General features: G+C 44.9%; 2 protein-coding genes across 2 annotated transcripts in view; both read right to left on the minus strand.

Moving 5' to 3' along the window:
- Nucleotides 1–12,157: 12,157 nt before the first annotated feature.
- Nucleotides 12,158–78,859, minus strand: LOC145353736 (uncharacterized). Its single transcript, XM_080204506.1, has 13 exons — nucleotides 78,369–78,859; nucleotides 67,052–67,109; nucleotides 59,590–60,028; nucleotides 50,162–50,568; nucleotides 41,800–41,905; nucleotides 40,179–40,272; nucleotides 39,506–39,615; nucleotides 29,879–30,020; nucleotides 26,945–27,015; nucleotides 18,461–18,589; nucleotides 16,732–16,884; nucleotides 16,298–16,430; nucleotides 12,158–14,971 (listed from the first exon to the last, which is right to left on the minus strand). Exons 1-13 carry the CDS (start codon nucleotides 78,807–78,809, stop codon nucleotides 14,891–14,893), a joined length of 2,364 nt encoding a protein of 787 aa, XP_080060632.1. The 5' UTR covers nucleotides 78,810–78,859; the 3' UTR covers nucleotides 12,158–14,890.
- Nucleotides 78,860–103,400: 24,541 nt separating this feature from the next.
- Nucleotides 103,401–144,179, minus strand: part of wfdc2 (WAP four-disulfide core domain 2) — a 44,702-nt gene continuing 3,923 nt past the window's right edge. Inside the window, exons 2-4 of the mRNA XM_080204507.1 lie at nucleotides 137,972–138,109; nucleotides 135,770–135,907; nucleotides 103,401–105,165 (exon numbers count right to left, since the gene is read on the minus strand). Of these exons, the coding sequence (XP_080060633.1) occupies nucleotides 105,032–105,165; nucleotides 135,770–135,907; nucleotides 137,972–138,109 (410 nt within the window). The 3' untranslated portion in view covers nucleotides 103,401–105,031. The remainder of the gene's footprint in view (nucleotides 105,166–135,769; nucleotides 135,908–137,971; nucleotides 138,110–144,179) is intronic.

The following is a 144,179-nucleotide window of genomic DNA, read 5'->3' on the forward strand; positions in this document are numbered from 1 at the left end:
CAGCGCCAGTGCTGCTGCAAAGACAAAAGGGAATCCAATCAGGTTAAATTGGTTGGTCTGAAGCGTCATAGACCAAAGAGGGGAGTAAAGGGTTAAAAGAAACAAGCAGGCACTGACTCTGTATGGCAGAGAGAGAGGTTGTGTGATCGAGAGCCTCATGTGGTGTAATAGGGTATAGCCGATCAAAGTAAATTGCTTTTATGTGTGCGAGTTTAATAAATTACTTACCCCCAGTTGAGATTTTACAATAGTGCAATTGAGGCAGGGTCAGGATTCCTTAGTCTTGGTGGCCATCGTCATTTTCAAGAGTAGGAATTGGACAGAGATTTGAGCTCTGCCATGTGGGAAAGATAGCATTACATTACATCTGAAAAGTTGTAAGGAGAGTTAACCATTTCAGCACGCAGTAGGTTTCATTTTGTATTTGCCTGTGTTGGTTACAAAGGCAGAGCTGTAGAAATAATCATGCACATTTTGAGCTTAAACTGGAAAGATTGTAAGGAAGTGTAAAAGTCTTAATTTAGTAGGGTTATTTAAAAGTGATAAAAATAAATCTTATTTTGGATTATCTGGATCAGGTTTTTTGTTAAATTTGAAAATATATTCTTGATAGAACTGACAATGAAAAGATAAACGGAAAGAATTATTCCAGAGTGTTTGAAATGATGATGTCCATCTGAGTGAACTTACCCCCCCCCCACCCGCCCCTCTGCTGAAACAAGCAGAGAATTAACCCATTCTTTCCCAGACAGGATGGATCTTTGTGTTATAAGACTTGCAGTAATTTTAAGACATAAAGTCTTTTCACCAGAAAAAGGGTAAAACAAGCATTGAAGACTTTTTGGCTATTGTAGGAAGTTTTTGGAAGATTATGACCAAGTGGTAATGCCCTTACAGGATTTGATAAAGGGAAGAAGGGCTAGTCAGGAGAAAATAGAGGAGGGAGATGCAGATGGATAAGCTTTTTCAGATTTAAAGCAGGCTTTGCTGCAGCCCTGGCTTTGGGAAGACCTTTAAATGACAGGCCTTTCCATCTATATGTTAATGTTTTGGATGAATGTGCTACTGGAGTCCTGACACAGACTCATGGCGATCGCAAACAACCGGCAGCCTACTAGTCTACCCACCTGGACCCTGTAACTCTGGGACTACCCCCTTGTTCTCAGATTCTCCCTGCAATTTACTCTTTAGTCACTGCTGCCTCCAACATTACACTCCATCAACCCCTTACAGTCTATACCTCACATGCCATTGTAGCCCTCCTCACCTCTCACCAGACTCAACACCTTACCCAGGCACGTTTAAATCGCTACAAAGTAGCACTCCTTAACAATCCCCTCTTGATGTTCTCCTTCTATTCCACTATTATTCTGGATTCTGAGGGACAGGATTTATGAGCATTTAGAGAAGTTTAGAATGATCAGAAATAGTCAGCATGGCTTTGTCAAGGGCAGGTCGTGCCTTACGAGCCTAGATGAGTTCTTTGAAAATGTGACTGGACACATTGACGAAGGAAGAGTGGTGGACATGGTTTACATGGACTTCAGCAAGGCGTTTGATAAGGTCCCCCATGCAAGACTTCTTGAGAAGGTGAGAGGGCATGGGATCCAAGGGGCTTTGGCCTTGTGGATCCAGAACTGGCTTGCCTGCAGAAGGCAGAGGGTGGTTGTGGATGGGTCTTTTTCTGCATGGAGGTTGGTCACCAGTGGAGTGCCCCAGGGATCTGTTCTAGGACCCTTGCTGTTTGTCATTTTCATAAATGACCTGGATGAGGAAGTGGAGGGATGGGTTTGTAAGTTCGCCGACAATACGAAGGTTGGTGGTGTTGTGGATAGTCTGGAGGGATATCAGAAGTTGCAGTATGACATAGATAGGATGCAAGACTGGGCGGAGAAGTGGCAGATGGCCTTCAAAGCGGATAAATGTGTAGTGGTCCATTTTGGCAGGACCAATGGGATGCAGGGTAGGAGTCTTAGCTGTGTTGAAGAGCAGAAGGATCTTGGGGTCCGGGTCCATAGGACTCTTAAATCGGCCTCGCAGGTGGAGGATGTGGTCAAGAAGGCGTATGGTGTACTGGCCTTCTTTAATCGAGGGATTGAGTTTAGGAGTCGGGAGGTAATGCTGCAACTTTATACGACCCTTGTCAGACCCCACTTGGAGTACTGTGTGCAGTTCTGGTCGCCTCACTACAGGAAGGATGTGGAAGTTATTGAGAGGGTGCAGAGGAGATTTACAAGGATATTGCCTGGATTGGGAGGCATGCCTTATGAAGATAGGTTGAGGGAACTAGGTCTCTTCTCCCTGGAGAGACGAAGGTTGAGAGGCGACCTGAGGGAGGTTTATAAAATGTTGAGAAGAATAGATAGGGTGGATTCTCAGAGGCTATTTCCCAGGGCTGAAATGGTCGCTACGAGAGGACACAGGTTTAAGGTGCTAGGAAGCAAGTACAGAGGAGATGTTAGGGGTAAGTTTTTCACTCAGAGGGTGGTGAGTGAGTGGAATCGGCTGCCGTCAGTGGTGGTAGAGGCGAACTTGCTGGGGTCTTTTAAAAGACTTCTGGATGAGTATATGGGATCTAATGGGATTGGGAGTTACAGATAGTTCTATGGCTCGGTAGGTATGGATACGATCGGTGCAACTTGTGGGCCGAAGGGCCTGTTTGTGCTGTAGTGTTCTATGCTCTATGTATGTTCTATGTTCTATTAACCCAGCCACATTTTCCAGATGAGTTCTTAGAACACCCACATGAATGCTTACTAAGGAACCAATTTCCAATTTATCCCCACCCAGACCTTACTGACGTCCCACTCCCTTCTCTGGACCATATCTTATTTGTTGACGGCAGCTCGTCTATGTCCCCCTTGGATACCCCCCTCTCCGGATACGTGATGCTGCCTCCACATTACAATGGGTGGTGTTTGACCCCCTGGTGTCTGCTCAGAAAGTAGAACATTTTGTCCTCACCCATGCTTGTATTCTAGCCTCAGGAAAGTCAGCAAATATTTACACTGACTCGGTATGCCTTTGGCACCTCCCACAACTTTGGCCAACTATGGTCTCAGCGTGAGTTTTTAACGTCCTTGGGCATGTCCATCCAGAATTCTTCGTACCTTCTCCAGGCAACCCTCCTCCCTAAACAATCGGTTATTATCAAATGCGCTGCCCATGCCTCCGATGACTTTACAGTTACTCAGGGCAATGTTCGGGCTGATCAGGCTGCTGCAGATCAAATTTTATTGTGCCTTCTATGAGCAAGCAAGTGATAAATTCTTGCCTTCTTCGAACACGATGGGCATGCCAGATATTGTCACTGTCCAGTGCTTGCAGGGGGATGCCCCTGCCTCTGAAAAGGACATTTGGAAAGCGCATGGATGCGTCATCAGGCCTTTGGGTTACTCTAATTGGCCAAGTGTGTATACCTGATGCTTTGTTGCCTTTGCTCATTGATTGACTTCATTCGGATACCCACCTTGGCAAGGAGAGAATGAGTGGTATTATGCTCCGTACCTGGTGGCACCCCCGACTAGCTGAGGCAGCCCAGTCTCGTATAGCATCATGTTTGACATGCCAGCAAAACAATGTTGGTCAAGGGGTGAGATGCTCACCAGGAAGAACACCCTTGCCAGGTGAACCGTTTGAATGTATTCAGCTAGATTTTATTGAATTGCTGCATATACGTTGCTATAAGTATTGTCTTGTAATTGTTCATGTATTTAGTAGATGGATAGAGGCTTTCCCAACAACAAAAAACAAAGCCTCGACAGTAGTAAAATTGTTACTAACTGAAGTAATACCAAGGTTTGGAGTGCCTCAACAAATTAGTTCAGATAATGGTCCCCGCTTTGTAGGAAAAGACAATAAGGAATGGTGTGATGCGTTACACATCCAACAACAATTCCACTGTGCCTACCACCCCCAGGCAGCAGGAATAGTGGAAAGAGCTAATGGGACATTAAAGCTAAATTGGCAAAGTTAACATCTGAAACCAGCCTTAACTGATTAAAGGTTTTGCCCCTAGCTCTGTACCACATGAGAATAATGACCCACTCTACTACTGGACTCTCAGCGGCAGAGATAATTTATGGCCGAGCCAGTGGAACACCCTGGGTTGCAAATACAAGCCCACCCACCCAGATAGATTTACACGTCATGGGTGATGAAATGCAGAAGTACTTCCGACAGCTAACATCATCTTTAAAGTTTCTTCATTCCCAGGTACAGTGCGCTTTTGGATCAACTCCACGGACACCGGATCAAGATTCTGACCCACAGGACTACTTCCCTGGACCACACATAGAAGACTTTGTGCTGATTCGAGATTGGGATCGCCCCAAACTTGGACCAAGGTGGAAAGGACCGTTTCAAGTACTTCTCCAAACTCCGACAACAGTTAAAGCCAAAGGACAGAATTACTGGATCCATTCAAGTGACTGTGAACGGTGGATGTCAATTCCTGCTAATAAATTATGAGGTTCATCTTCACCATCTTCAGTCTTTCGGCTATTTTCCTGGCACCAGGACAATCGGATCAACGGAAAGATGGACTGACTAATGGGTGATTTCACTCTAACATCTTTTTGTACATGTCTTGTGAGTACGCTGTAATGTTTAATGTAAGTGGGTGTTGGGTCTGCTCACACATACTACCACATACTAAAGAAGGGATTCCTCTGTTCCCTATTCCTCTCAACCTCCAGGAAATTATAGAATGGATTTTATATAAAAACGAGACTAAAAACGGAACGAGGGCTGTGTTCGATCCTATAGGCTTCCTAAAAGTTAACAGACAGGACGTCCCTCTATGGGTACCTTTGGGAAAAAATATTGCTCAACTTGCAGAGAGGTGTAATGTAATGAATTCTTTTAAGATCCATTACCAACCCAAATACGATAGATCAGACTCCCCACCCTACTTCGTTGTAAAATATCAACAAGGAGGAACTGTTTGCCTGATAGGAAACGGAACCATACCCCTTGGCCGTAGCTACTGCATTCAGCAGTTTAATATTACCAATCCCAGTCAGAAAGAAGAAAAAGGTTTCTTGTTCCACTGCACAAACTGGATTGTTCATTCAGAATGCCTTCTTCACATCAAAGGAACATTAATGTTGGCGTTGGGAGGGGAAAAAAATTTCATGCCCCAAAGACAACAGTTTCCCAGCCAATCCCAGCCTATTAGATGATATGTAGCACCTATTTTGTCTATGGAGATAACGTTTATCCTTGGCTTCCCTGGGACTCTTGCTATCTAGCGTATATAGTCCCCTATGTCTGACATTATGACTCCCTACATCTCCACCCAAAGATACATCTGTTAAGATCTAAACAGACCATCACCGAAGCTCAACAGTTTTAGATGATAGCCTTTCCTGCCTATGGGACAACAAAAGCAGCTCAAGAGCTGATTAGTATGGCATCAGCTCTTGAGAAAATAGCGAATGATACTGCGGATGGATTAGAAGATGTGAGCACCACTATCTCCGAAATTTTAGCTGAAGTCATAGTTGTACAGACGGTGGCACTCCAAAATCAAATGGCTTTAGATTACTTGTTTGCAGCAACAGGAGGCACCTGTGCCCTAATAGGCTCTGAGTGCTGTACAGACATTCCAGACTCTTCTGACAATATCACAAATTTAGCTGAGCATATTAAAAAGACAAAATTAGGGCTGAAGGGCAAAACTTTAAAAACTACAATCCTCCTGGCTGATGGCCTTTTGGTAACCTCTTTGGAGACTGCAGAGGGATTTTAATGTACCTGGGAGTCATTATCCTGGTAGTTTGCTTACCGCTAGGCTTATGGAAGGATGTCTGCCAATGCCTAGCATATCATAGAGCACAAGTTCCTCTCTAAAGAGGTTAATGTTATCATGGAATGAAAAAAGGAGGGAATGAGATGTTAAGGGGTTGGCATCCCATGAATCTCCTATGATCTTGGCCACTTGTAAAAAAGGTTTTGCAAGCTGAGATCCTACAAAATTGCAAACGCAGCTGGTTGCTTTAAGATAAAGTGTAAGGTCTCCATTAGCTTAAAAGCTGTGATTAACTGCACCTTGTTTGAAACAACTTGTGCTGATATCAGTACAAACTCTATTCTGAACTGTCACCCTGGCCTTGTAAATAACAAAACTCTCGCTTTATTAAATCAGTCTAGACTGGACTTGGCTAAATGTTGTCCTTGTTTGAAGGAGATAACATTTGCTTTATGGACAAAGTAACGTTCCAAGATATATATGACAACAGTTGGTATCACATACTCGAGCAATGTTGGGCATGCAGTTTGGTAATAGGACAGCAGAGAATGGAAGTACACAGTTTATGGGATAGCAGAGAACTTGATCACACTATGTGACGGGACAGTGGAGAATGGGATCATACTATGTAATGGGTCAGTACAGAATGAGATCGCACTAGGTAATGGGACAATATAGACTGGAATCATACTGAATGGGATTGTGCCTGGAATTCGCTGCATGGGAGGTAGTGGAAGTAGATATGATGGTGAGTTTTAAGGGGCGTCTTGACAAATGCATGAATAGGATAGAATAGAGGGATACGGTCCCCGGAAGGGTAGGGGATTTTAGTTCAGTCAGGTAGCATGGTTGGTGCAGGCTTGGAGGGCTGAAGGACCTGTTCCTGTGCTGTAATTTTCTTTGTTCTATCCTGTGTAATATAGTCTGTCCAGAATGGGATCCTACTATGTAACTGAACAATATAGAATGGGATCATACTGTGTAATGTTTTGTCCAGAATGGGATCATACTGTGTAATGGTTTATCCAGGATGGGGTCATAATGTGTAATGGAGAGTACAGAATGGGATTGCACTGAGTAATGGTTTGTCCAGAATGGGATTGTACTGTTTCATTAGACAATACAGAATGGGATCATACTGTGTAATAGGTCAGTACAGAATCAAAGCAGGGTTATCCAACATACAGCTTGCAGGCCTAAGTTAGCCTACCAAGGTTTCTGTTTAGCCTGCCAAGCTTTCATAGAAGCTAAAAGCAGGAGTGGGCCATTCAGCTCTTTGAGCCAACACCGCCATTCATTTTGATCATGGCTAGTCATCAAATTCAATATCCTGATCCCCCTTTCCTCCCATAACCTTTGATTTCTTTAGCCCTAAGAGCTATATCTAATTTCTTCTTGAAATCAGACAACGTTTTGGCGCCAACAACATTCTGTGGTAGTAAATGGCACACATTTACTATGCTCTGGGTGAAGAAATTTCTCCTCACCTTAGTTCTAAAAAGTTTACCCTTATCCTCAAACTATGACCCCCTAGTTCTGGACCCCTTCACCATTGGGAACATTCTTTCTGAATCTACCCTGTCTAATCCTGTTAGAATTTTGTAAGTTTCTATGAGATCCTGTCTCAATCTTTTAAACTCCAGTGGCTATAATCCTAATCTCTCATCATATGGCAGACTTGCCATCCCAGGAATCAGCCTGGTAAACCTTCATTGTACTCCCTCTATCGAAAGGACATCTTTCCTCAGATAAGGACACCAAAACTGCACACAGTATTCAGTGTGGCCTCACCAATGCCCTAAACAATTGCAGCAAAACATCACCATCCCTATACTCAAATCCTCTTGCTGTGAAGGCCAACATTCCATTTGCTGCCTTTACTGACCGCTGTACCTCCGTGCTTACTTTCAACAACTGGTACAAGGTCTCATTGCGTATACACCTCTATCGATTTACACCCATTCAAGTAATAATCTGTTGTCCTATTATTGCTGTCAAAGTGGATAATCTTGCACTTATCCACATTATATTGCATCTGTCATGCAGATCTAGCTTGACGGTTTCATCATGTATCTCTCTGCATTCCCCCCCATGTTGACAATGCGTCTCAACTGGCAACCCATGTTTTCTGAAATATTGAATTTTGCTCAGGTGGGGCTCCATTAATATGAGCAACCCTGACCCCATCTCTCACCCAACCTCTCACCCAATGACTATTCACCCTCCCTGAATTTATCCTGTGACAGACAAAATGCAATGAATGTTTCTGACAGTGTGATTTTTGAAATTCATTTATGGGATGTAGGTATTGCTAGCTGGATCAGTATTTATTGTCCATCCTTAGTTAGCCTTGAAAAGGTGGGGAGCTACCTTCTTGAACCACCGCAGTCCCTGACGTGTAAGTACACCCTCAGTGCTGTTCAGGAAGGAGTTCCACGATTTTGACTCCGTGACGTGAATGAGCGGGAATATATTTCCAAGTCAGGATGATGAGTGACTTGGAGCGGAACTTCCAGGTGGTGTTTCCAGGTGTCTGGTGCCCTTGTCCTTCTAAATTGTAGTGATCATGGGTTTAGAAGGTGATGCCTAAGGAAACTTGGTAAGTCCCGGCAGCACATTTGTAGATGGTACACAGGGCTGCCCTTGTTCATCAGTGGTGGAAGGATTAAATGTTTGTGGATTCTGATATTCAACTGTTGAGGGAATCACACCAGTCACCTGATCCAGTGTTCATCTAACATTCACATGCGGTGTGGTAGCACAGTGGTTAGCACTGCTGCCTCACAATGCCAATGGTCATGGGTTCAATTCCAGCCTGTCTGTGTGCAGTTTGCACATTTTCCACATGCCTTCATGGAATTCCTCTGGATGCTCCAGTTTCTTCCCACAGTCTGAAAGATGCAGGCCATGCTAAATTGCCCTTTATCGTCCAAAGATGTCTATGTTAGGGGAATTAGCCGTGGTGAATACGTGGGGTTAGGAGAATGGGGCGGGGTGGCACTGATTGATATGCTCTGTTGGAGACTCAAAACAGACTTGATGGGCCAAATGGCCTCCTTCTGCACTGTAGGAATTCTATGGTTCTATATGCATTCAGCAGCCTGTCTACTGCCCCAGATCAGAAGTAAGAACCTGAGTTGTGATGGAAAGTTATTGACCTGAAACCGTAACTCTGTTTTTCTCAACCTCTTTCTCTTAGCCTATCCACCATTTTCTCTTTTTATTTCTGTGGGAATGTGGGCTTCTTCCTCACCCTGACACTGATGCAATTTGGAGCAAAGCTTTGGTTGTTATCAGCAAAATTCTCTGAAGCACAGAGAGATCTTGAAGCAATCAGAGTTGTTTGGTTCTGGTTGGAGAGGATTAGTGAAGATACTGATGTCCCGGACGTAGGAAGAGAGCTGCAAGATCAAACCGTCTGTCTGAATGTTGCCATATGCTCCTTTTGAGAATGCAGACACTGAGAACGAGTGAGAGTGAAGAAGCTGGTGTTGAATTCACCCACCTCACTGGTAAAGAGCAATAATTTAGTAGCATTGGAGCAGCAGGTTGTGTACTTTAGTGAAATTCAGTACACTGCATCAAGTGTATTCAGTGTATGTGAATGATGCACTGCTAAAACAGACACTGAAGAGGGATACATATTCTACAGTAATATATGCAATACAGAAGTATATTGAATAGTTACAATTCTATATCAGAACACATCTTCACACTATACACAAACATATTCAGTAATATGTATTATACAAAAATAACTATTCGGTGAGATTCTGTAGTTATGTGTACCATGCAGTATATGCAGAGTAACATATACCATATTCTAGCATTATACAGTAATATATCGAGTAATATATACTGTACAGTATTTCTTATTGAATTTAAGTCCCACAATCTATAGTATTGTATGCAATATATCCTCTATAGAGAGTGGAGGGTATTACTGTACAGCATTAGACTAAATACAGTCATTCATTATACAGTAATTCGCTTTACAGATAAATTAGAACTTGGACATGATAAAAGCCCTCGTCAAACAGATTCATTCTCACATATTCCCACAGAAGTTAGAGAAGTGATAGCCAAGACACACTTTATAAATCTGTAAATATACATAAGCAAATAGTGCCAGGGGACTGACTGTCAATGATATGAAAAGAGGAATCAAATAAATCCCATGGAGTATAGTCCTATTAACATCAGTGAGGGAAGGATAATATCTTCACACAGATGTTCTCAAAAACATTTAAAAATGGCAAACATAATAGAGCCATCAGCATGGGTTTTAAAAGGAAAAGTCAGGCTCAACTAATGTTCCTAAATTCTTTGAAGAAGTAGCAGTAGATCAGGGTAATGTAGTAGGTGATATATATTTGGAACTTCAAAAGTCCTTCAACAAGGCACCACATAGTAAACTCATTATTAAAGTTGAAATAGATAGTCAGGGGATGTATAACAAAACAGAAAAGAGAGAATGAGAGGTTAAGATGGAATCTGATAGGATCTGTGCTCTAAAGGAGCACTAGTTCCAATAGTGGTGTCACTACTGGAAGAAGACTCACATCATCATGAGATCAAAACAAAGAAACACAGCACTGTGGTACTGGGATCAAATCAAAAAGGACAGACATTTTACTGAATTTGTACAGAACTGGGTAGACGACATTCAGAAAATTGTGGCCAGTTCTGATCTCCATAAACTATTATGAAAAGGAAATAGAGCCACAACAGAGATTAAAATACAGATTTACTAAAATATCAGAAATGAGAGGTTGTTATCATTCAGTAAGGTTTGAACAGGTTGGTACTCATCACTAAACCTGATAGGGGTGCTTAAGATAATCAAAGTAATTCTTCCATTTCGAGAGGAATTCAAACCGGAGTCCATAAGTAATCCGATGATCACGAATATACCAATAGGGGATTCAGGAGCAATCTCTTAAACCAGTGAGTGATTAAAATGTGGAACTTAGACTACCAGAAGGATGGATTTCAGGCACAGGAATAAGCACATGAAGGAGAAAGGAATTGTAGGAAAGTTGGTAGAGCTGAAAACAGAAGGATAAAAGGAAGCAGGTGTGCAACAGAAATTCCAACCAAGGTGCGATGAAGGACTAGGTTCTGTGCTGCACAATGTAGCTAATTATAAAGCACAGCAATAATATACTTCATATTAATGCAGTGTGCAGTACAATGCAGTAATGCACTGTACAGTAACACAGTGCATTGTACACTGCAGTAATACACTATACAGTAACTCTGTGGTACACTGCGGTTATACACTGTAGAGTAACACTGGTACAGTAGGAGTGCACTCTACAGCAACACATGCATTGTACACTGCAGTAATAAACTGTACAGTAACAGTGTGTGGTACACTGTAGTAATGCACAGTGCAGTAACACTGGTGTACACTGCAGTAATGCACTGTACAGTAATAGTGTCACACTGCAGTACACTGCATTGTACAGTAACACTAACAGTAACAGTAATGTTTCACTGCAGTACATTATGTTCTACATTGTACAGTAAGTGTGTAAAACACTGCAGTAATACACTGGACATAACACCGTGCTACATTGCATTAATACACAGTGCAGTAGTACATGCATAGTAACACTTTCACACTGCAGTTATACACTGTACAGTAACACTGTCACATTGCAGTGATACACTCTACAGTAAAACAGTAAGTGGTAATACGGTGCATAATTCACTCAACAGGGAAGGGTCAGGGATATCTTTAGGGAAGTTGCTTCCTCCTGTGGCAAGCGAGGCTCACCTGATTAATCTTTAGATTCCAATTTCCACTCAACTTGATCCTTAACTTTAGCATTTGCGCCCCAGCTCTCATCAGTAGCGGATCATATGAGTCTTTCAACTTGTACACCCAGCCACCCATGATTACAATCCCGGTGGCCTGGACTCCTGGACTTTCGGCAGGGGCCTCCCATACTGCCCATTCCCTACTGCTGTTCACTGCAGCCTCAAGGTGGGGGAGTAATGTGACTGGCCTCTTTGTCAGGGTCCTCACTCTCGTGGATCTAATTACTACATCATATCAGAGTCCTCTACATAGCCCATACAATTTGATGTGTCATCAAACCCACCCGTGAGACCTCACATGTTGCCTCTGTGCTTTGCTGTGGACTTTCCCACTCTCACGCACTTCCTCCTGCTACTCCAGAAAAGCAATCTTTCCAAGAAACCAATGCTTAAACCCTAGAAGGGGTGACCCAGGATGCATATATTGTAAATGCCAGACCCACTGGGGAGCAAGAGCACCACAATAACAAAGGCCCACAGAGGCCTGTGAACAGCAAACCCCTCCCTCCACCCCAACTGCCCAGATGCAACTGCCCCCCTTATCCCCCCCAGCAGCACCCCCCAACCCCCCGTGCTCCTGCCCTCAAGAATGACTTAGCTCCTTCCCCCACATTCTCTCTCTCTCCATTAGACTCCCTAATGGGTACAGACAAATGGCATGCTCACTTCCGTAATGCCCTTCAGAGGCGAGGTCACTAGGTTCATGTTTTTATTGAGCAGTTGTAAATTGAGCAAATGAAAATTCAGAGAGGGCAGAATTGCCAATGGGCATCTCGTTGGTTTATTAAAATGAGGTTCCACACCTTCCTGGGTGGGAATCTTGTTACGTCACAGGCGGGGGACATAGAAAATCAGGATTAGAAATATCACTGGCAAAAATCTTATTCTCCAACATTGCAAGCTTTTTGGCCTGTGTTATTCTTTATGCAAATGGCTAATGCAGGCTCAAAATTCTACCTGTTGATTTGGTATTGGCTGCATGGGGAAGACCTGTTGATAGTCTGGGAGAAGGTGCAGTTTGAATCAGGCATCCAGTCTAACCAGAAATGTCTTGGACAGTGGCGTGCCGGAACAGCAGCGTGTCTGAACATTTCTTGGAAGTGTGAGAGTTTGAGAGGTCATGTGGGATGCTTTTATTAAAACCACAGTAGCTTTGCCTTGGGTGCTGGATTTTTATAATTAACTATAAGGGAGAGTTGCCTGGGAGGTACTTACTTGCGAGTCTGACAAAGTAGGGAGTCTTTTGGGGGGAATGTTTTGCAAGACTAATTTTCACCATGTAAATGTAATCTTGTGTGCCTATGTTTTCTTTTCTTCTTGTTATTAAACGTTTAATTTTAATTTTTGAATCCCAAATGTGTCAGTGCAGTTCTTACTGCTGAGATTTTGTTCTTATTTTTGGAATGTGGGTCATGGCCCATATGCCAGGTTTCCTTGGCTCAGCAATTCGCATCTGTGCTGCACAGCAATACACTGTGAAGTTCAGTCCTGTAATATGTTCTACAGTAATACACTGAGATTCACTTCGGTAGTATGTTATACAGTAAATACACTGAGGTTCACTACAGTGATACACTGTACATGGTAGAAAAAGTTAAGGCACATGGGATACAAGGACAGGTAGCTAGACGGATTGAAAACTGGCTAGGCAATAGGAGGCAGAGAGTAGTTGTGGAAGGGTCCTTTTCTGGCTGGAGGTCTGTCACCAGTGGTGTGCCGCAGGGCTCAGTACTCGGACGTCTTCTTTTTGTAATATATATAAACAACTTGGAAGAGGGCGTACGTGGTGTGATCAGCAAGTTTGTGGATGACACCAAGATGGCAGGATTGGCAGATACTAAGGAAGATTGTCAGGTGACACAGCAAGGCATAGATAGGTTGGTATACTGGGCAGATAGATGGCAGATGGAATTTAATCCTGACAAATGCGAGGTGATGCATTTTGGAAGGAGTAATGCAGGGAGGAGTTACATGATAAAAGGTAGCCCAATTAAGAGTATAGGAATGCAGAGGGACCTGGGAGTGCAAGTGCACAAGTCTCTGAAGGTGACAACACAGGTGGAGAAGGTTGCAAGGAAAGCTTATGGAATGCTAGCCTTTATAGGAAGGGGTATCGAGTATAAGAGCTGTCGTCTAATGCTTCAGTTGTACAGAACATTGGTTAGACCGCATTTGGAGTACTGCATCCAGTTCTGGTCACCTTACTACCGGAAGGACGTGGAGACCCTGGAGACAGTGCAGAGGAGGTTTACCAGGATGCTGCCTGGTATGGAAGGACTGGGTTCTGAGGAAAGATTGGGAAAACTGGGGCTCTTCTCCTTAGAAAGACGGAGATTAAGGGGGGATCTGATAGAGGTGTATAAAATAATGAAGGGTATAGATAGAGTCAACAGTGGCAGGCTTTTCCCTAGATTGGGGACAACTATCACGAGAGGTCACGATCTAAGGGTGAGGGGGGAGAAGTATAATTTGGATACTAGAGGAAGCTTTTTCACACAGAGGGTCGTGGGGGTATGAAATGCGCTACCAAATAAGGTGGTGGAGGCAGGCACGCTGGGCTTGTTTAAGGTTTAGGCACATGAATGAAACAGGGATGGAGGATTATAGAAGACGGTTTTAAAAAGGGTCAGAGCCTTGGGTCGATACTGGAAATGTAATAGCATATGTTAATGTTTTTGTCTCTTTTAATCCACAGGTGTCGGTCCACCTTGTTGTCAAACGAGGGGCATGCACACGGTGGGTCGTGCGTGAGCTGCTCTTGGATGTTTCGAAAGTAGCCTAGTACCTCGTGTCGATGTGTGTGCTTAAATCTGGACCAGCAGATGGGCACCACAACAGCTCAGTGACTATCACTGCTAGCTGTGCAGATACATGGATTTGGGCCATTGTCAGTGGGAGTTTGCGCATTCTCCCTGTGGTTGCGTGAGTTTCCTCCGGGTGCTGCGGTTTCCTCCCACACCCCAAAGATGTGCTCTTAGGCTGAATGGTGTACCAAATTGACCCTACACTATTCTCCCCTGAATCTGGCTACAGTAGGGGTACCATTCGCATACACATGGGGCAAGGTAGGTGTAGGAAAATGCTTTAAAATGGCGGCGCGGGCTCGTTGGGCCGAATGGCCTGTTTCCCGTGCCGGGTTGTTCTTTGTTGTTTGTTCAAACTGCAGTAACATGCTGTATGGTAGACAATGCAGTATGCCTATAGCCATCACTCCTGTTCATTCGTCTTTCTTATTATGGAATATGTGATTGGAACTCCCGTGTTTTTCAGCATTCAGTAATAGTTTTGGTACGTTGTGCCAGCGAGATTTTCTCACATCACCAGAGCTGGAAGTGATCCACAACTGCTGATTTTTTTTAGCCTGTTTGCTGCCGCAATAGCGTAATAATTCTTCTATAAAAAAACACAAAGGATTTAGTTTAAATTGAGCTACATGGAATGATTATTTGCATTAAACAGATAATGTGGAATCAGAGAATGTGTGTGGGGGGTGTGTATGTATTTTTGGGGATGGGGTGTGTGTGTGGGTGGTATTTTTAAGTGTAGGATGTGTGTGTGGCTGTGTATGGAGTGCCAATGTCTCACATTTTATGTGTGTGTAGTTTATTCTATGTGTGTGAGAGAGACTGTGTATCTGTGTCTTTGCATGTGAACGTGCGACAGTGCAGCACTCCCTCAGCACTGACCCTCTGACAATGCAGCACTCGCTCAGCTCTGACATTGCGCCACTCCCTCAGCACTGATCCTCGGACAGTGAGGCACTCCCTTAGCACTGACCCCCTGACAGTGAGGCATTCTCTCAGCACTGACCTTCAGACAGTGCGACATTCCCTCAGCACTGACCCTTGGACAGTGTGGCTCTCCTTCAGCACTGACCTTCAGACAGTGCAGCACTCCCTCAGCACTGGCCCTCGGACAGTGCGGCACTGCCTCAGCACTGACCCTTGGACAGTGAGGCATTCCCTCAGCACTGACCCTTGGACAGTGAGGCATTCCCTCAGCACTGACCCTTGGACAGTGAGGCATTCCCTCAGCACTGACCCTCGGACAGTGAGGCATTCCCTCAGCACTGACCTCCTGACAGTGAGGCATTCCCTCAGCGCTGACCTCCTGACAGTGAGGCATTCCCTCAGCACTGACCCTCGGACAGTGAGGCATTCCCTCAGCACTGACCCTCGGACAGTGAGGCACTCCCTCAGCACTGACATTCGGACAGTGAGGCATTCCCTCAGCACTGACACTCGGACAGTGAGGCACTCCCTCAGCACTGACCCTCGGACAGTGAGGCATTCCCTCAGCGCTGACCTCCTGACAGTGAGGCATTCCCTCAGCACTGACATTCGGACAGTGAGGCATTCCCTCAGCACTGACCCTCGGACAGTGAGGCATTCCCTCAGCACTGACCCTCGGACAGTGAGGCATTCCCTCAGCACTGACCCTCGGACAGTGAGGCATTCCCTCAGCACTGACCCTCGGACAGTGAGGCATTCCCTCAGCACTGACCTCCTGACAGTGAGGCATTCCCTCAGCACATTGCAGCGCACAAGTCCTCGAGTATCTGTGTAAGGAACGAACCAATAATTGAAAGTAGGAGGAAGTGCAGGGAAATAAAGAGAGAAGGGATGCGGAGAATAGTTGGATTGCCCTATCAGAGCATCATCATAGGCATATGAGGAGGAAAGGGTTGGAATGAGTCAAAGCTGTGTATGAAACTGGCACCTTCCAAAGTCGCTTCATGACATATTTCTTCAGCAGCAGCTGGGATTTGAGTTGGATCCTGCTGTGCCTGGTTTTTGCAGCTAGATTTTTGACCCAAGGATGTTTCAGGCATTGAGCAGCACTGAACCGTCCACTGAAACATAAAGATACAAAACAAATGAAAGCGAACAACTCAGGAAATACTCTCCACAACACTGATGCACTCTCCCGCGTGCTGACGATGACGCGCACCGCCGCGCGCCCATGCGCGCTCCTGCGCCCCCCGCGGGCACGCGCCCTCCCGCGGTGACGCGCCGACACGCTGATACTCAGTCTAACAAATACAACAAATACTAACACCTGCACTGTCATCCAACCACCAAAAACTCCCACATTAAAACACTCTGATAATAATGACAAATAAGCTAAAGATCTGGCCATCTTTGGACCTTTACCTCTTCTCTCTGATCAGTAAGTTGGCAATGAAGTCTTTAGCATCTTCTGAGATATTTTCAAAAGCCTCATCGTCAAAGCTGCAGTTAGTAGTCAGGATGTTACTGAGAGTCTCCGCGTCTGTGTCTCCCAGAAATGGTGACAGCCCACTCAATCTAAACAGGAACAACAATCAGAGGCACAGACAAATCCAATGACAAAAATAACAGTATCGGAGACAACTATGAGAGAGGAAGCATTACAGCCTGACAGATCCCAGTATGAGAGGGAGGATTGCAGTCTGACAGATCACAGTATGAGAGGGAGGATTGCAGTCTGACAGATCCCAGTATGAGAGGGAGGATTGCAGTCTGACAGATCCCAGTATGAGAGGGAGGATTGCAGTCTGACAGATCCCAGTATGAGAGAGGATTACAGTGTGACAAATTCCAGCGTGAGAGTAGATTACAGTCTGACAGAGCGCAGTGTAAGAGAGGATTGCAGTCTGACAGATCACAGTATGAGAGGGAGGATTGCAGTCTGACAGATCACAGTATGAGAGGGAGGATTGCAGTCTGACAGATCACAGTATGAGAGAGGATTACAGTATGACAAATTCCAGCGTGAGAGTAGATTACAGTCTGACAGAGCGCAGTGTAAGAGAGGATTGCAGTCTGACAGATCACAGTATGAGAGGGAGGATTGCAGTCTGACAGATCACAGTATGAGAGGGAGGATTGCAGTCTGACAGATCACAGTATGAGAGAGGATTACAGTATGACAAATTCCAGCGTGAGAGTAGATTACAGTCTGACAGAGCGCAGTGTAAGAGAGGATTGCAGTCTGACAGATCCAAATGGGAGAGAGGATTACAGTCTATTGTTATGTCTGCACCAATTATTTATGGCACCTTGAGGTTGGCTTGGTAACTTGAACACTTGCAGCTCTTTACTGTAGGTGTGCGCTGCTCCACAGTCAGATCTAAGACTGCACAACTGGGTCCAACACTGGAGAAGATAATCCCCCAGGGGTCACCTGACCTGCATTCTTAAAGGGCAGCACACATCCCAAAGCTCAGCATGCATTATATATATATTACACAATCTGACAGATCCTAGTGTGAGAGGATTTCAGTCTGACAGACCATAGTATGTTTATGGGAGGGTTACAATCTAACATATTACAGTCTGTGAGAGGGTTACTCACTGACAAATCAATCTGTGTGAGAAGATTTCAGTCTAACAGATCACAGTCTGTGTGAGAGGGTTACAGAATGAGATCATTGCCTATGTGTGAGAGGGTTACAGTCTGACAAATCACAACCTGTGTGTGAGAGGGTTACAGTCTGACAGATCACAGCCTGTGTGACAGAGTTACAGTCCGACAGATCACATTCTCTATGAGAGGTTTATAGTAGGACAGATGATTATGGTCTGTGAGATGCAGCTGTATCTCATAATGAACATATTGTTTGGGTAGTTGGATAATCTCATTGTAGATGATTTGCACTCAGTCTATTATTCTTTTTTCATTTGTTGACAGAATATGCACACCAGTAATTATTAACCATCTCTAATTATCCTCCAGAAGGTGATGGTAAGTTGCAGGCCATGTGATATCATTATTGAGTAATCTCTCTGCTATTCTTTTGGATGTGCTGTGAAATCCCACATTCTGCTTCCCCGACCTTCTCCTCCTAGCTGTGCTCCATCTGTCTAACATGCCGAGCTCATGGGATATTCTGTTACTCACAGCATATAGGTGATAACACCCAGACTCCACATGTCTGTGGGAAAGGACACATGTTCAAAGTTGACAATTTCTGGAGCCAGAAATTCTGGTGTTCCAAATGACACCCGTAGCTTCTCTCTGGGTTTGTACCTGAGGGAGGAATCACAAGTCTGTAACATTGCTTTAGGGAATGGGGATACAAATCCAAAGTATTGCTTTAAGAGTGATATCCCTTTAAGAATTTCAATACAAAGTTGAACCAGGTACTGGATGTCATCAAGTGACCAGAACCACAGCCTCTCTCTTTGCACAATTGTGACCTAGACAACAGGGTGTACTGATTTAGCTGTAAATAAACCCCACCACAGATCCCCAAACAAACACTCATGTTCCTAGTATGTGTTATATACAGAGAGCACAAAGGTGAGGCAATGACATCTTCACCAACTCTTACCATTAACTCCCTCAATCATTCAATCCATTAACCAATAAGCAAAGGAAAGAGAGAAGGAGGATGGGAATCATGAAGATTGGGAAGGTCATGAATTGGGAAGGAGACAGACAGGAACATTCAAATGTTAAGCGGTGGATCAACACTAGCACTCTTGTTTCCGAATCATTACATTCAAGCCTCACTCTGTCAGTTAACCCCCCAATCAAGCCTGACAGTGCAGTGTAATACCAGCACTGTTGCTGGTATCATTTTCCATAGTCCCATTAGTTCACTCAGTTGGCATCAGAGATATCATGTGCGTTATTTCTGAGCAACATCCTGTAGGAAGACAGATCTGTATGTCTCTTCAAAGGTTAGGGAAAGGAATGTGTAAACAGGCTCCATTCAATGCTCCTGTCATTGGACCAATCATGCAGTGAATGAGTTCACATTGCAGCAGAACAGTCGTGAGAAATTAAAATCTGTTTAAAATATAAAGCTGGGTCAGTAAAAATGACAAGTGGCTGTTAACTTGGAGAAAAACAGAATTCTTCAGTAATGATCTGCAAATATTCTCCAGAATTGTTTCCTTCCCACTTTCCACATTGCTGCTGTCATGTCTCCCCATCTTCAGTGGGTGTTTCCTTCACTCTCCACACTGCCTCTATCTCCAGCAGGTTTCCACTATCGAACACATCCATCCCACACCATCCTTTCAGTATTTCACAGGGACCATTTTTTCAGTGACACCCTGGTCCATTGCCCCAATATGTCCTCCCCTTCCCATGCAAATGCAGGAGATACAATCACCTCACTTTACATTAATACGCCGGGAGGACTGGATTTTACACTCCTGCTGCCAGAGCGTTTGAGGGCATTTTGAACATACAATATCCGGTGATTGGCCTTCCATTACCTACCCGTGGGCTGTCAACCTGTCTGAGATTTACAGACAGACAGTGGAGGCATCAGGCAGCCTGCCCACCTTGGGGCCTACTTATTGAGACCCTTAAATGGCCACTGATGGGTCTCATCCTGCCCCTGTGAGTATTCTACCTGCAGCATTCATTAGTCCAGCAGCTAATCTGTGCAGGCTGGAGTCTCCTGGGCCCATCAGAGGAACCAAGTGTACAGCAGTGCTGGACTGCACTGGAATATCATTCTGGCACTTCCTATGTATAGGCCAACATTAATGTAGAGAGATAAACTGATTAGAAATATGATAATCTATCTGAAATGAACTGAAAATAAATCGTACTGATAATCTGTGTTTTTGGTTCTTGTTTCCAAAATCCCAGCTTATTGTTGGCAGTTTTGGGTTATTCTTAATTAGACATTCATTTATGTAGAACATAGATCAGTAGAGCACAGGAACAGGCCCTTCAGTCCATGAAGTTGTGCCGAATGCAACGCCAAATTAAACTAATTGCTTCTGCCTGCCCTTGGTCCATATCACTCTCTATTCCTTGCATATTCATGTGCTTATCTAAAAGCCCCTTAAGTGCCCCTATCGTAGCTGCCTCCACCACCACCCCGCAGAACTTTCCAGCCACCTACCACTCTCTGTGTTAAAAAGCCTGTCCCTCATACTTCTTTTGAACTTTCCTGCCCTCACCTTAAATGTATGCCCACTAGTATTAGACATTTCAACTCTGGTACAAAGATTCGGTCAACCCTATCTCTGCCTCTCATAATTTTATAGACCTCTGTCAGTTCTCCCCTCAGCCTCTACTGCTCCAGAGAAAATAACCCTAGTTTGTCTAACCTCTCCTTGTAGCTCATACCTTCTAATCCAGACAGCATCCAAGTAAACCTCTTCTGCACCTTCTCCAAAGACTCCACATCCTTCTTGCAATGTGGCAACCAGAATTGAACGCAATATTGTTAAGTGCAGCCGAACCAAAATTTTATAAAGCTGCAATATGACATCCTGACTCTTATACTCAATGCCAACCAATAAAGGCAAGCATGCCATACTCCTTCTTTACCATCCTATCTACTTGTGTTGACAATTCGGGGAGCTATGGACTTTAACCCCAAGATCCCTTTGTACATAAGTGCTGTTCAGGATCCTGTATACTTACCCTTAACATGTTATATAAAACATAGAACATAGAACACCACAGCACAAACAGGCCCTTCGGCCCACAAGTTGCGCCGATCACATCCATACCTACGAAGTCATAGAACTATCTGTAACTCCCAATCCCATTAAATCCCATGTACTCATCCAGAAGTCTCTTAAAAGACCCCAGCGAGTTCGCCTCTACCACCACCAACGGCAGCCGATTCCACTCACTCACCACCCTCTGAGTGAAAAACTTTCCCCTAATATCTCCACTGTACTTGCTTTCCAGCACCTTAAACCTGTGTCCTCTCGTAGCGACCATTTCAGCCCTGGGAAATAGCCTCCAAGAATCCACCCTATCTATTCCTCTCAACGTTTTATAAACTCTATCAGGTCGCCTCTCAACCTTCGTCTCTCCAGGGAGAAGAGACCTAGCTCCCTCAACCTATCTTCATAACGAATGCCTCCCAATCCAGGCAACATCCTTGTCAATCTCCTCTGCACCCTTCCAATAGCTTCCGCATCCTTCCTGTGGTGAGGCGACCAGAACTGCGCACAGTACTCCAAGTGGGGTCTGACAAGGGTCTTATAAAGTTGCAGCATTACCTCCCGACTCCTAAACTCAATCCCTCAATTAATGACCATTTGCCTTCTTGACCACATCCTCCACCTGCGAGGCTGACTTAAGAGTCCTATGGACCCGGACCCCAAAGTGCTGCACTTATCTCCCAAAGTGCAGCACCTCACACCAGATTAAACTTCATTTGCTACTTCTCCATCCACATCTGCAAATAATCGAGCAGACGCAGCACGGATTCGTTAAGGGGAAGTCGTGTTTAACAAATTTATTGGATTTCTATGAGGATGTGACTAGTGCAATAGACTGAGGGGAACCGGTGGATGTGATGTTTTTAGATTTCCAAAAGGCGTTTGATAAGGTGCCTCACAAAAGGTTGCTGCAGAAGGTTAGGGTGCATGGAGTTGGGGGTAAGGTGTTAGCGTGGATAGGGGATTGGCTGTCTAATAGGAAGCAGAGAGTTGGAATCAATGGATGCCATTCTGGTTGGCAGTTGGTGACCAGTGGAGTGCCGCAGGGATCGGTGCTGGGGCCTCAACTGTTTACCATTTACATAGATGATCTGGAGGAGGGGGTTGATTGTAGGGTGATGAAATTTGCTGATGACACGAAGATGGGTAGAAAAGCAAATTGCGTGGAGAGTGTGGAAAGTCTGCAGAGAGATCTGGATAGGCTGAGCGAGTGGGTGAGAACCTGGCAGATTTTTATAATGTTAGCAAGTGTGAGGTTATCCACTTTGGTAGAAATAATGGTAGGAGGGATTATTATTTAAAAGGCGAAAAGCTGCAGCATACCACGGTGTAGAGGGGCCTGGAGGTCCTTGTGCACGAATCGCAAAAACCCAGTCTGCAGGTGCAGCAGGTGATCAGGAAGGCGAATGGGATGCTGGCCTTTATAGCGAGGGGGATAGAATATAAAAGCAGGGAGGTCTTGCTGCAACTGTACAGGGTACTGGTGAGGCCGCAGCTGGAGTACTGTGTTTAGTTCTGGTCACCACACTTGCGGAAGGATATATTGGCCTTGGAGGGAGTGCAGAGGAGGTTCACTAGACTGATACCGGAGATGAGGGAGCTAGCCTATGAAGAGAGACTGAATAGACTGGGTCTGTACTCGTTAGAGTTTAGAAGGCTGAGGGGGGATCTTATAGAGACGTATAAGATAACGAAGGGATAGATAGGGTAGAGGTAGAGAGATTCTTCCCACTTAGAAAGGATAGCAGGACTAGAGGGCACAGCCTCAAGATAAGGGGGGAGCAGTTTAGATTGGAGTTGATGAGGAACTTCTTCACTCAAAGGGTGGTGAATCTCTGGAATTCTCTGCCCGTTGAAGTGGTGGAGGCTACCTCGCTGAATATATTTAAGTCAGGTTTCTGATAGACAGGGGAATTAAGGGTTATGAGGAGAAAGCAGGAAAGTGGAGCTGATCCACTTCAGATCAGCCATGATCTGATTGAATGGTGGGGCAGGCTCGAAGGGCTAGATGGCCTACTCCTGCTCCTATTTCTAATGTTCTTATGTTCTTATAATCTATATTCTACTGTATCCTTTGACAACCTTCTACACTATCTGCACTATCCACACAACTCCACATATCTTTGTGTAGTCTGCAAACTTACTAACCCATCCATCTATATTTTCATCCAAATCATTCATATGTATCACAAACAGCAGAGGTCCCAGTATGGACCCCTGCAGAACACCACTAGTCACAGACCTCCAGCCAGAAAAACACCCTTCCACCACTTTCTAACTTCTTTGGGCAATTCTGAATCCAAGTATCCAAAACACCTTGGATTCCATGTGTCTTCATCTTCTGGATGAGCCTACCATGAGGACTTTGTTGAAAGTCTTACTAAAATCCATGTAGATAATATCTACTGCTCTACCCTCATCAATCACTTTCATCACCTCCTCAAAAATATCAAGTTCGTAAGACATGACTTGCCCCACACAAAGCCATGCTGACTTTCCCTAATTAGGCCACACTTTTCCAAATGGGCATAAATCCAGTCCCTTAGAATCCTCTCCTATGGCTTCCCAACTACCGATGTGAGACTCACAAGTCTATAATTTCCTGGATTATCCATATTTCCTTTCTTGAACAGAGAAACAATATTAGCTACTCACCAGTTTTCCAGGACCTCTCCAGTAGCTAGTGAGGATACAAAGATCTTTGTCAGGGCCCATTAATTTCCTCTCTTACCTCTCTCAATAGCCTGGGCATCAGGAATTGGCTAGCGGATAGGAGACAGAGGGTGGTGGTTGATGGTAAATATTCATCATGGAGTTCGGTTACGAGTGGTGTGCCTCAGGGATCTGTTTTGGGGCCACTGCTGTTTGTAATTTTTATTAATGATCTGGATGAGGGTATAGTTGGGTGGATTAGTAAATTTGCTGATGACACCAAAGTCGGAGGTGTGGTAGATAGTGAGGAAGGGTGTCATAGTTTGCAGGAAGACTTAGACAGGTTGCAGAGCTGGGCCGAGAGGTGGCGGATGGAGTTTAATGCGGAGAAGTGTGAGGTAATTCACTTTGGTAGGAATAACAGATGTGTCGAGTATAGGGCTAACGGGAGGACTTTGAATAGTGTGGATGAGCAGAGGGATCTAGGTGTATGTGTACATAGATCCCTGAAAGTTGGGAATCAAGTAGATAAGGTTGTTAAGAAGGCATACGGTGTCTTGGCGTTTATTGGTAGGGGGATTGAATTTAGGAGTCGCAGCGTTATGTTGCAACTGTACACAACTCTGGTGCGGCCGCACTTGGAGTACTGTGTGCAGTTCTGGTCCCCACGTTACAGGAAGGATGTGGAGGCTTTGGAGAGGGTGCAGAGGAGGTTTACCAGGATGTTGCTTGGTATGGAGGGGAGGTCCTATGAGGAGAGGCTGAGGGATTTGGGGTTGTTTTCGCTGGAAAGAAGGCGGCTAAGAGGGGATCTTATTGAAACATATAAGATGATTAGAGGTTTAGATAGGGTGGATAGTGATAGCCTTTTTCCTCTGATGGAGAAATCTAGCACGAGGGGGCATGGCTTTAAATTAAGGGGGGGTAGCTATAGGACGGATGTCAGGGGTAGGTTCTTTACCCTGCTGCAGTTGTAAATGCACCTAGTTTGGGGGCATTTAAGAGGTCCGTGGATAGGTTTATGGACGAAAAGGGATTGGTTTAGGTTAGTGGGTCATTGTTTTGTAACTGGTCGGCGCAACATCGTGGGCCGAAGGGCCTGTTCTGCGCTGTAATGTTCTATGTTCTATGTTATATTAACACGATTTCTTTCTTGATCTCAAAATGCGCTCGTATATTAGCGTGCTCCACACTATCCTCTATGTCCTTCTCCTTTGTGAATACCAATGCAAGTACTCATTTAGGATCTCGCCCACATCCTCTGTCTCCAAGCACAGGTTCCCTCCTTTATCCTTGAGTGGTCCTATCCTCTCCCTTGTTATCCTCTTGTTTTTAATGTGAGTAATGTAGGAAATATACAGTAAATGGCAGATCTCTTAAGAGTATTGATAGGCAAACGGATCTGGTGTACAGGTACACAGGTCACTGAAAATGGCAATGCAAGTGGGGAAGGTAGTCAAAAAGGCATACGGTATGCTTGCCTTCATCAGCTGGGGCATTGAGTTTAAAAATTGGCAAGTCATTTTGCAGCTCTATAGAGCTTTAGTTAGGCCACACTTGGAATATAGTGTTCAATTCTGGTCACCACACTACCAGAAGGGTGTGGAGGCTTTGGAGAGGATACAGAAAGTATTTACCAGGATGACGCCTGATATAGAGGACATTAGCTATGAGGAGAAGTTGGAGAAATTTGGTTTGTTCTCACTGTAACGACAGAGGTTGAGGGATGATCTGATAGACGTCTACAAAATTATGAGAGCCATGGACAGAGTAGATAGTCAGAAGCTTTTTCCCATGATGTAAGAGTCAATTACTAGGGGGCATAGGTTTATGGTGCAAGGGGCAAGGTTTAAAGGGGATGTACGAGGCAGATTTTTTACACGAGTAGTGGGTGCCTGGAGCTCATTGCTGGGGGAGGTAGTGGAAGTGGATACGGTAGTGACTTTTAAGGGGCATCTTGACAAGTACATGGATAGGATGGGAATAGAGGGATATGGTCTCTGGAAGGGTAGGGGCTTTAGTTAAATTGGGCAGCATTGTCGGCGCAGGCTTGGAGGCCGAAGGGCCTGTTCCTGTGCTTTAATTTTCTTTGTTCTTTCTAAAATGCCTTGGGATCCTCTTTAACCCTACTTGCCAAGGTCAGTTCATGGTCCCTCTTTGCTCTCCTACTTTCCTGCTTTCTTCATATACCTCATAGGCTATGTCTAATTTTAGCCTCCTAAACCTTACATATGCTTCTTTTTTCCCTTTTGGCTAAAATTGCAACCTCCTTGATTATCCAAGGGTCTGTTAATTTACCATTCTTGTTCTTCCTTCTTATTGGAACGTGCGGGCCCTGAACTCTGATCAGTAGGTCTTGCCCAATATCAGTTGCTCCAAATTAACTCTCCCTAGTTCCTGCCTAAAACTGTCTTAATTTGCCCTCCTTCAATTTAATACCTTCCCACAAGGTCCTGACTTATCTTTATAGCTATCTTAAAACTATCAAAAACATTACCTGATTAAATCACTTTGTCAGATGGTTCCAAGTCCAGCGCAGAGGAAGTTAATGCTTCTGGACAATTGCTAGGTAGACACTCACATGAGAACTTCCAAGAGGGATTCCCCAAATCTTCATTGGGTTGCCTACCAAATCTGACACTGGAGAGCCCGGAGGTTATGGATCAATTATATTTCAAGACATTATTATGGAATGTAGGAGAGCAGCACATAGCACAGTGGATAGCACCTCTGCTTCACAGCTACAGGGACCTGGGTTTGATTCCCAGCTTGGGTCACTATCTAAGTGGAGTTTACACATTCTCCTCATGTCTGTGTGGGTTTCCTCTGGATGCTCCGGTTTCATCCGATTGTCCAAAGATGTGTGAGTTAAGTGGATTGGCCATGCTAAATTGCTCCTTAGTGTCAGGGGGAACTAGCTAGGGTAAATGCATGGTGTTATGGGCATAGGGCCTAGGTGGGATTGTGGTCAATTTGATGGGCTGAATGGCCTCCTTCTGCATTGTAGGATTCTATGATTCTATGAGCTGACAGCAAACATATGATCAAAGGACTGTGTTATTGTGTGTCAGGTAACTGCTACTACACCCAGTGGCACGACTGAGCCTATCCAATTGGCAGACAGCATCTTGAAGGCAGGCTTACTCCTGAGATAGGGATAGAAATCTCACCTTAAAGTAATTAACACTCCCCCAGCATTAAATTGGTGCAGGGCAGCCATTGTGTCAGAAAAGTTGACATGGATCTGAAGCAGTCAGACTGCCACTTCACACACAATCCCAACAACACTCAATGTGTACACTACCTCCGAGCTAGTCCAAAGTCGATGATCTTAACTTGATTTCCATTTTGATCCACGCACAAGATATTTTCAGGCTGTAGGAAGCAAAATAAAAGACAGTAATTTCAACTAATGTAACAGCTCATCATCATGAGCGCCAGAGTATTACAATGAGGGATGTGGGATATATCAGAGTGTTGCAGTGAGGGGTATGGGATATAAAGTATTACAGTAAGTGATGTAGAGTATATCAGAGTGTTATATTGAGGGGTGTGAGATATATCAGTGTTACAGTGAGGGGTGTGGGATATATTAGTGTTAATATGAGAGGAATAAGGTATATCAGTGTTATTGTGCAATATTCAGACTCTTACTGTGAAGGGTGTAGGGTTAATAAATTGTTGCAGTGAGGGGTGTGGGTTATATCAGTGTTACATTGAGGGGTGTGGGATTTAGAGTGTTACAGTGAATGGTGTGGAGTATATCAGAGTGTTATATTGAGGGGTGTGAGGTTACAGTGTTACAGTGAGAGGTGTGGGATACATCAGAATGTCACAATGAGGGATGTGGAGTAGACCAGTGTATTACAGCAAGGGTTGTGGGATAGCTCAGTGTGTTGCAGTGAGGGATGTGGGATAGCTCAATGTGTTACAGTGAGGGATGTGGGATAGCTCAGTGTGTCTCAGTGAGGGATGTGGGATAGCTAGCTCAGTGTGTTACAGTGAGGGACGTGGGATAGCTCAGTGTGTTACAGTGAGGGATGTGGGATAGCTCAGTGTGTTACAGTCAGGGATGTGGGATAGCTCAGTGTATTACAGTGAGGGATGTGGGATAGCTCAGTGTGTTACAATGAGGGATGTGGGATAGCTCAGTGTGTTACAGTGAGGGATGCGGGATAGCTCAGTGTGTTACAGTGAGGGATGTGGGATAGCTCAGAGTGTTACAGTGAGGGATGTGGGATAGCTCAGTGTGTTACAGTGAGGGATGCGGGATAGCTCAGTGTGTTACAGTGAGGGATGTGGGATAGCTCAGAGTGTTACAGTGAGGGATGTGGGATAGCTCAGAGTGTTACAGTGAGGGATGCGGGATAGCTCAGTGTGTTACAGTGAGGGATGTGGGGTAGCTCGGTGTGTTACAGTGAGGGATGCGGGATAGCTCAGTGTGTTACAGTGAGGGATGCAGGATAGCTCAGTGTGTCACAGTGAAGGATGTGGGATAGCTCGGTGTGTTACAGTGAGGGATGTGGGATAGCTCAGTGTGTCACAGTGAGGGATGTGGGATAGCTCAGTGTGTTACAGTGAGGGATGTGGGATCGCTCAGTGTGTTACAGTGAGGGATGTGGGATAGCTCAGTGTGTTACAGTGAGGGATGTGGGATAGCTCAGTGTGTTACAGTGAGGGATGTGGGATAGCTCAGTGTGTCACAGTGAGGGATGTGGGATAGCTCAGTGTGTTACAGTGAGGGATGTGGGATAGCTCAGTGTGTTACAGTGAGGGATGTGGGATATCTCAGTGTGTTACAGTGAGGGATGTGGGATAGCTCGGTGTGTTACAGTGAGGGATGTGGGATAGCTCGGTGTGTTACAGTGAGGGATGTGGGATAGCTCAGTGTGTCACAGTGAGGGATGTGGGATAGCTCAGAGTGTTACAGTGAGGGATGTGGGATAGCTCAGTGTGTTACAGTGAGGGATGTGGGATAGCTCAGTGTGTCTCAGTGAGGGATGTGGGATAGCTCAGTGTGTTACAGTGAGGGATGTGGGATAGCTCAGTGTGTTACAGTGAGGGATGTGGGATAGCTCAGTGTGTTACAGTGAGGGATGTGGGATAGCTCAGTGTGTTACAGTGAGGGATGTGGGATAGCTCAGAGTGTTACAGTGAGGGATGTGGGATAGCTCAGTGTGTTACAGTGAGGGATGTGGGATAGCTCAGTGTATTACAGTGAGGGATGTGGGATAGCTCAGTGTGTCTCAGTGAGGGATGTGGGATAGCTCAGTGTGTCTCAGTGAGGGATGTGGGATAGCTCAGTGTGTCTCAGTGAGGGATGTGGGATAGCTCAGTGTGTTACAGTGAGGGATGTGGGATAGCTCAGTGTGTCTCAGTGAGGGATGTGGGATAGCTCAGTGTGTTACAGTGAGGGATGTGGGATAGCTCAGTGTGTCTCAGTGAGGGATGTGGGATAGCTCAGTGTGTTACAGTGAGGGATGTGGGATAGCTCAGTGTGTCTCAGTGAGGGATGTGGGATAGCTCAGTGTGTTACATTGAGGGATGTGGGATAGCTCAGTGTGTCTCAGTGAGGGATGTGGGATAGCTCAGTGTGTTACAGTGAGGGATGTGGGATAGCTCAGTGTGTTACAGTGAGGGATGTGGGATAGCTCAGTGTGTTACAGTGAGGGATGTGGGATAGCTCAGTGTGTTACAGTGAGGGATGTGGGATAGCTCGGTGTGTTACAGTGAGGGATGTGGGATAGCTCAGTGTGTTACAGTGAGGGATGTGGGATAGCTCAGTGTGTTACATTGGCGTCCCTGGCAGGGATCCCCTCAACTGGCTGTTTCCCATCTTCACAAACCCATTGTGAATGTGACATCTTGTTGGCGAGGTTTGCATATTCTGTGAAGGGGGATAATGTGGCCCTTTAAACGTGTGTAACTGTATTTAAATTCAAAGGGCAGGAACCTCATTATGTCACCGCTGAGGAGTGGGTTAATTTGGGAAATGGGATCCTGTCAGCAAGAACCTCGTTTCCTGATTTTTGCGAGATTTCACACCCACATCAGCATTCTCACTGACAGCAAGAAATGGGTGCTAAGTCATCCCTTTAGTATTAAATAATGTTCCAGTCAGGAGCCACTGTGGAGTGGGGAGTCAGGTGTATGAGAGTGTTGGGGAATAGGTTGGAGGGTGCCTCTCTCAGGCCTGTTCTCCATATCCATCATCAATCAATTGCAGTGAGGAATTTACCTTCAGATCCAAGTGGAGTACATACATGTGGTGCATGTAATGAACGCCCTGACAAATCTGCTTCACGTACACCATTGCATCCAGCTCTGTTAGTCGATAATTTTCATCAACAATCCTTTCAAACAGCTCTCCACCTCCCACACTGCAGGAGAAAAACACTTAAGTAATATATTCACTCCCTTATTATGCATTACAGAGCACTGAGAGAAGTCTGCTTGTTTGTGGTGACCCTCTGGCAGGTTATTTAGGTACACAGTTAGCTCACAGTACGTAGAGGAGCAGAGATGTAAATGTTCCATCGTTTACTGTTCCATCGGGGGTCAATGGGTGCTATTCGGATTGGCGGATGGTGACTAGTGGAGTGCCCAGGGGTCGGTGCTGGGGCCTCAGCTATTTACCATTTATATAGATGATCTGGAGGAGGGAACCGAGTGTAGGGTGTCGAAATTTGCTGATGACACCAAAATTGGTGGAAAGGCAAATTGTGCGGAGGGTGGGGAGAGTCTGCAGAAGGATCTAGATAGGCTGGGCGAATGGGCCAGGAAATGGCAAATGGAATTTAATGTTGGCAAGTGCGAGGTGGTCCACTTTGGTAGGAATAATGGTAGGAAGGATTATTACTTACGTGGAGAAAAACTGCAGCAGGCGACGGTGCGGAGGGACCTCGGGGTCCTTGTGCATGAGTCGCAAAAACCCAGCTTGCAGGTGCAGCAGGTGGTCAGGAAGGCAAATGGGATGCTGGCCTTCATAGCGAGGGGGATTGAATATAAAAGTAGGGAGGTCTTGCTGCGGCTGTATAGGGCATTGGTGAGGCCGCAGCTGGAGTACTGTGTGCAGTTTTGGGCGCCGTACTTACGCAAGGATATTTTGGCCTTGGAGGGAGTGCAGAGGAGGTTTACTAGGCTGATGCCGGAGTTGAGGGGGTTGAGCTATGAGGAGAGGCTGAATAGATTAGGCTTGTACTCGTTAGAGTTTAGAATAATGAGGGGAGATCTCATTGAGATGTATAAGATGATGAATGGGATGGATAGGATAGAGGTGGAGAGACTCTTCCCGCTCAGAAAGGATAGTAGGACTAGGGGGCATAGCCCCAAGATAAAGGGGGGGCGGTTTAGAACAGAGTTGAGGAGGAACTTCTTCACTCAAAGGGTGGTGAATCTCTGGAATTCTCTGCCCGTTGAAGTGGTGGAGGCTGCCTCGCTAAATATTTTTAAGACGTGGGTTGATGGGTTTTTGATGAGAGAGGGGATTAAGGGTTATGGGAAGACGGCGGGAATGTGGAACTGAGCCACAACAGATCAGCCATGATCTTATTGAATGGTGGGGCATGCTCGAAGGGCTAGTTGGCCTACTCCTACTCCTACTCCAATTTCTTATGTTCTTATGTTCTTATGTTCTTACAGGAACAATTATAATTCCCAATGCTACAAGTTCCTAGTGAATCTAAGTGGAAAACATTGAGTTTTTGTATATCAGTAAGGAATTGTAAAGATGCTGACAGCTCTGTTTCCAGCAAAGTTTCACAGTATGAATGACTGAAACTGTTTCTGTTCAAATTCTGCAGCAGCTACAGTTCATAGATGTGAGAGAACTATCTCACTTGTTGTGCACACCCATCTGTAAATGCTATGTGCCAGCCTTGAACAAAAATCAAAGGTAACAGGGAGATTACAAGGCTTTCCCACCAGAAAATATTAACATCATTATTAAAGAACACAAGAACTAGGAGCAGGAGTAGGCCACCTGGCCCCTCGAGCCTGCTCTGCCATTCAATAAGATCATGGCTGATCTTTTTGTGGACTCAGCTCCACTTATCCGCCCACTCACCATAATCCTTAATTTCTTTACTGTTCAAAAATTTATCTATCCCTACCTTAAAAACATTCAATGACGTAGCCCCAACTGCTTCACTGGGCAGGGAATTCCACAGATTCACAATACTTTGTGTAAAGAAGTTCCTCTCAACTCAGTCCTAAATCGACTTCCCCATATTTTGAGGCTATGCCCCCCAGTTCTAGTTTCACCCGCCAGTGGAACCAACTTCCCTGCTTCTATCTTATCCATTCCCTTCATAACTTTATATATTTCTATAAGATCTCCCCTCATTTTTCTGAATTCCAAAGAGTATAGCCCCAGTCTACTCAGTCTCTCCTCATAAGCCAACCTCTCAACCCTGGAATCATCTGAGTGAATCTCCCCTGCACCCCCTCCAGTTCCAGTTTATCCTTTCTCAAGTAAGGAGACCAAAACTGTACACAGTACTCCAGGTGTGGCCTCACCAGCACCTCATACTGCTGCAACATAACCTCGCTGTTTTTCAACTCCATCCCTCTAGCAATGAAGGACAAAATTCCATTTGCCTTCTTAATTACCTGCTGCACCTGGAAACCAACTCCTTGAGATTCCTGCATAAGGACATCCAGGTCACTCTGCACAACAGCATGCTGCAGTTTTTTTAACCATTTAAATAATAGTCCATTTTGCTGTTATTCCTACCAAAACGGATGAGCTCACATTTACCAACATTGTACTCCATCTGCCAGACCCTCACCCATTCAGATTAGCTATATCCCTTTGCAGACTTTCAGTGTACTCTGCACACTTGCTCTTTTAGGCAAACTCAGTGACCCAACTATAATTTGACATCAAATGTTTTGATTTGCAATGAATTTGTTATCAAACTTGATAGCTTGCTGAGGGCTGTCCAGCGCACTGAGGGCAGTCCGGCACGCTGAGGGCCAGCCGGTGCACTGAGGGCAGTCCGGCGTGCTCAGGGCCCTACAGCGCAGTCTAGGTTGTCCAGCACACTGAGGGCCGTCCGGTGCACTGAGGGCCGTCCGGTGCACTGAGGGCCGTCCGGCGCGCTGAGGGCCGTCCGGCGCACTGAGGGCCGTCCGGCGTGCTGAGGGCCGTCCGGCGTGCTGAGGGCCGTCCGGTGCGCTGAGGACCGTCCGGCGCGCTGAGGGCCGTCCGGTGCACTGAGGGCCGTCCGGTGCGCTGAGGGCCCTGCAGCACAGTCTAGGCTGTCCAGCGTGCCCTGGCTCTGTGGCACGCTCAAATGTGCAGAGAAATCAGGAGCGCAAAAAGGGGACACGAGATTGTTTTGGCAGATAAGACAAGGAGAATCCGAAGAGACTCTATAAATACATAAAGGACAAAAGAGTAACAACGGAGAGAGTAGGGCCTCTTAAGAATCAACGAGGTCATCTATGTACGGGTCCACAAGAGATTGGTGAGATCCAAAATGAAGATTTCTCCTCAGTATTTATTGTTGAGAAAAGCATGGATGTTAGGGAACTTGGGGAAATAAATAGTAACGTCTTGAGGAGTGTACATTAAAATGACTTAAAGTCTCCTGGGAATATGGTTCATTCATAGAGTCATAGAGATTTATAGAGGTTTACAGCATGGAAACATGCCCTTTGGCCCAATTTGTCCATGCCTCCCTTTCTTTTTAAAACCCCTAGGCTAATCCCAATTGCCCGCATTTGGCCCATATTCCTCTATACCCATCTTACCCATGCAACTATCTAAATGCTTTTTAAAAGACAAAATTGTACCTGCCTCTACTACTACCTCTGGCAGCTTGTTCCAGACACTCACTACCCTTTGAAAAAAATTGCCCCTCTGGTCACTTTTGTATCTCTTCCCTCTCACCTTAAACCTATGCCCTCTAGTTTTAGACTAGAAAAGTAGGTGCTGGAAGTCTTAAAGTGCATCAAGATAGATAGATCTCCAGGACCTGATGAAGTGTACCCCAGGACATTGTGGGGGGCTAGGGAGGAAATTGCACTGATACCTGAGGCACACCACGGGTCACAGGCCTCCAGTTTGAAAAAAACTCTCTACAACCACCCGCTGGCTTCTGGCAAGAAGCAAATTTTGTATCCATTTAGATACTTTACCCTGGATCCCGTGAGGTTTAACCTTATGCAATAACCGACCATGCGGAACCTTAGGGTCCCCTGGCCGAGATATTTGAATCATCGATAGTCATGGGTGAGATGCCTGAAGATTGGAGAGTGGCAAATGTTTAAAAAAGGTTACTGGGAAAAGCCTGGGAACAACAGGCCAGTGAGCCTCACATCTGTGGTAGGTAAATTGTTGGAATGTATTTTGAGAGACAGGATCTACAGGCATTTAGAGATGCAAGGACTGATTAGGGACAGTCAGTCTTTGTGATTGGAAAATCATGTCTCACAAATTTGATTGAGTTTTTGAAGGGGTAACCAAGAAGATAGATGAGGGCAGTGCAGTTGTTGTTGTCTACATGGACTTTAGCAAGGCGTTTGACAAGGTTCTGCATGGTAGGTTATTGCATAAGGTTAAATCTCACAGGATCCAGGGTGAGGTATCTAAATGGTTACAAAATTCGCTTCTTGACAGAAGCCAGAGGGCAGTGTAGAGAGTTGTTTTTCAAATTGGAGGCCTGTGACCAGTGGTATGCCTGAGGGATCAGTGCTGAATCCACTGTTTCTTATCATTTATATTAATGATTTGCATGAGAATATAGGAGGCATGGTTAGTAAGTTTGCAAATGACACCAAGATTGGTGGCATAGTGGACAGTGAAGAAAGTTATCTCCAATTGCAATGGGATTTTGATCAATTGGGCCAGTGGGCTGACGAATGGCAGATGGAGTTTAATTCAGACAAATGCGAGGTGAATGCATTTTGGTAGATTGAACCAGGGCAGGACTTACTCAGTTAATGGTAGGGCATTGGGGAGAGTTACAGAACAAGGAGATCTATGGATATATGTTCATAGCTCCTTGAAAGTGGAGTCACAGGTGGACAGAATGGTGAAGAAGGCATTTGGCATGTTAGGTTTCATTGGTCAGAACATTGAGTACAGGAGTTGGAATATCTATTGGAGTTGTACAAGACATTGGTAAGGCCGCACTTGAAATACTGTGTGCAATTCTTGTTATCCTATTATAGAAAGGATATTATTAAACTAGAAAGGGTGCAGAAAAAATTTACTAGGATGCTACCAGGACTTGATGGATTGAGTTATAAGGAGAGGCTGGATAGACTGGGAATTTTTTCTGTGGAGTGTAGAAGGCTGAGGGATGATCTTATAGAGGTCTATAAAATAACAATGGGCACAGATCAATTAGACAGTCGATAGCTTTTCCCAAAGGTAGGGGAGTCTAAAACTAGAGGGCATAGGTTTAACATGAGAGGGGAGAGATACAAAAGTGTCCAGAGGGGCAATTTATTCACATAGAGGGTAGTGAGTGTCTGGAACAAGCTGCCAGAGGTAGTAGTAGAGGCAGGTACAATTTTGTCTTTTAAAAAGCATTTAGATAGTTATATGGGTATGATGGGTATAGAGGGAATATGGGCCAAATGCGGGCAATTGGGATGAGCTGACGGGTTTTAAAAAGAAAGGGCAGCATGGACAAATTGGGCTGAAGGGCCTGTTTCCATGCTGTAAACCTCTATGACTCTATGAATGATCCATATTCCCAGGAGGCTTTAAGTCATTTTAATACGAGAGTCTATACATTCCATCCACCCACCAATATCAGGGTGTCAAGTCTCCCCCATTTCTTCTGTAGCTACTCTCTCCTTCTAGCCACCAAACTCTTGCTCCACCCTCCAGTTTCTAAACTCTCACCCCTCCCCTCCCACCACCTCTCACAATGAGAGGCCCATCCCTCTGATCTCTCTCAACGTTACCACCCTCCCCATGACTTCCATATTGCCACAGCCCTCACTGCTCCTGCATCAATTTCAGATTAACACCAGGAAAACATCACTTCCCTATGATCGGCAATCTCTGGTTGTGTTGGCTGTGGTGGAGGGTGGGGTGTCCAGTAGAGGAGGAAAGGAGAAGAACAGGAATGAGGAGAGGGGAGCATGGGATAGAGGAGAGAGCTAAAGGAGATGGAAAGGATGAGGAAGAGGGAAATGGGAAGGAGGAAAAGAGAAAAGAGGAAAGAGAGGAGAGGGAAAGGAGGGGAGAGAGAAGGAGAGAGCTTTTTGAAGGGGGCATTCAGGGGAGGGAGGGGAGAGAAAGGAAGGAGAAAGAGGGACATTGGATGTGGATGTGTGGGAGTGAGACCCAATTCACTGCATACATAATTAGCTGGGACTTCGAAACATTTTTAGCTGTATATTGCCACATTTGGCTGTGATCACTGCAGGATGGCAAATTGGCAATAATGATGTCAGTTGATAATTGTCATTTGACATTGCAAGTATGGTTTTCACTGAAAATGAAATAGAATGATAGCCAGATGATTGCTTCCAGTGCAGGTGATATCAAAAGATGGTAAAATGATTGTCAATGAGTGTAGTTGACATCAATTCATTGCTGTTGAAAGCAAGTGATGTCAAATAATATGAAAAATTTTGCATAGGGTTTGTTGAACAATTCTTCACTGACAGTAACTGAACACTTTTGAAGATAGATTGCTGTGCATGAAGGATCAGTGTATTCCTACAATCAGCAGATGAAATAAAGTGATTTTAAATGTATTAGCAAATTAATCCAAAGAAATTTAGAAAAATAATGACCTCACATTTAATTCCCACTTCCAAATCTTAAAATATTATCTCCAGATTTGCAGATAGTACAAAGTTGGATGGGATGGTGAACTGTGAGGAGAATGTAGAGATGCTTCAGTATGATTTGGACAGGCTGTGTGTGTGGGCATATGCATGGCAAATACAATCTAATGTGGATAAATGTGAAATCCACTTCGGTAGCAATAACAGGGAGACAGATCATTACCTGAATGGATGTGAATTGAGAGATGTGGATACTCAGCGAAAGCTTGGTGCCCTTGTGCGTCATTTGCTGAAAGTAAGCGTGCAGGTATAGCAGACAGTAAAGAAGACAAATGGTATGTTGGCCTTCATAGCGAGAGGATTTGATTATCAGAATGGAGTCGTATAGGATGTTAGTGTGACCACATTTGGGAGTATCGTGTGCAGTTTTGGTGTTCTTATCTGAGGAAGAATGCCCTTGCTATAGAAGGAGTACAGTGAAGGTTTACCAGGCTGATTCCTGGGATGGCAGGTCTGTCATATGAGGAGAGGATTCGGTTAGGATTGTATTCATTTTAGTTTAGGAGAGTGAGAGTGGATCTCATAGAAACTTACGAAATGGTAACACGATTAGACAGGGTAGATTCAGAAAGAATGTTCCCGATGGTGAAGGGGACCAGAACTAGGGGTCATAGTTTGAGGATAACGGGTAAACCTTTTAAGAGGTGAGGAGAAATTTCTTCATCCAGAGAGTGGTGCATGTGGAATTCATTGCCACAGAATGTATTGAGGCCAAAGTATTGTGTGATTTCAAGAAAAAAATTAGATATAGTTCTTAGGACTAAAGGGATCAAGGGATATGGGGAAAGGCGAGATCAGGATATTGAATTTGATAATCAGCCATGATCAAAATAAATAACAGCAGGGCCAAATGGCCTACTCCTGCTTCTAGTTTCTCTGTTTCTAATCATATTTAAAATCTTTCCATTGAAAAATTATTAAGAATCCCAAAAGTCCCAAATGGTTAGAAAAAGAGCAAATAAAATCAGAGCTTCAAAATCTTTCATCTTTCAACAATGAAAATATAGCTAGAGAAAGGTGAGGACTGTGAAAGATATGAACTTTACAAAATCACACAGTACAGAAAATTTGATCTATGGGATCTGCACTTTTAGTAACCATTGGGGTTACAGTCCCTTCAAATCACACAAGCAGTGGAATTGCAAAGAGTGGAATTATATAGGTTCCAGCTGTGACAAAATTCCTTGCCTCTGCGCATCTGAGTTTAGCTATTCCAAATGTGGAAACCTCTCTGATTCTTTACCTATCTCCCTTGAGCACTGACACCCTTAAATTCACAACCCAAACGTCTATGGAACTCTTTGTAGCAGAAGGCTGTAGAGACCAAGTCATTGCGTGTCTTTAAGACAGAGAAAGATAGGTTCTTGATAAATAAGGGAATCAGGGGTTATGGGAAAAAGGCAAGAGAATGGGGTTGAGAAAAGTGTCAGCCATGATTGAATGGCAGAGCAGACTTGTTGGGCTGAGTGGCCTAATTCTGCTGCTATATCTTATGGTCTTATTTTGATCAATTGGACTAGTGGGCCGATAAATGTCAGATGGAGTTTAATTTAGATAAATGTGAGGTGATGCATTTTGGTAGATCGAATCAGGGCAGGACTTACTCAGTGAATGGTAAGACATTGGTGAGAGTTATAGAACAGAGAGATAGAAATCATAGAAATCCTACAGTACAGAAAGAGACCATTCGGCCCATCGAGTCTGCACTGACCACAACTCCATCCAGGCCCAACCCCAATACCCCTCCATATTTACCCATTAATCCCTCTAACCTATGCATCTCAGGACACTAAGGGCAATTTTTAGCATGGCCAATCAACCTAACCCGCACATCTTTGGACTGCGGGTGGAAACCAGAGCACCCAGAGGAAACCCACGCAGACACAAGGAGAGTGTGCAAACTCCACACAGATAGTGACCCAAGCCAGGAATCGAACCCAGGTCCCTGGAGCTGTGAAGCAGCAGTGCTACCCACTGTGCTACCGGATCTAGGGGTACAAGTTCATAGCTCTTTGAAAGTGAAGTCACAGGTGGACAGAATGGTGAAGAAGACATTCAGCACGCTTGGTTTCATTGGTCAGAACATTGAATACAGGAGTTGGAATGTCTTATTGAAGTTGTACAAGACGCTAGTGAGGCCACACTTGGAAGACTGTGTACAGTTCTGGCCACCCTATTATAGGAGGGATATTATTAAACTAGGAAGAGTGCAGAAAAGATTTATTAGGATGCTATGGGACTTGATGTTTTGAGTTATAAGGAGCAGCTGGAGAGACTGGGGCTTTTTTTCCCTGGAGCGTAGGAGGATTAGGGGTGAACTTATAGAGGTCTATAAAATAATGAGGGGCATAGATCAGCTAGATAGTCAATATCTTTTCTCAAAGGTAGGGGTGTCTAAAACTAGAGGGCATAAGTTTAAGATGAGAGTGGAGAGATACAAAAGTGTCCAGAGGGGAAATTTTTTCACATAGATGGTGGTGAGTGTCTGGAATGATCTGCCAGAGGTAGTAGTAGAGACAGGTACAATTTTGTCTTTTAAAAAGCATTTGAACAGTTACATGGATAAGATGGGTATAGAGGATAATGGGCCAAACATAGGCAATTGGGACTGGTTTAATGGTAAAAACTCAGAGATATGGCCAAGTTGGGTCACCTGTTTCCATGCTGTAAACTTCTATGACTCTATGGCAAACAGTGTACACATTCACACACACAAACGCAGCACGACCATTCACTCAGAGATACGCAGTGCACACATTCATACTCAAAAATACAGCACAAACACTGTCTCAGATTAATGGGCTAGAATTTTACCACCGTGCCCGCCATGGAATTGACAAGATTGAGGGGCAAACAATGGAAATGTGGGTTGCCCTTGGGTGGGATTTTACAATTTCAGTATGAGCAAGACCATCAAATCCCATCCATGTAGTACACATTTAACTCACAACACCACACTAACACTCTCAGAGATATGCAGGACACACATTCGCACAAGAACTGAAGCACATTGTAGCATGATGCTATCATTAATGTGTATAATACTCACTATTCCATCACAAGAACCATCTCATTCTTGGTCTCAAAGGCATCATAAAGCTGAATGAGATTCACATGGTTCAGTAGATTCATAACCTGAACCTCATTACAGATACTCTCCTATGGACAGAAATAACAAGACATGAACAAGGGAAATTCAACAGATTTTAGTCACTTGCTGTAAAAACAAATGGTAGTGTCAAGGGAGGGAGAGATCAGATATGTACAACAGAGAGAATGACAGAGGAGGAGAGAAACCAAACACAGTGAGTAGAGAGTCGGGAGAGACTGTATCTCCCTGTCTAACTCGCAGTGTTTGAGGGATTTGTGGAGGGTTGGACAGCGTTTGCGGAGAATTGGTCAGCGTTTGCGGAGGATTGGGCATTGTTTGCGGAGAATTGGGCAGCGTTTGCGGAGGATTGGGCATTGTTTGCGGAGGATTGGGCAGCGTTTGGTTAGGAAACTAAGGGTTGGAAATTTGTATTAAATGCGCAGTCTCTAAGACTCCGTCAGAACACTAAACGCTCAGCCTCATTGAAACTTCCATCCCAAGTTACATGGTTCTCAGGCAAATGACGTTCTTCATTGCCCACAAACATTTCAGCCCCTCAGAAATGAGGGGAAATTCAGTGATTACTGTGTGTTTACAGCTGCTTCCGAATCAAAGGCATTTCCATCCTTACCTTATCCTTGACAGATCGAACTTTTATGATTTTCATGGCAAGTTTGAGACCTGACGATCGCTCTGTACATGGATGTACACTTCCAAATCGGCCCCTAAAATCAATCAGTGACAGGGCAGCTTATTCTATCAGACTCTGAGTCAAAACCGAACCCAATATCCCTAATTCTTTAACACTGACGTCCCATAAACTGCCGCACACTCACTCTGCCACACTCACTCTACTGTACCCTCACTCTGCCACACTCTCACTCTGCTGTACCCTCACTCTGCCACACTCTCACTCTGCTGTACCCTCACTCTGCCACACTCTCACTCTGCCACACTCACACACTGCCGTACACTCACTCTGCCACACTCACACTCTGCTTTACTCACACTCTGCCACACTCACACTCTGCTGTACTCACACTCTGCTTTACTCACACTCTGCCACACTCACACTCTGCTTTACTCACACTCTGCCACACTCACACTCTGCCACACTCACACTCTGCCACACTCACACTCTGCTGTACTCACATTCTGCTTTACTCACACTCTGCTGTACTCTCACTCTGCCACACTGACACTCTGCCATACTCACACTCTGCCACACTCACACTCTGCCACACTTACACTCTGCTGTACTCACACTCTGCCACACTCACACTCTGCTTTACTCACACTCTGCCACACTCACACTCTGCTGTACTCTCACTCTGCCACACTGACACTCTGCCATACTCACACTCTGCCACACTCACACTCTGCTTTACTCACACTCTGCTTTACTCACACTCTGCCGCACTCACACTCTGCTGTACTCACACTCTGCTTTACTCACACTCTGCCACACTGACACTCTGCCGTACTCACACTCTGCCACACTCTCACTCTGCCACACTCTCACTCTGCTTTACTCACACTCTGCCACACTCTCACTCTGCCACACTCTCACTCTGCCACACTCTCACTCTGCCACACTCTCACTCTGCTTTACTCACACTCTGCCACACTCTCACTCTGCCACACTCTCACTCTGCTTTACTCACACTCTGCCACACTCTCACTCTGCCACACTCTCACTCTGCTTTACTCACACTCTGCCACACTCACACTCTGCCACACTCACTCTCTGCTGTACTCACACTCTGCCACACTCACTCTGCCACACTCTCAGTCTGCCGTACTCACACCTTTCTGTGACACTGATATCTTCCACACTGTCCCTCTTGCGCCCCACCACCCTCGCGTCCTGTCGCTCTCATGCCCCGCCACTCTGGTGCCCCAACTCCTCTCTCTAATGCTGATATCTCACACTCTGTCGCACTCGCAGTAACAGCTCTCCAGAGCTCTGACATCCCAAACCCTGTTTAGTTCAATATATGATGTAGAGATGCCAGTGTTGGACTGGGGTAATCACAGGAAGAAGTCTCACAACACCAGGTTAAGGTCCAACCAGTATACCAGTTTACAGTTTACAGAAACTGGTTGGACTTAAACCTGGTGTTGTGAGACTTACGACAGTTCAATATATCCACTGACAAGATAATTCCAATCTACAGCACACAAACACTATATTGACAACATGCAAATATATAAATGTATTTCATATTTTTTTCTGCCAGAAATCCTCTTACCCTCCAAGAACATCCTTGAGGTTGAACTGGTAGAGGCTGCTGATGGGGACTGTTTGGAATGACACCATGCGATGCTCAAATGGAGCTGGCTGTGGCGGCCTGTCATCTAAACAGAATGTGATACACTGTCATTGATTAAATGTTTACAGAGGGACAGAACTTTTAGCAGATCCAATCTTGGAGAATGGAGCGAGGGACAGAGTTATTGACAGATTTGATCCTTGGCTGCTCCTTTGAGATCAAAGGGAAGTTGCTGAGATCCCGAAAAAATCTCACCATGACAGACAGCCAATGTCAGGCACAAACATCGTAACCAAAATTCTTCCATCCCTGAACACTGAAGCAATGTGGAAAGAAACAGAGCTTAACTTGTCGATATCACTTGACCTTCAGTTTCCTTCAGTTTTGTTGCTGGGCTGATTCCTCAACGTTCCCATACAGTGGAGTGCAGTCTACCGAAAGCAGAACTTGCCTTTGCTATTCTGCAGTTAACTTCTGCATCAATAGTCACTGCTTGAGAGAGGGTGCTGCCAAGATAGGTCCACTGCCTGTAGTTTCTGCCCTTTGATTATGATTATGGGTTCTGTGTATGGTGCATAAGGCTGGTGCATGACTTCGGTCTTTTTATTGTTGATGGTGAGTCTAAAGTTGTCACAAGCCGTGGAAAATTTGTCCATACTGACTTGCATCTCTGGCTCTGAGCCAGTATACAGGGCACAGTCATCGGCAAAGAGGAAGTCTCTCAGAACAGTCTCCTTCAATTTGGTAATAGCTTGCAATCTCCGCAGGTTGAAGAGTGAAATGTTGAGAAATCAGCCCAGCAACAAAACTGAAGGTCTACAGTGCCGCGATGCTCACTACCTTCCTGTATGCTGAAACATGGACTGTGTATCAAAGGCATGCAGGACAGCTCAATCATTTCCACATGACTTGTCTTCACAGAATATTACGCATCAGATGGCAAGACAAAGTACTAAACATTAAAGCTCTCTCTAGAACAAGTCTACCATCAGTCCACACACTGCTGATGAGAGTGCAGACCCGGTGGGCAGGTCATGTCATCCGTCTGCCAGGCAAGCACATATCCAAGCAGCTCCTTTTTTGGAGAACTCTCTGCTGGAAGATGCTCGATGGAGGGCAGAAGAAACGTTTCAAAGACACACTCAAGGCCTCCCTGAAATTGCTGGACATAGACATGACCAGCCAGGAAACGCTGGCACAAAACCGCCCTCCCTGGCACTCCCTCATCCACAAGGGCTGTCAAGCTTACAAAGCAAGGTGCATTGCTGAAGCACAACTTAAGCGCGAGCTGCACAAGTCCAGAGCCACCAGCTCAACAACTACAGTGTCTACACAAGTCTGTCCAAAATGTGCCAGGACATTCCGTGCCCGAATTGGCCTGATCAGTCGTCTTTGGACATATCGCATCCAGCCTCAAAATGACTGATGGTGTCGAGGATCTCATCGATGACGATGGACAAACAACAACTACGATATCACTTGAAATCTTCTCTGTGTTCTCTCACACAGTCTTCTCTGTGTTCTCCCATACCTTTCTTATCTTTCCAGCTAGCTTTGTATCATCAGCAAACTTAGGTATATCACTCTCTGTTTCTTCAGCTAAGTCATTTATATACAATCATAAATAGCTGAGAGCCCTCCACTGAACTTTGTGGCATTCCACTGGTTACAGCTTGCCAACATCAAATTACCCCAAAAACCCTACTCTATTTGTTCATTGACAAATCCTCCATCCATGTTAATATATCATTCCCAATCCCATGAACCTCATTTTGCATAATAATATCTTTTCGTAAGTACAAAAGTCAAATACTGTGGATGCTGGAAATCTAAACATGGAAAATGCAGGAGATACTAGCAGATTATCAGTGGAGAGAAAAAGAGAGTTAAGCATAGAACCATAGAATCCCTACAGTGCAGAAAGAGGCCATTCAGCCCATTGTGTTTGCACTCACTCTCCAAAAGAGCATCTGCCCTCTGCTCTATTCCCGTAACACCATGCATTTACCGTGGCTAATCCACCCAGCCTACACATCTTTGAACTGCTTTCGTCAGAACTGGAATGTTAGAAATGTAATAGGTTTCAAGCAAGCAGAGAAGAAGGTAGGGAAGGAAGAGGAAGTGAAGGACAAAAGGGTAGAAAACAGGAGAGATTAAATGAACAATGAGTTAATGATGCCAGGTCAAAGAGACGGAGAATAGGATAAGAAACACCGCTCCAAACCTTTCTATTCAGTGTAACCCGAGCTTCTGATGGCCAGACATTTGTCATTGTTCTCACGCTGATGTCTCTGTTCTTAACCTCCTGAAATGTCCCATGCTGGATGAACAGCATCCTATCTTTCAATTAAACCCTTGCCAACCTTCCAGACACAGCACTGAGTTCCACAATTTCAGAGCGTAATCTCTGCATCTTTTTAGTTTTGGACAGGAGCTGTTCATTCTGTTATTCACACCTTCTCTAGACACACCTCCAGGTTTCATTACTTGTCTTATTCTCACGTCCATTAACCCTGTTGGCATTTCATCGCTCCTGCATTGTAAACTTTCCCCAGTTCTGATGAGACTTCAAACCTTGGCTATATTTTCTGGGAGTTTGGGGAATAATGTGGAAGTATGAAAATGGCAGCTGGAAATTGATTCTGGGATTCCCAATCACATTCTCTGGGTTTCTTATTCTCACTCGTGTCATTTAAGTTGCAGCAGGTCTGGGACACAAGCATCCACCCTACACTTTCAACTTGGCAGGCTCCATTGCAGAGACAGGCATGTCCTAGGCTGGATGGGCGAGGCTTGCAGAACGGAATTGTCCATTGGCTTTGGATGGAACTTTATAAATGTATCATAGAATCCAACAGTGCAAAAGAAAACCATTCGACCGATTGAGTCTGCACCGACCATAATCCCACCAGGCCCTAACCCCATAACCCCGTGCATTTACTCTAGGTAATCCCCCTGACACTAAGGGACATTTTAGTCTGGCAAATCCACCTAACCAACACATCTTTGGGAGGAAACCGGAGCGCCCGGAGAAACCCACGCAAACACAGGGAGAATTTGGAAACTTCACACAGACAGTGATCCAAACATGGAATCAAACCTGGTTCCGGCGCTGTGAAGCAGCAGTGCTAACCAGTGCTACTGTGCCACCCTTGCCCGAGCGAGGTCGTAAAATCCTGCTCCTAGTTTTCACCAATCTTCATGCAGTCAGACCCATCTTTTAAAGGACAACTCTCAGGAGCAACTAGTGATGGGCAATAAATGCTGGCCAGTCAGCGACGCCCACGAATGAATAAAAAAATCACGGTTCATGCAAATCAAAGTCTGAGTGAGGGATCTTTTGAAAGGTAAAGATAAAAGGTCATACTCATGCCCCCATGCTCTAATTACCTCTCATACCCTCTCTGCCAAGCTATGCCCTCTACCCCAGCCCTTCATACATCTTTGCCAAGCTATGTTATTTCCATGCTCAATCATTCACTATACACTCTGTAAGGAATCAATGAACCCTATAATGGCAAATGAATGTGTTACAAAAGCTTTAAAAAGTCAATCATTTCTAAAAATTGCTTTTACTACAGCCCGATAAAAGCATCAATCATTCAATCATTTTAAATCTCAATAGCAGAAACTGCAAGCTTGTGTAAATAAGTATTGTGAAATTGAGCAATGTTTTCTCTGGGATCTGCTGTTTCAGTGCCCCAATGGGTACCTGGGGTAACAGCCAAGAAAACATGGCAAGGCTTAGTTAAGGACCCAGAAATCCATTATTGAAACAGCTGAAGGATTAAATATTTAAGGTGATCGATGAGGTGCCAGTCAAACAGACTACTTTGTCCAGGATTGTGCTGTCGTGCTTCTTGAGTGTTGCTGGAGTCTCTCTCACGTAGGCATGTGGAGTTAATTTCCATCATGCTAAAGAATACTGAAGTGGCAAACTGCCAGAGACATATTCCTTTGTGAGGAGAAGGGAATGGGTGATAGGAGGGGACTGACAGCATGGAAAGTTCAGCACCTGTAACAGTGAGTAAATTGAATACTGTACACCTACAAGGTGAGAATTAGCAACAGCCCTGTCACACTTCAGCTATATCGGAAAATGCCTGAAGGAAAGAGCAAAATGGTTACCTTCCACAACCCAAGTTCAGTGGAACCGCCAATAATTTGGTAGGCAGAGAGGCATGGCTTTGGCTATATCCACTAAAGGTGTAACCAGTGCCCAGTGTTGTAGCGAATCATGTACAGTTTGTAATGTCACAAAGGGCTGAGGGGACAGTATGTTCGACACTCGTCCCTCCATGAATGCAGCCATATCCCCCAAGGTGGCCACAGGAAATCACATGACAGAGTAAGAAAGCTTATGGTATGCTAGCCTTTATAGGTAGGGGTATACAGAACATTTGGAGTACTGCGTCCAGTTCTGGTCACCTTACCACCGGAAGGACGTGGAGACCCTGGAGAGAGTGCAGAGGAGGTTTACCAGGATGCTGCCTGGTATGGAAGGACTGGGTAATGAGGATAGATTGGGAAAACTGGGGCTTTTCTCCTTAGAAAGACGGAGATTAAGGGGGGATCTGATAGAGGTGTATAAAATAATGAAGGGTATAGATGAACAGTGGCGGGCTTTTTCCTAGATTGGAGACAAATATCACAAGGGGCCACAATCTAAGGGTGAGGGGCGAGAGGTATAATTTGGATACTAGAGGGAGGTTTTTCACACAGTGGGTCGTGGGGGTATGGAATGCACTGCCAAGTAAGGTGGTGGAGGCAGGCACGCTGGACCTGTTTAAGGTTTACTTAGATAGGCACATGAGTGAAACAGGGATGGAGGGTTATAGGAGACGGTTTTAAATAAGGATCAGAGCCTCGGGACGGTCCTGGAAATCTAATGCTACATGTGTTGATGTTTTGTCTCTTTTACTCCGCAGGTGTGTCGGTCCACCTTGTTGTCTAACGAGGGGCATGCACTCGGTGGGTTGTGCGTGGGCTGCTCTTGGATGTTTTGAGAGTGGCCTAGTACTTTGCGTCGTTGTGTGTGCTTAAAACTGGACCAGCAGATGGGCACCACAACAGCTCAGTGACTATCACTGCTGGCTGTGCAGATACATGGATTTGGGCCAGTGTCTGTGGGAGTTTGCGCATTCTCCCTGTGGTTGCGTGGGTTTCCTCCGGGTGCTCCGGTTTCCTCCCACACCCCAAAGATGTGCTCTTAGGCTGATTGGTGTAACAATTTGTCCCTACACTATTCTCCCCTTAATGTGGTTTCCAGTGGGGGTACCACAAGCATAGACATGGGTCAGGGGTGGAGTAGGAAAAACACATTGTTAAGATGGTGGCGTGGGCTCGTTGGGCCGAAGGGCCTGTTTCCCGTGCTGTGTTGCTCTTTGTTCTTTGTTCTTTAATGAGGAATCAGTGCAAGCAAGGATCTGCTGTGCAGTCTTATCAGACTATATAAGCTGGGTGCTGAGTCCTGCTAAAGGAGGAAACCTTCGGGTGAAAGCTAAAAAGATGGTGGACTCCCTGTGTGGATTTGTGGACAATGACTCTGACTCTGATTCTGATTGGGAATTTGGTTAAGGGCTGGAAGAGAACCTCCTCAGTAACTAGAATCTTTTCCATTTTCACGCCTTTGAATTTGGCTACATGCCCTCACATGGTTAATTGGTAAATTGTTTATTGATCGGATTTTGAACTTCTGGATATCTATGTTCTGTCTCAGAACCCTGCCTAAATTGTTGTCTGACCCATTGCGGCATCACAAGTTACACAAACCAATTACAGGCCGATGGAAAAGGAGCAGGACTAACTTTCTTTTATTCGTAGGATGTTAGCGTCACTGGCAAGACCAGCATTTATTTCCCATCTCTAATTGGCCTTGAACTGAATGGCTTGCAAGGCCATTTCAAAGAGCATTTTTAAGAGACAACCACACTACATCTAGGCCAGACCAGGTAAGGATGACAGATTTCCTTCCCAAAGGACATTAGTGAACCCAATGGGTTTTTACAACAATGGGCAATGGGTCATGATTAGGTTTTTAATTCCATATTTTTATTGAATTGAAATTTCATCATTTGCCCTGATGGAATTTGAACTGTAGAGCACTACCCTAGGTCTCTGGATTATTAGTCCAGTGACAATACCACTAGATCGCTGCCTGTTTCTAAGAGCGAGTATAGACATGATGGGCTGAATGATCTCCTTGTGCTAAAAAACTGAGTGAAATACAGTCAATTGCAGTTTTCACAACAAAAACAGAAAATGCTGGAAAACCTCAGCAAATCTGACAGCATCTGTGAGGAGGAAAAAGAGCCAACATTTTGAGTTTGGATGACTCTTTGTCAGAGGTTCCGTACTAGGCTTGTACTCACTTGAAAACAGAAGATTGAGGAGTGATCAAAATGATGGGCTTTAAAAAAGTTAAAGCATTCAATATGTTCGATAGAAACAGCTTCCTCTAGTGGTGAGTCTAGAACATGCAAGGGTGGGCGGTTAATCTTAAAATTAGAGCTAGATTATTCAGTGGCAATGTCAGAAAGCACTCCAACAGAGTCTAGTGGGGGTCATGCACTTTCTTCCCTCAGAAAATAGGTGAGATTATGGGTCAATGGACTACTGGTCAATTGAACAATTGAAAACAGAATCACAGACAGTACAACACAGAGGAAGACTAATTTTCCTTTGAGTCAATGTGAACTCTATCAAAGAACAAACCAGTTCTAGCGCTCTTCTCTTGTTACTCCTGTAGTTTATCGTTATCATGTATTGATCCAATTCCCTTTGGAATTGAGAGCCAGTGACATTTCAGCATGTTAGAAATCTCAACCAGTTACTATCTTCTTCTTCATGTCACCTCTGACTCTTTGGCCAACCACCTTAAATATATTATTAATTCTTCAACCAATGGAAAACATTCTCCTCTTTATTCTATTTATATTTGTTATTACTTGTTTATAAATTTAGCCCAGGCTATTGTTATACAGGAATTACAGAACTGAGACGTGCAAATAGAGTGAAGGCTCCTTTGACAAAACTACCACTTCGACCACCTAGAATGACAAGGGCAGCGGATACCTGGGAACACCAGCAGCCTCAGGTTCTCTCCCAGCCACTCGCCATCCTGACCCTTCACTGTCAATGGATCAAAATCATCCTGTCCTGATAGGACTGTGAGTGCTTTAACCATCACATGGACCACAAGGTTCTCAGGGGTAATTAGGGATAGGTAACACATTTTGGCCTTGTTGGAGACATCACATTTCAACCTATGAACACAGGTCACTTTACTGACAAACTTCTGGCATAGGTGTGATGCCTTTCCAAAAGCCATAGGATTTTTCTCAATATAGAGTGAGCTCTGTGTGAACTGAACAAGATCTTTTATATCATTTCCTATTGTTTCCTGGATGTCTCCATTTCCCAGAGAAGTGAGGCTCAGAGTTTAGTCTTGGGATCAGTGCTGATCCCTCTCTGACTCGCGATTGATAGGCAGGGAAACAAGGCTCTGATGATATGTCCTCACTTTAAACAGTGTCACTGAGCTGGGTGAAGGTAGACATTCCCGGCCCACTGTTCTCCATATCTCACTACCCAGGCTCAGACTCCTGCTAACACTGACCCTGCCAATTGATGCTGGGAGGACATTCCCACACACCTAACATCCTGTGAGTACTGCTCCTCTCCTCAAACATCACAAGTGTCTCTGGAAAGGCTGCATAATCAGGAGATGAGCCATGGACTGGCTTTCTCTTTCCCTGGCTGAAATTAAATAATGCCCCTTCTCAGGGGCTGCCCCTCAGCCACTCCTGGTCTGTATCAGCTTCTTACAGTGTCCTTGTGACTCAGACACTGAGAGCTGTGGGTTTTAGAGGTTTAGGCACTAATTCCAGGCTGACACTCCAGTGCTGTGCTGAGGGAGTGCTGCACTGTTCGAGGTCCTATTTAGCGGATGAGATGTTACACAGAGGTTCCTTCTGTACACTCAGGTAATTGCAAAAGAACCCATGATACTGATTGAAGAGCAGGGGAGATTTCTTTGGCTAATATTCAACCTCAAACCAACACCCCAAACACCATGTCAAATTGTTTTTTGTGGGAGCTTGCTGTGCACAAATTGGAGAACCCACTTTCAACCTTACAACAGTTACTAAATGTCAACAGGGTATAATTGGCTGTAAAGCGTTTGAAGACATTCTGGAGTTCTGAAAGGTCATATTTAAACATATACCCTGCTCATTAGATAACCCAACGTAACAGTGTGGGAACTTTGTCCTATTACCCCATTGGATGTATGGATGATCAGGATCATGTGTCTGAGACCAACAACAATGTTGATGTTTACCAATTACTTTGATGCAGGCTTCTTCACCAGCACGGCCCTGCAGTGCAGGTTGCCCATCCTGGACCAAGGCTGCTGGGCACTGCCTTGATACTTCGCTCACGCTTTCTGTACACTCTCTGTGGTTTGTGCTTTCTCCTCTGCTCTCAGGAATCTTTTCTTTCAGTGTCTCCTTATTTGCTCTATCTTTGAGGTCTTCAAGGGATCTGTTCTCCAAATCTCCAGGCTCATCCTGTAATGTGCCAGTAAGTTTGGGATTTAAATCACAGCATTTCACACTCTGACTTGGGGAAGCTCCCACCGCTTGTGTCTCAGAGGTCTGTGCATGCAGTCCAGGTTCACTGTTCTCCAGCTGTCTCTCCATGCTGAGTGGCAGTGATGTTACAGTCTTGGCTTTTATCTCCTCATAACTAACATGAAAAATAAAAGTATGTTAGGAATCAAAGGAGGATCTGATAGTATTTAGTTAAGAATACAACAGAGAATCAAGTAACATGTCGGATTTTCAGGTGAGAAGTGAAAATTGAAAGAAGAGAGGCTCTGACCACAATCCTCCCCAGGGATGGGGAATTACCAAATATTACAGCCCTGGATAAATAAGAAACCAGGATATCCTACCAGCCAAAGGTAATGCCAGGTGATGGGGAACATTTGAGATGAGATTCTGGGGCATGTTACCAGATGGTTGAATGAATGACATTGAACAGTGGTTAAAAGCAAAATATGTTAGTCTAACTGGATTGAGGTGTTGACAAAGTGACAGAGATAGTTGATGAGTGTTGGGCAGTTGATCCTGTTTACATGAATGTAAAAGATGCTCAATAAAGTCCCACTTTAGCAAAGTTGTTAGAAAAATCACATTGTAAAGGATTACAGGGGCAACGCTGATAGAAACTTGTCAGAAGAAAACTGCAGGTGACAGCCTTAACGACAGTAATAGTGAGGTTTTGACACTGAAGAGAATTGTAAATATTCACTAACTCATTCACTAATTGAAAAACCTGCCTGAAAACAGCAGCTCCTATTAAGAAAAGGCGATGGACACATCAGGCTCAATTTTCCTAACCCACACCAGAAAACAGCAGGAGACTGATTACCATATGGAAACCTGTATTGGCGAGCCTGGGACTGTATCATCGGGATTGCCAATGTTTTCCCCGCCCGTGCCGGGACAGGTTCCCACTAGTGGGGATGAAATCTGGTCCCTGTCAAAAGGGAGCAGGCATGTTGGCTTTGCTGGTGAGTTGTCCACAGATCATTGTCCGCAGCAAACTACCCAGCCTTCAGGAGAACAGTGATCACAACACCACACAAGCCTCTGCAAGACATGCTGGATCATCGACACGGATGCCATCATCTCACGTGAGAACACCATCCACGAGGTACACAGTACATACTTCCGCAACTCGGCCAACGTTGTCTACCTGATACACTGCAGGAAAGGAAGTGCTGAGGTATGGTACATTGGGGAGACCATGCGGACGCTGTGACAACAAATGAATGAACAACCCTCGACAATCACCCGGCGAGACTGTTCTCTTCCTGTTGGGGAACACTTTAGCGGTCATGGCATTCGGCCTCTGATCTTCGGGTAAGCGTTCTCCAAGGTGGCCTTCATGACACGACAGCGCAGAGTCGCTGAGCAGAGACTGATAGTCGAGTTCTGCACACATGAGGACAGCCTCAACCAGGATCTTGGGTTCATGTCACACTATCTGTAACCCCCACAACTTGATTAGGCTTGCAAAATCTCACTAACTGTCCTGTCTGGAAACAATACACATCTTTTTAGCCTGTGCTTAACCCTCTCTCCACTCACATTGTCTATACCTTTAAGAGTTGATTACCTCTAAAGAATTGCATTCCAAACATTAAGTTGTAAACTGAGTTTGTGTCTTTATATGCTGTTTGTGAATAGAACTCCCACATAGCTGATGAAGGAGCAGTGCTCCGAAAGCTAGTGGATTTTGCTACCAAATAAACCTGTTGGACTTTAACCTGGTGTTGTGAGACTTCTTACTTTGCTGGTGAGGACAGAGGCGGGGGTGTGCCCCTTGGACAGTGCCAGTCTGGCACCCTGACAATGCCCACCAGGCACTGCGCAGTGCCATGAGGCAAGAGGCCAGGGCTGATCAGTGATGGTGGGGGATGGTACTCTGCATTATGGATCAGTGAATGAGGAGGGAGGGAGTGATTGGAGTTGGGCATGGTGGGGAGAGGGAAGTGGGGGGGGCGGATTTGTTGGTGATCAGGTTTGTTGATGATCAGGATCGGCCTGGGGAGGGGAGACAAAGTTGGGGGTGGGAGGGGGTGTGTGCATTTGCCTACCTCCCCACTGACAGATCGGTGCATGCACAGTGGCTCACTCACCTCACTGATGCCAGCCTCTTGAGTGGAATTAGGCCCCCACCCTTCCCTTAACTGGTGTGAATCCCTGGAAATCCATTCAACTAAGTACACCCAAAGTAATGAGCAGGAAAATCTTGCATTTGCCCACCCACTGGGCATTTAGTTTCAGCTTGGGAAAATCACCCCTGTCGTCTTTCCCTCATCCATTCTTGTGCCCAATGATCTTCTCCAGGGTTAGTGGTACTGATCGTGCCATGCTTCAACCTGGACCAGAAGATGGGCAGCATGGTAGCACAGTGGTTAGCACTGCTGCTTCACAGCTCCAGGGTCCTGGGTTCGATTCCCGGCTCGGGTCACTGTCTGTGTGGAGTTTGCGCATTCTCCTCGTGTTGGCGTGGGTTTCCTCCGGGTACTCTGGTTTCCTTCCACAGTCCAAAGATGTGTGGATTAGGTTAATTGGCCATGCTAAGAAATTGTCCCTTAGTGTCCAGGGATGCGTAGGATAGCGGGATTAGTGGGTATAATATGTAGGGATATGGGGGATAGGACCTGGGTGGGATTGTGTTCAGTGCAGACTCGATGGGCCGAAGGGCCTCTTTCTGCACTGTAGAGTTCTATGATTCTACAAGATACAGCTGAAACATTGCTGAATGACAATGTGCTCAGTATCAACACTAATCAGACAACTTGGGCCAAAATTTCAGGAGCATCCTTTTGTGTTCAATATTAAAATCACTGTTCTTATTGACATTTATTATATATATGATATCATAATGATGTCTGTTATAAAACATCCTGTTATTTGTTAAATACAGGGAATTATTTTAAAGTTTTCACATGACATATGACATTTGGTGCGGTAACACACGGTGAGGAGGATAGTAACAAACTTCAGGATGACAGACAGATTGGTGAAATAAGCAGAAATATGAGGGATGAAATGTAACACCAAGAAGCTAAAGTGATGCATTTTGAAAAGAAGCACAAAAAGGCAATAGAAATAAAAGAGAACTTGCATGAAGGAAGCAGATACAGAGAATCCAGGTGTGCGGGGCTGGACATAAATCATTACAAGAACTTGGTGGATGTGATTTATTTAGAATTTCCAGAAGGCTTTTGACAATGTCTCACATAGCAGATCATTATGTAAAGTTAAAGTGCATGGGATTGCGGGTAGCGCCTTGCGATGGATTGAAAGCTGGTTAGATAGATAGCAAAGATTTGGCATAAATGGATCTTTTCCGATTGGCAGGCAGTGACTAGTGGGGTAGTGCAGGGATCTGTGCTAGGATCCTCACTGTTCACATTATATATTAATGATTTGGAAGAGGGAAGTAAATGCATTATCTCCAAATTTGCAGATGATTCAAAGTTGGGTGGGAGGGTGGGCTATGAGGAAGATGGGGAGACGCTTCAGTGTGATTTGGACAAGCTGAGTGGGTGGGCATATGCGTAGCAGATGCAGTATAATGTGGATAAATGTGAGGTTATCCACTTTGGTAGCAATAATAGGAAGACATTGGTGTGCGTCAGTCACTGAAGGTAAGCAGCACAACAGGCAGTAAAAAAGGCAAATGTTATTTTGGCCCTCATAGTAAGAGGAATTGAGTATAGGAATAGGGATATTTTACTATAATTGTTGGTGAGTATTGTGTGCAGTTTTAGTGTCCTTATCTGAGGAAGGGTGTCCTTGCTACAGAGGGATGCAGCAAAGGTTTACCAGGCTGATTCCTGCAGGTCTTTCAAAGGAGGAGCGACAAAATCAGTTACGATTATAGTCACCGGAGTTTAGAAGAGTGAGAGGGAATCTCATAGAAGCTTATAAAGTTTTAACAGGATTAAACAGTGTAAATTAAGAAAGAATGTTCCTGATGGTGGGGGAGTCCAGAACTAGGGGTCATAGTTTGAGGATAAAAGGTAAACCTTTCAGGACTGAGGTGAGGAGAAATGTGTGGAATTCATTATCACAGCAAGTAGTTGAGGCCAAAACATTGTGTGATTTCAAGAAGAAATTAGATATAGCTCTCGAAGCTAAAAGAATCAAGGGATACAGAGAGAAGTGGGGTTAGGATATTGAATTTGATGATCAGCTATGAATGAGTGGTGGAACAGACTCAAAGAACAAAGAACAAAGAAAATTTACAGTACAGAAACAGGCCCTTCGGTCTGCCAAGCCTGTACCAACCATGCTGCCCAACCTAATTAAAACCCCCTACGCTTCTGGGGGCCATATCTCTCTATTCCCATCTCATTCACGTACTTGTCAAGACACCCCTTAAAAGTCACTACTGTATCTGCTTTCACTACCTCCCCCTGCAACGAGTTCCAGGCACCCACCACTCTCTGTACAAAAAATCTGCCTCGTACATCTCTTTTAAAACCTGCCCCTTGCACCTTAAACCTATGACCCCTAGTAATTGACTCTTCCACCTTGGGAAAAAGCTTCTGACTATCCATTCTGTCCATGCCTCTCATAATCTTGTAGACTTCTATCAGGTCTCCCTTCAACCTCTGTCGCTCTGGTGAGAACAAACCAAGTTTCTCTAACCTCTCCTCATAGCTAATGCCCTCCATACCAGGCAACATCCTGGTAAATCTTTTCTGTACCCTCTCCAAAGCCTAGAATCATAGAATCATAGAAACCCTACAGTGCAGAAAGAGGCCATTTGGCCCATCGAGTCTACACCAACCACAATCCCATCCAGGCCCTACTCCCATATCCCTACACATTTACCCGCTAATCCCTCTAATCCACACATCTCAGGATACTAAGCCTCCACATCCTTCTGGTAGTGTGGCGACCAGAATTGAACACTATATTCTAAGTGTGGCCTAACTAAGGTTCTATAAAGCTGCAACATGACTTACCAATTTTTAAACTCAGTACCCTGGCCAGTGAAGGCAAGCGTGCCGTATGCCTTCTTGACTACCTTCTCCACCTGCATTGCCACTTTCAGTGACCTGTGTACCCATACACCCAGCCCCCTTTGCCTATCAATACTCTTAAGGGTTCTGCCATTTACTGTATATTTCCTATCTGTATGAGACCTTCCAAAATGCATTCCGTCATTAAACAGATGGATTGGGAGGCATGCCTTATGAAGATAGGTTGAGGGAGCTAGATCTCTTCTCCCTGGAGAGACGAAGGTTGAGAGGCGACCTGATATAGGTTTATAAAATGTTGAGAGGAATAGATGGGGTGGATTCTCGGAGGCTATTTCCCAGGGCTGAAATGGTCGCTACGAGAGGACACAGGTTTAAGGTGCTGGGAAGCAAGTACAGAGGAGATGTCGGGGTAAGTTTTTCACTCAGAGGGTGGTGAGTGAGTTGAATCGGCTGCCGTCAGTGGTGGTAGAGACGAACTCGCTGGGGTCTTTTAAAAGACTTCTGGATGAGTACATGGGATTTAATGGGATTGGGAGTTACAGATAGTTCTTTCGCCTGGTAGGTATAGATGTGTTCGGCGCAACTTGTGGGCCAAAGGGCCTGTTTGTGCTGTAGTGTTCTATGTTCTATGTCATATTTGTCCGGATTAAACTCCATCTGCCATCTCTCTGCCCAAGTCTGCTGTATCCTCTGGTGGTCCTCATCGCTATCCGCATATCCACCAACATTTGTGTCATCTGCAAACTTACTAATGAATCCAGTTAAATTTTCCTCAATCATTTATATATATTACAAACAGCAAAGGTCCCAGCACTGATCCCTGAAGAACTTGTCACAGCCCTCCATTCAGAAACACACCCTCCCATGGTACCTTCTGTCTTCCTTGACCAAGCCAGTTTTGTATCCACTTTGCCAGCTCACCCCTGATCCCATCTGACTTCACCTTCCACACCAGTCTGCCATGAGGGACCTTGTCAAAAGTCTTACTGAAGTCCATGTAGACAACATCAATCATCTTCGTCACTTCCTCAAAAACCTCGGTCAAGTTCGTGAGACATGACCTCCTCTTCACAAAACCATGTTGCCTCTGACTAGTATGGGGAGGGCTTAAAGGGCTGAATGGCCTACTCATGCTTTTACTTTCTATGTTTCTATTTTTAACCATTAATAAAAAATAAGTTGTGTGAGCTATCTCGTATAAGTGTTTCTTTGCCCACTACATCAGTTGATACCCCCTAGTTTGAGGATCAACACTTTGTGAAGACAGATGCAAAGTACTTGTTTAATACCTCTGCTATCTTTCCTGCCTTCACATGCAATCTCCTCTTTTATCCCAAATCAGCTCTACTCTTGGCCAGAGTGGACTGGGAGCAGGCACTTCTGTAACAGGACATAGGGAGGCTTTCAAGAAGGGAATAGGGAGAGTACGGGGCTAACATGTCCCATTAAAGAAAAAGAGTGGGGTCAACAAATCCAGTGAATCCTGGATAAAGAAGAAAGGGAGGCTTATGGCAGATATGTCGGGCTCAGAACAGCAGAAGTGCTGGAGGAGTATAGAACATGCAACAGGGAACTTAAAAAATTAAGAGAGTAAAATGGGGACATGGAAGGATACTGCCAGGTAAAAGAAAGGAAAGTCTTTAAATGTTTTACAAGTGCATTAAGGGTAAAAGGATAACTAGTGAAAGATTAGGGCCCATTAAGGACCAGAATAGTAATTTGTGTGGAGCCGGAGAATGTGGGTCAGGTTCTCAATGAATATTTGTACTGGCATTGACTAGTGAAAGGGATGACGTGGGTATAGAAATCAGGGAGATACAATTAGAGAAAGTAACATGGACAGAGAGAAGATTCTGAGTGGTCTAGCAGGCTTAAAAGTAGTAGGCTGGATGAAATGTATCCCAGTCTGTTGAGGGAGGCAAAGGAGCAAACAGCAGAGGTGCTGGCAATAAACTTCAATTTCTCTCTGGCCACAGAAGTGGTGCTGGAGGACAGCCAATTATTTCAGAAGGGAGGGAGGGGTAAACCAGGAAACTACAGGCCAGTCAGTCTGGACTCAGTAGTGGGGAAACTACTGGAAGCAATTTGGAATTACTGGAACTACTGGAATTAATCTGTATTTGGAAGGCCATTCAGCCCTTCGAGTCTGCTCCACCATTCATTCTGATCATAGCTGATCATCAAATTCAATATCCTAACCGCCCCTTCCCTCTATATCTCTTGATTCCCTTAACTTCAAGAGCTATATCTAATTTCTTCTTGAAATCGCACAATGTGTCTGACTGTTTCACTGCCTCTGACTATATCACTGTGTGTGTCTGACTGTATCCCTGCCTGTGTCTGGTTGTATCACTGTGTGTGTCTGACTGTACTACTGCTTGTGTCTAATTGTATCACTGTGTGTGTCTGACTGTTTCACTACCTGTGTCTGATTGTCTGACTGTCTCTCCGCCTGTCTCTGATTGTATCACCGTGTGTTTATCTGTCTCACTGCCCATGTCTGATAGTATCACTGTCTGTCTATCTCATTGCCTGTGTCTAATTATGTAGCGGTATTGTCTGACTGTCTCCCTGCCTGTCTCTGATTGTATCACCGTGTGTGTCTAACTGTCTCAATGCCTGTGTTCGATTGTATCACTGTATACCTGATTGTCTCATTGTCTGTGTCTAATTGTGTAGTGGAATTGCCTGACTGTCTCCCTGCCTGTCTCTGATTGTATCACCTTGTGTGTCTGTCTCACTGCCCATGTCTGATTGTATCAATGTCTGCCTGACTGTCTCATTGCCTGTGTCTAATTGTGTAGCAGTATTGTCTGACTGTCTCCCTGCCACATTGTATCACCATGTGTGTCTAACTGTCTCACTGCCCGTGTCTGATTGTATCACTGTCTGTCTGATTGTCTCATTGCAGTATTGTCTGACTGTCTCACTGCACAGTTCCATCAGTTTCATAGCAATATTTGTTGCCCATCCCTAGCTGAGAAAGTGGTAGTGAGCTGCCATTTTGAACTGCTGCAGTTCAAAATGATGATCGAGGGACAGTTACAGGATTTTAATGCAGCAACAGTGGAGGAACAGTGATATATTTCCAAATCAGGATGATGGGTGACTTGGAGGGGACATTGCAGCTGGTTTATCATTTTTGGTGTTAAGTGTCACAGGTCTGATCTTTTCTGGTAGCCACAGTATTAATATGGCTGATTCAGTTCAGTTTCTGGTGAATAGTAAAGGGTTTGATAAACTGGATGGTAAGAGATTGTTTCCACTGGTTAGGGAGTGGAAAACATGGAGGCACAGTCTCAGGATAAGGGACCGATCATTTAGGACTGAAATGAGGAGAAATTTCTTCACGCAAAGAGTTGTGAATCTTTGGAATTCCCCATGTCCATTATTGAATATATTTAGTGCTGGAATAAGCAGAGTTGGGATAGGCAGGAGTTTTGTTCCATCGGGGAATTACAGCTGATCTGAAACAATGTTGAGTATTCAATGTGACAGCAGTGGAAAGATAAAAGAGATGATGGAGAAGACTGTACTTGATAGAAGCTAACACAATATTGATAGTTAACATACTTCATGTAAATAAGGAAGAGGAGGGGGTATCGGCTGTAATTGCTGATGGTCTTGGTAGATTGAACCTGGATAGTTTATATTTGAGTTGGAGTTTCAGCAGATCGTACATATGAATCTTACATTGTTTTCTGGATGTTTTCTCTGTATTCTCAATGGCACTGTGAATTCCCCATCATCCCCCTCTCCCCAAAACTCCTAACTTTTTCCCCAGACCCCAAATATTCCCACCCATAGCAGAGTCCAAATACCCAGACCCTCTCTTTTCGATCTCAAACAATCCCACCCTCACCTTCTCAACCCCTAACTCCCCTGCCCCATTAGATGTCAAACAACCCCAAGCCTCTCTCCTAGACCCAAAATGGCCCACCCTCTTGAGCACCCTGCCTTTCTGCTCGACCCCACCCTCACCCTCTCAGTCCCTAAACACCCCCTGCCCTCACTCACTAGCTACCCAACAATCTGCCCCAATCACCACCAAAACCACCCCCTTCAACTTTCCCCTCTACCCCAAAACTTGCACTCTTTGCCTTTTTCAAGTCCCCACCTCTCGCACCCACACCCCTGCATCCATAGCCTTCCCACTCCCACCTGTTTTGTTTGTGCTGCTCAGTACGGGTCCTTACCTGTCGGTGTGTTGTAAGGAAGATGCTGGTGATACTTTCTGGGTTGAGTTTGACTGTGAGCTTGTGTCTGTGCGATATCCATCTTCACTCTGAGCCAATGCATCTCCAACTGATTCCTCAGCTGCTCGTTCACTCTGCTGCTGCTGGGGCATGCGTGATTTCTCTTTCAGATCCCCGGAAGGATAGATTTCCATGTCTAAGAGTTTCTGTGTACCATTCACTCCAGGCTGGACTGCAACATGAAGATTCTGTGCAGCATTCATCGGGAGGTGACTCCACCGCTCTATTCCTCCTTCCTGCTGAAAGGAGGCCTCTTTACTGCCAGAAAGTTCCTTTACTTCAGTCATGTGATTCTGCTTTGGCAAATGACCTTTCACTTCACCTTCAACTTTTCTTGACGGCTGTCTCAGTTTTAAGTTTTCCTCTTCAGGCAATATTTCTGCATTGGAGAAACACAAGACATGAGGTTAAAACCCTGCTCACTCACAGGGTGCTGATACTGGCCTGGATGTATTCGTACATTGAGTTCAGCCCTTTGTTTTTTTGCTTTGCCAATTCAACCATCTCGTCTAGAGTATTTTAGTGTCTGTCAGCAATTTCTTCTGAATGTTCAAATTACTGATAGAACATAGAACACTACAGCACAAACAGGCCCTTCGGCCCACAAGTTGCGCCGATCATACCCATACCTACCAGGCCTATCTATAACCCTCAATCCCGTTAAATCCCATATACTCATCCAGAAGCCTCTTAAAAGACCCCAGCGAGTTTGCCTCTACCACCACCGACAGCAACGGATTCCAGTCACTCACCAGCCTCTGAGTGAAAAACTTACCCCTAACATCTCCTCTGTACCTGCTCCCCAGCACCTTAAACCTGTGTCCTCTCGTAGCGACCATTTCAGCCCTGGGAAATAGCCTCCGAGAATCCACCCTATCTATACCTCTCAACATTTTATAAACCTCTATCAGGTCGCCTCTCAACCTTCGTCTCTCCAGGGAGAAGAGACTGAGCTCCCTCAACCTATCTTCATAAGGCATGCCTCCCAATCCAGGCAACATCCTTGTAAATCTCCTCTGCACCCTAGAAGTAATGGTGATTTATTGAACAGTAATTATATGCAGACACGCTCAATACAGTCAAATAGTGGGATTTTCTGGTGGTGCTTGCCCCAGTGTCGGAAAATCCCACACCAGGTCAATGGATCTTTACATGATCTGTGTTCCACCCATTACGATTACTGTAGCAACGGGTCAGGAAAATTCCATCCAAAGGGTCTAATCCCATTGATACCCAGGCTCCGCACACCGCAGGTTCCACCTACCCTGACCTGTGCCCTACCACCCGTGGTTCATGCGCTCCATTCCAACAGGCCCCGGGGGATCATGTGACCCAGAAATGATTGGCACTTGAAGTGGCCACGCTATCAGCTGGTCTGGCCTACATGGGGCTCCAGATCCACAGCAATGTGATTGATCTTAAATGCCCCTTGAAACACACTCAGGTCAAGGGCAATTAGGGATGGGCAGTAAATCCTGATCCCACATCAATGCCCACATACACTGAATCAATTTTAAAAAATTGAGGGTATTGTGGGGACAGAAATCATTCTGAACTGTAGGAAATATCCAAAGTGGAAGCTTTGGGGTTATTTATAAGAGACAGCTTCTGTTGTGAACATGATGTATTGTTTTCTGAATGATTGCAAATGTTTAACCAGCTTAAACAACAGGTGCAGGGTATAAAAGTCAGAGAGCTGCCCTTTGCACAGGCTAAGTGGAGTAAATATAAACTAGACATAAAGACTAATAAATTCCATAGCTCTATGAGAGGGAAAAGGAGAGCTGTGTATATAAAGCTCATCCTTAAAGAGCACATTACATTAGGCATTTTATTCTCTTGCCTCTCAAGGGGATGTTCCAAAAAGAATATGATGCAGAATCTGATTAGATCCCTAAAGGAATGAAGTCTACTTACCTCAAACAATCTCAGATGATAAAAGACATAAAGATCAACGTAAAGTTAAAATGAAAGGCTGGCTAAAAATACAAAATTAGATACAAAATCTGATGACAGGGGAAGTTGAAGGGTGATTCTCCCCCAAAAAATTCTAAATCAAATTTGTGTAAAAATTGGAGCAAATCCCACTGTTTTTTCAGTGGAAGTTTCAAAATGAATGCCCTGCAGAATGCCTCAGCGTGAATTGTGCTGAAAATCAGTTGACAGGGCCTATTCCTGCTGGAGAGGCCAGCAGCATAGCACTTTGCAGGCCATTGCACATGCGTTAATCTGTCAGCACTGAGACTGGCACATCCGCAGTGTCTCCTGCCTGCCCGTCTCCCGATTGAGAAGGTTCTGATTCTGATCCACCGATTCTGGTGACTCACTGACTCAGATCAGTGGTGGTGGGTGGGAAGGGAGGTGGGTCAGATGGCTCTCGGGTTGGGGGGGGGGAGGTGGGTCAGATGGCTCTCGGGTTGGGGGGGGGGAGGTGGGTCAGATGGCTCTCGGGTTGGGGGGGGGAGGTGGGTCAGATGGCTCTCGGGTTGGGGGAAGGGAGGTGGGTCAGATGGCTCTCGGGTTGGGGGGGGAGGTGGGTCAGATGGCTCTCGGGTTGGGGGGGGGAGGTGGGTCAGATGGCTCTCGGGTTGGGGGGGGAGGTGGGTCAGATGGCTCTCAGGTTGGGGGGGGAGGTGGGTCAGATGGCTCTCGGGTTGGCGGGGGGGAGGTGGGTCAGATGGGTTGGGGGGGGGAGGTGGGTCAGATGGCTCTCGGGTTGGGGGGGGGGACGTGGGTCAGATGGCTCTCGGGTTGGGGGGGGGAGGTGGGTCAGATGGCTCTCGGGTTGGGGGGAGGGACGTGGGTCAGATGGCTCTCGGGTTGGGGGGGGGGAGGTGGGTCAGATGGCTCTCGGGTTGTGGGGGGGGGAGGTGGGTCAGATGGCTCTCGGGTTGGGGGGGGGAGGTGGGTCAGATGGCTCTCGGGTTGGGGGGGGGAGGTGGGTCAGATGGCTCTCGGGTTGGGGGGGGGAGGTGGGTCAGATGGCTCTCAGGTTGGGGGGGGAGGTGGGTCAGATGGCTCTCGGGTTGGCGGGGGGGAGGTGGGTCAGATGGCTCTCGGGTTGGGGGGAGGGAGGTGGGTCAGATGGGTTGGGGGGGGAGGTGGGTCAGATGGCTCTCGGGTTGGGGGGGGAGGTGGGTCAGATGGGTTGGGGGGGGAGGTGGGTCAGATGGCTCTCGGGTTGGGGGGAGGGAGGTGGGTCAGATGGGTTGGGGGGGGAGGTGGGTCAGATGGCTCTCGGGTTGGGGGGGGAGGTGGGTCAGATGGGTTGGGGGGGGAGGTGGGTCAGATGGCTCTCGGGTTGGGGGGGGGAGGTGGGTCAGATGGCTCTCGGGTTGGGGGGAGGGAGGTGGGTCAGATGGCTCTCGGGTTGGGGGGAGGGAGGTGGGTCAGATGGCTCTCGGGTTGGCGGGGGGGGGAGGTGGGTCAGATGGCTCTCGGGTTGGCGGGGGGAGGTGGGTCAGATGGCTCTCGGGGGGAGACAGGAGCTGTCCTCTGCATGTGATCGGTGAGGGGAAGGGGGTGGTCCACTGGCATTCTGCATGTGATCGGTGGGGAGAGACCCACAATCAGCTGGGTGGCAGGGGGTGGGGGATAAGGGGGTCAGTTATGTTGTGGGGATGGGGCAATGTCTGTGGGCCAGGGAGAGGCATTATCCAGCCCGGAAACGATGTGGCAAGGGAACGTTCCTCTATTTTTTTTTTCTGTGCATGTACAGTTTGAGGCACCAATCAGATCTGCAGTGTTTCGAGTGGGATAAGTCCCGCCTACTGCCTTCTGCAGCCCAATTCAGAATCACTGCAATTTTTTTCAGGCAGAGCGCCTATGGAGGTGCTTGACAATGGTCTAAAAGTCGGATCTGAAACACTATTAATTTCAAATCCTATCAGCACCTACAATTAAAATGGTAAAATAGGGCCCACTATGTCTGCAAGGGACAAAAGGGGCCCTCACTCCTCTACTAAGTCTCTAAAAATTACAGACTTTGAAAAATACATCCTTTGTACAAACCCAGGAAAGGAAATGGGACAGAGTCACCTAAACTCCTCAGCTGCAATGACCTGTAATGGAACTGAACTCAGGCAGTCTATCATTTTACCACTCAACAGATAGCAGCAGAGAAAGCTTTGTCCAGGTAAATTTCCTGGCTCTAATTTATACTGTATACTCCTGCAACATCACAACCCCTGCATCGGTGCCCACTTCAAACCATAACTCTTATCCTTATTGTGGTCTTGTCCTGTGACCCTTTCGTTCTCTTATGCCTCCTTCATTGTATGAGTGCAAAAGTGGCAGATGCTGTGAGGCACCTTTCTGCATTGTGTGTTTGTGTAAAATAAACCAACGTGCTTATTTTACCTCCTCTCGAATTGGCTGTGGTCTTATTAATAGAGGATCGAATCATTTCAAACTTAAGAGTTGGGAAGAAAATACACTACCACTTATAAAAGGGGAAATCAATAATCAAAAAAACTCCTCTCTGTTTATGAATGGAAAGTGAGAGCAAAAATCTGGGCTATTTAAATTAATCTCCTCCTGTCACTAATATAGGCAATGACTATTTCCCCTTGAAATTCAACAGGAAAACAATAGCTTAGTGGTACTGCCACAGAACTAGCAATCCACAGGCCCAGGGGTGGGGAGGGCAGCAGCTGGTGGAATTTGAATTAACTTAAGATGAAAAGCTGGTCTCAGTAATGGGACCATGACAACCATTGTCGATTGGTTAAAAACCCTTTAGGGAAGGCAAGTATACGGCATGCTTGCCTTCATCGGCCGGGGTATTGAATTTAAAAATTGGCAAGTAATGTTGCAGCTTTATACAACCTTAGTTAGGCCACTCTTGGAATATAGTGTTCAATTCTTGTCGCCACACCGCCAGAAGGATGTGGAGGCTTTGGAGAGGGTACAGAAAAGATTTACCAGGATGTTGCCTGGCATGGAAGCTATGAGGAGAGGTTGGAGAAACTTTGTTTGTTCTCACTGAAACGACGGAGGTTGAGGGGAGACCTGATAGAAGTCTACAAGATTATGAGAGGCACGGACAGAGTGGATAGTCAGAAGTTTTTACCCAGGGTGGAAGAGTCAATTACTAGGGGACATAGGTTTAAGGTGCAAAGGGCAAGGTTTAAAGGAGATGTACAAAGCAGATTTTTAAAACATAGAGTAGTGGGTGCCTGGAACTTGTCAGGGAAGGTAGTGGAAGCAGATACGCTAGTGATTTTAAGGGGCATTTTGACAAGTAGATGAATAGGATGGGAATAGAGGGATATGGTCCCCAGAAGGGTAGGGCATTTTAGTTAAGTTGGGCAGCATGGTTGGTGCAGGCTTGGAGGACCGAAGGGCCTGTTTCTGTACTGTAATTTTCTTTGTTCTTTGTTGAAATCTGCTGTTCTTACTTCAACTAGACTGCATGTGACTCCAGACCCACAGCACTGTGATTAACTTTTAATGCTGTCTGAAACAGTATGTCAGGCCACTCAGCTCAAAGGCAATTCAAGAAGAGCAACAAGTACTCACGAAAGAATAAATAATAACAAAAATTAAAAATGATCATTGCTGAATTCCCAACAAGCTGCTGCAGATTAAAATTGACCTGGGCCACTATAAATACTGTGCCTGTCAGAGCAGATCAGAGGCTGGGAATTCTGCATCTCCTGACTCCCCAAAGCATGTACACCATCTATAAGGCACAAGTCAGCAGTGTGATGGAATACTCTCCATTTGCCTAACAACAATCAAAAAACTCACAACAAGACAAAGCAGCCCGCTTGATTGGCACCCAACCACCACCTTCAGCATTCACTCCCTCCCCCATCAACACTCAGTAGCAGCCGTGTGTACTATCTACAAGATGCAGAGCACCAACTCACCAGGGATCCACAGACTGCACCTTCCAAACCCATACCCCTAGAAGGACAACGGCAGCAGTTACCCGGGAACACCACCATCTGGAGGTTCCCCTCCAAGTCACTCAACATCATGAGTTGAGAAATATATTGTTTCTTTCTTCACTGTTGCTGGGTCAAAATCCTGGAACTCCCTCCCCAATAGCACTGTGGATGTACCTACACCACATGGACTGCAACGGTTCAAGAAGACACCTCACCACCACCTTCTCAAGAGCAATTAAGGATGGGCAATAAATGCTGGCCTAGCCAGCGGCACCCATACCCTGTGAAGGAACAAATAATGTCAAACTCTAAGAGTTAAACACAAGGAGAGAATATACCAACTCAGATTGTACTCTCTGGAACTTCAGAGGTTAGGAAGCGATGTGATCCATCAAGTAGGTTGAAGAAAATAATCCTTCGGTTGGGAAGTCTAGGGGATAGAGTCTAAACATTTAAGCCAGGCCTGTCAAGAGAGTGAAATTTGGAAACATCTGTACACACACAAGCTTTTAGAATTTGGGAACAACAGTAGATGCTTCATCAATTGTAAATTTCAAATCTGAGATTGGTAGTTTTTCATTAAGCTGACAGTTCTACGGTATAAGTGGATAATGGAGTTAACACACATCACGTATGAACTGATTGAATGGAAGAACAAGCTGGTGGAACTCAGGGGTCAATTCCAGTTCCTCTGGATAGATGGTCAAATCGCTAATATAATCATTTAGGTTATTACATATATTTTGTACGCTCTTTGAGCTTAAACTAAAAGGACCTGGTAATATTCAATATATAGCCAGAGCATAATATACATATATATATATATCATCTTGGCTTCTTCACTTCCTTTAAAATCCTGATTAAATCTCTATTGAAATCAGTTTATAGAACATAAGCGTGGGTATATATATATATGTTCAAGGCATGAGCTTTTCTCCAAAAATATATTTTTAGCTATAAAATTTGTATAAGGTATGTTACAAAGAGTCAAATTGAAGATATATATACATATATATATATATATATATACACCAAGATGATTTGCTGTGGGTGAGGAGTCAGTCACACGAGATGTTGAAGTTACAGTTATCACTAAGGAAATGTCTTTACAGAGAGTGTAATGTGATTTGAGATTGGAATGCTTTGCACTGGGAAATGATTGAGACACTATTCATTGGATTTTTCAAAAGTGGGGTATATTTACTGGAAGTTGAAGGGAATATTGGAGCACTGGGCTGTGAGATTATGTTTGGATAGCACCCGCAAATGGTCAGTACGGATGTAATGGACTGAAAGGCCTTGTGTACAATGATTCTATGGTATTACACCCTGACTAACTCATACTTGCACAGACACTGCAGATGGGATATTTGTCTTAGGAGAGAATGGTTTTGGTGATGGTTTACACCTGTCTGATGAATTGATGGATTGTAAATTGTTCAGAACCGTTGGATTTGCCGTATGACACAGCACTAATCTCAGCTCTTTGTTACAGGATCTGTCATTACCTTTCTTATCCGATAGTTCCTTTGCTGCTGCTGTCTTACTGGCCTCAGTTACCGCTGGCTGAGGAAGAGTGAAAAAGAGGAACTGTCAGTTTTCATTCAAAGCATGAGTTTTTCCCCAAAAACATATTTTTAGTTATAAAATTTGTATAAGGTATGTTACAAAGAGTCAAACTAAAGATGACAGAAAGCACCAAACACTTCAATTTCTTTCACTATCTATGTTTTACTCTGAGGGGTCTCATCACATTAAAATTACAGCATGTGTTTACATAGAAACAGAGAAGATAGCAGGTGGAGGCCACTTGGCCCATCAAGCCTGCTCCACCATTCATTACAGTCATGGCTGATCATCCAACTAAACAGCCTAATTCTGTATTTTCCCCATTACCTTTGATCCCATTCACCCCAAGTGCTGTATCCAGCTGCCTCTTGAATAAAATAGAATGAAATTATTATTATAGAATCCCTACTGTACAGAAGGAAGCCATTCAGCTCATCGGGTCTGTACCAACCACAATCCCAACAGGACCTATTCCTGCAACCCCACACATTTACTGTACTAATGCCCCTGATACTAAGGTCAATTTAGCTTGGCCAATCCGCATATTACACAAGCAACCCGCACACCTTTGGACTGTGGGAGAAAACCGGAGCATCTGGAGAAAAACCAGGCAGACACGGGGAGAATGTGCACACTCCACACAGACAGTGACCTGAGGCCGGAATTGAACCTGGGACCCTGGCACTATGCGGTAGCAATGCTAACCACTGTGCTTCCGTGCTGTCCAAATACAATATTAATTTTTCAAGAATTAATTAATGGGATTTAAGCATTGCTGACTAGCCCAGCATTTATTGCCCATCTCTAAATGCCCTCAAGAAGATGGTGGTGAGCTGATTGCTGTAGTCCTCATGGTATAGGTAAACCCACAGCGCTGTTAAGGAGGCAGTGAATATTTGAAGTTCTGGATGGGGTGCCAGTCAAGCAGGCTGCTTTGTCCTGGATAGTGTTGAGCTTCTTGAATGTTGTTGGAGCTGCACTCCAGGGTACAATCCATTCTAGTCAACTCTGTACCTCGTTTACCTGGAACACACATTTTCCCTTTTCAGTCGGATGCCGCATTGGAAAAAAGCCGCACAACTTCCTCAAAACTCTTCAAATGTTCCTTTGTGGTGGATCCTGAGATTAGAACGCCATCCAGCTAGACTTTCACTCTGGGAACCCCGTGAAGGATGTTTCCCATCACCCTTTGAAGAATAGTGCAAGCTGAAAATACCACAGAAGGCAAGCAATGTACTCGTACAATCTCATGTAAATATTTATAGCGACGTACATCCTGGATGACACCTCCTGCTCCAGTTGAAGGTAGGCATGGCTCATGTCGAATTTTGAAAATTTGGACCCCGAGCCAGCTTCACATACAAGTCTTTTATGTGTGGCATAAGACATCTCTCTGAGCGGGAGGCTGTGTTGACCGTCAATTTATAATCCCCACAGAGGCGGACCGAGTTGTCAGGTTTTAAAATTGGGACTACTGCTGCAACCCATTTAGCAAATTGTACTTAGTGTATAACATCAAGTTTGATTTGGTTTGATTTGATTTACAATTGTCACATGAATAGAGGTACAGTGAAGAGTATTGTTTCATAGAAATCATAGAAACCCTACAGTACAGAAAGAGGCCATTTGGTCCATCGAGTCTGCACTAACCACAATCCCACCCAGCCCTACCCCCATACCTTTACATGTTTTACTCACTAATCCCTCCAACCTATGCATCTCAGGACACTAAGGGGCAATTTTGGCATGGCCAATCAACCCAACCCGTGCATCTTTCTTGCATGCTATACAGACAAAGCATATTGTTCATAGATACATAGGGGAGAAGGAAAGGAGAGGGTGTAGAATATAGTGTTACAATCATAGCTAGCATGTAGAAAAAGGTCAGTTTACTATAAGGTAGGTCCATTCAAAAGTCTGATGACAGCAGGGAAGAAGCTGTACTTGAGCCAGTTCGTATGTGTCCTCAGACTTCTGTATTTTCTTCTCAACGGATGAAGGTGGAAGAGAATATGTCCTGGGTGCATTGGGTCCTTAATTATGTTTTAACAAGGCAGCGGGAAATGTAGACAGAGTCAATGGATGAGAGGCTGGTTGCATAGTGGACTGGGCTGCGTTCACAATCCTTTGTAGTTTCTTATTTTCTTGGTCAGAGCAGAAGCCATACCAAGCTGTGATACAACCAGAAAACATGCTTTCTATGGTGCATCTGTAAAAATTGGTAAGAGTTTTAGAGGACATGCCAAATTTCCTTAGCCTCCTGAGAAAGTAGTGGAGTTGGCATGGAAGGACCAGAACAGGTTGTTGGTTAGCTGGACACCTAGAAACTTGAAGTTCCTGACCATTTCCACTTCTTCACTGTTGAAGTAGACGGGTAATGTCCTCTGCTGCACTTTCTGAAGTGAATGACTATCTCCTTCATCTTCTACATATTCCAATTCAGCCTCTACTCTGGCGCAAAGACCGATTGTGCCTTGAAGTATCTAGGTCTGGGCCTTTGGGTCCACATAGGTTTTGGCCCTAACGCCTTTGATCTTCCCAAAGTCTTCTTGGAACCCTTTCAGATACTTTCCAATGACGGTACAGACTGCCAGTACACAATTTAAAGATCTCTTGCCAATCCAGGTGATATTCCTGTAGCCGGTACCTTTGCAAAAGGCTGGTCCCTGGTCCTTGCACCACTGATGTGGGGATGTCAGCGTTGGACTGGGGTAAACACAGTAAGAAATCTCACACCACCAGGTTAAAGTCCAACAGGTGTCCAACAAATGCCACGAGCTTTCGGGGTTCTGCCCCTTCGTCAGGTGAGTGAGGAGTTCTGATCACAAACAGGGCATATAAAAACACACACTTAGTTTACAGAATACTGATTAGAATGTGAGTCTTTACAGCTAATCAAGTCTTAAAGGTGCAAACAATGTGAGTGGAGATAGCATTAAGCATAGGTTAAAGAAATGTGTATTGTCTCCAGACAGGACAGTAAGTGAGATTTTGCAAGTTCAGGCAAGTCATGGGGTTACAGATAGTGTGACATGAACCCAAGATCCTGGTTGAGACCGTCCTCATGTGTGCAGAACTTGGCTATCAGTCTCTGCTCAGCAACTCTGCGCTATCGTGTGCCATGAAGGTCGACTTGGAGAACTCTTACCCGAAGATCAGAGGCTGAATGCCCGTGACCGCTGAAGTGTTTGCCACCAGGAAGAGAACAGTCTTGCCTGGTGATTATCGAGCGATGTTCATTCATCCATTGTCGTAGCGGCTGCATGCTCTCCTCAATGTACCATGCCTCGGGGCATCCTTTCCTGCAGTGTTTCAGGTAGACAACGTTAGCTGACTTGCAAGAGTATGTACCGTGTACCTGGTGGATGATCTTCTCACGTGAGATGATGGCATCCAAGTCGATGATCTGGCACATCTCTCAGAGGTTGCTGTGGCAGTGTTGTGTGGTGTTATGGTCACTGTTCTCCTGAAGGCTGGGTAGTTTGCTGTGGACAATGGTCTGTTTAAGGTTGTGCGGTTGTTTGAAGGCAAGATGTGGGGGTGTGGGGATGGCCTTGGTGAGATGTTCATCTTCATCAATGACATGTTGAAGACTCCAGAGAAGATGTTGTAGCATCTCCGCTCCAGGGAAGTACTGGACGACAAAGGGTACTCTGTCCACCGTGTCCCATGTTTGTCTTCAGAGGAGGTTGGTGAGGTTTTTCACTGTGGTGCATTGGAACTGTCAATTGATGAGTCAAGCACCGTATCCTGTCCTTATGAGAGCATCTTTCAGCGTCTGGAGGTGTCTGTTGCGATCCTCCTCATCTGAGCAGATCCTGTGTATACGGAGGGCTTGTCCATAGGGGATGGCTTCTTTAACGTGTTTAGGATGGAAGCTGGAGAAGTGGAGCATCGTGAGCTTATCCATGGGCTTGTGGTACACTGAGGTGCTGAGGTGACCGTCCTTAATGGAGATGTGTGTGTCCAAGAATGCGACTGATTCCGGAGAGTAGTCCATGGTGACTCTGATGGTGGGATGAAACTTGTTGATGTCATCATGTAGTTGTTTCAGTGATTGTTCACCATGAGTCCAAAAGAAGAAAATGTCACCGATCTATCTAGTGTACAGCATCAGTTGAAGGTCCTGTGCGGTGAAGAAGTCTAGTTTGAACCTGTGCATGAAGATGTTGGCACATTGAGGTGTGAATTTGGTCCCCATGGCTGTTCTGTGTGTCTGGATGAAGAACTGGTCGTTGAAGGCGAAGACATTGTAGTCCAGGATGAGTTGTAAAATTGCACCTGGAAACTGGCAGTTGTCAGTGTTGAGTACTGAGGCAGTTGCAGCAATGCCATCATCGTGGGGGATGTTGGTGTAGAGCGCCGAGACATCCATTGTGACGAGGAGTGTCCCTGGTTCAATTCCTCCATGTGTGCTGAGTTTCTGTAGGAAGTCTGTAGTGTTGCGGCAAAAGCTTGTCATGATACTACTGACCTTCATCGTCCTGTAATTCCCCAGAGCAGAGAAGCTACAACACCTTCTCCAGAGTTTTCAACATGCCATTGATGAAGACGAACATCCCGCCAAGGCCATCCCCACACCCTCACTTCTTGCCTTCAAACAACCGCACAACCTCAAACAGACCATTGTCCGCAGCAAACTACCCAGCCTTCAGGACAACAGTGACCACACCACACAACCCTGCCACAGCAATTTCTGCAAGACATCCCAGATCATCGACATGGATGCCATCATCTCACATGAGAACACCATCCACCAGGTACGCAGTACATACACTTGCAACTCGGCCAACGTTGTCTACAGGCCCTGTTCCTCGAATGCCTTATGAAAGGCTTAGGTAATGAGTTCCTGCTGGGCAAGTCACTGCCTGTTACTAGGGGAATTCATACTCAATGAACTCCACAAGTGATTCCCCACGGACTTCATAGAGGTTATCATATTGAGTGGGAGTATATGAGTGAGGGTGTAAATGAAATGAGTGTATGAGCCCCTAGCAGCTGCTGAATGGAGGCAAGGGCCCTGTTCTGATCTGAGCCAGACCTGGAGCTGAGTTACCAAATTGACATATTTCTACATGCTGTCTCAGTGATGGAAGAGGGATTGGCTGAAATGAAGGTGACAGTAGGGAGGCATTTTATTCTGACTGGATCATCTGTTCCAGCTGTGTGAGGTGTGGGGAATGTGAGCATTTTCTGAGACATTGTTGAGTTGAACAAAGTTCACAGAGGATAGGCTGGAAGGCTCCAAAATATCAGTTTTCCTTGTGATGCCCTGGCTCTATAACTGAGGTATGCTGTAGGCAATCACCTCAACCTCATTGTTATTTAAACTTGACTGATCCACATCAACAATATATGTGGCAGCAGATGAGGGGGAACAACTACAATTCCCATTGACAATTAAAGGGGGTCACTCAAACAACAGAAACTTGAATTTATATAGAACTGAGAATTTCTGAAAAAGACAAGTTTTTCATTTTGCACTCAAAGAACAATGAAAAGTACAGTACAGGAACAGGCCCTTCAGCCCTCCAAGCCTGTGCCAATCATGATGCCCTAACTAAACTAAAAAAAAGCCTTCTGCCCTTTCTCGGTCTGTATTCCTCTACTTCCTCCCTATTCGTTTACTTATCCGCATGCTGCTTAAATGTTGCTAATGTGTCTGCTTCCATCACATCCTCTGGCAGCATATTTCAGGTACCCACCACTCTCTTTGTGAAAAACTTCCTCCGCACATCCCCCTTAAACTTTCCTCCTCTCACCTTGAACCCTGTAATTGACATTGCCACCCTATGAAAAAGCCTCTGACCATCCACCCTGTCTATGCTTCTCATAATTTTGTAGACCTCTATAAGGTTTCCCCTCAGCCTCCGTCTTTCCAATGAAAACAATCCTAGTTTATTCAACTTCTCCTCTTAGTCAACACTCTTGAGACCAGGCAACACCCTGGTGAACCTTCTTTGCACACTCTTCAAAGCTTCATATCCATCTGGCAGTATGGTGATCATACCCCAAATGAGGCCTAATCAAGTTTTATATAGCTGCAAAATGATTTCCCAACTCTTATATTCAATGCCCTGACTGATGAAGGCAAGCATGACATATATGTTCTTAATCACTTTGGCCACCTGTGTTGCCGCTTTTAGAAAACTGTGGACCTGCATGCCCAGATCCCTCTGTATGTTAATGCTCCTAAGAGTTCTGCCATTTACAGTATAATTCACACCTCAAACACAAGAATATTAATGTCAGGGGAAATAACAACTTTATACCACATGAGAAGAGGGTACTAATTGTTTGGCAAGTGGAATTGGATTTGTACAGGTGTTGCTTGGATAATGTACCAGCTGATGGTGACTAATAGTTAACTGCCAAAGATTGTTTGCAAATTTAAACCAGACAGCATGACTTTGATTGGTCTGGGCATTGCCCTGAGGGATAAACCAGTTAATGGCAGTTACATACTTTGTTTAGCTGAAACAGACGCAATGGCCCATAACTTGCCCGTAATGGGGCGGCATGGCAGCGCTGTTGTTAGCACTGCTACCTCACAGTGCCAAGGGCCCAGGTTCTATTCCCGGCTTGTCTCACTGACTGTGTGGAGTTTGCATGTTCTCTCCGTGTCTGCATGGGTTTCCTCCAGGTGCTCCAGTTTCCTCCCACAGTCCAAAGATGTGTGGGTTAGGTGGATTGGCCGTGCTAAATTGCCCTTTCGTATCAGGGGGACTAGCTAGGATAAATGCATGGGGTTATGGGGATAGGGCTAGTGCAGACCCGATGAGCCAAATGGCCTCCTTCTGCACTGTAGGGATTCTGTGAATGTCTGCAGAGTGGTAACCTTTGTCAGATTTCCACTCTCGATAGACTTATCCTCACTATAATTGCTGTAATTGCACAGCTGCTGTCTCCACAGCCGTCCTCATTCAGACTGGAATGACAGGAGCTGTGCAGCTCACTCTCAGCAGCACCAACGTAGAGTAATTGAGGCACAGAGAGGTGAGGAACACCCCCTTTTCACAGCAGTGGCTGCTGTAAAGGTGATATTTGAAGGGACAAGTGAGCAGGTAAGTTTCACTGGTAAATGGTTTAGTGCGAGGGGGTTAAGTGGACAGGAGAGGTTGAGCGATGTGGGGTGTGGGGGGCGTCCTGGACAGGAGCGATTGGTGAATGCTCTGGAGCAGAAAGGGGGTCCTGGACTGGAGTGGGGCTGAGTTTGGACCAGACTGGGCTGGAGCAGGAAAGAGTGGTAGGGGGGATGTTGGAGTGGACCATACTGGAGAGGAATGATCAGAATTAGCCATTTAAATCAATTCTGTCTGATGATTCCCAGTGCAATTGTCTAGAGGAAGTTAGCACTCCTGGGCAATTGCTAGGTTTCCAAAGGACTTCCCCAGCGCATCATTGGGGTATCCCCCAAAATGTCCCATGGGGAACCTGGGCCAGTGTCTGTTCTTTCTGTCTGAGTTTTAACATAACATATGCAGCTTCCAGCATACACAAAAACTGTCCATTGCCCAACTAGCTCAGTCAGTATGGCATGAGTCTCTTAAGATTGCGGTCGTAACTTTGAACCCTACATTGGGTGCCATTGTTTTTTTGCCATAACATTCAAGGCTATGGGCCAAGCGCTGGCAAGTGGGAGTAGGTGGGTAGGTCAGGGCCTTTCATGCATTCGTGTGGACGCGATGGGCCGAAGGACCTCTTCTGCATTATAGCATTCTGTGAGCCCATCTGACAATCTGGAGTTAGTCATAGGTGTAATTTTTGTGGTGTTCTTTTGACTGTTCTGATGAATGCAGACAAAAGCTTTCAACAAAATGTATTTTTACAGCAATACTCTTCTCTACAACCAAACAATTATTTATATACAACTTTTCACTTTTAAAACATCAGAAAAGTATTTCATAGGAACTTTATCAAATAAAACTTAACACAAACTACTGAAGGAGAGATCAGGATAGATGTGTTTGAGTCAATGTGTATGAGATCATTCTGACAGACAATCAGAGAAATAAAGTAACTGTGAAGCTGTAGGATTGTCTTAAAAATACCCAGCTGCTCCCCTGATGTCCTTACCTGGTCTGGTCTGCATGTGACCCACACAATGGTTACTCTGACACCACCACCTGAGCGTTCCTCTCCAAGTCACTCATTAGCCTGATTTGGAAATATATTGGCCGTTCCTTCACTGTTGCTGGGTCAGAATCCTGGAACTCCTTCCCTAACAGCATTGTGGGCGTACCTACACCACAAGGACTGCAATGGTTCAAATAGGCAGCTCACCAACACCTTTACAAGAGCAACTAGAGATGGACAATAAATGCTGACCTCGCCAGTGAAGCCCACATCTGATGACTGAATTAAAAAACGCTGGCTGCAATGTCTTAACAAGCCCTCCAGTGACGATTGTTGGAACTATTACAAACAGATATGTGTCAGCCTTCTCCACATGCTATGAATGAATCTAAAATAGTTCATGTGGCCCTTTGGAAAACAAAATACTTCTAAATGGGCAGAAAAAATATTTTAAAAATATCTTTTAGATCATAAGTTCCAGCACATTAATTCCCTGTCTCAGTAATCACATTGTAAGCTCAATGTTTGGAAAATATTTAAACTTTCCGATTATGATACCTGATAGTCTTAAATATTTCAACCCAAGGGAAAAGTGATTTGACTGAAGTCCTGTCTTTCCGTGTGTGACTAACAGAACAGCTGAATGATTTGCATTGTTACAGTCCTGTCACTCACCAGCTCAATAGTTCTCTGCTCTCAGATGAACATGTCACAAATTTCACAGGGGACTCCTTCACAGTGTTTTGTCCATTGTTTATCCCCAACTAACTGCACCCAAAAACAAATAACTTGATCTTATTAAATTGCTGTTTGTGGGATCATGCTGTACACAAATTGGCTGCTGTATTTTGTACTTTCAATAGTCACTGTACTTCAGAAGTCATTCATTGGCTGTAAAGTGCTTTGCGCCAACTTGGGACCCTAACTAGTGCTGTAGAAATGCAGTTTTGTTCTTGATGCTGCTGAAGGAATTCTGACATGGATGACATTACTCTCGTCTACCTTTTTCTGTCAGGAAACAGATATAAAAAATCTGAGGACACATACAACTGACTCAAGAACAGCTTCTCCCCTTTGCCATCAGACTTTTGAATGGATCTACCTTGTATTAAGTTGAGCTTTCTCTACACTCTAGCTATGATGGTAACACTACATTCTGCACTCTCTCCTTTCCTATGTGTGATAAGAACATAAGAACATAAGAAATAGGAGCAGGAGTAGGCCATCTAGCGCTTCGATATGCCTTGTCTGTATTGCATGCAAGAAACAATACTTTTCACTGTATGCTAATACATGTGACAATAATAAATCAAATCAAATATTATGAAAGCTGGGACAGCTTCTAATAATAACTGATTTTTAGATAACAGTTTAAACGTAATGAAACATCCCCCATAGGCAAAGAACAGCACTAAATCACATGAAATGTTGGTCAGATAATAAAATAGAATCACTACAGTACAGAAGGAGGCCATTTGGCCCATTGAGCCTATACCGACAACAATCCCACTCTATCCCTATCCTATTTACCCTGCTAATTCCCCGAAACTAGGGTCAATTTAGCTTGGCCAATCAACCTAACCGTCACATCTTTGGACGGTGGGAGGAAACTGGAGCATCTGGAGGAAACTCATGCAGACAAGGTGAGAATATGCAAACTCCACACAGACAGTGACCTAAGCTGGGAATTGCGCTGTGAGGCAAGACGCTATCCAGTGTTCCACTGTGCTGCCTTGGCCATCCTGGTCAAAGAAGTATGCATGAGGGAGTGTTTTAAAGGAGGAAAGCAAGGAGGAGGCAGAGAGGTGCAGGGCGGAGCTTGGGGACTTGGGCATGGCCACCAATGGTGCAGCTATTATAATTGAGGATGCATAGAAGGCCAGAATTAGAGGAGTGTAGCTATCTCAACGCACAGGCTGACTTCACACTTGGCTTCATACACTCACACAGTAGATAGGTTGCAGAGAGAGAGAGAGCGAGGGGGAGAGAGAGAAGCATCCAAAAGGAGAGGAGCAAGTGGACTAGGGAAAGGTGTTCCTACCTGCTGTCACCTACCAGAATCAGTTTATCCATTTGTACCATGAGACAAAGTTCCAACCAATGGTTTGAGACAGTTTATCTCAAACTCTGTATTATAGAACATAGAACATTACAGCGCAGAACAGGCCCTTCGGCCCACGATGTTGCGCCGACCAATTAAAAAGCAATGACCCTCTAACCTAAACCAATCCCTTTCCATCCATAAACCTATCCACGGATCTCTTAAACGCCCCCAAACTAGGCGCATTTACAACTGCAGCAGGCAAGGCATTCCAATCCCTCACCACCCTCTGAGTAAAGAACCTACCTCTGACATCCGTCCTATAACTACCACCCCTTAATTTAAAGCTATGCCCCCTCGTGCTAGCTTTCTCCATCCGAGGAAAAAGGCTATCTCTGTCCACCCTATCTAAACCTCTAATCATCTTATATGTTTCAATAAGATCCCCTCTTAGCCGCCTTCTTTCTAACGAAAACAACCTCAAATCCCTCAGTCTCTCCTCATAGGACCTCCCCTCCATACCAGGCAACATCCTGGTAAACCTCCTCTGCACCCTCTCCAATGCCTCCACATCCTTCCTATAATGTGGGGACCAGAACTGCACACAATACTCCAAGTGCGGCCGCACCAGAGTTTTGTACGGTTGCAACATGACGCTGCGGCTCCTAAATTCAATCCCCCTACCAATAAACGCCAAGACACCGTATGCCTTCCTAACAACCCTATCTACTTGATTCCCAACTTTCAGGGATAATTAGCAGTTCTGAGTGCAGGAAATATTAGCAGTTCTGAGTGCAGGAAAAAAGGCAAATATGTAATACACATGTAAGTTACATTTCTATTGTATCTTCATCAAAGTGCTTTACAGCCAATGATACATTTTTGGAGTGTCTTCACTGTTGTAATGTGTTTGCTCATGGAAAACCTCTGTCCTGAAAATAATAAAAATCTTTCCTTTTCCATTTCTTGCTATTTTCCTCTTTAATTAAAGTTTCCTCCCTCACTTTCTGCAGCTCCATCTAAGAAAAGTCTCTGACAGCTGAATGTGTTGGAATAGAACAGAGCTGTGTCACACACACTGTAATCAACACCATTACCTGATCCCTGCTTTCCACCCAAACCCTAGATCCATTCTGTACCTCACTGAGTCTCGGAGCAGCTGCTTCCAGTTGCTCCTCTGTTCTGTGCACATGTGAGTCACTGCTTCCAGATGAGCTCTCAGATGTCTGGAACCTCTCAGTTATCCGTGTTAATGCGTTCTCCAGAGATCCCATCCTTTGCTCATGCATTTTTGACAGTGTGAGCAGCATTTGAGATATGTCCTGATGGAGACTCTTACACACGCAACAACTGCCCTCTGGTCTCTGTCCTCTCTCCCCTGACTTTATCCCCTCCATCTCCTTCCCCAGGTGACTGGTGTCCAGGGACAACTGCTCCAGCTGCTTCCAGAGCCCCTCCTGTCCCAGTAGCAGTCTATCCATCTTCTTGTTCACACTGTCCAGTTTAATGTTGACCACGTTCAAATCGTTGCTGAGTGAATTGCTGAAATGGGCCGCACTCAGCTTCTTTACAGTCGCCATGGTGCCTCGGAAACAACGGGATGTCCCAGCGCTGTTCACCGGCTTCCCTCAATGATAGTGTCTCAATGCACTTTGCAGAGACCAAACAAGAGGGTGGAGAAAATAGCCAGGCCGCATTCCAGCTGTATCAAGCACTCAATTCCAAATATAGTTCGGCAGCTCTTCCCACCCTCCTGTGTTTACTTCCATTGTGTGTAGGTTACATTCTTCCCTGTGCTGAGGAATCCCTGGCTGATATTTACTGTCAGTTAGTCAAAGCTGTGCGTGTGTCAGTTGCTCTTGCTCTGACTCTCATTCCCTCCAACCCCTTGTCAAAACACAGTCCTCAGGTTCAGGCCTATGCAGGCCTCTGAGCAGCAGGAGATTGCAGTGTGACAAGTTGGCATGATCTCAGGGAATGCCTGGCTGTGCCAGGAGTGCGGAACACAATGTATCTTTTGTATTATTTATGGTTTAATAACAGCTGAAGTGCAGATCATAAACACACAAGGTTGGAAAGTAGGTTACAAAATTAAACTATACAGTAACGGACACCAGGAGCCAGTGTGTAATTGAGAGGAGATTATTTCTATACAGCCTTCAACATCAATAGGGGTACCATTCGCATACACACAGGGCAAGGTAGGTGTAGGACATTGCTTTAAAATGGCGGCACGGGCTTGTCGGGCCGAAGGGCCTGTTTCCCGTGCCAGGTTGTTCTTTTTTTTGTATCTCAAAGCACTTTAAAACTAAAGAAATGCTTAGCAAAATCAAATTGCTCTTGTTATAAGAAGAAAAGCAACAAAAAAATACAGCACAGGAACAGGCCCTTTGGCCCACCAAGCTTGCGCTGACATATGACACTCTTCTGAACTAAAGACCTTTTGTCTCTTCAGGGTCCATACCCCTCTATTCACAGCCTATTCATCTATCTGTCAAGGTGCCTCTTAAATATTGCTATCGCATCTGCTTCTGCCATCTTGTCTGGTAGTACATTCCAGGCATTTACCACCCACTGTGTAAAAAAACGTGCCTCTCAAATCTCCTTTAAACTTTTCCCCTTTTACCTTAAACCTATACCCCCTAGCAATTGACACTTCTACCTTAAGCAAAAGACTCCAACTATCCATTCTATCCATGCCTCTCATAATTTTGTAAACTTCCATCAGGCCGTCCCAAGCCTCCGATGTCAAAGTGAGAACAAACCAAGTTTCTCCAACCTCTCCTCATAGCTAATGCCCTCCAAACCAGGTAACATCCTGGTAACCCTTTTCTGTTCTGGAGGAGGGAACCGAGTGCAGGGTGTCGAAATTTGCTGATGACACCAAGATTGGGGGAAAGGCAAATTGTGCGGAGGGTGTGGAGAGTCTGCAGAAGGATCTAGATAGGCTGGGCGAATGGGCCAGGAAATGGCAAATGGAATTTAATGTTGGCAAGTGTGAGGTGGTCCACTTTGGTAGGAAGAATGGTAGGAAGGACTATTACTTACGTGGCGAAAAACTGCAGCAGGCGACGGTGCAGAGGGACCTCGGGGTCCTTGTGCATGAGTCGCAAAAACCCAGCTTGCAGGTGCAGCAGGTGGTCAGGAAGGCGAATGGGATGCTGGCCTTCATAGCGAGGGGGATTGAATATAAAAGTAGGGAGGTCTTGCTGCAGCTGTATAGGGCATTGGTGAGGCCGCAGCTGGAGTACTGTGTGCAGTTTTGGGCGCCGCATCTGCGCAAGGATATTTTGGCCCTGGAGGGAGTGCAGAGGAGGTTTACTAGGCTGATACCGGAGTTGAGGGGATTGAGCTATGAGGAGAGGCTGAATAAACTAGGCTTGTACTCGTTAGAGTTTAGAAGAATGAGGGGAGATCTCATTGAGACGTATAAGATGATGAATGGGATGGATAGGATAGAGGTGGAGAGACTCTTCCCGCTCAAAAAAGACAGTAGGACTAGGGGGCACAGCCTCAAGATAAAGGGGAGGCGGTTTAGAACGGAGTTGAGGAGGAACTTCTTCACTCAAAGGGTGGTGAATCTCTGGAATTCTCTGCCCGTTGAAGTGGTGGAGGCTGCCTCGCTAAATATTTTTAAGAAGCGGGTTGATGGGTTCTTGATAAGAGAGGGGATTAAGGGTTATGGGGAGAGGGCGGGAATGTGGAACTGAGACACGACAGATCAGTCATGATCTTATTGAATGGCGGGGCAGGCTCGAAGGGCTAGATGGCCTACTCCTGCTCCTATTTCTTATGTTCTTATGTTCTTATGTACCCTCTCCAAAGCCTCCACATCCTTCTGGTAGTTTGACAACAAGAACTGTACACAATATTCCAAATGTGGCTAAACTAAAATTTTATACAGCTGCAAAATGACTTGCCAATTTTTATACTCCATGCTCCGACTGATGAAGGTAAACATGCCATACTCCATGACGTAGAAGTGCCGGTGTTGAACTGGGGAGGGGGGCACAGTAAGAAATCTCACAACACCAGGTTGGACTGAAGGAGCAGCGCTCCGAAAGCTCATGATATCAAATATACTTGTTGGACTTCCTACTATATTCCTTCTTGACTACCTTATCCACTGCACTGCCACTTTCAAGGAGCAATAGACTTGAACACCTCAATTTCTCTGTATGGTAATACTTGTAAGGATTGTGCCATTTACTATATTCTTCCCTCCTGCATTAGACCTTCCAAAACACAACACCTTGCATTTATCTGGATTAAATTTCATCTGCCATTTCTCTGCCCAAATCTCCTGTCGGTTTATATCTTGCTGTATCCTCTGGTAATCCTCCTCGCTATTAGGAAACATGACAGCCAATTTGTACACAGCAAGCTTCCGAACCAACAACAAAATAATGATCATGGAATCTGTTTTAATGATGTTGATTGAGGGATGGATAGTGACTGAGATACTAGGGAGTAGTCTCCTGTTCCTCATCAAAACAGTGCAATGGGAAAGTTTGTATGCTCCTAGGAGGGCAGATGGGAACTTAGGTGTAATGCTCAATCTGAAAGGTGGCTCCACTAAGGTTATAGAATTTTTGTGCTCCCACATTGAGTTCCAGTAATTGGAAACAGGGAACAGTGAGGGAGTTGGAACATTAATGCAGCTGGTAAGCACTGGCCCATTGATCAATGTTGCCTCAGTATAACTACAATCATAGCCTGATAATAGCCAAGTCTTCCTTTCATTCACTGAACTCTCATTGGTTCAATTGCACTCATTCTGTCTCCCTCTCCTTCCTCACCCTCTTCATCTCTCTCCTCATCTGCCACTTTCTATCTCTATTGTTCAAACTTTCACTTTCTTCCTCTTTCCATCATTCATCTCATTTCATCAGTCTTTTCAACACTTTCACAGAATTATTCTGACTTGTGTCTCACACATTTATTTTCACTCTCTCCATCGTTGCTCACACTCTCCCTCACACACAATTTCTCAACTTCAAACTCTCACTTCATCACTCTCACTCTCTTACACACACCCAGACACTCCCCAATCTTTCTCATTAATTCTCTCTCTCACAAATACTCTTTCCTTAACTCTTCTTCCCTCACTCAATCATAAGAATATTAGATAAAACATACCATACTTTACAGATAATGTTCCAGGCATCATCATTCCTGGGTCTGTTCTGCCTCCCTGGCAGGACTGACCCAGTAGAGGTGGTGGCACAGTGGTATACAGTCGGGAGGGAGTTGTCCTGAATCCTAAATATCCAGATCAAACATGGCCAAGGAAACCTCCTGCTGATTACCCCCTCAGCTGATGAATCAGTTCTCCTCCATGTTGAAGACCACTTGGGGAAGCACTGAGGGTGGGGACTTCAATGTCCATCACCATGGGTGACTCGGTAGCAGCTGGTCGGGTCCTAAAGGACATAACTGCTAGACTAGGGGACTGCAGCAAGTGGTGAGGCAACCAACAAGAAAAATATATTTTGCTTATCCTCACTAACCTGCCTACTGTAGATGCATTTGTTCATGACAGTATCAGTAGGAGTGACCGCTGCACAGTCTTTGTGGGGACGAAGTCTCAATTCCACACTGAGGATACCTTGTGTGGCACTACCACCATGTTAAATGGGATAGGCTTCGAACAGATCTAGCAGGTCAAAGCTGGATATGCATGAGGTGCTGTGTATCTCTCACCTACAATCTATAACCTCATGGCCTGACATATCCCCCACCCTACCGTTACCACCAAGCCAGGAGATCAACCCTGGTTCAATATACAGTGCAGGAGGGCATGTCAAGAGCAACATCAGGGATATCTAAAAATGAGGTGTCAACCTGGTGAAGCTACAACACGGGATTACTTGTGTGCCAAACAGCAGAAGCAGCAAATAATAGAGTGCAGTGATTCTACAACCAACAGATCATAGAGTCATAGAGATGTACAGCACAGAAACAGGCCCTTCGGCTCTACTTGTCCAGGCCGACCAGGTTTCCTGAACTGTACTAGTGCCATTTGCCTGTGTTTGGCCTATACGCCTCGAAACCTTTCCCATCAATGTACCTATCCAAGTGCATTTTAAATGTTGTAATTGTACCCACCTCCACGATCTCCTCTGGCAGCTCATTCTATATACACACCACCGTTTCTGTGAAAAAGTAGCCTCTCTGGACCCTTTTGTATCTCTCCCCTCTCACTGTAAACATATGCCTTCTTGTTTTGGATTCCTCTACCTTGGGGAAAAGATCTTGGCTATTCACCTTATCTATGCCCTTCATGATTTTATAAACCTCTATAAGGTCCAGCCTCTCCTTATAATTCAAACCTTCCAGTCCCGGTAACATCTTTGTAAATTTTTTTTGTATCCTTCCCAGTTTAATAACATCCTTCCTATAGCAGGCTGGCCAGTACTCCATATGTAACCTTACCAATGTCTTGTACGGTTGTAACATAACGTCCTAGTTCCTGGATTCAATGCTCTGACCAATGAAGGCAAATGTGTCAAACACGTTCTCCACCATCCTGTCCACCTGCAACACCATTTTCAAAGAACTATATACTACGCCCCCAGGGCCTTACCATTAGTAAGTCCTGCCCCAGTTTGTCTTACCAAAATCTCACATTTATCTGAATTAAACTCCATCTGCCATACCTCAGCCCACTGGCCCAGTTGATCAGGGTCCCGTCTTAGATGACCTTCTTCACCGTCCACTACACCACCAATTTTTGTGTTATCTGCAAATTTACTAACCATGCCTTCTGTATTCTCATCCAAATTGTTTAGATAAATGACAAACAGCAGCAGACCCAACATCACTGTGGCACACCACTGGTTACAGGCCTCCACTATGAAAACAACCCCCACTACCACCCTCTGTCTCCTACTGGCAAGCCAATTTGTATCCAGTTGGCTAGTTGTCCCTGGATCTCATGTGATCTAACATTACTGACCAGTCTACCATGCAATACGTTGTTGAAGCCTTGCTAAAGTCCATGTAGACAACATCTACCTCACTGTCTTCATCTATTTTCTTGGTCACCCTTTCAAAGCCTCCATCAAATTTGTAAGACATTATTTCTCACTCGCAAAGCTGTGCTATCTCTAATTGGTCTCTGCCTGTCCAAATACATGTAGATCCTGAATCTCAGAATCCCCTCCAACAACTTATCTATCACTGATGTTAAGCTCGCCGGTCTGTGGTTCCCTAGCTTTTCTCTGCTACCTTCCTTAAATAATGGCACAACATTTGCCTCCCTCCAGTCTTCCGGCACCATGGCTGTCGATGATACAAATATCTCTGCTAGGGGCTCCACAATTTCTTCCTTAACTTCCTGCACTGTCCTGGGATACACTTGATCAGGTCCTGAAGATTTATCTACCTTAATGCATTTGAGACCTCCAGCATTTCCTCTCCTGTAATGTGGTTTCAAAACATCACCATTGACTTCTCCAAGTTCCCTAGCTTCCATGCATTGCTCCATGGTAAATTTTGATTTGTTTAGGATGTCACACAATCCAATGGCTCCACACATGAATGATCTTGTTGCTCTTTAAGGGGCCCTATCCTCTCCTCAGTTACTACTTTGCCCCTAATATACTTGTAATGTACTGTAGATTCTCCTTTACCTTCTCTGCTAAAGCTATCTCGTGTCCCTTTTTTTGTCTTCCTGATTTCCCTTTTAAGTGTACCACTACACCCTCTATACTTGGGGATTCACTTGATCCCAGATGCCTAAACCTGACATATGCTTCCTCCTTTTTATTGACCAAAGCCTCAATATCACCAGTCATCCAGTGTTGCGTACTCCTGCCAGCCTTGCCCTTCACACCAACATGCTGGCCCTGAACTTTCATTATCTCTCTTTTGAAAGCCTCCCACCTGCCAGACATTCCTTTATCTGTGAACAGCCTCTGCCAAACAATTTTTGCAGGTTCCTGCCTAATACAATCAAAATCGAACTTGCCCCAATTTAGAACTGTGGACAAGACCTATTCTTCTCCATAACTATTTTAAAACTAATAGAATAATAGTCATTGGTCTCAAAGCGCTCCCCCATTAACACTTCAGTCACTTGCCCTGCCTTATTTCCTAAGAGGCTGGGTTCAGCCCCTTCCTTTGTAGGGCTAAATACATATTGATTGATATTTTTTCCCTGAACACACTTAACAAATTACTCTCCATCCAAATCCTTAACACTATGGCACTCCCAGTCTATGTTTGGAAAGTTATAATCCTCCACGATTGCAACCCTGTTATTCTTACAATCTTCCTACATATTTGTTCTGCAACTCCCCGCTGACTTTGTTGGGGGGGAGCGGTGCTATCATGCAATCCCATCAAAGTGATACCCCCTACCGCCTTCTTATTTCTCACTTCCACACGTATCACCTCATTGGACGATTCCTCAGGAATATCCTCATGTTTTCCCTAATCAAAAATGCAACTCCCCTCCTCTCTTGCCTCTCCTTCTGTTGTTCTTACAGCATCTGTACCCCGGAACATTGAGCTGCCAGTCCTGTCCCTCCCCAGCCTTGTTTGCTATGATATCCCAGTCCCGTGTGTGCACACCCATTTGCCTTGCCTGTCAGGCCTCTTGCATTGAAATAAGTGCAGTTTAATTCATCAGTCTTCCCTCATTTCCTGCCATGCTCATTCCTGCCTTGTTTATTTAACTTGCTCTTTAAATTCTGTATTAGCCTCAACATCCCTTCACTACACTTTAGGGTCCCACACTCCTGCCAGGCTAGTTCAAACCTCCCAAGCCACCTTAGCAAATCTCCCCACCATGATATTTGTCCCACTTCATTTAAGGTGCAATCTGTCTATCTTGTACAGGTCACCACTGCCGCAGAAGAGTCCCCAGTGCTTCAAAAATCTGAATCCCTGCCCCCTAAACAGCTCCTCAGCCATGCATTCATCTGCCCTATCCTTGTATTTCTACTCTCACTCACACAAACCACCGTGCCTAATCCAGAGGTTACTACCATTGAGGTCCTGATTTTTAACCTCCTGCCTAATTCACTCTGAAGGATCTCAATACAGTGATAGAGATGTTTTATCGTAATTTTACAGGATGTTGGTGAGGCCACACCTGAGGTATTATGTGCAGTTTTGATATCCTTATCTGAGGAGAGATGTCCTTGCTATAGAAGGATTGCAGTGAAGGTAGACTGGGCTGATTCCTGGGATGATAGGTCTGTCATATGAGGAGAGACTAAGTCACTAGGATTATATTCACTGGAGTTTAGAAGAGTGAGAGGGGACCTCATTGAAAGTTATAAAATTGTAATGGAATTAGACAGGGTAGATTGAGAAAGAATGTTCCCAATGGTGGGGAATCCAGAACTTGGAGTCATAGGTTGAGGATAATGGGTAAAATTTTTAGAACTGAGGTAAGGAGAAATTTCTTACACAGAGGGTGATGAATGTGTGGAATTCGCTACCACAGAAAATAGTTGAGGCCAAAACACTGTCTATTTCAAGAAGAAATTAGATACAGCTCTCAGGGCTAAAGAGATCAAGGGATATGGGGGAAAGGGGGATCAGGATATTGCATTTGATGATCAGCCATAATCAAAATGAATGGCGGAGCAGGCTCGAAGGGCCAAATGGCCTACTCCTGCTTCTAGTTCTATGTTTCTATATTTCTACCTATATTGCTGGTAGTAACATGTAAAATGACCACTAACTCATCACCCTCCCCTTTTAGGGTGCCCCGCAGCCATTCAGTGACATTCCTGACTTTTTGGCACCAGGGAAGCAACACACCATCCTGGAGCCAAGTGTTTGGCCACAAAATGCTTGCATGCTCCCCTGACTAAAGAATCCCCTATTGCTATTGCTCTTCTTTTCTTCTTCCTTCCCTGCCATATAGTGAAGCTACTTGTAGTACCAGAAGCTTGGTTCCGACTGCACACTTCTGAAGTACCAGCGCATTCATCAGTTTCCAAAATAGAACATCAATGTGTGGGAGTTATCTCCAAGATTGAGGCAGTTATCCCCAGAAGTTATCCCAGGGAGTGCAGGAGTTATCCCCAGGAGTGTGAGAGTTATCTCCGGGGGTGCGGGAGTTATCCCCGGGACTGCAGGAGTTATTCCCAGGAGTGTGGGAGTTATCCCTGGGATTGCGGGAGTTATCCCTGAGAGTGCGGGAGTTATCCCTGAGAGTGCAGGAGCTATCCCTGGGATTGCAGGAGTTATCCCTGGGATTGCGGGAGTTATCCCTGAGAGTGCGGGAGTTATCCCTGGGATTGCGGGAGTTATCCCTGAGAGTGCGGGAGTTATCCCTGGGATTGCGGGAGTTATCCCTGAGAGTGCGGGAGTTATCCCTGGGATTGCGGGACTTATCCCTGGGATTGCGGGAGTTATCCCTGGGAGTGCGGGAGTTATCCCTGGGATTGCGAGAGTCATCCCTGGGATTGCGGGAGTTATCCCTGAGAGTGCGGGAGTTACCCCTGGGATTGCGGGAGTTATCCCTGGGATTGCGAGAGTTACCCCTGGGATTGCGAGAGTTATCCCTGGGATTGCGGGAGTTATCCCTGAGAGTGTGGGAGTTATTCCTGAGAGTGTGGGAGTTATCCCTGGGATTGCGAGAGTTATCCCTGAGAGTGCGGGAGTTATCCCTGGGATTGCGAGAGTTATCCCTGAGAGTGCGGGAGTTATCCCTGAGAGTGTGGGAGTTATCCCTGAGAGTGCGGGAGTTATCCCTGAGAGTGTGGGAGTTATCCCTGGGATTGCGGGAGTTATCCCTGAGAGTGCGGGAGTTATCCCTGAGAGTGCGGGAGTTATCCCTGGGATTGCGGGAGTTATCCCTGAGAGTGTGGGAGTTATCCCTGGGATTGCGGGACTTATCCCTGGGATTGCGGGAGTTATCCCTGAGAGTGTGGGAGTTATCCCTGGGATTGCGAGAGTTATCCCTGGGATTGCGGGAGTTATCCCTGAGAGTGCGGGAGTTACCCCTGGGATTGCGGGAGTTATCCCTGGGATTGCGAGAGTTACCCCTGGGATTGCGAGAGTTATCCCTGGGATTGCGGGAGTTATCCCTGAGAGTGTGGGAGTTATTCCTGAGAGTGTGGGAGTTATCCCTGGGATTGCGGGACTTATCCCTGGGATTGCGGGAGTTATCCCTGGGATTGCGGGAGTTATCCCTGAGAGTGTGGGAGTTATCCCTGGGATTGCGGGAGTTATCCCTGAGAGTGTGGGAGTTATCCCTGGGATTGCGGGAGTTATCCCTTGGATTGCGGGAGTTATCCCTGAGAGTGTGGGAGTTATCCTTGGGATTGCGGGAGTTATCCCCAAGAGTGTGAGAATTATCCCGGGTGTTATTCCAGGAGTGCAGAAATTATCTCCAGGAGTGCAGGAGTTATCCCCGAGAGTGTGAGAGTTATCCCCGGGAGTGAGAGAGTTATCCCTGAGAGTGTGGGAGTTATCCCCGGGAGTGAGGGAGATATTCCCAGGAGTGTGACAGTTATCCCTGGGAGTGAAAGTTATTGCTGGGAGTGTGGGAGTTATCCCTGGGAGTGCAGGAATTATCCCTTGGTGTGCGGGAGAATTGAGGGAAAATCACCACTTGGAGTCAGATCTAAGATTCAACACGCAGTTTTAGAAGATAGAAGAACATAGAGCACAGAAAAACTACAGCATAAACAGGCCCTTGGGCCCACAAGTTGTGTCGAACATATCCCTAACTACTAGGCTTACCTACAACCCTCTATCTTATTAAGTCCCATGTACTTATCCAGAAGTCTCTTAAAAGACCCTATCGAATCCACCTCCACCACCACCGATGGCAGCCGATTCCACGCACCCACCACCCTCTGAGTGAAAAACCTACCCCTGCCATCTCCTCTGTACCTACTCCCCAGCACCTTAAACCTGTGTCCTCTTGTGGCAGCCATTTCAGCCGTGGGAAAAAGCCTCTGAGAATCCACCCGATCAATACTTCTCAACATCTTATACATCTCTATCTTATCCTTTGTCTCTCCAAGGAGAAAAGACCAAGCTCTCTCAACCTATCCTCATAAGGCATGCCACCCAATCCAGGCAACATCCTTGTAAATCTCCTCTACACCCTTTCTATGATCCAAGAACCTAAATCCCTGTCCCCTGCACCAACCCCTCAACCATGCACTTATCCTTCACCTCATTCCATTCCTGCTCTCACTTTCTTGTGACACAGGCAGCAATCCCGAGATTACTACCTTTGCATTCCCCCTTCCAACTCTTCATCTAACTCCCTATATTCTCTTTTCATGACCCCTTCCCTTTTCCTTCCTAGGTCAGTGGTATCAATATGTACCACGACCTCTGGCTCCTCTCCCTCCCACCTCGGGATTGCTTGGACGCGGCCAGAAACATCCCAGATCCCGGCACCAAGGAGGCAAACTACCATCCGAGATTCCCGTCTGCCTCCACAAAATCTGACCCCCTCACTGTAGACTCCCTATCAATACTTCCTGCCTCCTTCCCTTACCCTTCTGAGTTACAGGGCCGGACTCTGAGAGTGCGGGAGTTATCCCTGGGAGTGAGGGAGATATTCCTGAGGTGGGCTGTCCCCCCCAACAGTGCTCAAACAGGAGTACTTAATGTAAAGGGGCACATCCACTGGGGTGCTCTCTAGCACCTGACCTCTCCCCTTCCTAACTGTGATCCACTTGCCTGCCTCCCGTGGCCCCGGTATGACCACCTGCCTGTAACTCCTATCTATCATCTCCTTGTTCTCCCTGACCAGACAAAGGTCCTTGAGCTGCAGCTCCAGTTCCCTAACATGGTCCCTTAGGACCCACAGCTCAACGCACCTGGCACAGATATGGACGTTTGGGAGGCTAGGAGACTCCAGAACCTCCCACATCCGACACTGAGAACAACAGACTGGCCTCACGCTCATAATTCCCTTTTTCTTCAAAGAACACAGAAAAAGAAACTAAGAATTAAACCTACCCTGCCTCGCCCATTCCCGCCTAAGCCCGTTGAGCCAAAGCCCTTTAGCTCTCACTGTGCTACCTGTTCACTCCGCTGCCCGCTACTGACGCTGCCTGCTGTATAGTGCGGCCTGCTTTTTAAACCGCGTGCACTGAAAAACCCTTCCCAGGTCACTCCCGCGGCCCACTTCCACTTTACTGTTAAAGTAACTTGTAAAAAAGAAAAAGACTGCAAAAAACTAAAAAATAGTCAATCATTTACCTTCACACTCCCGCCACAAATCGATCCTCCACTCACCTTGCTCTGACGAACAAACTATTGGACAAAGCTTTGGGAGAAGCACTGGGCTCTCCGCATTGCACGCAGTCACCTTCTCAACTTTACAATGGCAAATAATGGACAAGTATGGACATTAGCTAGTAACACATTGTTATACATAGAGTAGACAAGTACGGACATCAGCAGTTGGCACATCATTATTCATAGAGTAGATATCTTTATGCATTTATGTCTCCATCAACAACTGATCTCATTACCAAAACTCATTGTTTGACTCTGCTTTATCTGAAGCTAAGGTGCCTCAAGGTCTGATCTATTTCCTGCAGGTTTTAACTTTTTGTTGTATAATGTCTGTGCCCAAATCAGCACACCTTAATGTCTTTTCCCAGAGTGAATTTTGTGCCAGGTAACCATCTTGAATCCTTTAATTTTGATTTTACTCCAACAACTCCCCCTCTTGGTCAGGATTATGATCTGATAATCCAATGGACCAACAATACCAGCATCGTGGGTCTGGCAATTGATATGCCTGACTCGTAACCAACAGGTCGAGTGTTCACAGTAGACGTCCACCTTCTCGTCCTTTCCTTCATTGTCATCCTCGGTGTCTTCGGGAGTTTCCATCAGGTGTTCTTCTTCGGTGACCATACTGGCCCCTGGCACAATCTGAGTCATCATGACTTTACAGCAGACATTAAGACATCCGACAACTAGGCAACAGATAATTATTATTGCAATGAGAATGATCAGCCCATGCATTAAATAGGACCCCCCAGGATCCCCCCAATAACCACTCGAGCCAGCTAGTCCCCTGCTTGGGGCCTTGTCTAAAGTCATCGAACTGCTTTCTTATGTCATTAATGACTTGGGTGATACTGTAGGATTCATCTGTAACATGGCGTTATATATTTGTCTCCTATTATTGTGCATACTCCCTCCTGTTGGGCTAACTGATAGTCTATGGAATAGCGGGTCAGCTGTGAGTATAATCTTAATTCAGCCAATTGTCGGTTGAAGGCCTCCAGTGCCTTTGATGTACTGTTTCCCAGGATGGTTAATCCACAGGTAATACAGTTTCTATTTTTGGCACTAATTACTCCTGCTACCCCACCACCCCCCCTACCCCACCACCCCCCCTACCCCCCCCCGAGACAGGGCCCCAAGGAATCCATAGTCAAGCAACGATCCCAGTGTGACTGGAACTTCCCAATTGGCACAGAATTCCTTGCTGATGGCCCGGGTCACTATCTTCCTACCGGATATGCCCCTTTTGAGGGTATGGAACAATGAGTCGCCCTATTGTTCTTACTGCAGAAAGAATTGGGAGGGTTGGTGTTGCCATCATGAAGGTGCCTTGAGGAGGAACACAAATCCCTTCTTGGCCCAGTAGCATTTAATATTCTGGTTATTTGTCTGTATATACAGCAATTGCTCGGTTCACCTGACTTTCTGCCCCATCCTACTAATCGGTAAGTATCAAACGGGTATATCCATTTGGCTGAGCTAACATGAGTCCCTTTACACTGATCACAAATGAGTTGCCTCCCCGTGGTTACATTCAGGCATCTTTGCTCATTACAGGTTCAAGTACACTGACCCCTATTTACCCGACGGTGCTGATGGACACACTGCGTCTGTGCACAGGAAACATTCTTGGATCCAAGGCATATGCACATCTCCATCCCTGTCCTGAGAAGCAAAGGTGATAACTTGCATTATCTGAGCATACTCTTCCCCTCACTCCCAGGAGCCCTCTGCACACAGGATCTTTGGAGTTTATTAGTTCCACACATCTTCCCTGTAAACCCCTTTTATATTTGCCTGTTTGTCCTTTACAGGGTACGTCTGAGGTATCTGCCATATATAAGTCATGGGGGAGGGTCCACCCAGGGGTGGCCACAAATAAGGCCTCTACAGATTGGTCTGGCGAGTAACACAGGGTTCAATTACAGTGTGAATATACATGAGTCTTGTTGAATAAGTTACCCTCTAGCCCTATCAATCTTACAATCGCAACAACATAGAGTGATGCAGTTGTATACGCGATCTTAGATATGTTCGCAACAGGCAAGTATCAATCTTATCACTTTGTGTTAACAATTTCCCAAAGGCTGTATTGCCAACGCATATGCATAAGTTAATATTGATTACAGTCATCACCTGTTTTGGGGAAAGCACTCTGGTCACTTTAATTCATTCATTCATTTCTTTGTGTAATTTCAGCTGGGTCCAATGTTTCCCTCTTATGTCTAGACAGGCACAGGTGTCCCCACTAATTATAACTTCATATGGCCCAATCTATTTTGGTGCGTACCCTGGTTTTTCGGGTAATGTTTTTACTAGGACGTGACTTCCTGCTGTAGGGACGTCAGGGAGCATTTCAAGCTCTCTCTGCGTATCTCTTTCTTTCTGATTATCCTTTACTAATTTACGCATCCCTTTTACTTGGGCACTTAGTTCCAAAACATATCTTTTAATTTTGTCTTTTAGTGGGCCTATATCGGCCCCACATGTTATGATGCTTTCTGGTAATTGCATCACCCGTCCTGTCATTAGTTCATAAGGGGTTAATTGGGTTGTCCGGCTTGCGGTGGCTCTTAACTTCATTAATATAATAGGTAATAATTCTGTCCATGTTTCTCCTGATGTTTGCATGGCCTTGGTCAGGGCATTCTTAAGGCTTCTGTTCATACGTTCCACCATTCCAGAACTCTGCGGATGGTAGGGGATGTGGAACTTTTGTTTTATTCCCATCAATTGGCACACTGTTTTTACCTCCTTTCCGGTGCAGTGCATCCCTTGATCCAAATCAATTTGTATGGGTATTCCCCATCTAGAGATTATCTCATCCGCCAACATTCTAGCCACTGTCGTAGCAGTACAAGTTCTGGGAGGGAACGTTTCCACCTACCTGGTGAACTGGTCTATGATAACCAAATCATAGGTTGTGCTGTGGGATTGTGGTAGTAGCCCTATGAAATCCATTTGCAGATGTCCCCAGATCCTCTGTAACAGAGTTACAGGGATTGGATGGAATTGTTATCTGTGCAGGCTTAGATGGGCCAAATGGCATTCTTCTGTACTGTAGGGATTCCATGACTTTTTTGAGGGAATGTTGAACCGGTTGGGCCTATACTCATTAGTGTTTAGAAGATTGAGAGCTGATCTTATTGAAGAATCTGAGGGGTGGATTTGAAAAGATCGTCCACAAATTGGTCCCCAGTGTAGAGGAGATCGTTTTGTTACAATGAGCACTGAAACAATCCATGTCCTGTTAGGGAATTATCCCAAACAAAAGCAGGAAATGCTGGAAAATCTCAGCAGGCCATAGAATCATAGAATCCTACAGTCCAGAAGGAGGTCAATCTGCACCGACCACAATCCCACCCAGGCCCTATCCCCATAACCCAATGCATTTGCCCTAGCTAGTTCCCGTAGAACCATAGAACATTACAGCACAGACACAGGCCTTTTGGCTCTTCTTGTCTGTGCTGAACCATTTTTCTGCCTAGTCCCACTGACCTGCATCTTGACCATAACCCTCCATATCCCTCTCATACATGTACCTGTCCAAGTTTTTCTTAAATGCTAAAAGTGAGCCCGCATTCACCACTTCATCTGGCAGCTCATTCCACACTCCCACCACTCTCTTGTGAAGAACCGCCCACCCCCCCAATATTCCCTTTAAACTTTTCCCCCTTCACCCTTAACCCATGTTCTGTAGTTTTTTTCTCCCCTAGCCTCAGTGGAAAAAGCCTGCTTGCATTCATTCTACCTATACCCATCATAATTTTATACACCTCTATCAAATCTCCCCTCATTCTTATACGTTCCAGGGAGTAAAGTCCTAACCTATTCAACCTTTCTCTGTAACTCAGTTTCTCAAGTCCCAACAACATCTTTGTAAACCTTCTCTGACTCTTTCAACCTTATTAATATCCTTCCTGTAATTAGGTGACCAAAACTGCACACAATACTCTAAATTCTGCCTCAATAATGTCTTATACAACCTCACCATAACATTCCCTTGACACTAAGGGGCAATTTAGCATGGACACATCTTTGGATTGTGGGAGGAAATCGGAGCCCCTGGAGGAAACCCATGCAGACACGGGAAGAATGTGCAAATTCCACACAAACAGTGGCCCAAGCCAGGAATCAAACTTGGGTCCTTGGTGCTGTAAGGCAGCAGTGCTAACCACAGTGCCACCCATGTCTGAGTGCATGTGTAAAGAGAGAACAGAGCAACCTTTCAAGTCTGGATAACCCTTTGTCAAAGCTGACAGAATGATCCCTTTGAAAGGGAGAGCAGAGGAGAGGAATGGATTGAAGAGGCAAGGGCAGGCCTTGGTACCTGATGGAAACTCCAAGGTAGCACCCACTGAATGAAATTGTCCATCAGGATTAGACAAGAGGTCTTGGTAAGGGGCAGAATTCCAATAAAATCAACCTGGACACCTCCATGGTCCCTCAGATCAAAGTAATTGGCCCAAAGGAGCCTCTTTCCTGTACAGCTCAGGACTATTCCCTGTTCTTATTAAACAATCGTTACAGGAATCCTCTATGGAAGTTAGGTTACAACAATTGTGAAAATTCCATAATTGTCAAAAAAAACTCTGTCAAGTAATGGAAAATAATTATTAGTCAAACACGGCCTTCAGTCAGGCCTTCAGAAAGGCCAACACTGATGTACACAGGATAAAAAAGTATATCTAAAACCTTGTTCCATAAACACTGCATTGTAAGTTAGGACGGCTGGATGAAAACAAAGAACAAGTCACCGTGGTGATTACCAAATAGCAAGATATGGGGACATATTATGCTAATGAAGGATTGATTTTCTATTGGATAAGAAAGGGCAAAAGGCTGAGCTATGATTGATGGATATACATGTCAATGAAAGATGTGAAAAATCTCTTGTTCCTGATTTGCTGTAATTGACTATAACTTCTTTGTAATCTCCGAACTGCTCTGGCTATTCCATATTGGCCGTAGAGAGTTCTCCTTGTGCACAACTAATTAAAGATCTTGCTTTGGATGTCCAGCGCTGTTTGTGTTGAGTTGACTGAGTGTGCCTTTAGATTGCTGTTACCCAAGAGAACTCTAACACTTCAACAATTTCCCTCATGTGAAACCACCATTTCATCCACTCATTCTGAAGTCATCTCTGGGCTGGGATGCCTAGTCCCCAACCCCCATCAACTAAATACATCAGTCTTTTCTGGCATCCTACAGACACAACCAACTGTCTGCTTTCAGCAACATCTCCACAACTATCACCACTCTGCTTCCTACACTTCTCACCCTTTCTTTCACTCTCTCTCCATCACTTTCTCTCATTCATTTCCTCTTAATCATTCTCATTCCATCACAATCTTTCTCCGTCTCGCTCTGCCATTTTCATAACCCTCACCCCCATCCTTACATTCTCTTTCCCTGTTACATGTACTCTCTCATTCCATCACATTCCCTCTCCCTCTCACTTTATCTTTCTCACCCTCTCTCTCACTCACACTCTGTTTGCATTACTCTATTTCTCCAGCATCGCCCTCTCTCTCACTGTCCCAGGTAGTCACTTCCTCATTTTATCTCATTGTCTAATACTCTCTCTCTATCATTCCACCATGCTTTCATTTTCTCTATCATTCACACCCTCACTTTCCATCACTCTCATTTCATATCTCACTCAACCTCTCAAACTTACTCCCTTTCAATCTCTCTCCCTCCATCTCATACATGCACATTCACTCTCTCGTAGCCACTCAAACATCTCCCACTTTCTCTCTCTGTCTCTTCCTCATTTGCTAAACCCATTATGCTGTGTAAAAGCCAGTCTCAGAGCTCTGTTGAATTCTTTGGTTTCCTTCCCTGAGCACAGGCATCTTGAGGATATTTGACCTCAGGATGAAGAAATGCAGCCAGTGTGCCAATTGGCCGATAATATCCATAATGATTGGAGCCAGCCTTCCAGTCAAACTGTAAACAGCTGTAGCAGGAATTCTGCTGCTTCATGTTGGAAACATTTGCCTCTCAGTTTCATGTAGACTCAAGGTTTGCAAGATGTATTAATAGGAGTCCTTCACACACTTCTTTGTGATATTTCTAGATTGCATGTTGTACAATTGTATTTCAGTGCCTTTTCTCATGTTGCATTTACCCAGGTGGTCATGTCCATCTCTGCTCCATAACAAATGAATAGAATACATTTCAACGGCAAGAGAAAGCAAGACTGATTGATTTGCAGGCTAAAATGACCTCAGGATGTGCCAAATTTTTACACCCAATGAATCCCGAGTGCTATAGCAAACATGACGGTGAATCTTGTTAGGGTCCTGGACGAAAAACCCAAGACATATTATGAAGCCAGACTAGCCTTCAACAATCTTTCTTTTTTGATATAAATGTGAGGAAGGGATACTTCCACCCAGAAATTAGTCCATTGGCAAAGTAGGGGTCTTTTACAGTTAAATAAACTTTATTTAATAACACCGTTTAAGTATAACTCTAACAAATGAAGCAGCTTAACTGTGTGGGATTGCTGTCAGTGCAGGCTCCATGAGCTGAATAGCCTCCTTCTGCACTGTGGGAATTCTATAATTCTATGAAATATTATCCATGGAACAGGACTACCATATACACTGATGTAAATATCATCTAGGAAAACAAGAGCACTGTATATACTGATGTGAATATTGTCCAGGATAATGGGATTACCATATATACTGATGTAAATAATGTCCAGAGGAATGAAAATACTGTATACACTGATGTAAGTATTTTCCAGTGGATCAGAAGTACTGTGTATACTAATTGTCCAGGAGAATTAGAGTACCATATATACCAATGTAAATATTATTATAATAATAATATTATTATATAATATTATTATTATAATAATATTATATAATAATATATAATATATAATATGCTGTACTCACAGCATATACTAATGTACTAATGTATATATTGTCCAGGGAAATGGTAGAACCATATATACTGATATAAATATTGTCTATTGGAAAAGGAGGACCACATATGCAAATGTAATATTGTGTAGGGGAATGTGAATACTGTATACATTGATGTAAATATTGTCCAGGAGAATGGGAGTACTGTAAATACTGATAGAAACACAGAAGATAGGAGCAGGAGGAGGCATCTGGCCCTTTCAGCCTGCTCCACTATTCATTACAATCATGGCTGATTGTCCAACTCAATAGCCTAATCCTGCTTTTTCCCCATATCATTCACCCCAAGTGCTATAACCCTTGAATACATCTAATGTTTTGGCATCAACTGCTTCCTGTGGTAATGAATTCCACAAGCTCACTACTCTTTGGGTGAAGAAATGTCTCCTCACCTTTGTCCTAAATCCTTAGACTGTAACTCCTGGTTCTGACTCCCACACTATCGGCAATGTCCTCCCTGCATCTACCAACGTAAATATGATTGGGATAATGAGAATACCATATATACTGATATAAATATTGTCCAATGGGACAGGAGAGTTATATATACAAAGGTAAATATTATGTAGGGGAATATGAATACCACACACACTGATGTAAATATTGTCAGGATAATGTGAGTACTGTATACACTGATACAAATATTGTCAAGATAATGGGATACCGTACATACTGATATGCATATTGTCAGGATAATGGGAGCACCATATGTACTGATATAAATATTGTTGAGGAGAATGGGAATACCAAACGTTCTGATGTAAATATTGACAGGAGAATTGGAGTACCATATTTACTGATATAAATATTATCCAGAGGAATGAGAGTACATTTAAACATGAAAACTAGAAGCAGGAGTACTAATGGAAAAGGATGAGTGTTGTCCAAAGGGTAGGGTGCTAAACTGGGGGAAGGCTAGCTATAGCCGGATTAGGCAGGAATTGGAGGCCATTGATTGGGAGAGGATGTTCGAGGGTAAGTCCATGTCTGGTATGTGGGAGTCCTTTAAGGGACATCTGATAAGGCTGCAGGACAGACATGTGCCTGTAAATAGGAAGGATAGGAAAGGCAGGATTAGAGAGCCGTGGATAACTAGGGATATTGAGGACTTGATCAGAAAGAAAAGAGAGGCGTATGTTAGGTCCAGGCAACTGAGAACGGAGAGAGTTCTGGAGGAATACAGAGAGAGTAGGAGAAAACTCAAATGGGGAGTTAGAAGGGCGAAAAGAGGTCATGAAATGGTCTTGGTAGACAAGATTAAGGATAATCCAAGGCATTTTATTCAAATGTTAGGAACAAAAGTGTTGTTAGAGAAAAAAATCGGACCTCTCAGGGACAAAGGAGGGGAATTATGTTTAGAGCCCAAGGGAGTGGGGGAGATCCTGAATGAATACTTCACGTCAGTATTCACAAAGGAGAGGGACTTGTTGTCTGGAAGTGTCTTAGAGGGAGTTGTTGACCCATTGGAGAAAATCTCCATTACAAGGGAGGAAGTGTCAGGTTTTTTAGGGAACATTAAAACTGACAAATCCCTGGGGCCTGATGGCATTTATCCTAGACTGCTCAGGGAGACAAAACATGAAATTGCTGGGCCTCTGACTGAAATCTTTGTCTCTTCTTTGGACACAGGTGAGGTCCCAGAGGATTGGAGAATAGTGAATGTGGTACCGCTGTTTAAAAAGGGTAGCAGGGATGCCCTGGGTAATTAGAGTACTGTATATAGGCCAGCACAGTGGCGCAGTGGTTAGCACTGCTTCCTCAGTGCCAAGGACCCGGGATCAATTCTGGCCTCAGGTGACTGTGTTTGGAGTTTGCACATTCTCGTGGGTTTCCTCCGAGTGCTCCCACAGCCTAAAGGTGTTTAGGTTAGGTTGATTGGCCATGCTAAATTACCCCTGAGTGTCAGGGGAATTAGTAGGGTAAATACTTGGCGTTATGGGGATAGGGCCTGGGTAGAATTGTTGTCAGTGCAGGCTCAATGGGCTGAATGGCCTCCTTCTGCCCTGTAGGCATTCTATGATTCTATAATTCTATATTGAACAAAGAACAAGAACAAAGAACAACCCAGCACGGGAAACAGGCCCTTCGGCCCAACGGGCCCGCGCCGCCATCTTAACAAAGCATTTTCCTACACCAACCTTGCCCCGTGTGTATGTGAGTGGAACCCTTATTGTAACCAGATTCAGGGGAGAATAGTGTAAGGACAATTTGTTATACCAATCAGCCTAAGAGCACATCTTTGGGGTGTGGGAAGAAACCGGGGCACCCGGAGGAAACCCACGCAACCACAGGGAGAATGCGCAAACTCCCACAGACACAGGCCCAAATCCATGTATCTGCACAGCTAGCAGTGATAGTCACTGAGCTGTTGTGGTGCCCATCTGCTGGTCCAGGTTTAAGCACACACATCGACGCAAAGTACGAGGCTACTCTCGAAACATCCAAGAGCAGCCCACGCACGACCCACCGTGTGCATGCCCCTCATTAACCAACAAGGTGGACCAACATATCTGCAGATTAAAACAGACAAGACATTAACATGTAGCATTAGATTTCCAGTATCGTCCCAAGGCTCTGACCCTTTTTAAAACCGTCTCCTATAACCCTCCATCCCTGTTTCACTCATGTGCCTATCTAAGTAAACCTTAAACAAGTCCAGCGTGCCTGCCTCCACCACCTTACTTGGTAGTGCATTCCATACCCCCACGACCCACTGTGTGAAAAACCTCCCTCTAGTATCCATGTTATACTTCTCCCCCCTCACCCTTAGCTCGTGACCCCTCATGATATTTGTCTCCAATCTAGGAAAAAGCCTGCCACTGTTGACTCTATCTATACACTTCATTATTTTATACACCTTTATCAGATCCCCCCTTAATCTCCGTCTTTCTAAGGAGAAGAGCCACAGTTTTCCCAATCTTTCCTCATAACCCAGTCCTTCCATACCAGGCAGCATCCTGGTAAACCTCCTCTGCACTCTCTCCAAGGTCTCCACGTCCTTCCTGTAGTAAGCTGACCAGAACTGGACGCAGTTCTCCAAATGCAGTCTAACCAACGTTCTGTACAACTGAAGCATTAGACGCCAGCTCTTATACTCTATACCCCTTCCTATAAAGGCTAGCATTCCATAAGCTTTCTTCGCAACCTTCTCCACCTGTGTTGCCACCTTCAGAGACTTGTGCACTTGCACTCCCAGGTCCCTCTGCATTTCTATACTCTTAATTGGTCTACCTTTTATCATGTAACTCCTCCCTACATTATTCCTTCCAAAATGCATCACCTCGCATTTGTCAGGATTAAATTCCATCTGCCATCTATCTGCCCAATATACTAGCCTATCTATATCCTGCTGTGTCACCTGACAATCCTCCTCGCTATCCGCCAATCCTGCCATCTCGGTGTCATCTGCAAACTTGCTGATCACACCACGTACGCCCTCTTCCAAGTCGTTTATATATATTACAAAGAGGTCCCAGTACTGAGCCCTGTGGCACACCAGCTGGACCTCCAGCTAGAAAAAGACCCTTCCACGACTACTCTCTGTCTCCTGTTGCCTAGCCAGTTTTCAATCCATCTAGCTACCTGTTCCTGTATCCCATGTGCCTTAACCTTTTCTACCAGCCTACCGTGAGGGACTTTGTCAAACGCCTTACTGAAATCCATATAGATGACATCAACGGCTCGCCCATCGTCAACCGTTTTTGTCACCCCTCAAAAAATTCTACCAGATTCGTAAGGTAAGACCTCCCCTGAACAAAGCCATGTTGCGTATCCCTAATCAGATTGCGACGCTCCAAATGCTTATACATCCTATCCCTAAGAATTTTTTCCAACAATTTTCCTACCACCAATGTCAAACTCACTGGCCTATAATTACCAGGGTTACTGCCCTTTTTAAACAGCGGTACCACATTAGCTATCCTCCAGTCCTCTAGGACCTCACCTGTGTCCAAAGAAGAGACAAAGATTTGCGTCAGAGGCCCAGCAATTTCATCTTTCACCTCCCTAAGCAGCCTGGGATAAATGCCATCAGGCCCCGGAGCTTTATCAGTTTTAATGCTACCTAAAAACCCTAACACTTCCTCCCTCGTAATGGATATCTCCTTCAACTGATCTACAGCTCCCTCCAAGACATTACAAGATACCAAGCCCCTCTCCTTCGTGAATACCGACGCAAAGTATTCATTCAGGGTCTGCCCCATTCCCTCAGACTCAATGCATAGTTCCCCTCCTTTGTCCCTAAGAGGACCTATTTTCCCTCTAACCACCCTCTTGTTCCTAATATAAGAGTAAAATGCCTTTGGATTTTCCTTAATCCTATCAGCCAAAGCCATTTCATGCCCCCTTTTCGCCCTTCTAACTCGCCTTTTGAGCTCCCTCCTGCTCTCTCTATATTCCCCCAGTGCTCTCTCCGTTCCCAGTTGCTTAGACCTAACATATGCCTCTCTCTTCTTCCGGACCAAGTCCTCAATATCCCTAGTAATCCACGGCTGTCTAATCCTGCCTTTCCCATCCTTCCTCTTTACCGGCACATGTCCTTCCTGCAACATTTTCAGTTTGCCCTTGAAAGCCTCCCACTTGCCAACCGTGGACTTGCCCGCTAACAACCTCTCCCAATCAGTGTCCTTCAGCTCCTTCCTAATCCGGCTATATCTCGCCTTCCTCCAGTTCAGCACCCTCCCCTTCGGACGGCACTCATCCTTTTCCATTTTTATCCTAAAGTAGACAGACTTGTGGTCACTGTTAGCCACATGTTCGCCTACTGCAACCTCAACCACCTGACGTCAATAGTTATTGATGTAACTATTATCCAGATTACTGGTAATTTCTTATATACTGATGTAAATATTGTTCAGGATAATGGGAGTACCATACTTACTGATGTAAATATTGTCAATGGGTACAGGATTACCCTACATACTGATGTAAATATTGTCCTGGAGTACCGGAGTACTGCATCCATTGAGGTAAATATTCTCCTGGAGTACTGTATATATTGATATAAATACTGCCCAAGAGAACTGGATTACTGTAAATTTTGAGGTAAGTATTGTCCTGTAGAATGCGAGTACCATATATACTGATGTAAATATTGTTCAGGAGAACTGGAGTACCATAAATGCTGATGTAAATATTGGCCCAGGGATCAAGAATTTATTATATATGCACCTAATTGCACCTTTTTGAGCACAAGTTGTTTGGTAAAATGTAAGAAGTTCACTTATGCATGAGTAATATTTTCTTGGTGTGTTGAAACCCGAGCATGTTCTTCAGTACAACAGCTACTCTCAAGGCTTTGACTTAATTTTCTTTCACTTCAGTGTCACTGTGTGACCTGATTGGTGCTGCTTTGGAATGGCCTCTTACATTCCCAAAGATCCCCTTCTACTCGTCACACCACTGCCCAATGCTCCCTTTAGAAGCTCTTTAGTCTTGTTCCTCCTCTTTCTATGAATAGTATCCTTCTTCTCTCAGAGCTGATGGGATTACTTTATGCAAACCTAATGTTAGACTTTAGCTTCTAAACCTATAGAGAGCACCAGATCACTAGAAATGTGGACAGGAGCAGAGCACAGACCTTGAGTCTGCTTCACTATTCAACACAATCATGGCTTCGGCTTTCATTGCGTTTTCTAATCTAGGCTCCATATTCCTTAATTCCCTGAGTGATCAAAACCCCGTCTATCCCAGCGTTCAATATATCCAGTGATGGATCATCCACAATCCTTGTGGATGGAGAATCCCAAAGTTTCACATAGTAATTTCCCCTCATCGTGAAGTAATTTCCCCTCGTCAGAGACCTTAATTATCATTCTCTTATCCTAAGACTTTGACGCCATGCTTTAGATTCCCAAATCATGGGGGATATTTTGCTTTATAAATTTATTAGAGTTTATTTATGATGTAATTAGTGACGTACATAAAAGGGAACCAGTAGATGTAGTATTCTTGAATTCCAAAAGACAATCAATAAGGTGCCATACAAAAGGTTAATACATGAGATACATGTTTATGGAGTTGAGGGTAATACATTGGCATAGATGGGGATTGGTTAATGGACAGGAAGCAAAGAACAGGCACAAGTAAGGATTTCTCAAGTTGTCAGGTTGTGACTAGCGAAGTACCACAAGGATCAGTGTTGGAGCCTCAGCTATTTACAATTTAGATTAATGACTTTGATAAAATTAATGACTTAGGGAATACACAATAAATGGTAGGACACAAGGAAGAACAGAGGGACCTTGGAGTGCATGTCTAATGATCTCTGAAGGCAGCAAGACAGGTAGATAAGATAGTTAAGAAGGCACATGTTATTTGCTAAGGTACAAAATATAAGAGTAGGAGATTATAATGGAGCTATCTAAAAGGCTGGTTAAGCCATAGCTAGAGTTCTGTGCATAGTTCTGGTTGCCACACTATAAGAAGGATATGATTGCGCTGGAAAGAGTGAAGAGGAGACAGACCAGGATGTTTCCTGGGATGGAATGTTTTAGCTATGAAGAAAGGCTGGTTAGGCTGCAGTTGTTTTCCTCAGAGCAGAAGGGGGGGAACCTAATCGAGATCTAAAAAATTATGAGGAACATAGAAAGAGTGGACAAGAAGAAGAGGGATCAATGAATGGGGGCAGGAGATTTAGAGGGGGGGAAAGAGTTCTCACAGAGGGTGGTGGGAAGCTGGAACTCACTGCCTGAAAAGGTGGTGACGTGGGAACACTCACAATATTTAAGAAACATTTTGATGAGCATTTGGATTGCCATAGCGTACAAGGCTACAGTGCTGAAAAATGGGATTAGAATCATATCAAAGAATCATAGAACCATAGAATAGATAGGTGCTTGATGGCTGGCACAGACATGATGGTCTAAAGGGTCTCTTTCTGTGCTATAAAACCTTGTAACTCTATGACTTTATAGCAACAAAGTGTAATGTGTCCAACTTTGCAGATGATACACAAAGCTGTTGATGGAAAGAGAAACTTGTTGCTCAAGCTTTTCACCTTACACTTAAAAATATTACATTTCAAACAATCACAATTTATACTATAGGAGACTGTCAGGGTGCTGATTGGTTGGCAAGTGGACTCGGATTGACAAAGGTATTGCCATGGAGAAAGCAATGGGAATCAATAATTTCCCCAATCCCTGGGTAATTTGTGAAATGTGCAAGGCTTGAGCCTAATCCTTTAGTTTGTAGAGAATGGTCCCTGTATCTCAATATATGTTGAAATTGGTTGTTAGTGTAGCTATTATCACACTCAGGATTGTACAACCAGTACTGCCCAACCTGTGTTTTCAAACCACACAAAAAAATCTAATGTTTGATATGGTTCCACGTTTGGCCAACAAAAATTTACTAAACAATCCAGAGTATGCTCCAGCAGGACTCCAGGAGATCTTCAACAAATCTCCAACAGGGCTCCAGGAGATCTCCAACAGAGCTCTAGCAGAGCACTGAATTTAATCCAGCATAGTTCTCGTATGATTTTATTACACTTCAGTAAAACTCAGTATAACTCAAGCAAGACCCTAACAGTACTCCAATGGGGATTAAACAGGGTAATTATACAGCAATAGCAATGTTTCGAAGAGACACTAACAGGGCTTTAACATGGCACTAAAAGACATCTAACAGGGTTCTGAACAGGCATGTCCACAGGTAGTTTTGCAGCATTTCTGTTCTGCTGGGCAGTCTCCATCATGATGGCAAAATTCAGCACACATCTTAGTTCCACGGGGCAGAGAGCACCTCCCTGGTTTCACTGTATGAACACAACAGAAACTAACTCAGAAATTAAGAATATTGAGCATTGGTAATAGCAACAGGAGATATACCCTTCATACTTCTCCCTGACAAACTCGGAAAAATAACCTGCAGATACTTATTACCAACAAAACTCTTATGTCACTGGTTTGTAACGAAATAAGATAGTGAGGAACACAATTAGTAACACAGTGAGTGATACAATGAGTAACAAAGTGAGTAACACAATGAGTAACATGGTCAGTAACACACTTATTAATACAGTGAATAACACAATGGTTAACATGATCAGTAACATAGTTAGTTATATAGTGAGCAACACAATGAGTGACACATTCAATAACTTGATCAGTGACACAGTGAGTGACACTGTGAGTAACACAGGTAGAAACATAGTAACATAGTGAGAAATCCAATGAGTAAAACAATGAGTAACATGGTCAGTAACACAGTAACATAGTAATATAGTGAGGAATACAATGAGTAGCATAATCAGTAACACAATGAGTAACATGGTGAGTAACATGGTCAGTAACACAGTCAGTAACAGAGTAACACAATATAGTGAGCAACACAATGAGTAACATGGTCAGTAACACAGTTAGTAACACAGTGAGTAGCATGGTCAGTAATACAGTCAGTAACAGAGTAACAGTAATATTGTGAGGAACACAATGCATAACATGGTCAGTAACACAGCAAGTAATACAGCAAGTAACATGGCCAGTAACAGAATCAGTAACAGAGTAACATAGTAACGTAGTGAGGAACACAATGAGTAACATGATTAATAAAACAGTTAATAACACAGTGAGTAACATAGTCAGTAACACAGTGAGTAACATGGTCAATAACAGAGTAATATAGTGAGAAACACAATGAGTAACATGGTCATGACACAGTAACAGGGTAAAATAATGATATAGTAACATAGTGAGTAACATGGTATGTTAGCCTTTATAGGAAGGGGTATAGAGTATAAGAGCTGGAGTCTAATGTTGCAGTTGTATAGAACGTTGGTTAGGCCGCATTTGGAGTACTGCGTCCAGTTCTGGTCGCCTTACTACCGGAAGGATGTGGAAACCCTGGAGAGAGTGCAGAGGAGGTTTACCAGGATGTTGCCTGGTATGGAAGGACTGGGTTATGAGGAAAGATTGAGCAAATTGGGGCTGTTTTCCCTTGAAAGACAGCAACTGAGGGGGGATCTAATAGAGGTATATAAGATTATGAAGGGTATAGATAGAGTAAACAGTGGTAAGCTATTTCCTATGTTAGAAACGCACAGTACGAGGGGCCATGGGCTTAGGGTGAGGGGGGAGAGGTATAACACGGATATTAGAGGGAGGTTTGTCACACAGAGAGTAGTGGGGGTATGGAATGCTCTGCCAAGTAAGGTGGTGGAGGCAGGCACGCTGGAGTTGTTTAAGAGTTACTTAGACAGGCACATGAGTGGGTTGGAGATGGGAGGATATAGGAGATTGTTTTAAATAAGGTTCATTAGCATTGGGGCGTCCCTGGTAATGTATAAGGATGTGGAATGGTATTAATGTTTTCCTCTTTTACTTCACAGATTTTAAGTTGGTCCGCCTTGTTGCCCAACAAGGGGCATACACGCAATGGGTCGTACAAGAGCTGCGCTTGGATGTTCAACTAATACTTCATGTCGTTAGTGTGTACTTAAACTGGACCAGATACTGGGCAAGACGACAGCTCAGTGACTATCACTGTTTGCTGTGCAGACACATGGATTTGGGCCGGTGTTTGTGGGAGTTTGCGCTTTCTCCCTGTGCTTGCGTGGGTTTTCTCCAGGTGCTCCGGTTTCCTCCCACACCCCAAAGATGTGCTGTTAGGCTGATTGGAGGTAATAGATTGTCCCTAAATTAGTTTCCCTCAATGTGGAATGCCATAAGCATAGATAAGGGTCATGGGTGGAGGGGGGACTCGTAATGTTAAAACGGCGGCACGGGCTCGTTGGGCCGAAGGGCCTGTTTCCCAGGCTGTTTTTGTTCTTTGTTCTTTGTAACATAATAAACAACATAGTCAGTAACACAGTAACATAGGAACATAATAAGTAACACAGTGAGCAACACAGTCAGTAACACAGTCAATAACAGAGTAGCATAGTAACATAGTGAGTAATACAGTCACTAATACAGTCAGTAACACAATAACGTAGGAACATAATAAGTAACACTATGAGCAACATAGTCAATAACACAGTCAATAACACAATCAGTAACACAGTAAGTAACACAGTGGGTAACACAGTTAGTAACACAGTGACATAGGAACATAATAAGTAACATAGTGAGTAAAATAGTCAGTAAAACAGTTAGTAACACAGTAACGTAGGAACATAATAAGTAACAAAGTGAGTAACATAGTCAGTAACACAATAAGTAACACAGTAACATAGGAACATAATAAGTAACACAGTCAGTAACATGGTTAGTAACACAGTAATATAGTGAGCAACACAATGAGTAACATGATCAGCAACACAGTGAGTAATAGAGTAACATAGTGATATAGTGAGGAACACAATGAGTAACGTAGTCAGTAACACAGTTAGTAACACAGCGAGTATCACAGTTAGTAACACAGTAACAGTAATATAGTGGAACACAGTAACATAGTGAGCAACTCAGTTAGTAGTACAGTGAGTATCATAGTGAGTAAGACAGGTAGAGACATTGTATCATAGCGAGTAACACTGAGTAACGTATTCAGTAACATGCTAAGTAAGACAGTGAGTAGCATATTCAGAAACACAGTGAGTAAGACAGTGAGTAACGTAATAAGTAACATAGTCAGTAACACAATGAGTAATACAGTTAGTAACATAATGAGGAACACTATGAGTAACACAATGAGTAACACGGTTAATAACATAGCGAAGAACACAGTGAGGAACACAGTGAGCAACACAGTTGGTTACATAGTGAGAAACACTGACTAACATAATCAGTAACACAATAACACAGTAATATTCTGAGGACAGAATGAATAACACTGTGAATAACATAGTCAGTAACATAATAGTACAGTGAGTGACACAGTGAGTAACACCGTGAGTGACAGTCAGTAACATAGTCAGTAACATACTCAGTGACACAGTGAGTGACACAGTCAGTGACATAGTCAGTATCATAGTCAGTAACACAGTGAGTAACATAGTGAGTAACACAGTGAGTATTGTGAGGACAGAATGTGTAACATACTAACACAGTGAGTAACATAGTCAGAAACACGGTAAATAAATGTCTAATCTCTGGAAAACAAGTTAGCCAACTTAAAAGCCAGAATCACTCTTCAAAGAGAGCTAAGGGACTGCTGTGTACTCTGTTTCACAGAGACATAGCTCAGTACTGCTTCACCAGGCTGTGCCATACAACCAGAGGGCTCCTCAATCCTTTGAATGGGCCATGCAGCAGCCTCAGGCAAGACTAGGGGAGGTGGTGTCTGCCTCCTAATCAACACTTTGTGGTGCCTAGACATAGCAGCATTGGCGAGTTTCTGCTCCCCGGACCTAGAATACCTGACGGTAAAATGCTGCCCCATTACCTTCTGAGGGAGTTTACCTCTGCTATCCTGACAGTAGTTACATCCCACCCCACCCAGATATGACGACCATACTGGACAAAATATACACCACTACAAATAGCCTTGAGATGTAGCATAGAACATAGAACATTACAGCGCAGAACAGGCCCTTCGGCCCACGATGTTGCGCCGACCAGTTACAAAACAATGACCCACTAACCTAAACCAATCCCTTTTCGTCCATAAACCTATCCACGGATCTCTTAAACGCCCCCAAACTAGGCGCATTTACAACTGCAGCAGGCAGGGCATTCCAATCCCTCACCACCCTCTGGGTAAAGAACCTACCCCTGACATCCGTCCTATAACTACCCCCCCCTTAATTTAAAACCATGCCTCCTCGTGCTAGCTTTCTCCATCCGAGGAAAAAGGCTATCACTGTCCACCCTAGCTAAACCTCTAATCATCTTATATGTTTCAATAAGATCCCCTCTTAGCCGCCTTCTTTCTAGCGAAAACAACCCCAAATCCCTCAGTCTCTCCTCATAGGATCTCCCCTCCATACCAGGCAACATCCTGGTAAACCTCCTCTGCACCCTCTCCAAAGCCTCCACATCCTTCCTGTAATGTGGGGACCAGAACTGCACACAGTACTCCAAGTGCGGCCGTACCAGAGTTGTGTACAGTTGCAACATGACGCTGCGACTCCTAAATTCAATCCCCCTACCAATAAACGCCAAGACACCGTATGCCTTCTTAACAACCCTATCTACTTGATTCCCAACTTTCAGGGATCTATGTACACATACACCTAGATCCCTCTGTTCATCCACACTATTCAAAGTCCTCCCGTTAGCCCTATACTCAACACATCTGTTATTCCTACCAAAGTGAATTACCTCACACTTCTCCGCGTTAAACTCCATCCGCCACCTCTCGGCCCAGCTCTGCAACCTGTCCAAGTCTTCCTGCAAACTATGACACCCTTCCTCACAATCTACCACACCTCCGACTTTGGTGTCATCAGCAAATTTACTAATCCACCCAACTGTACCCTCATCCAGATCATTAATAAAAATTACAAACAGCAGTGGCCCCAAAACAGATCCCTGAGGCACACCACTCGTAACCAAACTCCATGACGAATATTTACCATCAACCACCACCCTCTGTCTCCTATCTGCTAGCCAATTCCTGATCCAATTTCCTAGATTACCCTCAATCCCATACATCTGCATTTTCTGCAGAAGCCTACCATGGTGAACCTTATCAAACGCCTTACTAAAATCCATATATACCACGTCAACTGCCTTACCCCCTGCGTGAACACCGAAGAGAAATATTGGTTCAATGCCTCTCCAATCTCTTCCGGTTCCACACATAACTTCCCTCTGCTGTCTATAACTGGCCCTAATCTTGCCCTAACCAACCTTCTGTTCTTGACATACCTATAGAACGCCTTAGGATTCTCCTTAATCCTATCAGCCAAAGTCTTCTCATGTCCTCTTTTAGCCCTTCTTAACTCACTCTTCAACTCCCTCCTAGCCAATCTAAAGTTTTCTAGTGCACTACCCGAGTCCTCAAGTCTCATCCGAACATAAGCCTCCTTTTTCTTTTTAACCAACGAATCAACTTTTTTAGTGCACCACGGTTCCCTAGCCCTACCAATTCCTCCTTGCCTGACAGGGACATACCTATCGCGGACTCGCAGTAGTTGCTCCTTGAAAAAACTCCACATTTTGTTCATCGTGGCCGGGGACTTCATTCAGGCCAAGCTCAATAGCACCCTACCTGGTTGCTACCAACATTCCTGTTCTACCAGAGGCTCAAAATTCCTAGACACTGCTACACAAATATCGAACATGCCTACCACTCTATCGCCTGCCCCACGTTGGCAAATCAGTCCACAAGGCTGTGCTCCTGCTCCCGGCCTGTAAGCAAAACTGAAGCAGGAGAATCCATCAAAGAAAATCGTGCAATGTTGGTCTGAGGAATCGGATGATCTCCGGTGGGGCTGCTTAGAGTCAATAGACTGGTCAGTATTTAAGAACACTGTGACTATGCCATCACAGCAATTGACTTCATTAGTAAGTGTACAGAAGACAGTGTGCCAGAGAAGCAAATCTATGTGTTTCCCAGCCAGAAACCATGGGTGATCAGGGATATCCACTGCTTGCTGAAGTCTAGGTCTGAGGCATTCAAGTCAGGCAACACTGACCTATACAAGAAAGCCAGCTATGACCTAAGGAGATTCATCGAAGATGCTAAAAGACAAGCTAGAGTCCCAGGCTAGCCACACAGACCCCTATCGACTATGGCAAGGCCTGCAAGAGATAACAGGCTACAAATGAAGGCATGTAAAATCATTGGCATAAATGCGCCCTTCCACAATTAACTCATTGCTTTCTATGCACATTTTGAGCAAGAGGTCATGCCTTCTCGAAGGTCAACTCATGGAAAGTGACTGGCCCGAATGGGATACCCAGGTGAGCACTCAGTTCCTGCATGGACAGGCTGGTGATGGTATTCACAGATATCTTCAGCCTCTCTTTACACCAACCTGAGGTTCCTATCTGCTTCAAGATGACCATCATCCCGATACCAAAGAAAAACCAGGCAGCGTGCCTTAATGATTATTGTCCAGTGGCTCTGACATCCATTATTATGAAGTCCTTTGAAAAGTTAGTCATTGGCACGAATCAATTATGACCTCCCAGACTGCCTGGATCCACAGCAATTCACCTACTTCCGCAACAGATCCACAGCAGACACCATCTCCATGGCCCTGCCCTGGAACACTCAGATAGCAAAGACGCCGATGTCAGAATCCTAGATTACAGCTCAGCCTTCTACTTTCAGCACCATTATTCCTATGAAACTTATCCCCAAACTCCATGGCCTGGCTCAGCTCCTCCCTCTACAACTGAATTCTGAACTTCCTAACCCACAGGCTGCAATCAGTAAGGGTAGGCAACAACATCTCCTCCACAATCATCCTCAACACCAGTGCCCCACAAGGCCCTGTACTTAGCCCCTTACTACACTCCTTATATGAGTATGACTGTGTGGCCAAATTGCCCTCCAACTTGATCTTCAGGTTTGCTGATGACACCACCATAGTGGGTCGGACCTCAAACAATGACGAGGTGAAGTACAGAAAAGAGGTAGAGAATCTAGTGAACAGGTGTCATAACAATAATCTCTCTCTCAATGTCAACAAAAATGAAAGAGATAATCATCAACTTCAGGAAGAGTAAAGGAGAACATGCCCCTGTCTACATCAGTGGGAGCCATGATGTGGAGATGCCGGCTTTGGCCTGGGGTAAAAACAGTAAGAAGTCTCACAAAGACTCGCATTCCAACCATTCCAATCTTGTAAATTGAGCTTGTGTCTTTATATACCCTGTTTGTGAACTGAAATCCCACTCACTTGTTGAAGGAGCAGCGCTTCAAAAGCTAGTTGCTTTTGTTACCAAATAAGCCTGTTGGACTTTAACCTGGTGTTGTGAGACTTCTTGCTACATCAATGGGGACAAAGTAGAAATGATCAAGGGGTTCAAGTTTCTAGGTGTCCAGATCACCAACAACCTGTCCTGGACCCTCATGATGTGGGTATGCCGGCGTTGGACTGGCGTAAACACAGTAAAAAGTCTGACAACACCAGGTTTTAGTCCAACCGGTTGGACTAAAACCTGGTGTTGTCAGACTTTTTACTGGACCCTCATGACATTGCTATAGTTAAGAAAGCCCACCAATGCCTCTCCTTTCTCAGAAGACCAAGGAAATTTGGCATATCCACTATGACACCCACCAGCTTTACAGATGCACCACAGGAAGCATTATTTCTGCTTGTATCACAGCATGGTATGGCTCCTGCTCTGCCCAAGACTGCAAGAAACTACAAAGGTTCAAGAACGAAGCCCAATCCATCACTCAAACCAGCCTCGCATCCATTGACATTGTCTACACTTTCCGCTGTCTCGGGAAAGCAGCCAGCATAATTAAGGACCCCACACACACTGGACATGTCTCTTCCATCTTCTTCCGTCAGGAAAAAGATACAAGAGTCTGAGGACACAAACCAAGTGACTCAAGAACTACTTCTTTCCTGCTGCCGCTAGGCTTCTGAACGGACTTACCTCACATTAAGTTGATCTTTCTCTACATCCTAGCAATGAATGTAACACTACATTCGGCGCTGTCACCTTTCTGTCTCTATGTACTGTATGCTTTGTCTGTATAGCGCGCAAAACATTACATTTCATTGTATAATAATACATCTGACAATAATAGATCAAGTCAAATCAAAGAGGAACACAATGAATAAAACAGTTAGTAACACATCAATACAGTAATATTGTGAGGACAGAATGAGTAACACAGGGAGTAACAGTTAGTAACATACTAAAACATCAAAGAGCACAATGGATAACACAGTGAGTAACACAGCAAGTAACATAGTCAGTAATCCCGTACCACACAGTGAATAACTGTCAGCCTTGATCAATGCTATGGCACAGTGTATAACAGTTACCCACAATAAATATGGTGCTATAAATACCTGAGCTGGAGAGTATTTCTTATATTTGTCTGAGGTGTGAGAGTGTATCTTGTATCTGTCTGAAGTGTGAGTGTATCTTGTATCTGTCTGAGGCATGAGAGTGTATCTTGTACCTGTCTGAGGTGTGAGAGCGTATCTTGTACCTGTCTGAGGTGTGAGAGTGTATCTTGTACCTGTCTGAGGTGTGAGAGTGTATCTTGTACCTGTCTGAGGTGTGAGAGTGTATCTTGTACCTGTCTGAGGTGTGAGCTTGTATCCTGTATCTGTCTGAGGTCTGAGAGTGTATCCTGTATCTGTCTGAGGTGTGAGAGTATATCTTGTATTTGTCTGAGGTGTGGGAGTGTATCTTGTATCTGTCTGAGGTGTGAGAGTGTATCCTGTATCTGTCTGAGTGTGAGAGTGTATCCTGTATCTGTCTGAGGTGTGGGAGTGTATCTTGTATCTGTCTGAGGTGTGAGAGTGTATCTTGTATCTGTCTGAGGTGTGAGAGTGTATCCTGTATCTGGTCTGAGGTGTGAGACTGTATCTTGTATCTGTCTGAGGTGTGAGAGTGTATCTTGTATCTGTCTGAGGTGTGAGAGTGTATCTTGTACCTGTCTGAGGTGTGAGAGTGTATCCTGTATCTTGTACCTGTCTGAGGTGTGGGAGTGTATCCTGTATCTGTCTGAGGTGTAAGAGTGTATCCTGTATCTGTCTGAGGTGTGAGACTGTATCTTGTATCTGTCTGAGGTGTGAGAGTGTATCTTGTATCTGTCTGAGGTGTGAGAGTGTATCTTGTATCTGTCTGAGGTGTGAGAGTGTATCTTGTACCTGTCTGAGGTGAGGGAGTGTATCCTGTATCTGTCTGAGGTGTAAGAGTGTATCCTGTATCTGTCTGAGGTGTGAGACTGTATCTTGTATCTGTCTGAGGTGTGAGAGTGTATCTTGTACCTGTCTGAGGTGTGAGAGTGTATCTTGTACCTGTCTGAGGTGTGAGAGTGTATCTTGTATCTGTCTGAGGTGTGAGAGTGTATCTTATACCTGTCTGAGGTGTGAGAGTGTATCTTGTATCTGTCTGAGGTGTGAGAGTGTATCCTGTATCTGTCTGAGGTGTGAGAGTGTATCTTGTATCTGTCTGAGGTGTGAGAGTGTATCTTGTACCTGTCTGAGGTGTGAGAGTGTATCTTGTACCTGTCTGAGGTGTGAGCTTGTATCCTGTATCTGTCTGAGGTGTGAGACTGTATCTTGTATCTGTCTGAGGTGTGAGAGTGTATCTTGTACCTGTCTGAGGTGTGAGAGTGTATCTTGTACCTGTCTGAAGTGTGAGAGTGTATCTTGTACCTGTCTGAGGTGTGAGAGTGTATCTTGTACCTGTCTGAGGTGTGAGAGTGTATCTTGTATCTGTCTGAGGTGTGAGAGTGTATCTTATACCTGTCTGAGGTGTGAGAGTGTATCTTGTATTTGTCTGAGGTGTGAGAGTGTATCTTATACCTGTCTGAGGTGTGAGAGTGTATCTTGTATTTGTCTGAGGTGTGAGAGTGTATCTTGTATCTGTCTGAGGTGTGAGAGTGTATCTTGTACCTGTCTGAGGTGTGAGAGTGTATCTTGTACATGTCTGAGGTGTGAGAGTGTATCCTGTATCTTGTACCTGTCTGAGGTGTGAGAGTGTATCTTGTACCTGTCTGAGGTGTGAGAGTGTATCTTGTATCTGTCTGAGGTGTGAGAGTGTATCTTATACCTGTCTGAGGTGTGAGAGTGTATCTTGTATTTGTCTGAGGTGTGAGAGTGTATCTTGTATCTGTCTGAGGTGTGAGAGTGTATCTTGTATCTGTCTGAGGTGTGAGAGTGTATCTTGTATCTGTCTGAGGTGTGAGAGTGTATCTTGTACCTGTCTGAGGTATGAGAGTGTATCCTGTATCTTGTACCTGTCTGAGGTGTGGGAGTGTATCCTGTATCTGTCTGAGGTGTAAGAGTGTATCCTGTATCTTGTACCAGTCTGAGGTGTGGGAGTGTATCCTGTATCTGTCTGAGGTGTGAGAGTGTATCTTGTACCTGCCTGAGGTGTGAGCTTGTATCCTGTATCTGTCTGAAGTGTGAGAGTGTATCCTGTATCTGGCTGAGGTGTGAGAGTGTATCCTGTATCTGTCTGAGGTGTGAGAGTGTATCTTGTACCTGCCTGAGGTGCGAGAGTGTATCTTCTACCTGCCTGAGGTGTGAGCTGGTATCCTGTATCTGTCTGAAGTGTGAGAGTGTATCCTGTATCTGGCTGAGGTGTGAGAGTGTATCCTGTATCTGTCTGAGGTGTGAGAGTGTATCTTGTACCTGTCTGAGGTGTGAGAGTGTATCCTGTATCTGTCTGAGGTGTGAGAGTGTATCTTGTATCTGTCTGAGGTGTGAGAGTGTATCTTGTATCTGTCTGAGGTGTGAGAGTGTATCCTGTATCTGTCTGAGGTGTGAGACTGTATCTTGTATCTGTCTGAGGTGTGAGAGCGTATCTTGTACCTGTCTGAGGTGTGAGAGTGTATCCTGTATCTGTCTGAGGTGTGAGACTGTATCTTGTATCTGTCTGAGGTGTGGGAGTGTATCTTGTATGTGGTCTGAGGTGTGAGAGTGTATCTTGTACCTGTCTGAGGTGTGAGAGTGTATCTTGTACCTGTCTGAGGTGTGAGAGTGTATCCTGTATCTGTCTGAGGTGTGAGACTGTATTTTGTATCTGTCTGAGGTGTGAGAGCGTATCTTGTACCTGTCTGAGGTGTGAGAGTGTATCCTGTATCTGTCTGAGGTGTGAGAGTGTATCCTGTATCTGTCTGAGGTGTGAGAGTGTATCCTGTATCTGTCTGAGGCATGAGAGTGTATCTTGTACCTGTCTGAGGTGTGAGAGTGTATCTTGTACCTGTCTGAGGTGTGAGAGTGTATCTTGTACCTGTCTGAGGTGTGAGAGTGTATCTTGTACCTGTCTGAGGTGTGAGAGTGTATCTTGTATCTGTCTGAAGTGTGAGAGTGTATCTTGTATCTGTCTGAGGTGTGAGAGTGAATCTTGTACCTGTCTGAGGTGTGAGAGTGTATCTTGTACCTGTCTGAGGTGTGAGAGTGTATCCTGTATCTGTCTGAGGTGTGAGAGTGTATCTTATACCTGTCTGAGGTGTGAGAGTGTATCTTGTACCTGTCTGAGGTGTGAGAGTGTATCTTGTATCTGTCTGAAGTGTGAGAGTGTATCTTGTATCTGTCTGAGGTGTGAGAGTGTATCCTGTAACTGTCTGAGGTGTGAGAGTGTATCTTATACCTGTCTGAGGTGTGAGAGTGTATCTTGTATCTGTCTGAGGTGTGAGAGTGTATCTTGTATCTGTCTGAGGTGTGAGAGTGAATCTTGTACCTGTCTGAGGTGTGAGAGTGTATCTTGTACCTGTCTGAGGTGTGAGCTTGTATCCTGTATCTGTCTGAGGTGTGAGAGTGTATCTTGTATCTGTCTGAGGTGTGAGAGTGTATCTTATACCTGTCTGAGGTGTGAGAGTGTATCTTGTACCTGTTTGAGGTGTGAGAGTGTATCTTGTATCTGTCTGAAGTGTGAGAGTGTATCTTGTATCTGTCTGAGGTGTGAGAGTGTATCCTGTATCTGTCTGAGGTGTGAGAGTGTATCTTATACCTGTCTGAGGTGTGAGAGTGTATCTTGTATCTGTCTGAGGTGTGAGAGTGTATCTTGTATCTGTCTGAGGTGTGAGAGTGAATCTTGTACCTGTCTGAGGTGTGAGAGTGTATCTTGTACCTGTCTGAGGAGTGAGCTTGTATCCTGTATCTGTCTGAGGTGTGAGAGTGTATCCTGTATCTGTCTGAGGTGTGAGACTGTATCTTGTATCTGTCTGAGGTGTGAGAGCGTATCTTGTACCTGTCTGAGGTGTGAGAGAGTATCTTGTACCTGTCTGAGGTGTGAGAGTGTATCTTGTACCTGTCTGAGGTGTGAGAGTGTATCTTGTATCTGTCTGAGGTGTGAGAGTGTATCCTGTACCTGCCTGAGGTGTGAGCTTGTATCCTGTATCTGTCTGAAGTGTGAGAGTGTATCCTGTATCTGGCTGAGGTGTGAGAGTGTATCCTGTATCTGTCTGAGGTGTGAGAGTGTATCTTGTACCTGTCTGAGGTGTGGGAGTGTATCCTGTATCTGTCTGAGGTGTGAGCTTGTATCCTGTATCTGTCTGAAGTGTGAGAGTGTATCCTGTATCTGGCTGAGGTGTGAGAGTGTATCTTGTATCTGTCTGAGGTGTGAGAGTGTATCTTGTATCTGTCTGAGGTGTGAGAGTGTATCTTGTACCTGTCTGAGGTGTGGGAGTGTATCCTGTATCTGTCTGAGGTGTAAGAGTGTATCCTGTATCTGTCTGAGGTGTGAGACTGTATCTTGTATCTGTCTGAGGTGTGAGAGTGTATCTTGTACCTGTCTGAGGTGTGAGAGTGTATCTTGTACCTGTCTGAGGTGTGAGAGTGTATCTTGTATCTGTCTGAGGTGTGAGAGTGTATCTTATACCTGTCTGAGGTGTGAGAGTGTATCTTGTATCTGTCTGAGGTGTGAGAGTGTATCCTGTATCTGTCTGAGGTGTGAGAGTGTATCTTGTATCTGTCTGAGGTGTGAGAGTGTATCTTGTACCTGTCTGAGGTGTGAGAGTGTATCTTGTACCTGTCTGAGGTGTGAGCTTGTATCCTGTATCTGTCTGAGGTGTGAGACTGTATCTTGTATCTGTCTGAGGTGTGAGAGTGTATCTTGTACCTGTCTGAGGTGTGAGAGTGTATCTTGTACCTGTCTGAAGTGTGAGAGTGTATCTTGTACCTGTCTGAGGTGTGAGAGTGTATCTTGTACCTGTCTGAGGTGTGAGAGTGTATCTTGTATCTGTCTGAGGTGTGAGAGTGTATCTTATACCTGTCTGAGGTGTGAGAGTGTATCTTGTATTTGTCTGAGGTGTGAGAGTGTATCTTATACCTGTCTGAGGTGTGAGAGTGTATCTTGTATTTGTCTGAGGTGTGAGAGTGTATCTTGTATCTGTCTGAGGTGTGAGAGTGTATCTTGTATCTGTCTGAGGTGTGAGAGTGTATCTTGTACCTGTCTGAGGTGTGAGACTGTATCTTGTATCTGTCTGAGGTGTGAGAGTGTATCTTGTACCTGTCTGAGGTGTGAGAGTGTATCTTGTACCTGTCTGAGGTGTGAGAGTGTATCTTGTATCTGTCTGAGGTGTGAGAGTGTATCTTATACCTGTCTGAGGTGTGAGAGTGTATCTTGTATCTGTCTGAGGTGTGAGAGTGTATCCTGTATCTGTCTGAGGTGTGAGAGTGTATCTTGTATCTGTCTGAGGTGTGAGAGTGTATCTTGTACCTGTCTGAGGTGTGAGAGTGTATCTTGTACCTGTCTGAGGTGTGAGCTTGTATCCTGTATCTGTCTGAGGTGTGAGACTGTATCTTGTATCTGTCTGAGGTGTGAGAGTGTATCTTGTACCTGTCTGAGGTGTGAGAGTGTATCTTGTACCTGTCTGAAGTGTGAGAGTGTATCTTGTACCTGTCTGAGGTGTGAGAGTGTATCTTGTACCTGTCTGAGGTGTGAGAGTGTATCTTGTAGCTGTCTGAGGTGTGAGAGTGTATCTTATACCTGTCTGAGGTGTGAGAGTGTATCTTGTATTTGTCTGAGGTGTGAGAGTGTATCTTATACCTGTCTGAGGTGTGAGAGTGTATCTTGTATTTGTCTGAGGTGTGAGAGTGTATCTTGTATCTGTCTGAGGTGTGAGAGTGTATCTTGTATCTGTCTGAGGTGTGAGAGTGTATCTTGTACCTGTCTGAGGTGTGAGAGTGTATCCTGTATCTTGTACCTGTCTGAGGTGTGAGAGTGTATCGTGTACCTGTCTGAGGTGTGAGAGTGTATCTTGTATCTGTCTGAGGTGTGAGAGTGTATCTTATACCTGTCTGAGGTGTGAGAGTGTATCTTGTATTTGTCTGAGGTGTGAGAGTGTATCTTGTATCTGTCTGAGGTGTGAGAGTGTATCTTGTATATGTCTGAGGTGTGAGAGTGTATCTTGTATCTGTCTGAGGTGTGAGAGTGTATCTTGTACCTGTCTGAGGTGTGAGAGTGTATCCTGTATCTTGTACCTGTCTGAGGTGTGGGAGTGTATCCTGTATCTGTCTGAGGTGTAAGAGTGTATCCTGTATCTTGCACCTGTCTGAGGTGTGGGAGTGTATCCTGTATCTGTCTGAGGTGTGAGAGTGTATCTTGTACCTGCCTGAGGTGTGAGCTTGTATCCTGTATCTGTCTGAAGTGTGAGAGTGTATCCTGTATCTGGCTGAGGTGTGAGAGTGTATCCTGTATCTGTCTGAGGTGTGAGAGTGTATCTTGTACCTGCCTGAGGTGTGAGAGTGTATCTTGTACCTGCCTGAGGTGTGAGCTTGTATCCTGTATCTGTCTGAAGTGTGAGAGTGTATCCTGTATCTGGCTGAGGTGTGAGAGTGTATCCTCTATCTGTCTGAGGTGTGAGAGTGTATCTTGTACCTGTCTGAGGTGTGAGAGTGTATCCTGTATCTGTCTGAGGTGTGAGAGTGTATCTTGTATCTGTCTGAGGTGTGAGAGTGTATCTTGTATCTGTCTGAGGTGTGAGAGTGTATCCTGTATCTGTCTGAGGTGTGAGACTGTATCTTGTATCTGTCTGAGGTGTGAGAGCGTATCTTGTACCTGTCTGAGGTGTGAGAGTGTATCCTGTATCTGTCTGAGGTGTGAGACTGTATCTTGTATCTGTCTGAGGTGTGGGAGTGTATCTTGTATGTGGTCTGAGGTGTGAGAGTGTATCTTGTACCTGTCTGAGGTGTGAGAGTGTATCTTGTACCTGTCTGAGGTGTGAGAGTGTATCCTGTATCTGTCTGAGGTGTGAGACTGTATCTTGTATCTGTCTGAGGTGTGAGAGCGTATCTTGTACCTGTCTGAGGTGTGAGAGTGTATCCTGTATCTGTCTGAGGTGTGAGAGTGTATCCTGTATCTGTCTGAGGTGTGAGAGTGTATCCTGTATCTGTCTGAGGCATGAGAGTGTATCTTGTACCTGTCTGAGGTGTGAGAGTGTATCTTGTACCTGTCTGAGGTGTGAGAGTGTATCTTGTACCTGTCTGAGGTGTGAGAGTGTATCTTGTACCTGTCTGAGGTGTGAGAGTGTATCTTGTATCTGTCTGAAGTGTGAGAGTGTATCTTGTATCTGTCTGAGGTGTGAGAGTGAATCTTGTACCTGTCTGAGGTGTGAGAGTGTATCTTGTACCTGTCTGAGGTGTGAGAGTGTATCCTGTATCTGTATGAGGTGTGAGAGTGTATCTTATACCTGTCTGAGGTGTGAGAGTGTATCTTGTACCTGTCTGAGGTGTGAGAGTGTATCTTGTATCTGTCTGAAGTGTGAGAGTGTATCTTGTATCTGCCTGAGGTGTGAGAGTGTATCCTGTATCTGTCTGAGGTGTGAGAGTGTATCTTGTACCTGTCTGAGGTGTGAGAGTGTATCTTATACCTGTCTGAGGTGTGAGAGTGTATCTTGTACCTGTCTGAGGTGTGAGAGTGTATCTTGTATCTGTCTGAAGTGTGAGAGTGTATCTTGTATCTGTCTGAGGTGTGAGAGTGTATCCTGTATCTGTCTGAGGTGTGAGAGTGTATCTTATACCTGTCTGAGGTGTGAGAGTGTATCTTGTATCTGTCTGAGGTGTGAGAGTGTATCTTGTATCTGTCTGAGGTGTGAGAGTGAATCTTGTACCTGTCTGAGGTGTGAGAGTGTATCTTGTACCTGTCTGAGGTGTGAGCTTGTATCCTGTATCTGTCTGAGGTGTGAGAGTGTATCTTGTATCTGTCTGAGGTGTGAGAGTGTATCTTATACCTGTCTGAGGTGTGAGAGTGTATCTTGTACCTGTCTGAGGTGTGAGAGTGTATCTTGTATCTGTCTGAAGTGTGAGAGTGTATCTTGTATCTGTCTGAGGTGTGAGAGTGTATCCTGTATCTGTCTGAGGTGTGAGAGTGTATCTTATACCTGTCTGAGGTGTGAGAGTGTATCTTGTATCTGTCTGAGGTGTGAGAGTGTATCTTGTATCTGTCTGAGGTGTGAGAGTGAATCTTGTACCTGTCTGAGGTGTGAGAGAGTATCCTGTATCTGTCTGAGGTGTGAGACTGTATCTTGTATCTGTCTGAGGTGTGAGAGTGTATCTTGTACCTGTCTGAGGTGTGAGAGTGTATCTTGTACCTGTCTGAAGTGTGAGAGTGTATCTTGTACCTGTCTGAGGTGTGAGAGTGTATCTTGTACCTGTCTGAGGTGTGAGAGTGTATCTTGTATCTGTCTGAGGTGTGAGAGTGTATCTTATACCTGTCTGAGGTGTGAGAGTGTATCTTGTATTTGTCTGAGGTGTGAGAGTGTATCTTATACCTGTCTGAGGTGTGAGAGTGTATCTTGTATTTGTCTGAGGTGTGAGAGTGTATCTTGTATCTGTCTGAGGTGTGAGAGTGTATCTTGTATCTGTCTGAGGTGTGAGAGTGTATCTTGTACCTGTCTGAGGTGTGAGAGTGTATCCTGTATCTTGTACCTGTCTGAGGTGTGAGAGTGTATCTTGTATCTGTCTGAGGTGTGAGAGTGTATCTTGTACCTGTCTGAGGTGTGGGAGTGTATCCTGTATCTGTCTGAGGTGTAAGAGTGTATCCTGTATCTTGTACCTGTCTGAGGTGTGGGAGTGTATCCTGTATCTGTCTGAGGTGTGAGAGTGTATCTTGTACCTGCCTGAGGTGTGAGCTTGTATCCTGTATCTGTCTGAAGTGTGAGAGTGTATCCTGTATCTGGCTGAGGTGTGAGAGTGTATCCTGTATCTGTCTGAGGTGTGAGAGTGTATCTTGTACCTGCCTGAGGTGTGAGAGTGTATCTTGTACCTGCCTGAGGTGTGAGCTTGTATCCTGTATCTGTCTGAAGTGTGAGAGTGTATCCTGTATCTGGCTGAGGTGTGAGAGTGTATCCTCTATCTGTCTGAGGTGTGAGAGTGTATCTTGTACCTGTCTGAGGTGTGAGAGTGTATCCTGTATCTGTCTGAGGTGTGAGAGTGTATCTTGTATCTGTCTGAGGTGTGAGAGTGTATCTTGTATCTGTCTGAGGTGTGAGAGTGTATCCTGTATCTGTCTGAGGTGTGAGACTGTATCTTGTATCTGTCTGAGGTGTGAGAGCGTATCTTGTACCTGTCTGAGGTGTGAGAGTGTATCCTGTATCTGTCTGAGGTGTGAGACTGTATCTTGTATCTGTCTGAGGTGTGGGAGTGTATCTTGTATGTGGTCTGAGGTGTGAGAGTGTATCTTGTACCTGTCTGAGGTGTGAGAGTGTATCTTGTACCTGTCTGAGGTGTGAGAGTGTATCCTGTATCTGTCTGAGGTGTGAGACTGTATCTTGTATCTGTCTGAGGTGTGAGAGCGTATCTTGTACCTGTCTGAGGTGTGAGAGTGTATCCTGTATCTGTCTGAGGTGTGAGAGTGTATCCTGTATCTGTCTGAGGTGTGAGAGTGTATCCTGTATCTGTCTGAGGCATGAGAGTGTATCTTGTACCTGTCTGAGGTGTGAGAGTGTATCTTGTACCTGTCTGAGGTGTGAGAGTGTATCTTGTACCTGTCTGAGGTGTGAGAGTGTATCTTGTACCTGTCTGAGGTGTGAGAGTGTATCTTGTATCTGTCTGAAGTGTGAGAGTGTATCTTGTATCTGTCTGAGGTGTGAGAGTGAATCTTGTACCTGTCTGAGGTGTGAGAGTGTATCTTGTACCTGTCTGAGGTGTGAGAGTGTATCCTGTATCTGTATGAGGTGTGAGAGTGTATCTTATACCTGTCTGAGGTGTGAGAGTGTATCTTGTACCTGTCTGAGGTGTGAGAGTGTATCTTGTATCTGTCTGAAGTGTGAGAGTGTATCTTGTATCTGCCTGAGGTGTGAGAGTGTATCCTGTATCTGTCTGAGGTGTGAGAGTGTATCTTGTACCTGTCTGAGGTGTGAGAGTGTATCTTATACCTGTCTGAGGTGTGAGAGTGTATCTTGTACCTGTCTGAGGTGTGAGAGTGTATCTTGTATCTGTCTGAAGTGTGAGAGTGTATCTTGTATCTGTCTGAGGTGTGAGAGTGTATCCTGTATCTGTCTGAGGTGTGAGAGTGTATCTTATACCTGTCTGAGGTGTGAGAGTGTATCTTGTATCTGTCTGAGGTGTGAGAGTGTATCTTGTATCTGTCTGAGGTGTGAGAGTGAATCTTGTACCTGTCTGAGGTGTGAGAGTGTATCTTGTACCTGTCTGAGGTGTGAGCTTGTATCCTGTATCTGTCTGAGGTGTGAGAGTGTATCTTGTATCTGTCTGAGGTGTGAGAGTGTATCTTATACCGGTCTGAGGTGTGAGAGTGTATCTTGTACCTGTCTGAGGTGTGAGAGTGTATCTTGTATCTGTCTGAAGTGTGAGAGTGTATCTTGTATCTGTCTGAGGTGTGAGAGTGTATCCTGTATCTGTCTGAGGTGTGAGAGTGTATCTTATACCTGTCTGAGGTGTGAGAGTGTATCTTGTATCTGTCTGAGGTGTGAGAGTGTATCTTGTATCTGTCTGAGGTGTGAGAGTGAATCTTGTACCTGTCTGAGGTGTGAGAGAGTATCCTGTATCTGTCTGAGGTGTGAGACTGTATCTTGTATCTGTCTGAGGTGTGAGAGTGTATCTTGTACCTGTCTGAGGTGTGAGAGTGTATCTTGTAACTGTCTGAAGTGTGAGAGTGTATCTTGTACCTGTCTGAGGTGTGAGAGTGTATCTTGTACCTGTCTGAGGTGTGAGAGTGTATCTTGTATCTGTCTGAGGTGTGAGAGTGTATCTTATACCTGTCTGAGGTGTGAGAGTGTATCTTGTATTTGTCTGAGGTGTGAGAGTGTATCTTATACCTGTCTGAGGTGTGAGAGTGTATCTTGTATTTGTCTGAGGTGTGAGAGTGTATCTTGTATCTGTCTGAGGTGTGAGAGTGTATCTTGTATCTGTCTGAGGTGTGAGAGTGTATCTTGTACCTGTCTGAGGTGTGAGAGTGTATCCTGTATCTTGTACCTGTCTGAGGTGTGAGAGTGTATCTTGTATCTGTCTGAGGTGTGAGAGTGTATCTTGTACCTGTCTGAGGTGTGGGAGTGTATCCTGTATCTGTCTGAGGTGTAAGAGTGTATCCTGTATCTGTCTGAGGTGTGAGACTGTATCTTGTATCTGTCTGAGGTGTGAGAGTGTATCTTGTACCTGTCTGAGGTGTGAGAGTGTATCTTGTACCTGTCTGAGGTGTGAGAGTGTATCTTGTATCTGTCTGAGGTGTGAGAGTGTATCTTATACCTGTCTGAGGTGTGAGAGTGTATCTTGTATCTGTCTGAGGTGTGAGAGTGTATCCTGTATCTGTCTGAGGTGTGAGAGTGTATCTTGTATCTGTCTGAGGTGTGAGAGTGTATCTTGTACCTGTCTGAGGTGTGAGAGTGTATCTTGTACCTGTCTGAGGTGTGAGCTTGTATCCTGTATCTGTCTGAGGTGTGAGACTGTATCTTGTATCTGTCTGAGGTGTGAGAGTGTATCTTGTACCTGTCTGAGGTGTGAGCTTGTATCCTGTATCTGTCTGAGGTGTGAGACTGTATCTTGTATCTGTCTGAGGTGTGAGAGTGTATCTTGTACCTGTCTGAGGTGTGAGAGTGTATCTTGTACCTGTCTGAAGTGTGAGAGTGTATCTTGTACCTGTCTGAGGTGTGAGAGTGTATCTTGTACCTGTCTGAGGTGTGAGAGTCTATCTTGTACCTGTCTGAGGTGTGAGAGTGTATCTTATACCTGTCTGAGGTGTGAGAGTGTATCTTGTATTTGTCTGAGGTGTGAGAGTGTATCTTATACCTGTCTGAGGTGTGAGAGTGTATCTTGTATTTGTCTGAGGTGTGAGAGTGTATCTTGTATCTGTCTGAGGTGTGAGAGTGTATCTTGTATCTGTCTGAGGTGTGAGAGTGTATCTTGTACCTGTCTGAGGTGTGAGAGTGTATCCTGTATCTTGTACCTGTCTGAGGTGTGAGAGTGTATCTTGTACCTGTCTGAGGTGTGAGAGTGTATCTTGTATCTGTCTGAGGTGTGAGAGTGTATCTTATACCTGTCTGAGGTGTGAGAGTGTATCTTGTATTTGTCTGAGGTGTGAGAGTGTATCTTGTATCTGTCTGAGGTGTGAGAGATTATCTTGTATCTGTCTGAGGTGTGAGAGTGTATCTTGTATCTGTCTGAGGTGTGAGAGTGTATCTTGTACCTGTCTGAGGTGTGAGAGTGTATCCTGTATCTTGTACCTGTCTGAGGTGTGGGAGTGTATCCTGTATCTGTCTGAGGTGTAAGAGTGTATCCTGTATCTTGTACCTGTCTGAGGTGTGGGAGTGTATCCTGTATCTGTCTGAGGTGTGAGAGTGTATCTTGTACCTGCCTGAGGTGTGAGCTTGTATCCTGTATCTGTCTGAAGTGTGAGAGTGTATCCTGTATCTGGCTGAGGTGTGAGAGTGTATCCTGTATCTGTCTGAGGTGTGAGAGTGTATCTTGTACCTGCCTGAGGTGTGAGAGTGTATCTTGTACCTGCCTGAGGTGTGAGCTTGTATCCTGTATCTGTCTGAAGTGTGAGAGTGTATCCTGTATCTGGCTGAGGTGTGAGAGTGTATCCTGTATCTGTCTGAGGTGTGAGAGTGTATCTTGTACCTGTCTGAGGTGTGAGAGTGTATCCTGTATCTGTCTGAGGTGTGAGAGTGTATCTTGTATCTGTCTGAGGTGTGAGAGTGTATCTTGTATCTGTCTGAGGTGTGAGAGTGTATCCTGTATCTGTCTGAGGTGTGAGACTGTATCTTGTATCTGTCTGAGGTGTGAGAGCGTATCTTGTACCTGTCTGAGGTGTGAGAGTGTATCCTGTATCTGTCTGAGGTGTGAGACTGTATCTTGTATCTGTCTGAGGTGTGGGAGTGTATCTTGTATGTGGTCTGAGGTGTGAGAGTGTATCTTGTACCTGTCTGAGGTGTGAGAGTGTATCTTGTACCTGTCTGAGGTGTGAGAGTGTATCCTGTATCTGTCTGAGGTGTGAGACTGTATCTTGTATCTGTCTGAGGTGTGAGAGCGTATCTTGTACCTGTCTGAGGTGTGAGAGTGTATCCTGTATCTGTCTGAGGTGTGAGAGTGTATCCTGTATCTGTCTGAGGTGTGAGAGTGTATCCTGGATCTGTCTGAGGCATGAGAGTGTATCTTGTACCTGTCTGAGGTGTGAGAGTGTATCTTGTACCTGTCTGAGGTGTGAGAGTGTATCTTGTACCTGTCTGAGGTGTGAGAGTGTATCTTGTACCTGTCTGAGGTGTGAGAGTGTATCTTGTATCTGTCTGAAGTGTGAGAGTGTATCTTGTATCTGTCTGAGGTGTGAGAGTGAATCTTGTACCTGTCTGAGGTGTGAGAGTGTATCTTGTACCTGTCTGAGGTGTGAGAGTGTATCCTGTATCTGTCTGAGGTGTGAGAGTGTATCTTATACCTGTCTGAGGTGTGAGAGTGTATCTTGTACCTGTCTGAGGTGTGAGAGTGTATCTTGTATCTGTCTGAAGTGTGAAAGTGTATCTTGTATCTGCCTGAGGTGTGAGAGTGTATCCTGTATCTGTCTGAGGTGTGAGAGTGTATCTTGTACCTGTCTGAGGTGTGAGAGTGTATCTTATACCTGTCTGAGGTGTGAGAGTGTATCTTGTATCTGTCTGAGGTGTGAGAGTGTATCTTGTATCTGTCTGAGGTGTGAGAGTGAATCTTGTACCTGTCTGAGGTGTGAGAGTGTATCTTGTACCTGTCTGAGGTGTGAGCTTGTATCCTGTATCTGTCTGAGGTGTGAGAGTGTATCTTGTATCTGTCTGAGGTGTGAGAGTGTATCTTATACCTGTCTGAGGTGTGAGAGTGTATCTTGTACCTGTCTGAGGTGTGAGAGTGTATCTTGTATCTGTCTGAAGTGTGAGAGTGTATCTTGTATCTGTCTGAGGTGTGAGAGTGTATCCTGTATCTGTCTGAGGTGTGAGAGTGTATCTTATACCTGTCTGAGGTGTGAGAGTGTATCTTGTATCTGTCTGAGGTGTGAGAGTGTATCTTGTATCTGTCTGAGGTGTGAGAGTGAATCTTGTACCTGTCTGAGGTGTGAGAGTGTATCTTGTACCTGTCTGAGGTGTGAGCTTGTATCCTGTATCTGTCTGAGGTGTGAGAGTGTATCCTGTATCTGTCTGAGGTGTGAGACTGTATCTTGTATCTGTCTGAGGTGTGAGAGCGTATCTTGTACCTGTCTGAGGTGTGAGAGTGTATCTTGTACCTGTCTGAGGTGTGAGAGTGTATCTTGTACCTGTCTGAGGTGTGAGAGTGTATCTTGTATCTGTCTGAGGTGTGAGAGTGTATCCTGTACCTGCCTGAGGTGTGAGCTTGTATCCTGTATCTGTCTGAAGTGTGAGAGTGTATCCTGTATCTGGCTGAGGTGTGAGAGTGTATCTTGTACCTGTCTGAGGTGTGGGAGTGTATCCTGTATCTGTCTGAGGTGTGAGCTTGTATCCTGTATCTGTCTGAAGTGTGAGAGTGTATCCTGTATCTGGATGAGGTGTGAGAGTGTATCTTGTATCTGTCTGAGGTGTGAGAGTGTATCTTGTATCTGTCTGAGGTGTGAGAGTGTATCTTGTACCTGTCTGAGGTGTGGGAGTGTATCCTGTATCTGTCTGAGGTGTAAGAGTGTATCCTGTATCTGTCTGAGGTGTGAGACTGTATCTTGTATCTGTCTGAGGTGTGAGAGTGTATCTTGTACCTGTCTGAGGTGTGAGAGTGTATCTTGTACCTGTCTGAGGTGTGAGAGTGTATCTTGTATCTGTCTGAGGTGTGAGAGTGTATCTTATACCTGTCTGAGGTGTGAGAGTGTATCTTGTATCTGTCTGAGGTGTGAGAGTGTATCCTGTATCTGTCTGAGGTGTGAGAGTGTATCTTGTATCTGTCTGAGGTGTGAGAGTGTATCTTGTACCTGTCTGAGGTGTGAGAGTGTATCTTGTACCTGTCTGAGGTGTGAGCTTGTATCCTGTATCTGTCTGAGGTGTGAGACTGTATCTTGTATCTGTCTGAGGTGTGAGAGTGTATCTTGTACCTGTCTGAGGTGTGAGAGTGTATCTTGTACCTGTCTGAAGTGTGAGAGTGTATCTTGTACCTGTCTGAGGTGTGAGAGTGTATCTTGTACCTGTCTGAGGTGTGAGAGTGTATCTTGTATCTGTCTGAGGTGTGAGCGTGTATCTTATACCTGTCTGAGGTGTGAGAGTGTATCTTGTATTTGTCTGAGGTGTGAGAGTGTATCTTATACCTGTCTGAGGTGTGAGAGTGTATCTTGTATTTGTCTGAGGTGTGAGAGTGTATCTTGTATCTGTCTGAGGTGTGAGAGTGTATCTTGTATCTGTCTGAGGTGTGAGAGTGTATCTTGTACCTGTCTGAGGTGTGAGACTGTATCTTGTATCTGTCTGAGGTGTGAGAGTGTATCTTGTACCTGTCTGAGGTGTGAGAGTGTATCTTGTACCTGTCTGAGGTGTGAGAGTGTATCTTGTATCTGTCTGAGGTGTGAGAGTGTATCTTATCCCTGTCTGAGGTGTGAGAGTGTATCTTGTATCTGTCTGAGGTGTGAGAGTGTATCCTGTATCTGTCTGAGGTGTGAGAGTGTATCTTGTATCTGTCTGAGGTGTGAGAGTGTATCTTGTACCTGTCTGAGGTGTGAGAGTGTATCTTGTACCTGTCTGAGGTGTGAGCTTGTATCCTGTATCTGTCTGAGGTGTGAGACTGTATCTTGTATCTGTCTGAGGTGTGAGAGTGTATCTTGTACCTGTCTGAGGTGTGAGAGTGTATCTTGTACCTGTCTGAAGTGTGAGAGTGTATCTTGTACCTGTCTGAGGTGTGAGAGTGTATCTTGTACCTGTCTGAGGTGTGAGAGTGTATCTTGTATCTGTCTGAGGTGTGAGAGTGTATCTTATACCTGTCTGAGGTGTGAGAGTGTATCTTTTATTTGCCTGAGGTGTGAGAGTGTATCTTATACCTGTCTGAGGTGTGAGAGTGTATCTTGTATTTGTCTGAGGTGTGAGAGTGTATCTTGTATCTGTCTGAGGTGTGAGAGTGTATCTTGTATCTGTCTGAGGTGTGAGAGTGTATCTTGTACCTGTCTGAGGTGTGAGAGTGTATCCTGTATCTTGTACCTGTCTGAGGTGTGAGAGTGTATCTTGTACCTGTCTGAGGTGTGAGAGTGTATCTTGTATCTGTCTGAGGTGTGAGAGTGTATCTTATACCTGTCTGAGGTGTGAGAGTGTATCTTGTATTTGTCTGAGGTGTGAGAGTGTATCTTGTATCTGTCTGAGGTGTGAGAGTGTATCTTGTATCTGTCTGAGGTGTGAGAGTGTATCTTGTATCTGTCTGAGGTGTGAGAGTGTATCTTGTACCTGTCTGAGGTGTGAGAGTGTATCCTGTATCTTGTACCTGTCTGAGGTGTGGGAGTGTATCCTGTATCTGTCTGAGGTGTAAGAGTGTATCCTGTATCTTGTACCTGTCTGAGGTGTGGGAGTGTATCCTTTATCTGTCTGAGGTGTGAGAGTGTATCTTGTACCTGCCTGAGGTGTGAGCTTGTATCCTGTATCTGTCTGAAGTGTGAGAGTGTATCCTGTATCTGGCTGAGGTGTGAGAGTGTATCCTGTATCTGTCTGAGGTGTGAGAGTGTATCTTGTACCTGCCTGAGGTGTGAGAGTGTATCTTGTACCTGCCTGAGGTGTGAGCTTGTATCCTGTATCTGTCTGAAGTGTGAGAGTGTATCCTGTATCTGGCTGAGGTGTGAGAGTGTATCCTGTATCTGTCTGAGGTGTGAGAGTGTATCTTGTACCTGTCTGAGGTGTGAGAGTGTATCCTGTATCTGTCTGAGGTGTGAGAGTGTATCTTGTATCTGTCTGAGGTGTGAGAGTGTATCTTGTATCTGTCTGAGGTGTGAGAGTGTATCCTGTATCTGTCTGAGGTGTGAGACTGTATCTTGTATCTGTCTGAGGTGTGAGAGCGTATCTTGTACCTGTCTGAGGTGTGAGAGTGTATCCTGTATCTGTCTGAGGTGTGAGACTGTATCTTGTATCTGTCTGAGGTGTGGGAATGTATCTTGTATGTGGTCTGAGGTGTGAGAGTGTATCTTGTACCTGTCTGAGGTGTGAGAGTGTATCTTGTACCTGTCTGAGGTGTGAGAGTGTATCCTGTATCTGTCTGAGGTGTGAGACTGTATCTTGTATCTGTCTGAGGTGTGAGAGCGTATCTTGTACCTGTCTGAGGTGTGAGAGTGTATCCTGTATCTGTCTGAGGTGTGAGAGTGTATCCTGTATCTGTCTGAGGTGTGAGAGTGTATCCTGTATCTGTCTGAGGCATGAGAGTGTATCTTGTACCTGTCTGAGGTGTGAGAGTGTATCTTGTACCTGTCTGAGGTGTGAGAGTGTATCTTGTACCTGTCTGAGGTGTGAGAGTGTATCTTGTACCTGTCTGAGGTGTGAGAGTGTATCTTGTATTTGTCTGAAGTGTGAGAGTGTATCTTGTATCTGTCTGAGGTGTGAGAGTGAATCTTGTACCTGTCTGAGGTGTGAGAGTGTATCTTGTACCTGTCTGAGGTGTGAGAGTGTATCCTGTATCTGTCTGAGGTGTGAGAGTGTATCTTATACCTGTCTGAGGTGTGAGAGTGTATCTTGTACCTGTCTGAGGTGTGAGAGTGTATCTTGTATCTGTCTGAAGTGTGAGAGTGTATCTTGTATCTGCCTGAGGTGTGAGAGTGTATCCTGTATCTGTCTGAGGTGTGAGAGTGTATCTTGTACCTGTCTGAGGTGTGAGAGTGTATCTTATACCTGTCTGAGGTGTGAGAGTGTATCTTGTACCTGTCTGAGGTGTGAGAGTGTATCTTGTATCTGTCTGAAGTGTGAGAGTGTATCTTGTATCTGTCTGAGGTGTGAGAGTGTATCCTGTATCTGTCTGAGGTGTGAGAGTGTATCTTATACCTGTCTGAGGTGTGAGAGTGTATCTTGTATCTGTCTGAGGTGTGAGAGTGTATCTTGTATTTGTCTGAGGTGTGAGAGTGAATCTTGTACCTGTCTGAGGTGTGAGAGTGTATCTTGTACCTGTCTGAGGTGTGAGCTTGTATCCTGTATCTGTCTGAGGTGTGAGAGTGTATCTTGTATCTGTCTGAGGTGTGAGAGTGTATCTTATACCTGTCTGAGGTGTGAGAGTGTATCTTGTACCTGTCTGAGGTGTGAGAGTGTATCTTGTATCTGTCTGAAGTGTGAGAGTGTATCTTGTATCTGTCTGAGGTGTGAGAGTGTATCCTGTATCTGTCTGAGGTGTGAGAGTGTATCTTATACCTGTCTGAGGTGTGAGAGTGTATCTTGTATCTGTCTGAGGTGTGAGAGTGTATCTTGTATCTGTCTGAGGTGTGAGAGTGAATCTTGTACCTGTCTGAGGTGTGAGAGTGTATCTTGTACCTGTCTGAGGTGTGAGAGAGTATCTTGTACCTGTCTGAGGTGTGAGAGTGTATCTTGTATCTGTCTGAGGTGTGAGAGTGTATCCTGTATCTGTCTGAGGTGTGAGAGTGTATCTTGTATCTGTCTGAGGTGTGAGAGTGTATCTTGTACCTGTCTGAGGTGTGAGAGTGTATCTTGTACCTGTCTGAGGTGTGAGCTTGTATCCTGTATCTGTCTGAGGTGTGAGACTGTATCTTGTATCTGTCTGAGGTGTGAGAGTGTATCTTGTACCTGTCTGAGGTGTGAGAGTGTATCTTGTACCTGTCTGAAGTGTGAGAGTGTATCTTGTACCTGTCTGAGGTGTGAGAGTGTATCTTGTACCTGTCTGAGGTGTGAGAGTGTATCTTGTATCTGTCTGAGGTGTGAGAGTGTATCTTATACCTGTCTGAGGTGTGAGAGTGTATCTTGTATTTGTCTGAGGTGTGAGAGTGTATCTTATACCTGTCTGAGGTGTGAGAGTGTATCTTGTATTTGTCTGAGGTGTGAGAGTGTATCTTGTATCTGTCTGAGGTGTGAGAGTGTATCTTGTATCTGTCTGAGGTGTGAGAGTGTATCTTGTACCTGTCTGAGGTGTGAGAGTGTATCCTGTATCTTGTACCTGTCTGAGGTGTGAGAGTGTATCTTGTACCTGTCTGAGGTGTGAGAGTGTATCTTGTATCTGTCTGAGGTGTGAGAGTGTATCTTATACCTGTCTGAGGTGTGAGAGTGTATCTTGTATTTGTCTGAGGTGTGAGAGTGTATCTTGTATCTGTCTGAGGTGTGAGAGTGTATCTTGTATCTGTCTGAGGTGTGAGAGTGTATCTTGTATCTGTCTGAGGTGTGAGAGTGTATCTTGTACCTGTCTGAGGTGTGAGAGTGTATCCTGTATCTTGTACCTGTCTGAGGTGTGGGAGTGTATCCTGTATCTGTCTGAGGTGTAAGAGTGTATCCTGTATCTTGTACCTGTCTGAGGTGTGGGAGTGTATCCTGTATCTGTCTGAGGTGTGAGAGTGTATCTTGTACCTGCCTGAGGTGTGAGCTTGTATCCTGTATCTGTCTGAAGTGTGAGAGTGTATCCTGTATCTGGCTGAGGTGTGAGAGTGTATCCTGTATCTGTCTGAGGTGTGAGAGTGTATCTTGTACCTGCCTGAGGTGTGAGAGTGTATCTTGTACCTGCCTGAGGTGTGAGCTTGTATCCTGTATCTGTCTGAAGTGTGAGAGTGTATCCTGTATCTGGCTGAGGTGTGAGAGTGTATCCTGTATCTGTCTGAGGTGTGAGAGTGTATCTTGTACCTGTCTGAGGTGTGAGAGTGTATCCTGTATCTGTCTGAGGTGTGAGAGTGTATCTTGTATCTGTCTGAGGTGTGAGAGTGTATCTTGTATCTGTCTGAGGTGTGAGAGTGTATCCTGTATCTGTCTGAGGTGTGAGACTGTATCTTGTATCTGTCTGAGGTGTGAGAGCGTATCTTGTACCTGTCTGAGGTGTGAGAGTGTATCCTGTATCTGTCTGAGGTGTGAGACTGTATCTTGTATCTGTCTGAGGTGTGGGAGTGTATCTTGTATGTGGTCTGAGGTGTGAGAGTGTATCTTGTACCTGTCTGAGGTGTGAGAGTGTATCTTGTACCTGTCTGAGGTGTGAGAGTGTATCCTGTATCTGTCTGAGGTGTGAGACTGTATCTTGTATCTGTCTGAGGTGTGAGAGCGTATCTTGTACCTGTCTGAGGTGTGAGAGTGTATCCTGTATCTGTCTGAGGTGTGAGAGTGTATCCTGTATCTGTCTGAGGTGTGAGAGTGTATCCTGTATCTGTCTGAGGCATGAGAGTGTATCTTGTACCTGTCTGAGGTGTGAGAGTGTATCTTGTACCTGTCTGAGGTGTGAGAGTGTATCTTGCACCTGTCTGAGGTGTGAGAGTGTATCTTGTACCTGTCTGAGGTGTGAGAGTGTATCTTGTATCTGTCTGAAGTGTGAGAGTGTATCTTGTATCTGTCTGAGGTGTGAGAGTGAATCTTGTACCTGTCTGAGGTGTGAGAGTGTATCTTGTACCTGTCTGAGGTGTGAGAGTGTATCCTGTATCTGTCTGAGGTGTGAGAGTGTATCTTATACCTGTCTGAGGTGTGAGAGTGTATCTTGTACCTGTCTGAGGTGTGAGAGTGTATCTTGTATCTGTCTGAAGTGTGAGAGTGTATCTTGTATCTGCCTGAGGTGTGAGAGTGTATCCTGTATCTGTCTGAGGTGTGAGAGTGTATCTTGTACCTGTCTGTGGTGTGAGAGTGTATCTTATACCTGTCTGAGGTGTGAGAGTGTATCTTGTACCTGTCTGAGGTGTGAGAGTGTATCTTGTATCTGTCTGAAGTGTGAGAGTGTATCTTGTATCTGTCTGAGGTGTGAGAGTGTATCCTGTATCTGTCTGAGGTGTGAGAGTGTATCTTATACCTGTCTGAGGTGTGAGAGTGTATCTTGTATCTGTCTGAGGTGTGAGAGTGTATCTTGTATTTGTCTGAGGTGTGAGAGTGAATCTTGTACCTGTCTGAGGTGTGAGAGTGTATCTTGTACCTGTCTGAGGTGTGAGCTTGTATCCTGTATCTGTCTGAGGTGTGAGAGTGTATCTTGTATCTGTCTGAGGTGTGAGAGTGTATCTTATACCTGTCTGAGGTGTGAGAGTGTATCTTGTACCTGTCTGAGGTGTGAGAGTGTATCTTGTATCTGTCTGAAGTGTGAGAGTGTATCTTGTATCTGTCTGAGGTGTGAGAGTGTATCCTGTATCTGTCTGAGGTGTGAGAGTGTATCTTATACCTGTCTGAGGTGTGAGAGTGTATCTTGTATCTGTCTGAGGTGTGAGAGTGTATCTTGTATCTGTCTGAGGTGTGAGAGTGAATCTTGTACCTGTCTGAGGTGTGAGAGTGTATCTTGTACCTGTCTGAGGTGTGAGCTTGTATCCTGTATCTGTCTGAGGTGTGAGAGTGTATCCTGTATCTGTCTGAGGTGTGAGACTGTATCTTGTATCTGTCTGAGGTGTGAGAGCGTATCTTGTACCTGTCTGAGGTGTGAGAGTGTATCTTGTACCTGTCTGAGGTGTGAGAGTGTATCTTGTACCTGTCTGAGGTGTGAGAGTGTATCTTGTATCTGTCTGAGGTGTGAGAGTGTATCCTGTACCTGCCTGAGGTGTGAGCTTGTATCCTGTATCTGTCTGAAGTGTGAGAGTGTATCCTGTATCTGGCTGAGGTGTGAGAGTGTATCCTGTATCTGTCTGAGGTGTGAGAGTGTATCTTGTACCTGTCTGAGGTGTGGGAGTGTATCCTGTATCTGTCTGAGGTGTGAGCTTGTATCCTGTATCTGTCTGAAGTGTGAGAGTGTATCCTGTATCTGGCTGAGGTGTGAGAGTGTATCCTGTATCTGTCTGAGGTGTGAGAGTGTATCTTGTACCTGTCTGAGGTGTGGGAGTGTATCCTGTACCTGCCTGAGGTGTGAGCTTGTATCCTGTATCTGTCTGAAGTGTGAGAGTGTATCCTGTATCTGGCTGAGGTGTGAGATTGTATCCTGTATCTGTCTGAGGTGTGAGAGTGTATCTTGTACCTGTCTGAGGTGTGGGAGTGTATCTTGTGCCTGTCTGAGGTGTGGGAGTGTATCCTGTACCTGTCTGAGGTGTGAGAGTGTATCTTGTATCTGTCTGAGGTGTGAGAGTGTATCCTGTACCTGATTGAGGTGTGAGAGTGTATCCTGTACCTGTCTGAGGTGTGAGAGTGTATCCTGTATGTGTTTGAGATGTGAGAGTGTATCTTGAACCTAAGGTGTCATTGATTTGCATGTTATTTATCTGTGTGTTATTGATCTCTGTCATTAAACTGTGATATTAACCTGTGTGTTATTGATCTATATGTTAGTCTGTGTGTTATTAATCTGTGTTATTAATCTGTGTGTCCAAACCTGCAGCAGTTGTGTGTTTACTGGGGTCTCAGTTTGATTGTATCTGGATGTGTACCTTTATGGGCAGCGACACATGAATGGCCACACCCATTACTGCAGCATTTCTCATCATCTGGACAGTCACTGTCATCTGTACAATATTCTGCACACACTCCAACTCCGCCATGTCTCTGAGGACAGACCCCAGGTTTTCCTGTGAAACACGAACATATCATTGTAAGGCTCGATCATATTATTAAACGTAAAATTTCCTTTCCCATTCCCTATGTGTGCCTCGTTCCCAGCTGTTTGGACCAGTATTGCTCCTCTCAGCTTATTTCAAATGAGTTTGAAATTGGCTGCTTGCTGTCCTTATTCCATCCACAGCTCCAAATTGTTGTCTAATTTAAATTTATCAATTTGAAATAACATTGACTTATTGTGGGAGAGCATTCCACACTTCTCCCTTCCTGTATGTGATGAAGTATTTTCTAATTATTTTGTTGACTGGCCTGGCTCTGACATCAGGCTTTCTTCTTGTGTCGAATTCAATTGAATTTAGGCCTGTTCTTTTTTCTGTATGAGACCTCTCTCTTCCTGTACCAGAGACCTGCCTAGCTAGACCAGAGTTCATAGTGCCTGTACCAGAGCCAGGACTGCCTGTACGAGAGCCTGCACTGCCTGTACCAGAGTCCAAACTGCCTGTACCAGAGCCCTCAATGCCTGAACTGGAGCCCTCCCTGCCTGTATCAAAGCCTGCACTGCTTGTAAAAGAGCCTGCACTGCCTGCACCAGAGCCCCCACCCCACCCTTGGCTGTACCAGAGCTTTCTCTGCCTGTACCGGAGACGTCCCTGCCTGTACCAGAGCCTGCAAAGCCTGTACAGGTGTACCAGAGTACTCCCTGCTTGTACCAGAGTCCACACTGCCTGTACCAGAGTCCTGCCTGCCTGTATCAGAGCCCTCTCTGCCTCTATCAGAGCCTGCACTGCTTCTATAAGAGCTTGCACTGCCTGTACCAGATCCCGCACTGCCTGTACAAGAGCCCACACCTCCTGTACCAGAGCCCTCCCTACCTGTACCAGAGCCCTCTCTGCCTGTACCAAAGCCCATACTGCCTGTACGAGAGCCCGCACTGCCTGTACCAGAGCCCTCCCTGCTTGTACTAGAGTCCGCACTGCCTGTACCAGCGCCCATGGTGTCACCTTTGATGCTTCCAAACTCAGTAATTGGTCATTCACTAATCATAAATTTCAGTCCATTGTTCTCAGCACTTCCTAACTCACCTTTTCCAAAATATTATTTTAACATCCTGTTTTCCCTATTTCCCCCACTTTTGGGGTCAAATGAAATTTAATAATCTCCCCTTATTTACTTCTGAAAGATTTGCAATCTGTAATAATCTTTTACTCTTCTTTGAAATGTAATATCTGAAAGATTCTGGTCCTATCCTCTAGTGCAAATTCTTATATCTTACCTATTGACTTATCAAACTACTTGACTTAGCTTCAATACATATGCATGCATTTGGCATTTCTTTTCCCTCAACTCTTGCCGATAAATTCTCTCGCTTAACCTTTCCATAGCTTCATTCGATCATTTACACATACACAGCCTCCTTCACAAAATAACACAATATTGCCCTCCAAAAAATATGTAAAATATCCATTCTCACACAAGAATACCATGACAGGGCAAACAACAACTTTCTAGAGAATGATGGCTGGTTGGCAAGTGGGTTCTGATTGGCAGATGCATTACCATGGGAAAAGCACCAGTTTGTGGTGAATTACAGTTAACTGGCAAGCATTGTTTTAAATTTTAAAGAAAACAGCTTGACTCCAATTGGTCAAGGCATTGCCCTGAGCAATGAACCAGTGAAAGGCTATCACTTATTTTGTTTCACTGAAACAGGCACTGTGTGCAAATATGTTCTTTCTGTTCTTGTGTTTCCTAGGATTCAAAAAGTAAAGAGGCAATCTAACCAATGTTGATCATTTTGATTGATAGATTTTTGTTAGCCAAAGAAATTAGGGATGTGGAGCTCAGGAGGGTACATGGAGATAGATGATAGATCACCCATGATCTAATTGATTGGTGGTATTAAAAAAAAGGCTGCTTTCCATTTCTATGTTACTCTTGTCCCCTTGCTCTTGTGTAATCTGATCTGCAGGTAAATTCAGAGCTTCTCCCAGGTTGATTTCTCAGGTGGTTCCAGACAGATGTATTTTTTCAGTAACCAGGACAAACAATAAGAGATGAGAGTGAATGATACTTACTGAATGCTGGGGGCACACACACAGCCCCACAATCAAACACACAGCACTTGTCAGGACCAGGACAGTCCTCATCACATGTACATCCCCGCTTCGTCACGGCAACCACCAGCTTCCGGGGACACTTTCCAAATTTAGTCACTGCAAAACGCAAAGATACACCACGTAATTTTCTCCAATCACAACGAATCACAGAATGTAAGAATGTATTCGGAGAAGGTGTAAGGAGAGCAGTGACTGTAATTAAACAGCCATCATTAGAACACAGACAACATTTGAGGAAGGTTCATTATGAAATGTTACTGCTTGAGCAGCATGCTGTAAGAGCAAGAGTCGTAGACAGATTTGCATTTCTACTCATACCGAACACAAAGGAAGGTGGATGTGGTGATTGGAGGGCAAGAGAGGTCAACAGAAGAAAATAGGATAGAATATGACTGGGTCTCAAACAATGATAAGAGAAAGTATAGGAAAGAGATAAAGAATCTGGTGAAATGGTGCGACAACAGCATTGTGCGTGGGCTCCTTGATTATGCAGGTTGCTTTTCCGAGGCAGCAAGAAGTGTAGCTGGACTCAGTGGGTGACGGATTGGGCTACGTTCACAACCCTTTGTAGTTTCTTGTGCTCTTGGTCGGAGCAGGAGCCATACCAAGCTGTGATACAACCGGAAAGGCTGCTGCATCTATAAAAATTGGTGAGAGTTGCAGCAGACATGTCAAATTTCCTTAGCCTCCTGAGAAAGTAGGGGCATTGGTGGGCTTCCTTAACTATAGTATTAACATGGAGAGACAGGTTGTTGGTGATCTGGCCAACTAGAAACATGAAACTCTCTCCCATTTCCACTTCATTCCCCATTGATGTAGACAGGGGTATGTCCTCCACTATGTTTCCTGAAGTTGATGGCAATCTCCTTCATTTTACAGACATTGAGGAAGAGATTATTGCCATTGCACCAATGTATCTCTTTCCTGTACTTCATCTCATCATTATTTGAGATCCAACCAACTATGGTGGTGTCATCAGCAAACTTGAAAATGGAATTGGAGCGGAATTTAGCCATACAGTCATAGGTGTATAACGAATATATTAAGGGGCTGTGGACACAGCCTTGTAGAGCACCAGTGTTGAGGATAATCAATAGCATTACCGTCACTGAATCCCCCCATTATCAGCATCTTCATGGTTACCATTGACCAGAAACTGAACTGGACTAGCCACATAAATACTGTGTCTATAAAACCTGTTCAGAGGCTGGGAATCCAGTAGTGAGCGACTAACATCCTGACTCCCCAAAGCCTGTCCACCATCTACAAGGCATATTTGATGGAATTCTTTCCATTTGTCCAGACGAATGCAACTCCAACACTTTAGAAGCTTGACATCATCCTGTTCATCTGTCATTAATTTCAAGATCATTACTTCTGGCAACAACAATTACTAGAAAGATGTGTCCCTCCATTGGACCAGTGTAATCTATGTGTATTTGTTGCCATGGCTGATGTCGCCATTCCTATAGATCTAAGGGTTGTAGTGATGTAATGTCCCACTTCCTTTCGATTTAGGCATCTAAACATCGCCACCAAAAATATCCACGTGCCAGTTCCTTCATTCTCACCACACCTGGATGTCCTTCATGTTCAAGAATTCTTCCACACAGGCACAAAAGGATAATCACTCAGATTTCCCATAATAAAACTCCACTCTGGACTGTCAGCTCAAGTTTTCTTGTGATGTTGAGCTTGAATTCTGTCCTCATTCATTTTAGAACCATTTCCATAACTTTCCCCATCATTGGATCATTTCTTGTGTGTCTCTGTACTTGAGGCAAAGTTGCACTAACCAATGAGGGCAATGAAAGATCGCAAAATGAGGGCAACAAAAGAACCCCAATGAAAGGCAATGAAAGATCCCAGAAGGAGGGCATCAGAAGTCCCTAAATGACTAAGTGAAGAGCTGAAGGCATCTCACTCACTCACATCACACCCTTATTGCCAGTTTTCTCTTTGTTAAATGATGATCAGGAATTTGAACAAAAGAAAAGTAATGAGGTGCCACACTGATGGGTTAAAGTCAAACACAATGCATGTTTATTTAGTTGCTTGTTTAGTTTGCAGCATTTCCAAGATGGAAATGCTGCAAACGCCTCTGCTTATATCCCTACATATCATGTGATGGTCTATCAGCGGACGTAACAACATAACACCAAAGGATCATACACTCCTGCACTTTTAAAAATAGTGTTAGGTGATCTTCACCAACCACCTGGTTGCACGCACTTCAGTTTTACATCTCATCTGAAAAATAGCACAGCTAGGAATGTAGCATTCCCTCCGTCTCACACTTGAGCATCAACCTGAATTACCTGCCCAAGTCTCTGAAGTGGGACTTGAATCAAAGAACAAAGAACAAAGAACAAAACAGCCCGGGAAACAGGCCCTTTGGCCCAACGAGCCCGCGCCGCCATTTTAACACCACCAGCCCCCCCTCCACCCATGACCCTTGTCTAATGTTTTATGGCCATCCACAATGAGGGAAACTAATTTAGGGACAATTTATTACTGCCAATCAGCCTAATAGCACATCTTTGGGGTGTGGGAGGAAACCGGAGGACCCAGAGAAAACCCACGCAAGCACGGGGGGAATGCGCAAACTCCCACAGACACTGGCCCAAATCCATGTGTCTGCACAGCAATCAGCGATAGTCACTGAGCTGTCGTCTTGCCCAGTATCTGGTCCAGTTTAGGCACACACTAACGACATGAAGCACTAGGCCAATCTCGAACAACCAAGAGAAGCCCAAGTACGACCCATCGCGTGTATGCCCCTCGTTGGACACGAGGCGGACTGACTTAAAACCTGTGAATGAAAAAGAGAAAAGACATTATTATCATACCATATCCATTTATCTTACCAGGGACGCCCCAATGCTAATGAACCTTATTTAAAATAATCTCCTATATCCACCCATCTCCAACTCAGTCATGTGCCTGTCTAAGTTACTCTTAAACATCTCTAGCATGCTTGCCTCCACCACCTTACTTGGCAGAGCATTCCATACCCCCACTACCCTCTGTGTGAAAAACCTCCCTCTAATATCTGTGTTATACCTCTCTCCCCTCACCTTAAGCCCATAGCCCCTCGTACTATGTGTCTCTACCATAGGAAATAGCTTACCTCTGTTTACTCTATCTATACACTTCATAATCTTATATATCTCTATTAGATCCCCCCTCAGTCGCCGTCTTTCAAGGGAAAAGAGCCCCAATTTCTTCAATCTTTCCTCATAACCCAGAATCCACAAGCTTGTGACCATAGGAGACAGAGGGTGGTGGTTGATGGTAAATATGCGTCATGGAGTTCAGTTACGAGTGGTGTGCCTCAGGGATCTGTTTTGGGGCCACTGCTGTTTGTAATTTTTATTAATGATCTGGATGAGGGTATAGTTGGGTGGATTAGTAAATTTGCTGATGACACCAAAGTCGGAGGTGTGGTAGATTGTGAGGAAGGGTGTCATAGTTTGCAGGGTGACTAGACAGGTTGCAGAGCTGGGCCGAGAGGTGGCGGATGGAGTTTAATGCGGAGAAGTGTGAGGTAATTCACTTTGGTAGGAATAACAGATGTGTCGAGTATAGGGCTAACGGGAGGACTCTGAATAGTGTGGATGAACAGAGAGATCTGGGTGTATGTGTACATAGATCCCTGAAAGTAGGGAATCAAGTAGATAAGGTTGTTAAGAAGGCGTACGGTGTCTTGGCGTTTATTGGTAGGGGGATTGAATTTAGGAGTCGCAGCGTCATGTTGCAACTGTACACAACTCTGATGCGGCCGCACTTGGAGTACTGTGTGCAGTTCTGGTCCCCACATTACAGGAAGGATGTGGAGGCTTTGGAGAGGGTGCAGAGGAGGTTTACCAGGATGTTGCCTGGTATGGAGGGGAGGTCCTATGAGGAGAGACTGAGGGATTTGGGGTTGTTTTCGCTAGAAAGAAGGCGGCTAAGAGAGGATCTTATTGAAACATATAAGATGATTAGAGGTTTAGATAGGGTGGATAGTGATAGCCTTTTTCCTCGGATGGAGAAAGCTAGCAGGAGGGGGCATGGCTTTAAATTAAGGGGGGGGTAGTTATAGGACGGATGTCAGGGGTAGGTTCTTTACCCAGAGGGTGGTGAGGGATTGGAATGCCCTGCCTGATGCAGTTGTAAACGCGCCTAGTTTGGGGGCGTTTAAGAGATCCGTGGATAGGTTTATGGACGAAAAGGGATTGGTTTAGTTTAGAGGGTCATTGTTTTTTAACTGGTCGGCGCAACATCGTGGGCCGAAGGGCCTGTTCTGCGCTGTAGTGTTCTATGTTCTATGTTCTATACACCTGGGCCCAGGTATTTCTAGAGAGGCAGTGTTTTAAAATTTATTTATTAGTGTCACAAGTAGGCTTAAATTAACACTGCAATGAAGTTACTGTGAAAATCACCTAGTTGCCACACTCTGGCGCCTGTTCAGGTACACTGAGGGAGAATTTAGCATGGCCAGTGCACCCAATTAGCACATCTTTTGGAGTGTGGGAGGAAACCAGAGCACCCAGAGGAAACCCACACGGACACAGGGAGAATATGTAAACTCCGCACAGTGACCCAAGCCGGGAATCGAACCCGGGTCCCTGGCACTATGAGGCAGCAGTGAATGCTAACCACTGTACCACCATGCCATGTGGCTGCAGGTTTGCAGTTGGAAACTCAGGGAAGCAGGCTTCCTTCAGGTCCTTCTTCATTTATCAGCAGAACCCAATATCCAGTGTTTAACTTCATTCCAGAACATGCTAACTGGATTGAGACCGGGGTGGGAGGTGTGCTATCTAGCAGTTAGGTATTCAACACCAACTGCAGCTGGGCAGGAGAGAGTGAGGAGATTGGGAAGAATATGAGCTTCAAGCAGTTGCTGAGCCAAAAGAGAAAGTACTTTGTCTCATTCTAGTCCTCATACAGTCCACAATTCTGCCCATTGTGAGACTCACTGTCTAGACAATTCTACTGAACATCTTGTAGAATTTGTTACATTACAAGCATTACATCAACGCTAGTAGCTGTTATTATCACTGACTCATATACACAATCAGTTACCAGATAATCATTGAGAAATGAGAGAACATCATGGTGAACTTGATATTGATATCACTACCAAAGTTCCAAGGTAAATTGCACGCGATTAGCTGAGAGGTGCTCAGTTTACTGCCTGAATGAGCCCTTTCTCTACTTTCTGGAGAGCTCTTGTGGTTCTCTAATTGCAGCCATTTCCCGTGTTCTTTATACAGTGAGGAATAATCTCTCTGAGAATCATGGCCCATAGTCCCAGTGAAAAGGCAGTTTGTGCCCAGTCTGAACATTCCCATAGTTAGTTCCCAAGTTGACTTGATGCCAAAGTGAGAAATAATCATTAATGATTAAGTCACAGACATACAATCTCACTCAAGGGAATTATGAAATTGAGACAATGAACAGGGGAGTTGTGCTTGAGCTGGGTATTCTCTCACTGCTATGGAATTAGAGTGCCCAGATTCATAACTTTGTTGCTTCACTTTCACCTTTGAGAAAGATGCTGCCAGGCGTATGAAACCTATTACAGCTGAATCTATGATTATAGAACATAGAACATAGAACATTACAGTGCAGAACAGGCCCTTTGGCCCACGATGTTGCGCCGACCAGTTAAAAAACAATGACCCTCTAACCTAAACCAAACCCTTACCATCCATAAACCTATCCACGGATCTCTTAAACACCCCCAAACTAGGCGCATTTACAACTGCAGCAGGCAGGGCATTCCAATCCCTCACCACCCTCTGGGTAAAGAACCTATCCCTGACATCCGTCCTATAACTACCACCCCTTAATTTAAAGCTATGCCCCCTCGTGCTAGCTTTCTCCATCCGAGGAAAAAGGCTATCACTGTCTACCCTATCTAAACCTCTAATCATCTTATATGTTTCAATAAGGTCCCCTCGTACATTTGTATATATTTATATATATATATATATATGTATATATTTCATGATTGGAAAGAATTTGGACATTGTTGAATTCGACTGAGCTAGTTATCAGCAGAATAAAGCTCTCCAGAATGGGGAATATATTGGAGAGAATAAGAACTTAATAGGAATCTAATCGGACCAGCCATACAAACACTGTAACTACAAGAGCAGGTCAGAAATTGGGAATT

This window comes from Carcharhinus amblyrhynchos, chromosome 16 (genome assembly GCF_965287045.1).
Source record: "Carcharhinus amblyrhynchos chromosome 16, sCarAmb.v2.hapA, whole genome shotgun sequence".
Taxonomy (NCBI): Eukaryota; Metazoa; Chordata; class Chondrichthyes; order Carcharhiniformes; family Carcharhinidae; genus Carcharhinus; species Carcharhinus amblyrhynchos.

Bases quoted from the DNA above. Each gene is read 5' to 3' on its own strand.
- LOC145353736 (XM_080204506.1), bottom strand. From the start codon at position 78,809: ATGGCGACTGTAAAGAAGCTGAGTGCGGCCCATTTCAGCAATTCACTC. The intron at 50,569-59,589 runs GTAAGGACCCGT...TTTTCATGTTAG, and splicing joins TCCTTACAACACACCGACAG to TTATGAGGAGATAAAAGCCA. The intron at 40,273-41,799 runs GTAAGAGGATTT...GATTGATTTTAG, and splicing joins CTCAAGGATGTTCTTGGAGG to GGGCCGATTTGGAAGTGTAC.